This window comes from Heloderma suspectum, chromosome 1, assembly GCF_057233095.1.
Source record: "Heloderma suspectum isolate Gila_16-S chromosome 1, 16-S_ref, whole genome shotgun sequence".
Classification (NCBI taxonomy): Eukaryota; Metazoa; Chordata; class Lepidosauria; order Squamata; family Helodermatidae; genus Heloderma; species Heloderma suspectum.
The window spans coordinates 424,086,574-424,217,136 of record NC_139458.1 but is presented as its reverse complement, the minus strand read 5'-3'; the positions used below and the strand labels follow the sequence as shown (position 1 = coordinate 424,217,136).

Here is a 130,563-nt window from a genome sequence, read left to right as displayed (position 1 = left end):
GCCAAGAAAGGGAGGCATGCGCCGAGCTCTCCCTCCCGGTGCTGCGATTAAGAGCAGGCAACTGCCACCTCTCTGTCTCAGAGCCTGCCACATCCGAGTCACGGCACCATTTATGTTGCAGAACTCAGAATCAGAGAGACCATGGAGTGAAGGAAAAAGAGTTTCTTTATTTAACGCGCGGGCTTAAGGCTGGAATCATTTCCAAAGAGCCAAAAGCCCCGATTTACATCAGCACATTGTTTTTATAGATATTGTGACACATAGGAAACGGCTCCTCCTCTCCCTCCCGTGTGGGGTTGCAGTCCTTAACATTTCTTCTCCTAGCACCATTGTTTATAATACAAGAAATGGGTTATAGGGTAGCCATGAAAAGCAGAGAACAGAAGAGAACAAGATATACAATTCTATGACCTTAGCCTTTGTTGACAAGATAAGAAATTCCTGCGTCTCGTCAGCTTACAACAATATATTCAAGGGAGAAAGAGCTCAGCAAGAACATGAAGCATGAGGCTACTTAGTCTGACCCTCGATATGGCTGCTACATTCCCCCCTTCAATGCATAATTTCATTACAATTATAGCGTTTCATTACGCAAATAGACATTCTGGTTTGCGAAGCATAACACAGGACTCATAGCAACCAACTTACTTAATATCTTGTTGAGCTATTAGAGCGTAGAGGGCGGCAGTTTTACTAGCTGAGACATAAAACAGATTGGTTAAACAGCGCATAAGACAAGGAATGCAAAGGCATAACAGTATCTCTATGAACAACACTGGTAGAATTAGGATGAACAATGCTTTAAGCTAGCTAAAATTTGGGAGCCAAGGGGTTAACTAATTTAGCCAATTGTTTTCTGATTGTTATGTTAGCCACTATATTATGCATGCAGATTATTGATTTGAACATCTACAGCATTACTATTATTAGTCAAATTAAATGATGGAGGAGAAAAAGATAAAAAACCTGTTTGCAGGTATATCTCTTGGCAAACAAAAACGTTTTACTCCAGTGATGTTAGCCAGGTGAAGCCAGTAATTATCAGCGAAGCACTGGGACAGATTTCCCTCTCTAGGGGCAGACCCCCCTTTTTTGCACCTTAAACTGACCTTTTCCAGTCTTGTGGCCACTGTTGAGTGTTCCAGATTTGTTGGCATATTGAATGCAGCACTTTAACAGCATCATCTTTTAGGATTTTAAATAGCTCGGCTGGAATACTGTCATCTCCGCTAGCTTTGTTGTTACTAATGCTTCCTAAGGCCCACTTGACTTCACTCTCTAGGATGTCCGGCTCAAGTTCAGTGACCGCACTATCATGGCTATCAGGGACATTCAAATCTTTCCTGTATAGTTCTTCTGTGTATTCTTGCCACCTCTTCTTAATCTCATCTGCTTCTGTTAGGTCCCTGCCTTCTTTGTCCTTTATCATGCCCGTCTTTGCACAAAACGTTCCCTTGAGATCTCCAATTTTCTTGAAGAGATCTCTAGTCTTTCCCATTCTGTTGTTTTCCTCGATTTCTTTGCATTGTTCATTTAAGAAGGCCTTCTTGTCTCTCCTTGCTATTCTCTGGAACTCTGCATTCAGTTGGGTATATCTTCCCCTTTCTCCCTTGCTTTTCGCTTCCCTTCTTTCGTGAGCTACTTGTAAAGCCTCATCAGACAGCCACTTGGCTTTCTTGCATTTCTTTTTCTTTGGGACGGATTTCGTTGCTGCCTCCTGAACAATGTTACGGACCTCCGTCCATAGTTCCTCAGGCACTCTGTCTATCAGGTCTAATCCCTGAAATCTATTCCTCACCTCCACTGTATATTCATCAGGGATATGATTTAGGTCATACCTGAAAGGTTTAGTGGCTTTCCCTACGTTCTTCAATTTAAGCCAAAATTTTGCAACAAGAAGCTCATGATCTGAGCCACAGTCAGCTCCAGGTCTTGTTTTTACTGACTGTATGGAGCTTCTCCATCTTTGGCTGCAAAGGACATAATCAATCTGATTTCGATATTGACCATCTGGTGACGTCCATGTGTAGAGTCGCCTCTTGTGCTGTTGGAAAAGAGTGTTTGCTATGATCAGCATGTTCTCTTGGCAAAACTCTATTAGCTTTTGTCCTGCTTCATTTTGTACACCAAGGCCATGCCTGCCTGTTATCCCGGTGATTTCTTGACTTCCTACTTTAGCATTCCAATCCCCTATGATGAAGAGGACATCTTTTTTGGGTGTTAGTTCTAGAAGGTGTTGGAGGTCTTCATAGAACCGATCAACCTCAGCTTCTTCGGCCTCAGTGGTTGGGGCATAGACTTGAATTACTGTGATGTTGAATGGTTTGCCTTGGATTCGTACTGAGATCATTCTATCATTTTTAAGATTGTACCCCAGTACTGCTTTTCCCACCCTTTTGTTGACTATGAGTGCTACTCCATTTCTTCTAAGGGATTCTTGCCCACAATAGTAGATATGATGGTCACCTGAATTAAATTCGCCCATGCCTGTCCATTTGAGTTCGCTGATTCCCAAGATGTCGATGTTCAATCTTGCCATCTCATGTTTGACCACCTCCAGCTTACCTTGATTCATTGATCTGACATTCCAGGTTCCTAAACAATATTGTTCTTTACAGCATCGGATTTTCTTTTCACCGCCAGACACATCCACAGCTGAGTGTCCTTTCAGGTTTGGCCCAGCCGCTTCACTCTTTCTGGCGCTACTTGGAAATACCCTCTGCTCTTCCCCAGTAGCATATTGGACACCTTCCGACCTGAGGGGCTCATCTTCCGGCGTCATCTCTTTTAGCCTTGTGATACGTTCCATGGGGTTTTCTTGGCAAGAATACTGGAGTGGGTTGCCATTTCCTTCTCCAGTGGACCACATTTTGTCAGAACTCTCTGCCATGACCTGTCTGTCTTGGGTGGCCCTGCACGGCATAGCTTATGGCTTCACTGAGTTACGCAAGCCCCTTCGCCACAACAAGGCAGTGATCCATGAAGGGGACAGCATTACTATTATTAGTCAAATTAAATGATGGAGGAGAAAAAGATAAAAAACCTGTTTGCAGGTATATCTCTTGGCAAACAAAAACGTTTTACTCCAGTGATGTTAGCCAGGTGAAGCCAGTAATTATCAGCGAAGCACTGGGACAGATTTCCCTCTCTAGGGGCAGACCCCCCTTTTTTGCACCTCATTAAGAAAACACAATGCAACACTACTAACACTACAATACGCATGTTTGATCTTCTTTGGGATCTGACTGTACGCTGGGCAGCTATTCACTTGGCAAGCTGCAGTAGGGTCTAGTCCCCTTCTTCAATTCTCCAGTTGCAAGTCTGACCGTACGCAGGGTGGACAGTCTCCCAGTGTGCCCACAGTAAGGTCTAGCCTGAGTCTTCTTACTGCTTTTTCAGAATGATTTTTAAAGGATTTTTGAAAAGGAAAGAAATCCTTTCAAAGGATTTTTGTTTACAGTCTGCTCCCCCTCTCTCGCTCTCTTGACTCGTGTCCAATGTATCCAGGGTTTAACTCCAGCTACTTTCATAGCTGTGGGGGTGGAAAGCACAACAGTTTTCAGTCTTCTCCACTGGGGAGCCAAAGGGCTATCCTTTCCCTCTCCAACCCACACTCCACCTCCTGGCCGGAAAGGACAAACCCCTGTAATGGGAATTGGGGGCTTATTTTCTAAGACAAAGCGACACTGGGCTTGAAGAACTTTGCCCAGTGTTTGGACTTCTTGTTTAAGGCTAACGTTTGCTTGCTCTTGATGCCATTCTAGTGTCAATCATGAAATCAATGTCACGGCCCCTCACAGTCAATGTCACGGCCCCTCTCAAGCTGTCTTCTCTCTCGCCCGTTCTGGCTCCTTTGGTTTTCCCCTTTGTGTATTTGATTTATTTCATTTGGGCATTCATGCCACTAATGTCCATCTTGTCTGCACTGGGCACACTGGTTCTTTCTTAAGAATCCTCTGCTTCTGCTGGGTCTTCTTTCATTTTTCTCGCCTACGTTTTTTTGGGCCTCTGGGTCGAGGGGGGTATACTGGCGATAGGCATTTAAAAGACGCTCCAAGTATGCTCTGGGGCTTCGGTGGCACCTTGCAGCACTTCAGACACTTTAGTCATATTAATTGACTTTTTTATACTTGCTTTCATGGCTTCTAACAGCAGGGTTTGATACTGGGTGAGGCGCTTTAGCCCCGCTTGTGTTTTGGGAGAGAGAAATCTCTCTCCCTCTCTTGCTTTTTCTCTCTTTTGCTGATCTGCCTGTATTGCAGATCATGTTTCAAACTTTCTATATAAAACTCTCTACTCCATGCACCAGCCTTGTCTCTGTACTTGTCTTTTTTAAGTTAAACTCACTTACTTAAACCTTTCTCCCCTACACTAGTCCCAATGACGCACATTTGGGATAGGCTCTTCTTCTTCTTCTAGTTACATTTTCTCATCTTAAAGGACTATTGCATTATTGTGGCTACTTTACCCCAGGTAATAAGCTCCAGGCATAACTAGCTGCTTTTAATTCACCCTGGGGGCAACTATGGCCACGCTTCTTCTCTACAAATGTTCTTTCTCTTTGCCTCTTGCCTTCTCTTTCTTCTTTTTTTTGCTCCCTTCTCAAAAATCTGTCTGCTACTTTCTCTATTTCTGTCTTTTTCTACTTGCCTCTGTCTTTCTCTACTTGTCTTTGTCTTTTCTCCTTGTCATTCATCGGGAACCACACTCAGTATCATTTGGAGTTGCAACTAACACTAATCTGCAAATATCACATATATTTTATGATATTTAAGAAATCATAAAATATACACAACAAACTTCTTCTGCAATTTAACACAATGAATGGAAAACACTTCTTGCATGGTAAGGCATGATGGAGCAGATCCAGCAATTGGGGGGGGGGGGAGCTCTCGGGGCTATCTATCACTAGACAAGCTAGCCAGGGATTTACAATATCACACACACACACACACACACACACACACACACACCTCTTTTCTTCTCTTCCCCTTCAACTTGGTACACGAAAGCAAAGTGCCGAAACTCAGGACGCTGGGGGGTGATGGGCATCGCCTTATACTTGCATTTTTCAGGCAGCCATTAATCTTCGGGGAGGCGGTGGGGTGATTTGCAGGACTTCAAAGGCAAGCTTCTCAGTTTGTTTGTATTTGTAAATCCCAAGCTCAAAACAGGACACCATGAGGTACAGGGCAGCTAAATTTTTGCTTTGGCATGGGCAACAAATAACTCGGGTCAGCTTTCTTTGCTGGGGTCTCAAACAGGAAAACAGTCTTAATTTAAAGTTGTAACATCACTGACAGCGTCAGCTAGCTAGCTACACAGATCTCACTGTTTTTTTAGACAGTTACTCCAATATCTTCTTTTCTTCTCAATCAGGTTGGGTCTCCTAGCTTACACAGTTTATTGCAGCTTCCAGGAGCATGGTAGTAGCGTGATTTTGGCTTGGCCAGGAACATGCTGTCTGGTTTCTTGGTCTCTTCAGCACACACACTCAGGCAGGCTAACACTAGACACTCAAATTAGTGAGATGTCTTCATTGCAGGGAATCCCACGGCAAAAGCTTAACAGTTACGCTCTTCAGAAATCATATAGCTGATGGTCTACAGGCTCTATGAAATTCTAGGACAGTTCGAAGCTAAACACGGCTACCTTGACAGAGATCTTCATCATGGTCTCTCCGCTTCATTCTGCCTTGGGACCGTCCTATGGCACACTTTCCACTCGAAGAGGGGTCTAGCCTGTGCCCTGGGGGCTGATTCTTCACTTTTATTCTCCATTTTGCGCCTTCATCTTCTGGGTCTTCATTTTCAGTTTCTATTTCTTAGGGATTTTATTTCAACCAGGCGAGGTGATGATGTTGCACAACTCAGAACGTTGTGGGCGATTTTCCTGCCCCCCCCCCCTCGGCGCTCTAGGCTAACAGCTACTTCTTCGGCCTCACACTCCCACGCTTCGTTAAAAGCCAGGCTGTCCTGCAACATTTCTCTAATTAACAGCCTTAGATCTTGTTCTTTTTTTTCCTCTCAGCTCGGCCTTGAGCTTTTTGCTGTTTCCTCTCTCTATTCTGAATCCTTTTTAAAAAAATCTTTTTTCTTCTTTTTTTAACATACATCTCAAGGGGGTGCAAGTCTTGCTTTCCCCCACCTCCCATAGCCTCCCTCGTAAGATGAAGACGGACACAAAGAGGGAAGGGGATTGGTCAGCAAGTAAGGGGTCTCACTGGCCGACACAAAAGGAATTTCACACCACGCACTTTGCTACTGGCCTGGGCACCCGGACGGTCAACGGTATGCAACAGAAACCGCAGTAGCCACTCACACAATCATCAATTTCATCACTTCATTCATATGTCCTTGCCACCCACTTTCCCACTTTTCCACTGGAGCGAAGCAGCTTCCTCAGCGCCTTGCTGAGTATTAGTGCCTGCTCGGGGGAGTGATCAAGTCCCCCCTTCCACCCCCAATCGGGTGGGTCACCTTTTGTATATGTATACTAACACTGACCTTACTCCCGAAGGCGGGGCCCTCTTTTTTTCTGCCCAGTGGCCTTACTCCCGAAGGCGGGGCCCTCTTTTTACTCCATATACTTGCCTTTCTCCCGAAGGCTTTCAATGTGGGTTTCAACTCAATTGCAGCTGCAGTATAGGCAGGGCTCAAGTTCTTTCCTCCGCTTCCCAAGGTTCTCTTGCTGCTCGCTGCTGTTTGGGCGATCCCGGCGCAGGCTTTCTCCCGTTCACCCGACAAAAAGGTCGGTGGTGCCAAGAAAGGGAGGCATGCGCCGAGCTCTCCCTCCCGGTGCTGCGATTAAGAGCAGGCAACTGCCACCTCTCTGTCTCTGAGCCTGCCACATCCGAGTCACGGCACCATTTATGTTGCAGAACTCAGAATCAGAGAGACCATGGAGTGAAGGAAAAAGAGTTTCTTTATTTAACGCGCGGGCTTAAGGCTGGAATCATTTCCAAAGAGCCAAAAGCCCCGATTTACATCAGCACATTGTTTTTATAGATATTGTGACACATAGGAAACGGCTCCTCCTCTCCCTCCCGTGTGGGGTTGCAGTCCTTAACATTTCTTCTCCTAGCACCATTGTTTATAATACAAGAAATGGGTTACAGGGTAGCCATGATAAGCAGAGAACAGAAGAGAACAAGATATACAATTCTATGACCTTAGCCTCTGTTGACAAGATAAGAAATTCCTGCGTCTCGTCAGCTTACAACAATATATTCAAGGGAGAAAGAGCTCAGCAAGAACATGAAGCATGAGGCTACTTAGTCTGATCCTCGATATGGCTGCTACATTACTAAGGACCAAGTCCTATGAACACAGTGGGACCCAGTTATGCATAGAATTGCACTTCATTACCATAATAATGCAGAATGTGGACTGGTGTGAAACCTTCATAGATACGCAAGAAACTAAAAAAGCCATTCCAAAATTACATGCTCCTCCACATGGCTCCACCTGGGCAGTATAGTAAGTGGGTAACCAGCAACTGCAGACATGCTGAATACTTTTCTCAACCAGATGGATTTTTTGTCAAAACTGTAAAAAGCTACTTTAAGTGCCTCTTATGTAAACTTGTTTATTGCCATTATATACATAAATGCAAGCTCATTGACTTGTCTTACGGTCACACTGTGCTTCTTCTGCAGTGCATTTTTCTCTTGTAGGGAATGGGAACAGAGTCCAGCATGAAAAGGATCTTGCCACTGAGCAGGGAGGGAATGGATCTGTATGTCCAGAGCACATAAAGACCTGTGTTGCTTTGCTGCGCCCCTCCTTCACTCTTCTCCACAGACATCCATGGAATATTTTTATTGGGCTGCAGATGATACCACCCTAATGGCAGAAAGTGAAGAGGATCTAAAGAGCCTCTTGTTGAGGGTGACAGTGGAGAGTGCAAAAGATGGTTTGAAACTCAACATTAAAACAACGAAGATCATGGCATCTGGCCCCATCACTTCCTGGCATATAGAAGGGGAAGAAATGGAAGCAGTGACAGATTTTATTATCTTGGGCTCCAAGATCACTGCAGATGGTGATTGTAGCCATGAAATTAAAAGATGCTTGCTCTTTGAGAGGAAACCTATGGCAAACCTAGACAGCATAGTAAGAAGCAGAGACATCACCTTGCCGACAAAGGTCCGCATAATCAAAGCTATGGTTTTCCCAGTAGTAACGTATGACTGTGTTAGCTGGACTATAAGGAAGGCTGAGCGCCGAAGAATTGATGCTTTCAAACTGTGGTGCTGGAGAAGACTCTTACGAGTCCCCTGGACTGCAAGGAGGTCAAATCAGTCCATCCTAAAGGAAATCAACCCTGACTGCTCATTGGAAGGACAGATACTGAAGCTGAAGCTCAAATATTTTGGCCACCTAATGCAAAGAGAAAACTCACTGGAAAAGACCCTGATGCTGGGAAAAATTGAAGGCAAAAGGAGAAGGGGATGGCAGAGGATGAGATGGTTAGATAGCATCACCGATGCAATGAATATGGACTTGAGCACACTCCGGGAGAGAGCACAGGACAGGAAGGCCTGGTGTGCTATGGTCCATAGGGCCACGAAGAGTCGGACACAACTGAACAACAACAGGAAAACAATTGCCATGAGGGCAAATTGAATCCTTCCTATGACATGTGATCACTAACATCTGGAGTGAGAGGGAGAGATTGATTAGGCTGAAGCAAGGGGCTTCTGGTCTAGGAAGTTCCATTCCTAAGACTTAACAAAAAAATTTAAATCTGCTGGAGAGGGGAAGCAAATGTCATTTGAAGACAAATTGATTTTGAAATGTAAGAAAACATTCCTGAAATGATGGGACATTGCTCTAAGGGAAGAAATGGTCTTGCTTTTTTTCTTTTTCTTTTGAAAAGGCTACATAATAAACAGTAGACACTGCATGTATCCTTGGACTACTAAAAACACTTGTAAAGAAAATGTTTTAAAATCTCTGCGCACTGGAGGTCGGTGGTGGAAGTGTGTTATTAGTCATCAGTGATTATGGGGGCATTTCTTCCTTTTAGAAGGTCTGCATAACCATGGATATGAGCACCATAGATTGAGGGGGTGGGGAGGCTAAGAAAACTCTTTTCTTTTCCAAGGCTGAAGTATAGAGTGGTTTTACGCATGGAACAGGAATTGTGTTACCCATTTCCTTCAATATCATTGGTACTATTCAACAGGTTCCTGCAGCAGCCCTATACACACATTCATTGCAAGGGTGCTGCTTGAATTGCTTGAAATTCCTTGGAGCTTTTCATAGGTATTGATTGAAGTATTATAGAATTTGGCAATAATAGTTTGAGTAGAGACAACAACAAGACATTAAAACTGAACACGTATTTTACAGTATTGCCTTCAAATGTCCTCTGTGCAATGCTATTTATTTTATTTTAATTTTACTTAAGATTGAAAGGCATTTTTCATTCTGACTGGTAGCAGTTTCTGTAGAAAAAGCATTCTTTTGTGACCCAAACTAAATCAGGAATTTGAATTTGCTTTTTGCTGGCTGCTTTAAAACAAAACTAGCCTGCAGCTGTTGCGCTCTGCAACACTAGGTGCTTTTGAAGAGAATTTCAGTTAACAATGATATTTGGGAGACAGCTGGAGATAACAGCTATCATTATTGTTATCATATATGCAGCACTGAAATTATGCTCAAGAAGTCGGCATTTCAAACAGATGTCTTCCAAAAGAGGCAGATTCAGCCAATTTAGTTATAGTGGGTTGGATCCAGACTTAGTCATGCTTGGAGACCCTTTTAAATCAGTGGGACAGTTAGTCACAACTAACTTAAGTCTGATGGATTTAAATGGCTCTACCCTAAGCACAACTAAGTCTGGATTCAACTCAGTATGTTTGGGGCTGTTCAGCCCAAGCTTGCTTTCTGCTCCTTCCCATCTCCTTTCATTGGGCATAGATGTGAATGCCAGAACTAAGGGATACTGTGCTCATTTGAATAGGTGATAACCTTTGACATTGACCCTGGTAAGCTAAGGGAGCACTCCTATCTGGATTGACTATCCAGTGCAGGGCGGGAGGAGTGGTGAGGAGTGGATCTCCTCCTCGCTCCCCGCACCTTGCTTTCGCAGCTAGACAGCTGATTTTGGCTGTCTAGCTGCAGGACCTTGGGGCACAGGAAGCGGCGGCCGGGTGACACATAGGATGTGTCGTACCGGCATTTCCGACCTCCCTGTCCTGAGCTGCCCCCGCGATCGGCCCATTTTTGCTGCTCCATGCTGTTCTTCCAAGTGCAGAGTGCGGGGCTGATCCACGCTGCCTACAAGGTGGCACGGGGGGGGTCGGGTCAGTTCTCTGGGAACCGACCTCGTAGCGCAGGCTCAGAGGTTGGTTCCCAAGAACCGACCTATCCTATGGCTGTCTAGTCACTGACTAGCGGCCATAGGATTACGCTCTAAGTGGGTTTAGTATCTCACATCAAAGGAAATTCTAGATTAAAAAGTCATGGGGCCTCTTGGTAGTCCTACCGAGGGTGTGAGGAGCAAGGAAGAAGTGCATAGACCTGAGGGCATAGATATGAAATTGGAAATTACACCACCACTTGCAATCCAAATGTACCTTTTCTTTTCTGAGGCTAAGGTATGGGGGAAATCCATCAATTCTGCGGATTTATAAAGATGACTGTGGGTAGCACTGGTTGGCTGATATTTCACCGACAGACATACATAATATACCCAGAATGGTTTTGTAACTGTTTTTAAAAAATTAAAAAATAAGCATGCATGTGACATTTTAAAAAGGGCTGGGAAATTTGCCTGAAGACAGGAGGTAGGAGTAAGACTGATGGCTGACCCAGAGTTCAGTTTGCAATTGCAATGTGGGGAGGTGAAGGGCTGTAGCTCAGTGGCAGAACACATGCTGTGCATGCAACAGGTCCCAGGCTGAATCCTCAGCATGAGGAATGGAGAGAGTGCAATCTTACTCTACTTTCTCGATCGCTGTCTGTGTGGCTTTTGATAACTTCGACCATGGTATCCTCTTTAGATTGGTTTCGTGGGATGAGTATTGGGGGCACTGTACTTCAGTGGATCCATTCCTTCCTACAGGGTCAGTCTCAGAGAGTAGTGTCAGGGGAATGCACCTCTGCCCCCTGTGCTATGGGGTGCCACAGGGCAGTATTCTATTTGCAATGCTGTTTAACATCTATATGAAGCTGTTGGAAGAGATCAGATGGGGATTTGGAATGAAGTGTCTTCAGTATGCAGATGACACCTGACTCTATTTCTCTATAACATCTGAATCACGTGTGACTGTGCAGGCTCCAAATTGGTGCTTGGATGCAGTGGTGGGCTGGATGAGGGCCAGTAAATTGAGTGTGAATCGTGGCAAGATGAAACAATGTGGGTAGGTTGGGTCACAGCTCTGAGAAATAGGTCAGTTGCCTGTTCTGCATGGGGTTGGCTGTACTCCCCCGAAGGAACAGGTGGATAGTTTGGGGGTATTCCTAGATTCATCCTTGTCACTGGAGGCTCAAGTGGCCTTGGTGGCTACAAGTGCCTTTACCAGCTTTAGGTGTACACAAACTACAGCCGTCCCTCAACTGCGGTATCTTGGCCATGGTGGTTCAGGCATTGGTAACCTGAAGACTGGATGACTGTAATGCACTCTATGTGGGGCTACCCTTGGACTTGGTCTGGAAGCTGCAACTGGTACAGAATGTAGCAGTGAAGCTGCTAACTGGGACATCTTTCTGACAGCAAGTTACATCCTTGCTAAAAGAACTGTAGTGGCTGCCAACAGATTACCAGACAGTTTAGGGCACTGTTGTTAACATATAAATAACTTGGGACCAGGTTACCGTAGGGGTTGCTTCACCTGTTATGTCCTCCTTAATCTCTGCGATCATCAGAGGGAGCACTTCTGAGGGTGCCACATTCTCCTGAGATTTGCCTCAGGAGCACTTGCGGTGGAGCATTTATGTTGCAGCACCCACCCTCTGGAATGCTTTACTGCCTGTCATTTGACAGGCTTCCACAGTTCTGACATTTAGATCTTAAGACCCATCTCTTCACACAGCTTTTCCCTGAAGTGTGACTCAGCCAGCTTTGGTCTGTAGTACACAGCAATGTGCAGTTTTAGTGCTGATTATCTCTGGGAAGTGGTATACAAATATGAGTAATAATCTCCAGGTTGGGCTGGGAAAAATTCCTGTCTGAATCCAAAGAGAGCCACTGTCACTCAGTGTAGTGTAGATAATACACCAATGATCTGGCTTGGTATAAGGAAGGTTCCCATGGGGAAAGGGGGAGGGATGTTGTCACACAGTTGCTGAAAAACCTGTTGTGATGCCCTAAAATGTTTAGCATCTCTTCACCTCAAATGTTATTGTTTTAAAAGTTTGCCATATCAAGTAGTACATCAATAGTGTTTTATGTCCCTTTGATCTGTTGTAACTCCCAGGCTTCCTTCTCTCACCCCCATTATGTATTCTTTGAAAACACCATGATAAATAAAGGAATTTGACAAGGAAATAGATTGGCAGAGGTTTTCAATGTAATTACAGAGCGTTTAATTTGAAGAAATTAATGCTTTCAGGCTCTGACCACATGCCACAATTGTTCTAAAATGGGAGGGTATATATTATCTATGTGCCTTTGGCATTCTGGCCAGCAAAACCTTGCTAAACTGGTCCCTCATAAATCACAGCAAAACAGATTTTTTTCTTTAAATAAAATCCTCAGTGAGAGATGTGAGCATTCAATGTCTCTAGAAGTCATCCCACTTGTTAAGCATGTGGACTGTTTTATTTTGGACAACACCAAAGACAACTGGAAATGATGAAGGAGGTAAGCAGCAGACAGTAAAGCCTAATAACTAATAAGTAGACAGTATGTAATCACACACAACTGTGAATGATTACACAACTCATAGGAGCTATTAAAGGGACATTAACGAGACTGAAGTGATTGCAAGTACATTCAGACCTGAAGCTAATGACTAAGACACCTTCCTTTATCTTAATTAGATTGTTTTCCTGTCCTATCCTCAAGGCACAGGACAGGTTACAATAGATCCTAATCTTGTTTGATTCTCATTTTAGGTTAAGCTGAAAATAACTTGCCTAAGACCACCTGCTGAGCAGCAGTTTGAACCCTAGGGCTTCCCACATGCAAAATTAACTCTCTGTAAAACATAAATAAAACATTGTAATTACAGAGGGCATCTTAAGCCTCCAAAGACTTCATATACATTATATCAGGGCTGACTCAAATGCAATCTTTGTGGTGCTGGAGCCCCTATGACATCATGAAGTCCTATGCCATTCTGGTCAGATAGCTGACGAAATGTACATGGAACCTCTGGACCTGTCCAAATTACTACCACTTCCACTACTACTAGTTGTCATAATACGATTAACATAGAAAGTTGCTTTATACTGAGTCAGACCATTGGTCCATATAGCCTAGTATTATTGACACTGACTCGTAGCGGCTCTCCAGGGTGTCAGGCAGGATTCCTTCCCAGCCCTACTTGGAGATGCTGAAGATTGAAACTGGGACCTCTGGCATGCAAAGCACCCGCTCTGCCACTAAGCTACAGTACCTCCCCAATACTATTACTACTACAATATATAGAATTTTATACAACTCTTATTTATTTATTTATTTATTGCATTTATACCCCGCCTTTCTTCCTCTTGCAAGGAACCCAAGGCGGCTTACATTATCCTCTTCTTCTCCATTTTATCCTCACAACAACAACCCTGTGAGGTGGCTTTGGCTGTTGGGCAGTATAGAAATATAATGAATTGAAATGGGACATCCACCACAAAGATTCACTGAAGATCTGAACAAAATGTAGCTCTGGATTTTGATTTTCTTTTACAGCTGAGATGCAACACCTTTCTTTTGCAAGTTCAATAAATGTGGCTCTTTTCAGACAGTTGAAGCCTGAAAGAGGGATCAGTGCTCACAGCGAGTACGTCCATCCCACTTTTGCCTTTGCTAAAACAGCTTTTGTCCATAAACTTGTTATACCGTTTAATAACCTTGCCAAATCCTTTTGAGCAGAGGCAGCAATAGAACAAAAGAGCAGTGCCTCTTAAGCCTCCTTCAACTCTCTTCAAAACAATCGACTGTCTCCAAACCCAATTCACATCAGCATAACCAGGGAGTAAACCTTTTCCTGGCTGCACGTGGGAAAGTCATATATTTGAATGCTTCCCTTCGTATAAAAACCTTCCGGGTTGTAGAAAATGAGCACATTGGACAGAAGGAGAACCCTTCTCCTTGTCATGCTCTTTCTCTACCTACAGGAACGTTGCCAACTCTTCTTCTATGCACTTAGAATGGCTTACATACATTACCTCAGTAATCCTTAAAATAACACCATCAGAAATACTAATATTTTTTCCATACTGCAGATGGGATGCTGAGGATGAGAGTGGCTTGCCTAATAAACAGGTATTTGAAATAGATTTGAAATAGGCACCTTATCTCACACAGCCACTACATTTCACAATTTATCACTACTGCTCCCACTAAAAGCCATCTTCACTGTCACCACATATGAGATGATAGTGATGTTTGAGGTTTGCCACCATCATAAATCTCATAGTGATTGCTGGCTTCCCGTAATCAGTGGTTTGGATCCAGACAGTCATACTTGGAGCAGAGCCACTGAAATCAATAAACTTAAATTGGTTGTGACTAACTTGTTTCATTGATTTCAATGGGTCTTCTCCAAGTATGAATAAGTATGGATCCAATCTATTGTGATTTTACAGGTAGACTTCACACAATGGCGTGGATGAGCCTTTAACTATAGAAAACACTAAATGTTTTAAATGGTCAACTGTTAAATGGTGCTTTAGGATGCCTGTATCCTGCTTAAAAGGACTGAAAAGCACTGTATTTATATATTTATTCACAGAACATGAAGAAAGGATGCAATCCTAGGTACACTTACTTAAGAGTAAGTCCTGTTGAATGCAATGGGACTTACTTCTGAGTAAACAGGCATAGATAGGATCAAGTTACACATTTAACAGCATCTAATAGTTTTTTCCTCCAACAGCAGGATTGCTCACAAACTCACATTTTCATTTTTTGATAACTGTACATTGGTTAAGAACATAAGAAGAGCCATGCTGGATCAAACCAAGGGTCCATCTAGTCCAGCATTCTGTTCTGTCCAGCTGTTGACCAAGAAACCACAAGCAGAACAGGAGTGCAATAGCACCTCCTGTCCATGTTCCTCAGCAACTGGTGTACATAGGCATACCACCTCTGGTACTGGAGGTAGCACATAACCATCAGGGCTAGTAGCCATTGATAGCCTTCTCCAGGAATTTTAAAGGCATCCAAGTTGGTGGCCATCACTACATCTTATGGTAGTGAACTCCATAGTTTAATTATGCGCTGTGTTGTAATTCAGATCCCTCAAAATGGCAATTTATGGGATGATTCAAAGAAATTTCACCCTTTTGTGCCTTTCAGTTCAGGCAAGTAATTCTGTCAGCAAAGTTTGCAATTATAAACATTATCTTTTTGCTTTATTTTCCACACAGCATTATGCTGCCACTAATACCATATTTGTATGGAAGCTGCAGAGATGATTAATTTTTCTCTCCCACGTATTCTTGTCATACTGGGACAATCTGGATGAAGCACTATTTAAAAAAAGAGAGAGAAAAAAGATTTTTCAATGTTTTAATGGAAATATTCAGTAAAAACCTTACTTGCAAAGATGAAAGAGACATGACATATCCAAGTAAAAAACGTTTAGGAATTCTGGGATGGGTCCCTAATGTTAGGTATCCAGGCACATTCCCATGGAATAATTACTACCAAGAAACAGATTTACACATTGTTTATCTTTCTGGATCATTTTTTCTCAATGGGTAGAAACAAATGGCATGTGTTCACCCACACTTCTAATGAATTACTAACTTGGTGGTGATCTATCTTTTGGGCAAATTTATTTTTATTGACTCTTTTCTTATCCAAAAGGTTCTGAATACCTTACCCTATATTTAAAAAATGACATTAAAAAACAAAGGGACAAAACCCCAAAGCAATCTTTATGTAAAATTGATCCAATTCCAGGTATAGTTCCCAACATCTCCCACAATGAAGGAATTTAGTAATCTGAGAAAGACTTCTGCTGTATAGTCTACTGCTGCAGGTAGTCAAAGCTGACAGTATGGCTAGGCACACATCAGGCTAACCCATGGTGAATGGAAAGCTATGTTGGGTAGGTGGTTATGCAAACAACCTACTGTGCTCCAATCAGACAATCAGGCAAACAAGCTACACAGAGTAGTTCATTTCACCTCACTCCCACTCCTCTTTCTCCTGTAGTCCTGCCACCCAGCCAGGCAGGTATCCCAGCTTCCTTTGCCGTGGGAATAGAGATTGCTTGAGAGGAGCAGAGCGGTGGCAGCGTTTTTGGCCGCTCTTGCTGAGCAGCTCTGTAGGCAATCTCTGTAACCACACTGCTGCAACAGACAACACACTAACCCACCATAGGTGGGTTACTGCAGACCATGGGTTCTCAGGGTGGCTTATTTGGGGGAAATAACCCACTGTGGTGGGGGAAAACATGGCATAGACAATCATCATGGGTTGTTCCGGAAAATAAACCGTCATGGATTAGCATGTTGTGTGAATCCAGCCTATGAGTTTAGACGGACCAATGATCTGACTCAGTGTAAGGCAACTACATATGTTCTGTGGAAGTTTTTCTCAATATTCCACAAACACCTTCAAAAGAGACATCGCCTGTGATTCTGAGAGTACATTAAAGTCGCTATGTATGTGCATGCTTGGATGTAACTGACTGGAGACTGTGGCCAGTTTGTCCTTTTAATGTAACCATAGGGCAAGTGATGGTTGCAACAGAGTTCTTTTTGGAGGAGAAGGGAAAAGCAAGCCATCAGCACTTGTTGGTCCACCATTCAATGGCTGGAGCCAGGTAGACCTTCCCCTTGCTGGTGTTCTTGTTGGGAAGGAAGAATTGTGACCTCCCAGCAGCACTTCTTCATTTGACCAGTGATTAAAGCCAAATTGTCCTTCCCCTCACCTCTGCAGCTACAGGGTAATTATTAGATACTGCCACTTTAGTGTGTATACATATAGTAATGCTTTAGTGTGGCTCTGCCTGTAGTCTACTGCATTGGAGAGAAGGCATATAATATGAAGGCATATTTTCCCAGTAGTAATGTATGGCTGTGAGAGCTGGACTATAAGGAAGGCTGAGCGCCGAAGAATTGATGCTTTCGAACTGAGGTGCTGGAGAAGACTCTTATGAGTCCCCTGGACTGCAAGGAGGTCAAATCAGTCAATCCTAAAGGAAATCAACCCTGACTGCTCATTGGAAGGACAGATACTGAAACTGAAGCTCAAATATTTTGGCCACCTAATGCGAAGAGAAAACTCCCTGGAAAAGACCCTGATGTTGGAAAAGATTGAAGGCAAAAGGAGAAGGGGACAGCAGAGGATGAGATGGCTAGATAGCATCACCGATGCAATGAATATGAACTTGAGCACGCTCTGGGACACAGCGGAGGACAGGAAGGCCTGGCATGCTATGGTCCATGGGGTCACAAAGAGTCGGACACAACTTAATGACTGAACAACAACAACAATGAAGGCATATTCAGGCAGCACTGCAGAGGTGATGCAGGGAGAACTGTAGGTCTGACCTGATGGCATAGCCAAGCCAGAGATTTCGCCATCTTTTGTCAAGGGATGTGATACCTTAGCAACTATTTTGCCAGCACGTTAGCCACCTGTGAATTCACTGGTGCTGAATCTGGTTCCACACTAAGGTTGCATTTTCACTTCCCTGGTGGTAAAATGTCACTGAACATAATGGGCCTTACTTCCTAAGGTAGGTTTAGTGTGAATGTACCCTTGTTGTCTATGTACCTTCAACAGTTTGCACAAATGATAGCAGAACAAGTAGTTATACTTTCCCTATATCAATTTTCTGCTAACTGACTTGGTAGGTGGTAGTAACCAGTTTCGTAAACACAGCTAGTAAAGGTTACCTTTTATGGGCCAATTGGATGTGTAGAACAAAAATGAAAAATGATAGCTATTTCATACCATCTTTACCTGGCTAGCCCCCTTTAGAAGAAAGGTGCAGGAAGGCTGAAGCAGAGGCTATGCTAATTAGATTGCAAATGCCCTGGCTTTGTCCAAGGGACCCAGGCTATGGTTTACTCTTAAGAACATAAGAAGAGCCATGCTGAATCAGACCAAGGTCCATCTAGTCCACCATTCTGTTCACAGTGGCTAACCAGCTGCTCGCGGGAAACCCACAAGCAGGACATGGGTGCAATAGCACCTGCCTGCCCATGAATACTCTAGTTTAGTGGAAGTTATGTTTGATTTAAGGCAAACACTTTACTTGCTTGAGGATACCAAGGAAAGAGGTGTGAAATAATGAGTCACATAATTGGTACTATTAAATGATTTCTCTGTCTTCCATAACAATGTACTAGTAACAAATTACAGAGGAGTAGCCTTGTTAGTCTGCAGGAACAAAAACAATAAAAAGTCTTGTGGCATCTCAGAGAGAACAGTACTAGTTGCTCCAGAATTACCCCCATTGTCCCTTTAATGCTGGTTCCACTAGGTTGGGAAGAATGGCTATTGGACCTTACAGTGACAATTCAAAGTAAATAATCAATTATTATAGAAGTGTGAGCATGATAGATGGAGTGGCAACTGCAGCAATTAATCAGTGGCTGACCGCTAGGCTGAATTAACTTTGCATGAACGGCAATCCAAAGAGGAAGCCTCCTCCAATATACATTTGTGTGATACCTACAGTTATGTAGCTACTTTGTGTAAATGACCTGAGTCACCAGGCTCTAGAGAGCCAATAGGACAGGATGCTTTCTCACTCTGTTGCATGGCAATTCCCTCTATGCTGTAAAGAACAATATTGTTTAGGAACCTGGAATGTCAGATCAATGAATCAAGGTAAGCTGGAGGTGGTCAAACATGAGATGGCAAGACTGAACATCGACATCTTGGGAATCAGCGAACAAAAATGGACAGGCATGTCCATTTAATTCAGGTGACTTTAATTTAATTTAATTTAATTTTAATTAAATTTAATTAATTTAATTCAGGTGACCATCATATCTACTATCGTGGGCAAGAATCCCTTAGAAGAAATGGAGTAGCACTCATAGTCAACAAAAGGGTGGGAAAAGCAGTACTGGGGTACAATCTTAAAAATGATAGAATGATCTCAGTACGAATCCAAGGCAAACCATTCAAATCACAGTAATTCAAGTCTATGCCCCAACCACTGAGGCCGAAGAAGCTGAGGTTGATCGGTTCTATGAAGACCTACAACACCTTCTAGAACTAACACCAAAAAAAGATGTCCTCTTCATCATAGGGGATTGGAATGCTAAAGTAGGAAGTCAAGAAATCACTGGGATAACAGGCAGGCATGGCCTTGGTGTACAAAATGAAGCAGGACAAAAGCTAATAGAGTTTTGCCAAGAGAACATGCTGATCATAGCAAACACTCTTTTCCAACAGCACAAGAGGCGACTCTACACATGGACGTCACCAGATGGTCAATATCGAAATCAGATTGATTATGTCCTTTGCAGCCAAAGATGGAGAAGCTCCATACAGTCAGTAAAAACAAGACCTGGAGCTGACTGAGGCTCAGATCATGAGCTGCTTCTTGCAAAATTTCGGCTGAAATTGAAGAACGTAGCGAAAACCACTAAACCGTTCAGGTATGACCTAAATCATATCCCTGATGAATATACAGTGGAGGTGAGGAATAGATTTCAGGGATTAGACCTGATAGACAGAGTGCCTGAGGAACTATGGACGGAGGTCCGTAACATTGTTCAGGAGGCAGCAACGAAATCCATCCCAAAGAAAAAGAAATGCAAGAAAGTAAAGTGGCTGTCTGATGAGGCTTTACAAGTAGCTCACGAAAGAAGGGAAGCGAAAAGCAAGGGAGAAAGGGGAAGATATACCCAACTGAATGCAGAGTTCCAGAGAATAGCAAGGAGAGACAAGAAGGCCTTCTTAAATGAACAATGCAAAGAAATCGAGGAAAACAACAGAATGGGAAAGACTAGAGATCTCTTCAAGAAAATTGGAGATCTCAAGGGAACGTTTTGTGTAAAGTCGGGCATGATAAAGGACAAAGAAGGCAGGGACCTAACAGAAGCAGATGAGATTAAGAAGAGGTGGCAAGAATACACAGAAGAACTATACAGGAAAGATCTGAATGTCCCTGATAGCCATGATAGTGCGGTCACTGAACTTGAGCCGGACATCCTAGAGAGTGAAGTCAAGTGGGCCTTAGGAAGCATTACTAACAACAAAGCTAGCGGAGATGACAGTATTCCAGCCGAGCTATTTAAAATCCTAAAAGATGATGCTGTTAAAGTGCTGCATTCAATATGCCAACAAATCTGGAACACTCAACAGTGGCCACAAGACTGGAAAAGGTCAGTTTACATTCCAATTCCAAAGAAGGGCAACGCCAAAGAGTGTTCAAACTACCGCACAATTGCGCTCATTTCACATGCCAGCAAGGTGATGCTGAAAATCCTACAAGCTAGGCTTCAGCAGTATGCGAACCGAGAACTACCGGAAGTACAAGCTGGGTTTAGAAGAGGCAGAGGAACTAGAGATCAAATCGCCAACATTCGCTGCATCATGGAGAAAGCAAGAGAATTCCAGAAAAACGTCTATTTCTGCTTCATTGACTACGCTAAAGCCTTTGATTGTGTGGATCACAACAAACTGTGGCAAAGTCTTAAAGTGATGGGAGTACCAGACCACCTTACCTGTCTCCTGAGAAACCTGTACGAGGGTCAAGAAGCAACAGTAAGAACCAGACATGGAACAACCGATTGGTTCAAAATTGGGAAAGGAGTACGACAAGGCTGCATATTGTCACCCTGCTTATTTAACTTATATGCAGAGTACATCATGAGAAATGCCGGGTTGGATGAATCAGAGGTCGGAATTAAGATTGCTGGGAGAATTATCAACAACCTCCGATATGCAGACGATACCACCCTAATGGCAGAAAGCGAAGAGGATCTCAAGAGCCTCTTGTTGAGGGTGGAAGAGGAGAGTGCAAAAGCTGGTTTGAAACTCAACATTAAAAAAACTAAGATCATGGCATCTGGCCCCATCACTTCCTGGCATATAGAAGGGGAAGAAATGGAAGCAGTCACAGATTTTACTTTCTTGGGCTCCAAGATCACCGCAGACGGTGACTGTAGCCATGAAATTAAAAGACGCTTGCTCCTTGGGAGGAAAGCTATGGCCAACCTAGACAGCATAGTAAGAAGCAGAGACATCACCTTGCCGACAAAGGTCCGTCTAATCAAAGCTATGGTTTTCCCAGTAGTAATGTATGGCTGTGAGAGCTGGACTATAAGGAAGGCTGAGCGCCGAAGAATTGATGCTTTCGAACTGTGGTGCTGGAGAAGACTCTTACGAGTCCCCTGGACTGCAAGGAGGTCAAATCAGTCCATCCTAAAGGAAATCAACCCTGAGTGCTCATTGGAAGGACAGATAATGAAGCTGAAGCTCCAATATTTTGGCCACCTAATGCGAAGAGAAAACTCCCTGGAAAAAACCCTGATGCTGGGAAAGACTGAAGGCAAAAGGAGAAGGGGACGGCAGAGGATGAGATGGCTAGATAGCATCACGGATGCAATGAATATGAACTTGAGCACGCTCCGGGAGAGAGCGCAGGACAGGAAGGCCTGGCGTGCTATGGTCCATGGGGTCACGAAGAGTCGGACACGACTGAACAACAACAAATTCCCTCTAGTTCACTTCTTTTAACATCTGGGCCAGTGTTCTGATGGAACCACTTCCTTGTGAGTGGGTGGATTCAAAAGCCTATATTTCTGAAAAAAGAGGGAGAGGGCAGAAAGAGGGGCACAGCAGGGAGCTAACTCCAAATGTGCACAGATGGGCTGTGGTTACCAAATGGTGAGGGGGAAACACTCTACACATGCTCTGACATGCTTTCCTCTCGATTATTCACATAATCCATGGATAAACCCTGATACTGAAAACAGGTTTGGTGGCTGAGTCCTGGCTCAGACTACATCCTGCCACATCTACAGGTCCTCTCAGGTTCCATATATCTTCTCATTCCATACCCCTCCCTCCTCTGTCTCCAGTAAGTCTACATCCTCTTATCTGTCTATCACCCCCCCATATCACACCATCCTCTTTGGTTTCTCTCTACCCCTTCCCCCAAATTCTCATGTGCTCATTTAGGCTTCTCACCCTGCAAAATACCCTTCATTTTCTTCACCTTCCCCCCATTATCGTCCCTCCAGGCTCTCATTTTTGCCTATCCCACCCAACTCTAGGTTCCATCAAGTCCCACGGCTCTCTTTAAGCCACTACCAAGTACCCACATCCTTCTCTCCAAGTTCCCCAACTCTACCCTTTTGGTCATCTCCCCCGGCCCCAATTTCCCTCATACTCTATAGATTTCCTTCCCTCAACAAAGGTTCCCCTCTGGCTCCTTATTTTTCACCATAAAACACTCCACCACCTCCAAATCTCCCCCCCCCCCAAGCTTCCCAGTTCCCCTCAGGCTCCACCTGCTCCCACCCCAGACCTTTCTAATTCCCCTTCCCTCCATCTCATATATATCTCCCCCCCCATTTATATCTTATTTTTTAGTCTCCCCTCCCCTCCCCTCCCCACCCCACCCCACCCCACCCCACCCCACCCCACCTCTCCTCTCCTCTCCCCCTTCATATCCCGAAGCTCCCAGGCCCTTCGTTTCAACTCTTTTGGCGCGCCCATTTCCAAAATCCGAGGCGGGCTAGAAGAAGAACCCTTTCCGACCGGCGCCTGGCCGGTCGAGATCTACTGACGACTGAGCTACCCCGGGGTAGTAGCTGGCGCGTCTGGATGGGCAGCCCCGCGTCGGATGACCGCACGCGCCCCTCCCCGGGGTCGGCTCGGCCGTGTGCGTCATCCAGCCCAGTGGAGAGAAAGGGGGTCTTGGCAGGTATAAGCGGAGCGGGGGAACGTGAGGCGACAAGCGGCCGCCCGCCCCTGAGCTGCCGCTCCCCTCAGGCACCGCGCGGGCCCCCGCCAGCCCCCTCGCTGCCCCGCCCCTTCCCTTCTCCCCGCCCCCCACAGCTCCCCCCTCATGTCCTCCCCCCCACAGCGGAAGTGACCTCCGCGCTGCCCGCCTGCTCCGCCAGCAGCGCCTGGCGGCGGCGGCGGCGGCAACCAGGCCGGCCCCCGTCGGCCCGTTCGCTCAGTTGCTTCGTCACCAGGCGCCGCTGTGTGACAGACGCCCGAGGGAGCCGAGTTCCACAGCCGAGGCGGCAGCAGCCGGGCCGAGGGAAAGAAGCCGCCGCCGCCCGAGCGGCGGCCTCGGGGAAAGAGCGTTTGGAGGGGCTGGTGGGCGGTCGCCGAACAGGACACGAAGGAGGCGGCCATAGCCGCCGCCATGGCCGGGGCCGGGCCGCCGCCGCCGGCCGCGCAGAAGGAGCTGGTGTACAATAAGCTGCTGCCCTACGGCGACAAGCTCGAGGCCGAGGCGGGCCGCCTCCTCGTTCAGATCAAGCTCAACCTCAGCCGGGCCGTTCAGCTTCAGGAGCTCTGGCCCGGAGGCCTCTTCTGGACCAGGAAGCTCTCCACGTGAGTGTGGCCCAGGCGGTGTGGGGCGAAGCGGTTGGCTGGTTTGGGGGCAGGGGGTGGCCCTCTGGGCAGGGCCCCTTCTTAAGGCTCCCTGAGCGGCCCCCCGCTTAGGGGGCTCGATGATGGTGATCATAGGAGCCTCCCCGCCGCGTTCCTTCTCAGTTCGAGAGTACCGTTTGTCAGTATTGATGCAGTTTCCCCCAAGAGTGAGGCTCAGGGCAATTCCTCCCCCCCCGCCCCTCTTGTTTTTGGGGGAGTCTTCCCCCTCCCCCACTGGGGATTGGCTCAGGAGTGGGGCTTTCTTCCCCTTCTCTCCCGCACCCACCCGCACAATATGGTGTGGGGTTTTTTCTCCCACAATAGGGAAAATGCGCGCGGGGGGGGGGGGGAGAGAATCCCTCGTAACTCAATTATATATCTATACCCTTAGTAATTATTTCTCTAATTACTAAAGTTAATAAAAATTAAACATAGAAAGCAGACAAAAGATCTTGAGCACATTTTCTAGAGAGTAAGTCCCATTGATTGTATTGGGAGTTGCGTTTCCGGGGAAGTGTATTTAAGATTGCTATTAAGAGTCTTGCTGATGCTAGGCAGTTCTGGGTCGCTCTGGGAAAGGTGTCTTTTTTGAGGGCGTGGGGTGTTTGTGTGTGTGTGTGTGTCTGCTTGGAAGTAAGTTGTACTTCGATTAATGTAGTATGGAAGTCTTCTCCCCTCCCCGCTGCTCCATTAATGTAGTATGGAAGTCTTCTCCCCGCTGCAAAGAACAAAGGCCTTGGGTGATGAGGGTGGCAGAGTTTAGTAGGATACACATTGTTCCAACATGGGTGTACAGATATTCTTCTCCATCCCCATTACATTCTGTTAGGCGATAACATTCTGCGTGTGTGTGTGTGCGCGCGTGTGTCTACATGTGTGTGTCTATGTGCGCGTGTTTGGATTTTAACCTACCTTGTTCCTGGAGGCTCAGGGCAGGTAAGAACAGCTAAAACAATGTAGTGGTCAAAAATGCATACCCACAAAAAGCAAAACAAAACTGTAAGTGTCTTCAATAGACTTCTTGGGAGCCACCAGGTAAAAGCTTTCAATGGAAGATGCTCATTTGAACAAGTGAAGAGGAAGGGAGTTGTGTGGATGGCCCAGCCTGGAAAATTGCCAATGATGGGCAAAAGGATGTTTGATCCTCCCTCCTCTGGAAGTTCCCCTTAGCTGGGTGCCCTTTGGTTGCTCAAGGCAATTTGTGGCCTAAAGCAAGCCCCATTTGACCTTTCTTCCACATAGAAGATCAAGCAAGATTAGTAAAAAACTACAACTCCTTTCTTCATCCATAGTTTCTGGTAGCAACGATATAGCTGCATAAAATTAAATTTAGTTAATGTAAGGATATTGTAAAGAAACCTGTTTGAAATCTGGCACCTAAGACATATGGCAACAGGACAATGTTTGGTGGTACCCAGATTCCAGACTTCCCTGGACCAGGGATAGCTTATGCTGCTCCTTTTACATGGAACAACTTAGTTCCATGCCATGTGTCTGCCATTGTCTGTTGGTGTCTGCTTTACCCCAGCTTCTCCAAGGCTTTGTCTGGCACTATTTATGTAAGTGACATGAATGACAGGGGGCTAGGTTGGGTTTTGGGTGGTTGTAAGGTTGCAGCTTTGCTTTTCAAGGAGATCTTCTGACTAGAGCATGTGCCTCTGTGAACCATTTATTGGGAATAAGCTGCCACCTCTTCAGTTTGTGCAACCTGTTGTGTGGGCTTGCATTTGGGAAGTGTCATCTTTCAAGACTTCAGAGTCTCATTTGGACTTTGGGAATAGGAGGGTTTTGTTAGCTTTAGTGATGGTAGTCATCCCCCGAACTCTCTAGTTATGCAGCTAGTAAATAATACTTAGCTCATTACTCCTAAAAATAGTTTATCAGTCTTTGTTGCCAAGACTAGTGTACAGGTTTTGTTCAGTGACTTCAGAGGCATTGTGCATCTGTCCATGCCTTTTGAAACTGGATTATGAAATGGCAGTACTTCTGGCTCCAAAACAAGTGCTGTATTTCATTAACATAATGTGTATTTCATTAACACATGGCAAAGCCTAACCAGTAACATGTGGAGCTGAATCTGTTACTACTTATTCCTACAAAAAGTTAGTACTTGTTGCTGTGTCAGCAAGTGTTTTACAAAAAAAGAAAAAGAAAAGTGTGTTCTGAAACTGCTGCAGAAGCACATGCTTCCAGTTCAAGGACTTTGTCTTTTAGAGCACTGATAAAATGTTTTTGACGTATCACTGTACCATCCCTATGGAGAAATACTAAAAGAGGAGCTATGCTAGTTTGTAGCAATTTCTTCTTTTCTTGCTGCTTTGTCATCTTGGAGATTAACTAGTTTATTATGGCATGAGTTCCTTGAGGTGATTGCCTTCTTTACTAGACGAATGAAACAGACTTGTGTACAAAAGCTCATGCTGCAGCAAGATAATATTTATTAAGCTGCAGCAAGATAATAATTATTAAGCACCAGAACAACAGCATGGAACTATACAATCAGTAAAATGCAATAAAACAATGCCCCTTCCCAAATAATTACAGTTTAATAAAGGTACCACACCACTTCCAGTCATCTCGGTAGTATAACTAATCTCTTGCTATTAGTGATTTAAAAGAAACTGACCTATAGGACCAATTTCATTAACATTTCATACAACTAGCCACCTTGAGAACCATTTTCTTGGTGGAAAGGCGGGGTACAAATCAAATAAACAAAAGTGAGGAAACTAAGGTAAAAATTAATTGGACAGACCAGGTATAATGGATTACCTGTTATGATTTTTTTAAATATAGTCCTATGATGGCATTTTTCAGAGAGAAGGGAAAGGACAGGCATTGATGGAAGGCTGAATTTATGTTTTATGCCTACACCATTAAAAAAAAATCAATCTGGTGCCTTTCATTGAATCTTAAAATCACTTGCTAATGCTTAGACTTATTGAGTTCATTGGCTATGTATGAGTAAGTGGTTTCTGGTTTGTGTTCTTTCCATGTTTCAATGTTTTTTTGCTCTCTATTGTAGAGCTGGAAAAAGCTCAGAAAGGGGCAACTAAAATGATCAAGGGGGCTGGAGCATCTCCCCTGTGAGGGAGGGTTACAACAGCTGGGGTTGTTTAGCTTGGAAAAAAGGAGGGTAAGGGGAGACATGATAGAGGTGTACAAAATTATGTATGGTGTGGAGAATGTGGATAGGGAGACATTTTTCTCCCTCTCTGATAATAGTAGAACCTGGGGTCATCCCATGAAGCTGATTGATGGGAGATTCAGGACAGATAAAAGGAAGGACTTCTTCACACAGCACATAGTTAAACTGTGGAATTCGCTATTGCAAGATGGAGTGATGGCCACCAATTTGGATGGCTTTAAAAGGGGTTTAGACAAATTCCTGGAGGAGAAGGCTAGCAATGGCTATATGCTCCTGATGGCTATATGCTACCTACAGTAACAGTGGCAGTATGCCTGTGTACACCAGTTGCTGGGGATCATGGGCAGGAGGGTGCTGTTGCACTTGTGTCCTGCTTGTGGGTTCCCAGTTGACAGCTCGTTGGCCACTGTGTGAACAGAATGCTGGTCTAGATGGACCCCTGGTCTGATCCAGCAGGGCTCTTCTTATGTTCTTTGAAAGTTCAGACCACCTTACATACAGTTTTCAGTGTTCTCCCATCCAGGCATTGACTGAGTCCATGCCCACTTAGCTTTAACAGTGCTATGGCATTATTTGCTCCCAGACCACTTACTGTCTAACAGACATGATACTGATTTTAATATTCTTTTAACAGAACTGCAGATTTAACACTGAGAAATAAACAATGCTATCGTCCCCTGCTTGCCCCTCGGCAGCTTCTTGCTGAGGAAGGGTGAGTTCTGTCAGATAGCTGCTGGCATTTTTTTTTCACTGTGCATATAATTACAACTTTACACCCTAATGCTAGGAAAAATGACAGGCTCTGCTAGAATTATTCCTGTGCTGTTGTGCTAAAGCTTAGCAGCAGCAGCAGCAGCACAAATCAGAGTGATCCCCACCACCCCTCCCACCTCACTAGTGTGAACAGATACTTGATTCATTAGAAAAACTAAAAGAAATACAATACAGGTGATTATTCTCTAATGATAATACATTGTCCTTCCCAGTTCTACAATACTGAATTGCAGTTGTTTAAAAGTACACACCACAGATAAGAAAATGTTCTTCCTAAGTACTCAGCATCCTTAAAGAGATTTAAGGGGTGCACAGGGACAGGAGTGGAGATAATGTTTTGCCATCACTACAACTGTTACGAAGATCAGCACTCTAGTTTTTCTTACAGGAGTGAGTGGAAGCCATTTGTTTATAGGGGGAGAAACAAAAAAGATGTTTCTTCTTTTGGGACACCATTACCATGGGCTGAATCTGTTCTCTCCCTGGTGACTTCACTGAGAAACTTGCTGCCACCTGCATAGTCCTCTCCTGGTTTTTATTTAGTAAGATTTATACTCCAGTTTTCTCATATAGACTCAAAGTGGCTTACAATGATGCAGATAAGAATTTGTGATGTTAATTCATACTTTGAAGTGCTTCACATCTATTTCTGTTGGTGCTCAAGTTAGTATTTCATCTTTCTTTGACTCTGCTAACAGCTTCATTTTTTTAGTTTGAGTTCCACCAGAAAAACAGTGTCACACTTTGTTGTTGTTCAGTCGTTAAGTCGTGTCCGACTCTTCGTGACCCCATGGACCATAGCACGCCAGTTCTTCCTGTCCTCCGCTCTCTCCTGGAGTGTGCTCAAGTTCATATTCATTGCATCAGTGACACTATCTAGCCATCTCATCCTCTGCTGTCCCCTTCTTCTTTTGCCTTCAATCTTTCCCAGCATCAGGGTCTTTTCCAGAGAGTTTTCTCTTCGCATTAGGTGGCCAAAATATTGGAGCTTCAGCTTCAGTATCTGTCCTTCCAATGGGCAGTCAGGGTTGATTTCCTTTAGGATTGACTGATTTGACCTCCTTGCAGTCCAGGGGACTCGTAAGAGTCTTCTCCAGCACCACAGTTCGAAAGCATCAATTCTTCGGCGCTCAGCCTTCCTTATAGTCCAGCTCTCACAGCCATACGTTACTACTTTCATGTGCATGTCATGCAATTTCTTAGTACAGGAGTGGGCAGAAGGAAGATCTGAGTCTACTGGTAGATCTTTGGGTGATTTGCAGTAGCTCAGCAAGGATTTCTGACTTTCAGTTGTTTAACAACAATAGCAAGAAAATGACACCCTCCCCTGCCTTAAATTATACTTCTGAACTGAAGAAAGTGTGGGGTAACCATAGAATTATAGAATAGTAGGGTTGGAAGGGGCCTACAAGACCATCGAGTCCAACCCCCTTCTCAGTGCAGGAATCTAAGTCAAAGCAGCCCTGACAAGTGGCTGTCCAGCTTCATCTTGAATGCTTCCAGTGTGGGAGAGCCCACTAGAAGTGGATTTTTCTGTAGGAGGACTTTGAATTCTGTTCAGTTCTCAAAATAAGTTCCTGGGCTCAGAATTCTTAGTTGTACATGTATGGCTTTTGAACTAGACTCTGGTTAGATCTTGAGGTTCTTGTAAAATTGGAAGTAGATCCTGCAAGTCTGAAGTCTGCCCACCCCTGTATTAGGAATTACAAAGATCCTTAGAAACTCCATCACTGTTACAGATGATTGCAGCAGAGCTGCATCAGATGGGTAAAATGTATCTTACCTGAAATGCTCCCCAAATGCCTGGAGAAAGTCCACAATGCATTGCTATTTTAAGATGGAGTTCTAGTGGCTGGTTAGGGAGCTGAGAAAGTCAGGCAGTTACTGACGCCTCTGACCAGTATGGCTCTGTCTGCCTATCTCCTTGTATCTTAGGGCTGAGATGGAATCAGCTTCTAGCTATGTTCTTCTCAGCAATGGCAAAAGAGGTTGGACTGGGAGAACAATGATGTTCCAAACCGTCACACCAGACTTCCTGATGTTCCCCCTCTGCTTCTTGGTCCCACAGGAATATGATAGAATTTTGGAAGCTGTCATATTATAATATAATATTAATATGTGTGGGTGTGTGAAATGACCATTCACCTGTATAAATCAAAATATGAAAATCAGCCAGCTTGGGAAGGGGAATGTAATATTCTATAAATCTTGTAAGCATCATCACAAGTGACTTTGTTTACCAAGAAAGATTCTTAGAGTTACACTGGTCGCTATAAAGTGACTCACATGGTTGCCTTACAAGACATTTTGAACTTGAGTAGATGTAGTGTGACACTGTTTTTCCTCTAACCATCTGCTGCTACCTTACTCTGTTTACTGTGAGGCCTGTTTTCATTCTGGTAGGAGTTATGTGGTAATGCTGTCAAAACATGCTGAAGCAGTGTCCCCAAAATGGTCTGGCTTCTGAAAAGTGTTGTGATTTAAGAAGACAGTATTAACTCTTCGCAGTGTGAGTTGTCATTCTCCTTACAGAATTATTATGTTAGTATGAAATAATGAGATGATCAAACAGTGTGGCTTGGTATGTTATGATTGCAAAGTCAGAGCAGTAACCTTGTACCCATCTCAGTTTCCTTGTCAAGTAATGGCTAGTTCTAGATGTTTGAGATTCCTGTTTTCCATTGTCCACTGCAAAATTCTTGCAATTCAAGTTTTATGAAACTCAGTGTCATGATGATGGGAATAATGACTCATACACTATCTAATTATTTAATACCTGTTTAAAATGCCTTGGGCCTTGCAGTGACCCTCGGGCCTTGCAGTGAAGAATGCTGCTCTAGAGGGTGTATATAAAGAAGAAATTCAGTTCTAGCTATTGCAATATTTCTTGTATAGGTGGCTTCTAACAAGCTAAGAATAGGAGGGTGTACTTTTTTCCTCTTAAAAAGAGGAAATCATAGCTAGGAAATAGGAACTGACATGCACACCACACTTCATGAACACTGAAATTGTATTTGAAAGCTACTCAAACTTGCTCCTCCAGTTCACTCTTTGGTATGACATGATAAAGAGCAAGAAATAACTTTGCCTTGGGGGAACAGCAATTTGACAGCATACCTGAACACTGACACTCCTGTTCCACACCCTAGCTAGCGCAAGGGTGCATGGCATTTTCACCATGGAGGTCGTCAAGGAAAATATTAGCTGGAGGGCTGCTGCTGATCTGCAGCTTGTATCAACATGGTGGATACTGAGCAACCATAAGTTGAACCAAAATCTTACTAAGAGGGCATTACCTTAAATATAAAACAAAACTGTGTTGGCACTTGAAGAACTGGAAATAATGGGGCTGTTTGCACATAATGATGACTTTCGGCGGCAAATTGTGGGTTAATTAATTATTGGGGCTTTTGTAGGTGTTGCTGCAAACTGGAAGTGGCTCGCGCATGGCATGCATCCCCACAAATCATGGGTGGATTAATTAATTAATTAACCCATCCATGATTTGTGGGGATGCATGCCATGCGCGAGCCACTACCAGTTTGCAGCAACACCTACAAATGCCCCATTTGTAGGTTGTTAGTATGACGTCTGACACTTTAACCTGGTTCGCACATAACAATCTGTGGGTTTAAAAACCCATGATTGGCTCCTTCGTAGGTTATGCAGCGTGACGTGTGAACCCGGACTGCTGGGTTATTGAGAGGCTAAACAACCAAGCGGTTAACCCATGATTTGTTGTTGGGTTAACTGCTGGGTTGTTTGGCAGTGTGGGTTTGGACATCATGCTCCACAACCTACAAAAGAGCCGATCGTGGATTGCTGAGTAAAAGTGGAAGAGGCGGGGATTCTGCAGGCAGCATGCCTATTCGTGTACAACAATCCATCGGTTTTTAAACCAGTGGGTTGTCGTGATGTGTGAACAGGGCCTTTGGGTTATTCATGGGTTAAACAACCAAAGTTAACCTAAGAAGAAACCATGGGTTAACTTTGGGTTGTTTAACCTATGAATAACCCGAAGTGTCCGGGTTCAGACATAATGCTAACGACCTACGAATGGGACATTCATATGTTGCTGCTGCAAACTGGAAGTGGCTCATGTGCAGCAAATTGTGAGCTCATTAACCCATGATATACCGCTGTTCCGTGCAAACCAGTTCACTGAGGGTTGAAAAACAAGGAAGGGTTTGTTTAATACGTTAGCCACCACTTTGCTCCTTTAGCAGTTTTGGAAATCATGCTTCTAATCCTCCTACACATTTGAGGATTAGAGCTGATGTCAAAGGGGTTCAAAATTGTGTAAACTTTGCTAAGAGATGCCACTTTAAATGGCATCTGTTTTCCTATAGTAAAGGGACCAGTTATATTTTAACCTCTTCCTCTTATTGTGCGTTTAATTTCAAATGAATTAAAAAAAAATCGGACAAAGAAAAATCCCCATCAGAACCTTATAAAGTATGTTCAGCACTAGTGTTCGCTGTGACCAGGCAATGTGTACCTCTTCAATCTCCCCATATTAAAATTGCTGATGTTTAAAATCATGGCTGAAGAATGCTGGCTGTTTGGGAAAATAGCAGAGTCAGCTTCTGTTGTCTCACGCATCGCAGTTGTAATTTGCAAACCTAAGAGGTTTAAAGCATTCACAAGTTTGCTGAAAATAAAAAGATTTTTTAAATTCTCTATTAGAGATTTTTTTTTTTTAAAGGGTTCTCGTATGTAGGATAAACTGTCATCATCTTACAATATCCTCAACTAAGCATCTTAGTGTGATACAATATTACTATTATTTCTTCAGCACCTAGGTGCTGTACAAATATAAAGCAAAAAGCCCTGCCTGAAAGCTTATGATCTAATTATAGATTAAACAACACAATGCAAAAAAGGCAAGGAAAAATGTACCTAAACATGCTGGTTAGTTAATGCTGGCTGGGGAACGCTGAGAGCTGTAGGAATTTTTTTGTCTAAACGTGCATAGGATTGTGCCCTAAAAGGTCTTCAGTTGGTTGACGCTGCCAGGGATGTTCATATGATGTGCTTAATCTCTGGAATAGTCTAATTGCAGGAATTCAGTATTGTGATAAATAGAATTTTGAATTTTAATGTTAAGTTCTACATGTTCAAAAGCCGCCTTAATGCTCATCTTGTGTTACAGCTCACTGCTGAGATCACAAAAGTAGAGTGGCAAACTATTAATGTATTTTCATTTGAGATCTTTCATTTGAAATCCTACGGGAAGGGTTGTAGCTCCGTGGTAGAGCACGCATGCTTTGCATGCAATAGGGTCCAGGTTTGGTCCCTGGCATCTCCAGGTAGGGGTGGGAAAACTGCCTGAAACCCTGGAGAGCTGGTGCCGGCGAGTGTCAACAATACTGGGATAGATGGACCAATGGTCCGACTCGGTATAAGGCAGCTTCCTATGTTCCTATCTGGAGTGTAGCATGAAAGAGGGGTGGGTACTTTTATTTGTTTCTTTATTTGTTACATTTCTGTACCACCTAAAAGCTGACCTTCTCTGGGCATTTCACAAAACAATACCAAAAACCATACAATATTTCCTTAGTTTTGCATCTCTCCTATGCGGTGGTGGCACAATTGATTAGTGTATAGTTGCTGCTCATGCAGAAGTTAACTTTTCTTGTTGCATTTTTAAAGCTTTTACTGAGCAATGAAAGACTGTAGGGGTGCTTATGTAATATCTTGTGTGTAATCATGAAATACAGTAATGCTATTACAACTTTCTGGCGGATCACCATGGTGTGTGTGTTTTAACCATTTAAAAATGTGTCTTGAACTTTTAATAGCTTTTAAACTGCTTTTCAAAGCAGGTCCTCAAAGTTTAGGAGTGTGCATGGGCTACCTTTAAACTGGATTGCTGATGATCAGCAGTAACACCAAACCCAGGTGGTGGGAAAAGCCATCTAATTCCTAAAACCCAGTTAATTGTATGTCTGAGCCAGGCTTTCTGGGAAGGAGATTGAAAACAGACACTGTGCTGTGGAAAAACAGAGTGATGCTAATGGAAACTGCTCCCCCACCCCCTCCTTGTCTTCTGGGAATCTGGAGATGGAAGAGCACTGTGAGTGAGAAAGAGACAGACAGCCCTGCTATGTTTGCCAGCTGAGAATGGTTTCAATAGGGCTTGAAAAAGTTATGCCATTTGTCAGGCTGAGATCTGCCCAAGACAGTAGCTACGTGGGATTAATGGATACTTTCAGTGGCATATATTTGCCCATAAATACATTTTAATCTTCAAAGGAATTGCACCAGCTATTATATCTGTAGTTCCTTTCAGTGAGCATAAACAGGTCTCTGGCTTTTCATGAATACTGGGCATTTATTAAAGTTGTTTCAAATATTTTCGTCCTATCAAAACGAACACAGTTCCCCCACTTCTTGTATTATAACTTGTTTTCTGTTCCCATTGCCATCTTCGTTGCTGTCTGTGGGTGTGTTCATTCTCTCTCTCTCTCAATCTCTCTCTCTCTCTCTCTCTCTCTCTCTCTCTCGTATTTCATTATTGCTACTTACGCTGGACACACCATTTCAGCTACCTGTGTAGGATCAGTAGTATTATTACCTGTGTCTTGGTTGCTATGTTTCATTTAATGCATCTGTGTATAGTATTTAGACTTTTGCTGCAGCATCTCATGGTTATTCTGTAGGATACTGTTCACTGTAACCTACCATAATGCATCTTTTTTGTAGCCATGACTGTAAATACAGCTGCTGTTTCAGTTGTTGCATTTTGTATACTGTTGTCATGCTGCTATTCTGATGCAGTTATTATAATTTAACTGAATATTTGTGGTGAAGGGGTGGGAACTATTTCCTTTCCTGTGGAGTGTAATCCCAGCCCTCCTTCTCCTGCTCTCGTCATGAACACGTTTCTGCCAGGGGCCAGGGCGAATGTTTTCTGGCAGTAGAAATTACCATGAAGACTGCTTTTGGAACAAGTATGATAATGCCATGTACTTCCTAAAAACGTTCCCTCTGGGGAATACTGCTCTGAATGCCTGAGAGAGAGGTACCCGCAAAGAAGGCTGAGAAAATGCCGCGGCATATCTCTGTATGCATTTTCTCTGTTCTTGGCAAACTCTGTTAGCAGACTTAGCATAAAACTAGATACTAACCTACAACAGGGAATGTAGGCTAACATAGTTTCTGGGGATAAATATCAGTCTGGTAAGAGTCTTGAGCCTGTGAAGACCCACTCTTGCTTTTTTTCCTGTCATTTAGCACACAATATGAACGTAACAAAGGAATTGAACTGTAGTGTGTTTATTTGAACATGGGAATTCCCTTTATCTGTGTCCCTCTTGCAGTCTGAGGGTCAATCCTGGAGAATCAGAGGAATCTTGCCTTCAAATAACCATGGAACATCCCAGTTTCCACCAGTAGCCATTGAAAGCCGTATCTTCCATGAATTTATCTAATCTCCTTTTAAAGCCAACCAAGCTGTGACCATCACTACATCTTGTACTGAATTTCATAGTTTAACTGTGCATGGTGTAAAGTAGTACTTCTTTTATCTGTCCTGAATCTTCCGCTTTTCGGCTTCCTTGGATGACCTGGGGTTCTAGTTTTATGAGAGAAGAAAAGCTTCTCCCTATCCACTTTCTCTACGCCATGCATAATTTTATACAATTCTATCACATCCCCATTTAATCACTTATTACTGTGATTAAACTGTGGGGGTTAAAGAGCCCCCAAAGTTGTAATGCTTAATACAATGCTGTAAGCATGCTTAATAGAATCATAGAACAGTAGGGTTGGAAGGGGCCTACAAGACCATCGAGTCCAATCCCCTGCTCAGTGCAGGAATGCAAGTCAAAGCATCCCTGACAGATGGCTGTCCAGCCTCGTCTTGAATGTCTCCAATATGGGAGAGCCTACCACTTCCCTAGGTAATTGGTTCCATTGTTGTATTGCTCTAACAGTCAGGAAATTTTTCCTGATGTTCAGCCGGAATCTGGCTTCCTGTCACTTGAGCCCATTCTTCCGTGTCCTGCACTCTGGGATGATGGAGAAGAGATCCTGGCCTTCCTCTCTGTGACAACCTTTCAAGTACTTGAAGAGCGCTATCCTATCTCCCCCTAGTCTTCTCTTCTCAAGGCTAAACATGCCCAGTTTTTTCAGTCTCTTCTCATAGAGCTTTGTTTCCAGTCCCCTGATCATCTTTGTTGCCCTCCTCTGAACCTGCTCCATTTTGTCTGCATCCTTCTTAAAGTGTGGCGCCCAGAACTGGACACAGTACTCCAGATGAGGCCTAACCAGTGCTGAGTAGAGGGGAACTAGGACTTGACGTGATTTGGAAGCTGTGCTTCTATGAATGCAGCCCCAAATAGCATTTGCCTTTTTTGCAGCCACATCACATTGTTGGCTCATATTCAGCTTGTGATCTACAACAATTCCGAGATCCTTCTCGCTTGTAGTATTGTTGAGCCACGTATCCCCCATCTTGTAACTGTGCATTTGGTTTCTTTTTCCTAGGTGTAGAACTTGGCATTTATCCCTATTAAATTTCATTCTGTTGTTTTTTGCCCAGCCCTCCAGCCTATCAAGATCACTTTGAATTTTGTTTCTGTCTTCCAATGTATTAGCTGTCCTGTCCAATTTTGTGTCATCTGCAAGTTTGATCAGCATTCCCTGAACCTCCTCATCCAAGTCATTAAGGAAAATGTTGAAGAGCACTGGGCCCAGGACTGAGCCCTGTGGTACCCCGCTCGTTACCTCTCCCCAGTTTGAGAAGATCACATTGATCAGCACTCTTTGAGTCTGATTCTGTAGCCAACTGTGGATCCATCAGATCGTTGTTTCATCTAGCCCACTTCGAGCTAGTTTGCTCATCAGGATATCATGGGGCACTTGGTTGAAAGCTTTGCTGAAGTCGAGGTGTATTATGTCCACAGCATTCACACAGTCCACAAAGGAGATTACCTGATCCAAAAATGAAATCAGATTCGTCTGGCAGGATTTGTTCTTGACAAATCCATGTTGGCTTTGAGTAATCACTGCATTGTTTTCAAGGTGCTTACAGACTGAATGCTTTCTAATCTGCTCCAGAATTTTCCTAGTGTTTGATGTCAGACTGACTGGTCTGTAGTTCCCAAGTTCCTCCTTTTTGCCTTTTTTGAAGATAGGGACAACGTTAGCCCTCCTCCAGTCATCTGGCACTTCCCCCGTCCTCCATGATTTCTCAAAGATACTAGGCAGTGGTTCTGAGAGTTCTTCTGCCAGTTCCTTTATTACTCTAGGATGCAGTTCATCTGGCCCTGGAGATTTGAACTCCTTCAAAGTAATTAGGTGTTCCTTGACCATATGCCTATCAATCTCAAGCTGCAATCCTGCCCCTTCAGCCTGTACTTCGCCTTTGCTGGGGGGGGGGGCATAGACCCTCTTTTGGGGGAAGACTGAGCCGAAGCAGGAATTGAGCACCTCTGCCTTTTCTTTGTCATCTGTTATCATTTTGTCATCCTTATTTAATAGTTGAATCACCATTTCTTTCCTCTGTCTTTTACTCTGCACATATCTGAAGAACATGTTTTTGTTGCTTTTAGATCCCTCGCTAACCTCAGCTCGTTCTCAGCTTTAGCCTTCCTGACGCCATCCCTGCAATTCTGTGCTATCTACCTGTACTCTTCCTTTGTTGCTTGGCCTTCTTTCCACTTCCTATATGTGTCCTTTTTTGGTTTTCAGCTCATCTCTAAGCTTTTTGTGAAGCCACATTGGTTCTTCTGTTGCCTTCCACCTTTTTTTCTTGCAAGGACCTCCCGTATGAGCCCGCCTGATTGCTTCATTTATCATCTGACACTTTCCTCTTGGTCCCCCATTGCCTTAGTCAGATAAGTAGTGACTGGACAAAGGGCCTTTTCAGTGGTGGCACCGAGGGAGATTCACCTGGTACGAACTCTGATGCCTTTCTGGCATTTGAGCTTTCCAGAAGGGTTTGCCTGGTGCCTACATGGTACTATTTTTGGCACCAGGTGAAGACCTTTATGTTTTCCCAGGCATTTTCGTTTTTCAATTTTTGTTTTAAATTTGGTATTGTATTTTAAATCTTTGCATTGCTGCTGGGTTCTATTTGGTTATTACTATTTTATTTGTTGTTCAGTCATTCAGTCGTGTCCGACTCTTCATGACCCCATGGACCATAGCACGCCAGGCCTTCCTGTCCTCCGCTCTCTCCCGGAGCGTGCTCAAGTCCATATTCATTGCATCAGTGATGCTATCTAGCCATCTCATCCTCTGCTGTCCCCTTCTCCTTTTGCCTTCAGTCTTTCCCAGCATCAGGGTCTTTTCCAGAGAGTTTTCTCTTCGCATTAGGTGGCCGAAATATTTGAGCTTCAGCTTCAGTATCTGTCCTTCCAATGAGCACTCAGGGTTGATTTCTTTTAGGATTGACTGATTTGACTTCCTTGCAGTCCAGGGGACTCGTAAGAGTCTTCTCCAGCACCACAGTTCGAAAGCATCGATTCTTCGGCGCTCAGCCTTCCTTATAGTCCAGCTAACACAGCCATACGTTACTACTGGGAAAACCATAGCTTTGATTAGACGGACCTTTGTCAGCAAGGTGATGTCTCTGCTTCTTACTATGCTGTCTAGGTTGGCCATAGCTTTCCTCCCAAGGAGCAAGCGTCTTTTAATTTCATGGCTACAGTCACCGTCTGCGGTGATCTTGGAGCCCAAGAAAATAAAATCTGTCACTGCTTCCATTTCTTCCCCTTCCATATGCCAGGAAGTGATGGGGCCAGATGCCATGATCTGAGTTTTTTTAATGTTGAGTTTCAAACCAGCTTTTGCACTCTCCTCTTTCACCCTCAACAAGAGGCTCTTTAGATCCTCTTTGCTTTCTGCCATTAGGGAGGTATCATCTGCGTATCTGAGGTTGTTGATAATTCTCCCAGCAGTCTTAATTCCGACCTGTGATTCATCCAACCTGGCGTTTCTCATGATGTACTCTGCATAGATGTTAAATAAGCAGGGTGACAATATGCAGCCTTGTCGCACTGCTTTCCCAATTTTGAACCAATTGGTTGTTCCATGTCTGGTTCTTACTGTTGCTTCTTGACCCTCGTACAGGTTTCTCAGGAGAAAGGTAAGGTGGTCTGGTACTCCCATCTCTTTCAGAATTTCCCACAGTTTGTTGTGATCCACACAATCAAAGGGTTTAGCATAGTCAATGAAGCAGAAATAGACGTTTTTCTGGAATTCTCTTGCTTTCTCCATGATCCAGCGAAAGTTGGCGATTTGATCTTTAGTTCCTCTGCCTCTTCGGAACCCAGCTTGTACTTCCGGTAGTTCTCGGTTCGCATACTGCTGAAGCCTAGCTTGTAGGATTTTGAGCATCACCTTGCTGGCAGGTGAAATGAGCGCAATTGTACGGTAGTTTGAACACTCTTTGGCATTGCCCTTCTTTGGGATTGGAATGTAAGCTGACCTTTTCCAGTCTTGTGGCCACTGCTGAGTGTTCCAAATTTGTTGGCATATTGAGTGAGCACTTTAACAGCATCATCTTTTAGGATTTTAATAGCTCAGCTGGAATACTGTCATCTCCGCTAGCTTTGTGGTTAGTAATGCTTTCTAAGGCCCACTTGACTTCACTCTCGAGGATGTCCGGCTCAAGTTCAGTGACCGCACTATCATGGCTATCAGGGACATTCAGATCTTTCCTGTATAGTTCTTCTGTGTATTCTTTCCACCTCTTCTTAATCTCATCTGCTTCTGTTAGGTCCCTGCCTTCTTTGTCCTTTATCATGCATTTCTTTGCACAAAACGTTCCCCTCTTTCCCGTTCTGTTGTTTTCCTCGATTTCTTTGCATTGTTCATTTAAGAAGGCCTTCTTGTTTCTCCTTGCTATTCTCTGGAACTCTGCATTCAGTTGGCTTTATCTTCCCCTTTCTCCCTTGTTTTTCGCTTCCCTTCTTTCCTCAGCTACTTGTAAAGCCTCCTCAGACAGCCACTTTGTTTTCTTGCAGTTCTTTTTCTTTGGGATGTATTGAGTTGCTGCCTCCTGAACAGTGTTACGGACCTCCGTCCATAGTTCCTCAGGCACTCTTTCTATCAGGTCTAATCCTTTAAATCTTTTTGTCACCTCCACTGTATATTCATCAGGGATATGATTTAGGTCATACCTGAATGGTTTAGTGGTTTTCCCTACATTCTTCAATTTAAGCCGAAATTTTGCAAGAAGCAGCTCATGATCTGAGCCACAGTCAGCTCCAGGTCTTGTTTTGACTGACTGTATAGAGCTTCTCCATCTTTGGCTGCAAAGGACATCATCAATCTGATTTCGATATTGACCATCTGGTGATGTCCATGTGTAGAGTCGCCTCTTGTGCTGTTGGAAAAGAGTGTTTGCTATGATCAGCGTGTTCTCTTGGCAAAACTCTATTAGCCTTTGTCCTGCTTCATTTTGTACACCAAGGCCATGCTTGCCTGTTATCCCGGTGATTTCTTGACTTCCTACTTTAGCATTCCAATCCCCTATGATGAAGAGGACATCTTTTTTTGGTGTTAGTTCTAGAAGGTGTTGTAGGTCTTCATAGAACCGATCAACCTCAGCTTCTTCAGCCTCAGTGGTTGGGGCATAGACTTGAATTACTGTGATGTTGAATGGTTTGCCTTGGATTCGTACTGAGATCATTCTATCATTTTTGAGATTGTACCCCAGTACTGCTTTTCCCACCCTTTTGTTGACTATGAGTGCTACTCTATTTCTTCTAAGGGATTCTTGCCCACAGTAGTAGATATAATGGTCACCTGAATTAAATTCGCCCATGCTTGTCCATTTTAGTTCGCTGATTCCCAAGATGTCGATGTTCAATCTTGCTATCTCATGTTTGACCACCTGCAGCTTACCTGGATTCATTGATCTGACATTCCAGGTTCCTAACCAATATTGTTTTTTACAGCATTGGACTTTCTTTTCACCACCAGACACATCCACAGCTGAGTGTCCTTTCAGCTTTGGCCCAGCCACTTCACTCTTTCTGGCGCTACTTGGAAATACCCTCTGCTCTTCCCCAGTAGTATATTGGACACCTTCCGACCTGAGGGGCTCATCCTCCAGCGTCATATCATTTAGCCTTGTGATACGTTCCATGGGGTTTTCTTGGCAGGAATACTGGAGTGGGTTGCCATTTCTTCCTCCAGTGGACCACATTTTGTCAGAACTCTCTGCCATGACCTGTCCGTCTTGGGTGGCCCTGCACGGTATAGCTTATGGCCTTACTGAGTTACGCAAGCCCCTTTGCCACAACAAGGCAGTGATCCATGAAGGGGATACTATTTTATACTGTAGTTTCAAACTTTTATATTGTATTTTATCGTGTTGTGTATTATGGTTTTAATTGTTGTGAACCACCCAGAGAGCTTCAGCTATTGGGCAGTATAGTAATGTAATAAATAAATAAATTCGAAGAAGACCATTTTATTTGCCCAAACCTTTTGGTTTATTTTGAATGCAGTGATTTCTGTTGCTCTCTGCTCTTTTTATTGTTCATTTTTCTGCTGTCCTGTGTGTTAGCTTAATTGTTGTTTATATTTTTTATCCTCTTTTGGATTGTGTAAACTCCCCTGAGAGCTTGTTACTGAAGGGGGTAATCTAAAATAATATTTTACATGAGTTTTTTTTCTTTCTTAAAGGTATCTTCGGCTCTATGGAAGAAAGTTTAGCAAAGAAGATCATGTCCTTTTTATCAAGCTCTTGTATGAGCTGGTAACTATTCCAAAGTTGGAGATCAGCATGATGCAAGGTTTTGCACGTCTGTTGATAAACCTGTTGAAGTAAGTTACTCTTTGCATCACTGTTATGTAATGGAAGTAATGTATGTTCTATGGAAGAATAACTTGGAAAAAAAGATTTCACTTTGAGGCTGGAGATATGCCTTATTAATGTTAACAAATTAAACAGGTCCACAGATTTGTATTGGCCTTGGTAGAAGTCTCATTTCCGAAACCCTGCTGGGCTTTGAAGGTGCTCAGAATCAGCAAAAACTTAGCATGCTTGAAGGGAGATGTCTCCCTGCTTTCAAGCTTGGTAGAAGTGTTGAGGCTCATTCCTGCAGTTGCATAGTCTTGCTGCTTCAAAATGCTTTTAAAGCCTATGTGAGGGCCAAGACTAACCTCAACCCATCTCTCACTTATGCACTCATCACAGATGCCCTTGCCAGGTTAAAATAAATGCTCACTCATTTGTGTACACCCCTGAAAATAAACTATCTTGAGAACTAAATTTAAGAGAGTGGTTTCCTGAGTAAGGGTCCATGCCAAAGAGTTTGTAAGTTTTGATGTAATGCTGGCCATCTCTCAGCTAAGGTTAAGGGAATAGGATTGTGCAGTTCTTCTAACATGTGAATTTCTCTCCTTTATCCTATGAGTTGTACCCATAATTAAGCATTCTATCAGCATGGACATAAATAAAGGTTAAGGATAATCATGTTCCCTTTTAACCAGGATTTGTGAACTTGCTTCAGACCTGGTTTTGAATCTTTACTAAGAGGGAATCTTGGCTAGTACTAACTGTGGCTGCCGCCATGATGTAGAGTTATATCTCCATCTACCCAAAGTTTTAGCATTTCCTTCAACTTTGTATAGAATTTTTTTCCGTTGGCATGTTAATAGGTCACCCTTCTCCAATCTCATGCCATCCAAATGTTTGGTATTACAATTCCTGTTCACTCTGACTATTGGCTATGCTGGTGGAGGCTGATGGGAGTTGTAATCCAAAACATCTGGAGGGCACCAGGTTGGGGAAGACTTTTAGGCTATCAGTAAGCTGTGTGAAAATGATGACTAAGCAGAAGACACAGTAATGATTAAACTGTCCTTATTTTTAAAACTTAGAAAAAAAGAACTGCTTTCAAGGGATGACTTGGAATTACCGTGGAGGCCACTTTATGAAATGCTGGAGCGGATATTGTACTCCAAGACAGAACACCTTGGATTAAATTGGTTTCCAAAGTAAGTTTTTTTAAAGCATTTTAAACACTGTGAAATATGTTTACCTTTTTTATTTTGATCTATGAGATACTAACAGAGGTGATGCTTTGTTGGGCCCCAAAGATATGTAAGGAAAAATTTAAATCAAAATCTGTTCATGGGGCCAAGCTGCGCAGTGACAGCTTACAGGAGCTTGACATGTAAAGGAAATTTAAATTGGAAATTTCATTTAGTTAGTCCAACAAATATTACCTTACATTTAAATTGCTAATCGTGCTGCCTATCAACTAACATGTTTTTGTCAGTCATCTGAATTGAACATGTCAAACATAACAAGACTTAGACTATTTCATTTTTCTTTTACAGTGGGTGTTCATCTTCTATTAATCATCTGCCTTTTCTGGTTCACAAATAAGTGACATGATTACATTTCATCAGATGAATAATCTAGCTTGTCTAGGCTTTTGGAAAGTATTGTTCGATACTTGCAAGCTGTGAATGAAAACTGGGCATTTGCAAATGGAAAACAACACAAGCCTTGTGCAGGCATTCAGCCCGCTTGTACAAGTAGAGCTCCCTTCAGATATCCCTTTGTAATGCGGGAAGGTCAGGGACATTGAGGGCAGAGCCTGCATATATGTCCAATGCCTGCAAAGGGCTACAGTCCCACCCACCTCTGGTGATTAGCACTATGTTAGAGAGGAGCCATAGCTTAGTTGTGCTTTGCATATATAATGACCAAGTTTCAATCCATTGTATCTCTAGTTAAATGCATCATGGGTTGCAAGTCTGAGAAAGGCCTCAGCCTCAAGAGAGCTGCTGCTAGGCAGAATAAAAAGTACTGGGACAGGTGAACTATTGATCTGACTGAGTGGGCTGTTAATATGTAAAAACAACCCATCGGTTTAAAAACTGATGGGTTGTTGGGAACATGTGGGTGTGCTGCCTGCAGCGCCCCACCTCTTTCCACTTTACTCTGGAACCCACAATCGACTCCTGCTGAGAGTGACATCTGAACCCAGACTGCTGGGTTGTTTAGGGGCTAAACAACCCATTGATTAATGCAACAACAAACCATGGATTAACTGCTGTGTTGTTTAGCCCTTTAACAACCCAGTGGTCTGGGTTCGGATGCCTTGCTTAGCAGGAGCTGATTATGGGTTGCTAAGTAAAAGCGGAAGAGGCTGTCACCCACTCATGCACGACAACCCATAGGTTTTTAAACTGATAGGTTGTCATGTGTGAATCAGGTCAGTGTAAAATGTCAGTAGTATGTATCTATCTCCATAAAAAAAATCCCTTTCTCAGCTTCAAATTATATGGATGGAACCATAGCCCAGTGGTATAGCATGAGCTTTGTTCACAGAAGGTTCCCAAGTTCAGTACCCCAACCACCCACCCTTGCCAGGTTTGGACGTCCCAACAAGCCACACTGGCAAATAGTAATTATGCAAATCTGTCTGGCATGCAACCTCCCCACACAGGGTGGTTAACAAGCCACCGTGGCTTATTAACCACCCTGCGATAGTGCGATCCTGGTCATTGTGTTTCATGTAAATGCACAAGTCAGAACATTTTCAAAGTGCTTTGAGCAAAAATAGTGTGCAAATTGGAAAGAAGCCTGAGGAAGAGGAGTCCCCCAGAAAAATGTACATTTCTAAGGCTGTCTAGTTTACATTTTAAAATGGTGCAGTGCGACCTTTTCTCTCATAGTGTTCTGACAACATTGTTTACATAATATATTTCACTGTTGTCCCTTTTGCTGGATTGAGAAGGATGAATTCAAGAGAAAAGAAATATGAATGGGATCATTCTACTTAGTGACCTGGTTTGCATGCAAAAACAACCCACTGTGTGTTAGCTGTGAGTTGTTTAGCAGCACGCAGAAGCAAGTGAGCATGCTGGCTCTTGCCTTCTCGCCCGCTTTTGCTTTGCTTAACAACCCAGGGACACTCCGACCTTGAGTTTTTGTCTGTGACGTGCGAACTCAGGACTCTGAGTTATTGAGGGGGAAATAACCCAGAGTTTTAACCTATGGTTTGTTTATGGGTTAAAACTCTGGGTTGTTTCTCCTTTAACAGCTAGTTCTGAGTTCGCACATCTCAGACAAGAAAGGAAGCAGAAGCGGTTGAGTGGTCAAGAGCCAGCGCTCTCCCTTGCTCCCACACATTCCTGAACAACCCATGGTTTGTTAACCATAGGTTGTTAGTTGTGTGCAGACCAGGTCTTTGTGTTTTTAGGGTCATTTTGTTTAAAATTCTACTATTTCCTTTTTCATTGCTTTGTTTTTAAATCTTTCTTTTTTATGTTCAGTTCATGTCGACCAGGCTTGTCTTCACCTAAAACATTTGTGCTTAATGTTTTACATAGGTGGTAAGGACATTTTTTTTGGTCTTTGTTTAGCTCTGGCCAATGTGTTAACTTCTTGCATGGTCTGTTCAACTGTAACACTTGTCACATACATGTAACTTTTCTGCATATAAGACTGAAAAAATCCAGTGTTAACATTACACCACAGTATATGGGAATGTCGCACTGTATTTATATCTGTGAGAAAATATATTGTGTGTGAAGTGGCTGAATCATATGGCTCTCTGCTAATGTCTGTTAACCAATAAATGTATTATTTAAAGGTAGTAGTTAAGGTGAATGTAAAGCTTTAATTATTAGGCATAATTTGCACAAAACTTTAGAAATGCATGAATTTAACTTATCACAGAGGTTGGCAGAGTGGCTAAGGAGCAAGAGTAAGGAATAGTTGCATTTTTAAAATAAACTCAAGTTTGAGACGTACAGTACAGTTCTGTGCACTGAAGTAAGTCCCATTTTGTTTAGTGGGGCTTACTTCCTAGTAAATGTGTTTAGGATTCCAGGGTTAAAATATAAACGTTTGCTATTGCTAGAGAAGGGTCTGTGGTTTGTAAAAAAACAGCAATGTAACAATCTGCCTATATTAGCAACCATTTTTGCAAAGCAAGGTTTTATTTAATTAGATTATTGAACAATAGGCAAAATCTCTGGCAGAACTCATTAACTGAACAGAAAACCTTTATATACTTGTTTGACATGTATGGGAATAGTTACTTCCAAAAATGGCTGACCAACTTTGGGAAATATTTCTAAATAAACCGTATCTTTAAAACCTCATAAGAATAAAAGGTCCACTGGAGCCCCCCTCCAAGCTACTATCTAGTGAAGGATCCTGTTTTCCAGAGTGGCTTCCAGGCTCTTCTAGGAAGCCCACAAGCAGGGCATGAAGGCAGTAGCCCTCTCTCACACTTTGCCATGTAGCAACTAGCATTCTGAGGCATTGTTCCTGCCTCTGAACATGGAGGTTCAGTTTTGCTCCTGGGCTAATAGCTATTCTTTCCTCCATGAATTTGTCCCTTCTAAAGCCATCTAAGCTAGTGGCCATTGCTACATCTTGGGGCAGCAAATTCCCTGAATGAATTATGCATTATGAGAAGTACTACTTCCATTTGTCTGTCCTGAATCTGCAGCCATTCAGTTTCATTGGGTGGTTCACAAGTTAGTTTATTGCATTTATACCCTACCTTTCTGTCAAGAAGTTCAAGGTGGTGTACAGGAGTTGTGTCCCCCCCCCCTGCCCAAATCTGGCTAATCCTTCCATTGACCCTGTGTGGTAGGTTAGGCTAAGAGAGAGTGAGTAGCTTGACATCACCTGCTCAGCTTCATTGCTTAGTAGGGGTTTGGACCTGGATCTTTCTGGCCTATCCAACGTTCTGGGAGAAAAAGTTCTCTCCACATTCTCCATACCATGCATATTTTTATAAATCTCTGTGATATCCGCCAAAATGCATAGATCTTTCCTTGTAGAGAAAATAGTCTAACCCCATGATCACTTTGATTGGCCTGTGCTGCACCTTTTCCAGCTCTACACTAACCTTCTAGTTGTTCAGTCGTTCAGTCGTGTCCGACTCTTCGTGACCCCATGGACCATAGCACGCCAGGCCTTCTGTCCTGCGCTCTCTCCCGGAGCATGCTCAAGTTCATATTCATTGCATCCGTGATGCTATCTGGCCATCTCATCCTCTGCCGTCCCCTTCTCCTTTTGCCTTCAGTCTTTCCCAGCATCAGGGTCTTTTCCAGGGAGTTTTCTCTTCGCATTAGGTGGCCAAAATATTGGAGCTTCAGCTTCATTATCTGTCCTTCCAATGAGCACTCAGGGTTGATTTCCTTTAGGATGGACTGATTTGACCTCCTTGCAGTCCAGGGGACTCGTAAGAGTCTTCTCCAGCACCACAGTTCGAAAGCATCAATTCTTCGGCGCTCAGCCTTCCTTATAGTCCAGCTCTCACAGCCATACATTACTACTGGGAAAACCATAGCTTTGATTAGACGGACCTTTGTCGGCAAGGTGATGTCTCTGCTTCTTACTATGCTGTCTAGGTTGGCCATAGCTTTCCTCCCAAGGAGCAAGCGTCTTTTAATTTCACGGCTACAGTCACCGTCTGCGGTGATCTTGGAGCCCAAGAAAGTAAAATCTGTCACTGCTTCCATTTCTTCCCCTTCTATATGCCAGGAAGTGATGGGGCCAGATGCCATGATCTTCGTTTTTTTAATGTTGAGTTTCAAACCAGCTTTTGCACTCTCCTCTTTCACCCTCAACAAGAGGCTCTTGAGATCCTCTTCGCTTTCTGCCATTAGGGTGGTATCGTCTGCATATCGGAGGTTGTTGATAATTCTCCCAGCAATCTTAATGAAGCTGTACCATAGATTATATACTGGACATTTTATTTTCAGTATCTTTCCTAATAACCTGTAGCATGGATTTTGCTTGTTTTACAGCTGCTGCATGGCAAGTTGACTTTCAGTGAGCTAAGTCCCACAATCTTTCTTGCCTGCGGTTCAGATCCCATCAAATAAGATATATGATGCTAGAATTTACACTTATTTATGCTGTACCTCACTTGCTATTGTGTGGCCCATTTTCACCCATTTTCAAAACATCCTTGGTGCCCTTCATTGCCTGCTTGAATTTCATCATTTTGAATAATTTAGCATCACTTAAAAACTTGGTTATACCATTTCTCACCCCTGACTCCAAATCAGTTCTGAATGTTCAATAGCACTGGCCCCAATACAGATTCCCACTGCTTCCTTCCTTCCGTTGCGAGAACTGTCTGTTTCCTCCCATCTTCTGCTCATAAATCTATTAGAGGACCTGATCTATAATAGGATCCCATGACTGTTAAGTTTGCTCAGGAGCCTTCATTAAAAACTTTTGGAAGTCCAATTATATAATAGCTGTTGGACCACTCTTTTCCATATACTTCTTGATACTCTTAAGAATCTCCCAAAGGACCACACTTCGCAAAGGTTTTTCTGATTTGTCCTCAGTAAGATTTGTTCTGCTATGTGTTTAATAATTCCAGCTTTAATAATACTTCCCAGCAGTTTACTCTGCATAGTCATTAGGCTAACAAAGCTGTGATTTCCAGCCCTCAATCTCTTCTTAAAAATTAGTGCTACATTGGCTAACTTTTAGTCCTTAGGGAAGGATGGTGATTTTGGTGATGTTGCACATTTTTGTTAGAAAACCAATAGTTTCACATTTGAGTTCTTTAATAACTCTTGGACTCTCTGGACTCTGAGCTGTTGATTTTAATTTGTTAGCTTGCCCTAGAATTTCATTTCTTGTCATCTGTATTTGATTTGTTCAGCCTCTCTTGTTGGAGAAAAATTGGTTCAGGCATGGGTATTTGTCAACTTCTCCCACAGTGAAGACTGAGGCAAAGAATTCATTCAGTTTCCTTATTCAGTAATTCTTTTCATATCCTTTGTTATCTAATCTAATGCTCTAAATATCTGCCTGGGTAGTTTCTTGTTTCTGATATTTTTTTTTATAAACTTGTATTGTTTTTCCTAATGATTTTAGCAATGTGCTCCTCAAGTCTGTTCAGTTTGTTTTCCTTATGTCAACAAGTTGATTTGCCAGGAGTCATTGGTTCTCTTTATTTTTCTTATAACTGTAAGGTAAGGTAAAGTGTATTTATATGTTGCTTTTTGGCCATAGGCCCTCAAAGCAGCATACATATAATTAAAAATACAACTAAAACATCTCTCTGCATAATAGAACTGGCATCTATTGAGATGCCAGATTTGTATACCAAGGAAAGAGGAGGGAGGATGACTAGCTGAATGTGAGTTAAAATTAGATCACATTAAAAATATAAGGGGCATAGATGTTTAGTGCTTTACAACAAAAGGCAACTATGAAGCAGAAAATATTGTGTTTCTCCCCCACAACACCTTAAACAATAATTAATATTTCAGGCAGATTCTAATGGGACTGCTCTGCCTCCATTTGTTCTGTTTTGCTCGCAGGAACCAGTACTTTTGCAATGAGGCTTTGGTGCTTCTAAAAATAAACCCAGAAACAAGCAGAAATGCTCATTTCTAGATTGGGAAGGTCAGCCCTTCTGCAAGCTCCACTGATCTGCCCTTTTCCAAAATGAATCTAACCTCTGTATTTATACAGCACATTTTGAGTATTTAGAGAACTTCACATATATTATTTCAGTAATCTGTACAACAACCCTAGAAGGTAGGTTAGTAGTAACCCCCCCACCCCACCCTGGATGAGTTTGTGGCAGAAACCTGACTTGAAACAGGGACTTCCTGGTTCATAGTGCAGTCTTTTAGCTGCTTAGGCTGCAAATATGTTGTAGCTTCTTAAATTTAAGGTATAAATTTGTATAGGACTTATCCTTACAGTTAAATTGTTGTTTGTTGCTTGTAAACTGAAGGAGGCAAGGCTACCCAATGAGTCTGTGGCTGGATTAAAATGTCAGCATGTTCTTTCCAGGCCCACGGTCAAAAAGTTGGTATAATATTTTGTTCTGAATGGTAGAGTAGCCAGAGTATTGGACTGGAAGAATCTCTTATCTAAGTTAGTTCCTTTACATTTTGGCTAATGAGCATAATAGATTAGCTGTTTTTAAAAATTGTATTAAAGATATTCCCTTCATGCAGCAGAGAGTTTCGAACATTTATGGCTCACGATCTTGATCAAGGGTGCACAACCTGTGGCCTGAGGGCCACACACAGCCCACACAGCCTTAATTACAGCCCCCAAGGGTTGTAATTGTTGCTGAATTACCTCCCTCGGAGATCCTCAAACTGATTGCTCTTTCATCACAGGAAAGAGCGATCTGTATGAGAATTACTGGGGTGGCAGAGAGAGGGCTCTCTGCTCCTTCCCCCAGCAATCCTCATACACAGTGCTCTTTCTCTGCTGCTCCTAGCAGTGAGGAAAGAGTGATCTGTTTCGAGGATCACTGGTGCATGTGTGTGTGTGCATGCATGTGGCTCCTGACAGCTGAAAGGTTGTGCACCCCTAATCTAGATGGTTAGTAAAGCTCTATATTTGTTTCAGGGCAATAATGAAGGTATTAATCAGTTACAACTCGACAGCCAGTCATTCCCTCCTCTTTCTATCTTTGGTGCCTTCTCCTTTTTCTGAAATGAGAAAGATCAACTTGGATTCCTCAGAATACTGTGTCTTAAAGCTGACCTATAATACTTCAGGATTTTCTTGATAAAAATCTTTGTTGCTCTTTCTCTTGACATATTGCATCTCCATTGGCAGTACTACCAGTACTTGGATTTTAGTTTGTATTTGCCTGACATGGTTTCCATTTGAGCACAAGCATCAGAGAGCACACAGATTAGAGAGCACACAATAATTCTTGGTTACTTGTTTGGAAGTCTGTAAAGTCAGATGGGATGTTTTGTGTGGAAATAATGCTGAATCGCATGCATCGTTTGGTTCATTCAGATGTGATTTATGCACTACACTTGAACTCTCACAGATAATAATCCAACTAGGCCTTTGCTTACAAAAGCTGATCCCATAACAAAGTTCTTGGTCTTTAAAGTTTTCAAAGGTCTTCATTGGCTGTGCTTCAACAGACTAATATGGCAACACTTCTAGGATTTGGTGTTTATAAGCCGCACTAGAAGAGTGAGAGGAGGCAGGATTCCTACTCTTCAGTCCTATGGTGACAGATGAGGCGCAGTCAGCTGCTGCAGGAGATCCAAGCTCTTCTCATGTCCCTCCTAGATCGTGTTTATAGGCACGTGGGTACTATGGCATGAGATACACAGGAGTAAGGTGACATAAGATCAGTTGTGCCAACGAGCTGTTTAAAATGCTGCTAGCTCCTGCACGTTCTTGATCCGTTGTTATTCAGAGCAACAACAACGTGGGTGTAACAAGATGCACTTCTATTCTTTGCTTTGAAAGTCAATGTGGATTTCTAAAGTTTTTGCTTGGTAGACCTCTCCCTAAAGAGTAATTTGTGAGTTTGAACGTATGCATAATTTCAAACAGCCTACTGGTCTTGGCTGCATGGATGTTGCTGCATCTGCTGTGCCCCTCCTTTCATCCGAGGCACAATGTTCTTGCTGCAGTCTTATTGGTACCCACCCTCTCTTCTCTCGCTGCCCCCCCCCCGAAAATCACTCTAATCCCTCAGTTTCTTCTGTATTCGCAATAAGACTAGGGTATGGTGCACTATTGCCAAGTTGCTACTGTGTCATAAACATCAATATGCCTGCTTACCTATCCTCCCCTCATAGCATACATCTCCTCCTGACCTTAACACTGGGCATTTCTTCATTGCCTTGCCTCAGACCTTTCTTTCCTCTGCCCTTTTTTTCAGGCCTTGTTCTCCACCTACCTTTCCTTCGTGCTTTTTTCTCTCAACTCATTGCTTATTCTCAGAGTTCAATAATCTCACTTGTACCCCTTACCATAGTGAGGGGGTAGCTGGGCTTTGCTAAGTCCTGGGCTTCATCTGCTTGTCAGAGCAAGCCGATGTACCTCTGCTTCCCGTCTCCAGCTTGGAACTGTACTGGGGATGCAGAGGTGTGTGTGCTGATCAGGTGCTCTGAGTTTGGAGTGCCAACTTGGCACAGAGGCAGAGCAAGCATCTGCCCTCCCTCCAGCTCTGAGCTGTTGAGGGTGGTGGCTTGTTTTCTCCCCCCAGCTCCAAGCTTAGAGCTGGAGAGGGAAGCAGGAAATTTCCTCCTGACCTTGTGCTGTGCTTTAGAGATGTAGCACAACGTCAGAGACAAGACCCCTTGTCTTACTTCAGGTTTTCTTTCTCAATTCATTGCTTATTCTCAGGGTGTCTTTGTGACAATTTTTGGGTTGGCCAGTAAAGCCAGCCATAAATTGTTGACCTATTGTTAAAGGGCTTTCCACCTGAACCCTTCTTTCAGCCTGGTTGCCTCTGGGCACTTTGTCCCTTATCTTCTTTAACTCCCAGAATCTCTGTGTGGACTTTTAATCCCAGCCAAAATGACAGTTTTCCCTTTGCTCAGACAAGCTGTATCAAAAATGGCCCCGTGTGCTAAGCAGCAGAATATTGCAACTCAGTCACAAGTGCAATACAATATAGATCTGTATCATTACATTAATGGTAATGATAATCATGATTATGTCCTGAGGAAGTTGCTTATTTTTCTCTATTGTTTCTATGAGAAAGAAGCCATTTTAGGGCTAAAATCTGTACTTTTAAAGGGAAATTGCATGTTTTTAATACTTATTGAACAGAAACAACAGATGCCTATAGTGTACGAATACTCCTAGTTAGAAACCCCCGAAAATGAGCTAATTAAAAATCCTAGAAAAACTGGCAAGCAGTTTTGTTTTTATTAATGTATTAAGCATTTGTATACTGCCTTTCCATAGTTTGATGTCCAAGGCAGCTTACTTAAAATAAGTAAATGATCAATTCAATATTAATTTTTATGTATTCATATAAAAATATAAAACCAGAAATCCAACAATTGCTAAACATAGCAGAATTAAACCGATGAAGGAGCAGTAACTAATAGCAACAATAAGTTAGACACCTGAGAGAAAACAAGATTTTTATTTGCTTTCTAAATGAAGCAATGATGGTGACATTTGAATTTCTGGGGAGGGCAATCCAGAAGTATGGCAGAGGTGTGGCAACAAAATGGAGAAGGCCTCCTAGTCACTACGATCCTCACTTCTGAAGGCAGGGACACACAGGGCAGGGCCTCCATTGATTACTTCAGTGGATGAGCAGGTTCATATGGGAGGAGACACTCCTTAAGATACATTGGTCCCAAACCATTTACGTTTTAAAAGTCAAATCGACACTTAGAATTGGGCAGAAACATGCAGGTTACTAAGGTATATTTTTTTCAATCCATAATAATAAAAGAGGATGTGTCTCTGTCCATCTGTCAGTGCCATAGTGCAAACACTGTGAAATCTAGATGCTTAAAGCCTGGTATGCATACTAAGGGGACCCTAGGGGTGTGCCCTTCGGGATTATTTTGTTCTTAAAATGTGTTAATTTAAATGTGTCCGTGTGGTTGGAGCCTGCAGTAACGTACTCAGCCACTAGGTGCAGACTTTCCTAAACAGCACATAGCTTTGTCGTCCATAGAAGTTGAAACTAGGGGAGATTAGTAGGCTGAAGGACAGAGTTATAGGCCTGTCCCCGTCCCGCTGGGTTCCCCCCTCAGGGGAATAGAGTGGACACACCCCTTCCTCAGGAGTCTGTAGGGGTGCACCATGGCAGGGGCTGTGCCTAAGAGTGCCAGTAGGTGTGGCTTCACTCAAATGGGGTGGGTGCACAGTGTCCAGCTTGACAGTTGCATAGATGTACTTGAAGACTTCGCTGTATCAAGGTAAAGACAATTCTAATCCATGCAAAACCGGGTCTGTTGGCTAGTATTAGGATAATGTGATCAGGGTGACAGGTCCTGTCAATGACATTGCCACCATATTTTGAACCAGTTGAAGTTTCCAAATATTTCAGAGGTAGACCAGTGCTTAATGCATTACAGCAGTGGCCATGCTGACTGGTGATAATGGGTGTTATAGTCCAATACATCTGGAGGGCACTAGGTTGGAGAAGCCTCAGTGACTCTGATGTTTCAAGAGTGGCAAGGTCACTGTGGCAAGATCCACAGTGAGTCGTGTAGTTGACAACAAAACAACAAGCTACAAACCTGCTCCTTAAGGAGGAGTGTAACCCCATCTGCTACAAGGTGAGCTTTAACATCCTGGTCCTCACTTGCAGTATCTCTAGTCCTATACGGCTGTTCAGAATCTGTGTAGAACAAATACACAAGGAGAAGGAGCATACTAGGCCTGCCCCCCTCTTCATGCATTTCCATCACCCTGTACTCATGAAGAGAAGCGCCTCCTGGAAAATCAGGGTTCTGAATCGCGTGGAGTGCCTCCACAGATGCAGAAGGTGCCCCTCTCCAGACCATCAACCTACAGGGTGATGGAAATGCACAGGGAGGGGGGCTGGGGGGTTAGAGCCCTCCTTCTCAGGTGTTTATTCTACACAGATTCTGAATGCCCAAATAAGGCTTCTGTCTTATCCAGATTAAGCTTTGGTTTATTAACTGTCAGTCATCCCACTGCTGATAGCAGGAATACATGCAAGTCATCCACTGCCCTATCTGAACCAGATGAAAAGGTGAAAAAAATTTGGGTGTTACTAGCATATTGATGACACTATGCCCCAAATTTCTGGACTATTTCTCCCATTGGTTTTGTGTAGGACAGGAGTGGGCCACCTCCAGAGGTCCGGGAGCCCATTTCCTGCCTTCAGAACTCACTGGGGGTTACCCCCCCCTCCGGCTGCTGAATTTGCTGCCAAATTTGGTAGCACAGCAGCAAAAAGGGGCAATTTTCCCTTTAAACAAGGACAAACCAGCCCTTTCTTGTTGCTGCGCCACTGAATTTCAGCAGCAAACTGCTACATGTGTTCCCCAAGACAAGGAAAAATCAAACCTTTTTTGCTGCCTTGCTGTTGAATTTCAGTGGCAAATGAGGTGGTGGAGGAGCATTGGGGGCCGCAAAAAAGGCTGGGGACCTCAGCCTGTCGGCCATGTGTTGCCCACTCCTAGTGTAGGATGTAAGAAGCATAAGGAAGAAAATAGAGCCCTGTGGAACTCCATACAAAATTGCCATGAGAAAGGGCAGAATTTCTCCCGGCAGCACCGTTTCAAACCTGCCCATTAGGTAGAAGCAATATTACTGAAGCACAGTGCCTCCAGTCCATATAGCTGGTCCAGAAGGATAGTGTTTGTCAAGATGCTGAGAGTTTTCTGTATCAAATCTGGACTGGAAAACAGAATGAAATGAGTCCAGATAATCTGCATTCTCCAAGAGGGTCTGGAGTTGAGCTGCTGCCACTGTTTGAGCACATTGCCCAGAACGGGGTATTTGTGACCAGTCAATAGTTACTACAATCATCAGTTCCTAGGGATGGCTTCTTTACACATAATATTCATAACATGCAATAACTCTCTGCTGTGGCACCCTGGTTGTGGAATACCCTCCCCTTGGAGGCCCAATTGGTGGAGACATTGGTTTTGTTTTGATGCCAAGTAAAAACATGGCTTTTTACCAGAGCATTTGAGGGCTAAAGGCATTCCCTAGCACATTGTTTTAACTGTTTTAGATGTTAACTGGTTTTAGCTTGTTTAATAGTTTAATATGTTTTTAGGTGTTTATTATTGTTTTATACTGTTTACATTGACTTTATCTGTATGCTGCCCTGAGATCTTAATGATATAGGGCAGGACAGAAATGTTTAAAATTAAATAAATAAATAAATAAATAAATAACTCAAGGCATGTATATTAACAGGGACAAAATATGAAAAGTTTGCAGGTAGGATGCATTTTAGTCTATATACTGTATCTTGGAGCTTTATTGACTATTGTGAGATTTTTTTTAGTCTTGCTTACTTTCAAACTCTGATACAGTGATAGTGGCTCAGCTACTTAGTGCAGAACATACTGGTGGTTATTTCCATATGTGGTTCAGCAGATAATCAAGGAGAAGTAAAGAACAAAGTCAGGAATCAGGCAAATCAGTTTTAATCCTTGTAATTAGGTCTGCATCGTAAAGGAAGATTAACTGCTGCATGTACACAGATGGTGTCTAATTGCATCAATATCATCTTAGACTTTGTACAATCATGTAGTTGTCTTAATCTGCTTCACTTGAAATAGGATGATGTAATTTATCTAACCTTTCTCCTTTTTTCTCATTTTAGCTCTGTAGAAAGCGTTTTGAAAACCCTTGTGAAAAACTGTCGACCGTAAGTATTTTGACACTTTTGAAAGCCTTTATGTACTGCTTAAATATTTTTTTCTCTGTGAAGTCATAGATGGCAAGACAGCCCTGCATGCATGCGGGACTTCCCTACTGGCCTTTTATGGAAGGGGGAAAATCCTGTGTGTTCATGGGCCTTTGCCATCTGTAGCCAGCAACAGGAATCTTGTGTGCTTAAATGGCTATGGATGGTATATTTTAAATTCTTGCAACTTTTGGATGGGAATAGATTCCTGAGAGTTTAAATTGTGCAAGTTTTTTGTCCCCCTCTCCCCCCACCCCAGTCCCCGGTCTTAGTTGCTCAATTGTGAAGGCTATATAGTTATTTGTGGTTAACAAATATGTTGGCTATGGTGTAAACATACTTGATATAAAATTGTTTAGAAACCTCCCCTGGTTGAGAACTGCCCACATCACATTCCTAAATGGAAGTGCTGGGACAGGTGGTTGGACTTGGTGACCTTTGAGCTTGTTTGTTCTATGAATCTATCGTTCTGTAATCATGGCCCCAAGATGTCTCCTGCATCGTTTTAATAGACTCTTTAAAATAGAATAACACACACAGTGGGGAAGCAGTTGGAATTGCAGAACTTGCCATTTGCATGCATCTGAAATCAAATAATCTGCATTATACTAACCTTATAGATAGCATTTCTTCCAGTTGACTTTGATTTCAGCACTGTTAGGTGATCTGGACAAGTTTTGAGCAGTACTTCCCCAGAGACACTATAAGCTTTGTGGATGGGCTGCGAGGTGAGTTCAGTGAGAACTCAACTTCAGTGAGTTCTGGGGACAGTAACGCAAAAGGAGATAAGCTTGTTTCTGTTTCTATTGATGGATTGTAGTTGATGGACTGTCCCCAAAGAGAGCATTCTATTGTTCTGTCCCCTATAATTTAGGAGTTGGTGCATAAAGAATATTGTGAGTGTCATGTAAACTGGCCTATTATCAATGGAATAAATTATAACTGTGTTGAAATTGTCACTAGCACTTGCCATTTTATTAATCATTTATAGCTTTAATTTAAAAAGTTGAACAAAGATCAAGTTAGGAAAGTGAATTCTTTCCCTCCCTTATTGTCTGCCCCATTAGGTTTATGGTAACGAGTCGGACACGACTGAACGACTGAACAACAACAACAACAACGAACACTGCTCACATTTTGAGGGGAGGAGAGGGGCTGTACCTAGTTGCCACATTTCCTATCTATTTGGCGGTATAGAAATGTGACAACTAAAATAAATAAATATTTGATCAGCATGAGAAGGGGCTCTATGCATGTGAAGATACATGAGTATAAGCCTCCACAAGAGGGGGAACTCTGGGCTAATCAGAATACCCCCCCTCATGTGGAGGAGCTCCATGCCCTTTCTCACACTTGCCAGACGTTCGACTGGTGGGGTCTTAGCTGCTGGGCACAGCGGGGCGGGGGGACATGACTAGTCTACGTGGCCCCACAACTCCCTTTTGCATTCCTTTAATGTATGAAGGTTGTTCTTTTTTTTTTGGTCCAAATCCCCCTGTACTGATGAGACCATCAGAATTGTTTTACTGCATCAGTACATCTAGAATAGTGTTTGATTTCCAACAACAGGCAGCAAAATACTGTAAGGAAGGCCACAATCAGGACCTGTGATGTCCTTCTCTTGTTTGTCTCCTGGTTTCCAGTAGTCAGAGCATCCTGCCTCTGTACACAGAAGGGTCATTTAGCTTTCATGGCAAATAGCTTCTACGTATCTATCTTCCATGATTCTGTCTGAAGACATCTGGACTAGTGGCCATTCCTGCATCTTCTGGCTGTGAATTCCATGCATTTAACTATATGTTGCTGAAGTACTGTTTGTGCACATTGGATAATGTATCCCTCTCCTCTTTAGGTATTTTCCAGAAAATGCCACAGCAGAGATGTTAGATGAATGGCGTCCGTTAATGTGTCCCTTTGATGTTACCATGCAGAAGGCCATCACTTACTTTGAACTGTTTCTGCCTACTACTCTTCCTCCAGAACTCCACCACAAAGGTTTCAAGTAAGTTGGTCTTAGCACTTCAGTATTTTCACAGAATGATCTATCTCATGGAAAGCTTGTTGCTTGTTAATTGGTGGCTAGTATTACACATGTAATAAACTGCAGTATTATTCTACTGTCTTAATAATTGTATTTTGAATGTCAGATTGTAAGGGGCATGATCTTACCAGTTTGCCTGAGAGTTGCTTTTCCAGAATTAGCTCTCATATAATTGTTACTGTAATTTTATCATTTAAAGCTCTAATTATTTGAGTGGAAAACTGATGAAGTGTCTATAGTGAACAGTACTGCCTGACTCAATTCTTCCTAAAGTGCTGGTACCAAGAATTCTGATACTGGAACGTCATTATTTTGATGTATTAACTCTGATAAATAGTTTATTCTGGTGCCCAATCATATTGGAGCCTTGAGGCTTAAGCAGATCAAGCCTATTGTTTTCTAGTCTTTTGGTTCAGGCTCCAGATCCTGTCTCTAGTGGGAGTTGAGGCTGGGCATTTACCAACTGCACCACCTTCTCTATTTTGCAGGTTGCACCATGGAAGGTCAGAGGCAGCATGAGAGAACTCTGTATGCCTTACCTCTTCCAGGCTAAAGGGGCCCATTGAGGAGCTTTGCTCAAAGGCTCCCAGAATCCTGGAGCTGGCACTGCTTTGATTAGTTAGGTTTTTGTCATTGACATGTGTGTATATATAGGTTTGGCACATTATGATTTGGCTTTCCACACTGGAACACTTAGCGTAATGTGTCTTTTGTCAGCACTGTAATATTTTCAGGAATGATAAAATATATAATGAATGATTTGTGGGTCTTTTAAATCTTGTCGGTCAAGCAAATTTAAAGAACTGGATCCAAATATCTGCATGACTAGTTGTGTCCAAGGGAGCTGTGGGTTTCACAAATAGCAGTCCTCCATGCCACAGGACAACCTTCTTTTGAAGGTGTGTGTGTGTTCAAAAACAGTTTATGATATGTTGACTTCCGGTTGGAACTGATATTGCTCTGGCAGCTTCCGTGGGAGCTTTCTCAAACAGCTTTTTAAAAGGTTGAAAAACCTTTTCATCTCTCCCCTGGAATTAAAGGGGGGGCAAGGTGGAATCTGGACAACATCTTGGAGAAAATTACCCCCCTCGAGATAGTAGGGGGGCTGGATTCCAGGATTATCTCCCCAGAGTTTTACCAACGCAAAAAGCTGTGATGAGACTCCTATTTCATAGGAGAAAACGGGGCTGACGAGTTCCATAATAATATATGCTTCAAGAAATATCAACAACTCCTGTGGGATGATTTAAGAAATATTAACAACATCTGAGAACATCTGAGGACCTGTAAGATCTGTCTGAGAGAAACATGAATGCACCGAGGAGAAGAAAGGGGATGGCTTCACCGCCAACTCCCCCTGTACCTCTTGTGTCAAAAGTTTTGAAAACAGAAGATATAGGGGAATTAGTTACTCTGATAAAGACTTTATCTTCGCAATTTACGGAGCAAGCCAGAAGTTTGGATTTAATCCAAAATTCCATCACTGCTTTGCAAGGAGCCGTCGATTTAATTAATGCATCATGGCAAAAAATGGAGACGAGAATTAGTGAGCTAGAAGACTGAGTAGCGGTGAATGAAACTTCGACACAAATTTGTTTTAAACATACCTCTGACAGAATTTCTCAACTGGAGGTCTTCACGAGAAGATCTAACGTATGTATTATTGGGATTAAAAATCTGTGTAATGATGTAAAATTGCCTATTTTTGTGGATAAACTTGCATGAGATACTCCCTATCCCATCTGATTTACTTGATATTGAGCAGGCATTTCATGTGCCAAATGCGAAAGGGACTGACTATACCATCATAGTCCAGTTTGCAAAAGTCTCCACAAAGAATTATATCCTGCATTTGGCAAGAGAGGGTGGAAGCCTTTCCTGGAAACAAGATAAAGTTATGTTATTTCCAGATTACATCAAAGAGGTGGCGAGTAAAAGACGGCAATTTATCAAAGCAAAAAATATGGCAAAAGAAATGAACTTACAATATTACTTAAAATATCCTGCTACACTTTGTATCGTGTCTGAAGGTCAGATGAAGAAGTTTATAAATCATGAAATGGCGGAGGCATGGTTGAATGTAAAAATGCGTGAGATTCCTGTTACAACCCCATTAACTGGAATCTCTAAACAAGCTTTGTTAACTGTTTGTGTTTAGTCTACATGATCCAGGCTAGGTCAGAAGATTTTTTATATATATATATATATATATATATATATATATATATTCGCTTATTCTTTTTCATCTTTTGTTTTTTCTTGCTTTTCTTTATATATTTTATTTCAAAATAGATATGGTATGCTGTATTTAAATTAATTGTCTGAGGGTACAATGTGTACTTATATATCTAGTATAAAATATAAAATATATTTTTGACTGTTGAAGGTTTATTTTAAGTTTTATTATTATATAACACTATATTCCTTTTTTTAAATTATAATAATAATAATTAATAATCTAGGCTATTGGGAATGAACTATAGACCTGTTTCTTGGATAAAAGATTGATGATATGATATTAAAATGTAAAGTTGTTTATTAAACTGTAAGATTGTTAAGGTTATAGATACAGTTTGTAAAATAGAATAGCATCGGAGGCTGGGGGGTAGTAGAGTTTAAATTTAATTCTTTAAGGGAGAGGGAGAGCAGGGGGAAATAATCTTCTTCCTTTTTCTTCACCTCCTTTCCTCCTCCCTTTGCCTTTTTTCCTTTTTTCTTCTCTTTCTTTTCCTCCTCTTTTTGTTATTATGGTGTCCTCATCAGAATATTGTATTGTTGGGAGATTCTAGTATTGATCAGGTTGTTGGTATGTTTGGTATTGTATATTTCATTTATAAAGATAAAATAAATAAAAATATATTCCCCCCCCCAAAAGCAGTTTATGATATGTCATAGGGCCTGCCATTCAAAGGGGATGCAAGTCAAAAACTTCAGTAGGTATGCTCAAACGCTGGCCATGCTTAAAGAAACTCTTTGTATTTTGCCCATGGATTCTAGAATTGTATGGTAGCCATCACACTGTATTCTCAGTCTACCTAAACTGTGAACTTAAAAATAAGCATAGTTTATTCTTGCTACGTTTTGAAGAATCTTCAACTACTTTGACAGATGGGAACAAAGAACTGAATTGCTGACAGGTGGGGAGTGTGTGTGTCTGCGTATGTGCGTGTGCTCAGAGTAATAAAGCTGAATGAGTAGGAGACCCCCCCATCCCCCACCCCCAATAGACCTCTTAACAGATTGCTTTTCCCAAGAAGGTTGAAATCTTGTGCAGAGCCTGAAAAATGATTTTGTCTTTGGGCAGTAACAATAATCTTTATTAACAAAGTCTCTCTTCAAAATCGCTTGATAGGGAGTGGAGAGAAGGAAATCAAGCTGGGTAGATTAAGATAATTTCTTGATGGCAGCTACTGAATACAGTCAGAGTTGACTGAGTTAGCTGTACAGCTATGCATAATAAACATTTAAAAAGCAAACTTTTTCATATTTGCTGTCCTCATGAATTGAGACAGCTGCATATTTATCTACAAGCTGTTTCAGTCTGTCCTTGTGTCGTCATTAAGTGGCTTTATACCTCAGTTTGGTTTTTCTTTGGGCTTATAACTTCAAGGTCATATTAAGCCACACTTACTCAAGTGCCTGTTTACAGAACACCTCCCCTCTGGACTGTGTCCCATCCTTGAGTTCCTTGCATAACTTTATAAATGATTGCTTTCATCATTATGGGTGGCAAATGCTGATAAAACACATCCCATCATAGCAATCACCATACATTTGGGTTTCCTAAATTCCAGGGGCCTGCCTTTCCTATGTGGATTAGATTTGTTTTATTGAGATAATCAATCTGTGTCTCACATTATTTATTTACTGTGCCCTGTTTGTATATCTTAGGGGCTTTGCTCTGTTTTTATGACCTGTAATGAGCTTGCATTACTGGTCTTTTAGCTTCTGAGACACGCAGGATGACAACATTTCCTTCAAAGTAAGCTCCCTTGCAGTCAGCAGGATTTAGTTGTCCTGGGTTCTGGTTCTAAGTTTTGGGTGCAAGAACAAATATATGGAAAAGTGTCTTTGTACTACTAGCATCTTGCATCTGCTTTTTAAAAAATACTTAATCAGCTTTGTAAATATCTGCTTTTCAGACTGTATCTGGCCCAACACATGCGGCAGGGCACACTTTGGTTCTGGGCTTCTGTATTGGATTAATGGGAAATAGTCTGTGGATGGGGAGCCAATAATGACCCAGTTGTCACAGACAGATCATTACTCGATCACGTTTGACCTTTAGGCTACCTGTAACCTCTACATCAGTTGAGGGGTGAGTTTGATGGTCCGGCCATAGAGACAGATGAATCTGGATGGTTTTCTTGGGTGTCTTGGGAATTTTCCTGCAAGTTTAATGGTGGTCCTGCCGAGGCCTTCATCTCCGCTTGGAATGAGGGTTGCCTTGGGATATCAATATGATCGCTCCCAAATTCCCTCAATCCAGTCATAGAACCATGTCACCTCCTTGGTGTTCTGAAGACCTGAGGGTGGTGAAATGACTGGGTCGATGACTAGAATTCAAATGGTGGAAGACTCATAACAAATATGATTGGATACAGGTGAGAATCCATTTTTAGTCTTATACTGTGGCGGTGATGGTGATGAAGAAACCTTACTTCACCACCACCACCACCACCACCACCACTGAGTCTGCTCAGTGTCATCCAGTGAAGCTTTTTCCAGTAGTGAAGGGTCTCCTTGGTGCTGGCTTCAGGATGGAAGAGTGAGAAACTTTGAGGGTCCACTGTGACGAATTTACTGTTTGAGGAAAAAGCCGTATCTGTGCTTACTTGGATGCCATAGTTTTGATAAAGCCTGAGATGGATGTAGCTACAGCACTGTCTAGCCATATTGTTATGGAGACTTTTCAGCTTGTGCAACCTGAGAAGGTGGACAAACTGCTCTGAGGATTGAGACGTAACATGTATTTTCTTGGCTCTTGCCCTTTCTGGTTATTGAAATTTGCCAAGACTGGAGATAAAGATTTTGGAGTGGTTAATGCCTCCCTGAGGTGTTGTATGGTCTCTGTTGCTCTAATTAAAGTAAGTTTGGATCCAGCGGTTTGGGATAATTACTGCCCATTTTCTAACCTCCATTCTTGAGCAAGATTCTGAAGTATGTGTTGGCTCCTCAACTCCAACTGCTGTTGGATGATGCTGATTATTTACAACCATTCCAATCCAGTTTTGGGCCTGGATTTGAGACAGATCCACTTTGGTCACCCTGGTAAATTACTTATCCTGGGAAATGGATGTGGGGGACGTACAACTATCTTGGTTTTTCTTGATGTCTCAGTGGCTTTTGATACTGTCAGCCGTGGTATCCTTCTGGATTGTTTATCTGGGTTGGGCTTAGGAAGCATGATGTCCTGGTCTTTCCTGGAAGATTGGTCTTAGAAGGTGGTTTTGGGGCGATATCTGTTACATTCCTTGGCCTTTGGCTTATGGGGTACCTCGAGGTTCCCTGTTGTTCCCAGTGCTTTTCAACAACTGCATGAAGCTGCTGGGGAAAGTCATTTGGAGGTTTGGGCAGAAGTGTCATCTACACATCCCAGGGAAGCCGTGGAACTTCTGAAAAGGGGTCTCAAGCCGGTTTTGTGGTGGAGGAGGGTGAACCAGGTGAGGTTTAATCCAGACAGGTTTGAGGTACTGTGAGTAGGAAAGCAGATCTGGATGGAGGTTTGTAACCAGTCTTGGATGGGGGTTACACTTTCTTTGAAAGACAAAGTATGTAGTTTGCCTAGGAGTGTTTTTTTAAAAAAAACTAATTTAGGCTGGTGTGCTCATTGCAACTCTTATCTGGAGAAGACAGACTTTGCTTCAATTACTCATGCATTAGCGACATCCAGGTTGAGCTTTTTTAATGTACTCTGCAGGGGCTGCCTTTAAAGACAGTTCGGGAATGTCAGCTGGTGCAAAAATAGCTGCCCAAATATTGTTGGGGACTAGGTAGTCAGAATATGGGACACCTATATTATACCAGTTGCCCTGGTTGCTGGTGCATTTTCAAGCCCAATTCAAAGTGCTAGTTTTAAAACCTTTTAAAGCCTTATACAGTTTGGAACCAGGTTACCTGAAGGACTGTCTTAACCCATCTCACATTGCCTGCACTTTGAGATCAGCTTCAGAGATCAAGCTTGTGCAAGCAATCAGACTGGTAGGCATAAGGGACTTTTAGATTGTAGCCCCAAACCTGTGGAATTCTGGTCATTTGAATGAATTGAAATAATGTAATGCCCCACCACTGCAGGTGTTCAAGTAGGCTCTAAAGACCTGTTTGTTTATAGCTGCCTTTTCTTCACGGAGACTCTTTTTGGGCTGCTGTGTATATGGTGCTACTGTGGTCTGTAACTATTTATCTGATTGTACTCTTATTAGACTATATGCCTTTTGTGATTAGTATTAGTGTTGGTTCTTGTTTTTATCAGTTGTATTTCTATAATTTTCTATGGTTTTAAATTTGTATTGATTTTATATTGTGAATGTATGTCAGAAGGCATCTTGGAAGTGTTTGACCTGAACAGGTGGCCCACAAGTATGTTAAATAAACCCAAAATAGTTAGTAGCCCACGTGTACCCACACTTACTTACATTAGCCATTTGTGGCCTAAAAGGAAAAACAACAACAGCCAGCTTTTGTAATGGTTCCCTGCCTGGTTACATGCTTACTCATCATGAACAACCTAGATAGTGGCTATTGAGAAGCTTGTCCTCAGTTGACATACATGGCATCCAGCCATGGATTCAAATCTGTGAGCTTCCTGGGTATGTCAGCATCTCTATAAAAGGGAATGAATGCATGGCCTCCTACTGGTTGGGATCAAAACAAGTAATTCTCAAGCAATTGAATGTGTTAAGTAAATTATGATACCCTTATATATATTTAAGCTAACAGCTAAAATTTGCCCAAGATATGAGGCCTCCTGTAACTCGTTTGGTTCCTGATCATTCCCTTTTCTAGGTCTCTGAAGGCAAATTTGGCCTCCCCGTGGTGATTTCTCCACTTAGCTTGCAGGTGACTTGCCTTTTGAACTTTCCTCAAGTTTAGCTTTTCCTTCAGATGGGACAGACTGTACCGTGACTGATTCACCAATCGGCCCTATGCAGTTGCTTCCAACCTTCTGTGGCCAGTAGCTGCAGATATAACTGTACATAACAAAACTGCGGCAAAATACCTTTATGTGCTCTGTCAGATACGGTGACATGCCAGCCACTGTTGTTGTTTATTCGTTCAGTCGTTTCCAACTCTTCATGACTTCATGGACCAGCCCACGCCAGAGCTTCCTGTCGGCCAACCTCCCATTATTTGGGATCCAGTAATTGGGATCCATGCCAGCCATACTGGATCCCTAATAATGGGAGGCTGGTGCATCTAGAAAATATCACCTTCTGATTAGCCAACAATGTGTGGATTTAGAAATTATATGAGTAGGAAGAGAAATAAAAATGCCAGGGAGTGAAATAGTCTCCGGTGTAGGAGGTCACAGTGATTCTCTGGGCCATTTTTTGAAGGACATTCAATACGAGACTAGGGAAAATGTCTAACCTTCCACAGAAGCCTTTGGTCTGGTGTTGTGGCTAAGAGTATGCACTGTGATCCTGGAAGCGCCTGGCTTAAATCTTAATTCAGCTACAGATTCTCTGGATCGATTTAAGCAAGCTGCTCTGTCAGCCACCCCTCTGCAAGAGAACTAGTAATACTGAGATGATGTATGTGAGTCCCTTTGTGTTCAAAGTGCTATATAAATACTAAGTATTAATTATGACGATTAGGTTGGGAACAATGTTTTTCTATTAACTGGTTATGGATTTGGCATAATGATAAACCTGTGGGCCTGATTTCATTATGTTGCAGGCTCTGGATTGGGGAGTTTCTAGGCCTCTGGGTTTCAGTTCAGAATCTTCCACAATGGGAGGGGGTAAGTATTCCTGTTTCTTTTTTCTAGTTACCATAGAGTTGATATTTCGGTAACTGGACTAGTGGTGCCAGGAAAGATTGGGGGTAATTTGAGGCCTCTCACCAAATGAATAAACAAGCCCACATTTTATTTGCTGGACATTGTTTAATTGCTGTCTTCTGTGCAATTTTCCTTTTGTAGCCATTTTGGAATGCAGGTGTTTTTCCAGGCTGAAAGTCTAAACCTGGGCTGTTATAATTGCTCTAACTTCTAATTCTCTCAGATCACACCAGTGCACCGGGATCCACTTAGCACCTTTTAATATGCAGGGCAATCATGCAATATGGGAAAAGGTTTCTCTTCTTGTGTTTACCATAACATTATTGAATTGTATTTAATCAGAGGCCTCTAAAGCAAAGCATCAGAATGGGTCCTTTGGGAGTTTGAGAGTTCTTACATCTGTATTGTGTTAACTCTCTGGGCTGGTGCAGACAAAACATTGCTCAATTAGCCATGGTTAAGATTTCAGGAACTCCCTACTCTTTCCTTTCCCTTTTCAGCTGCAGCCATGGTGTTAGTGCTAATGTCTGCACTGAAGTTAATGCTAAAGAATTGTTAACTTTAGCTAGAGTTAATCTTGCACTGAAAATGTGTGCTTTGTCATGAAGATGTAGTCTGTGGTTTCTTTTTTTCCAGCATCTAGTCAACCTTTTTGCACGCCTGGCCACTGATAACATAGGCTACATCAACTGGGATCCCTATATTCCAAAGGTAATGTCTAATTAGTAGAACCGCCCAGAGAGCTTTGGCTATTGGGCAGTACAGAAATGAAATAAGTAAATAAATAAAATAGAAGGAATAAGAGTATTAAGAAACAGCAACTTGATTGTTCTGTACTATAGAAGCTATAGTTTAGTATTTTCTTTGGTGATAGCACCTGTAGCTTTTATACCTTGCGGAGGTTCACAAGCAGTATACCATGGAGAGAGATATATATTTTGGTGATTGGCCCTGAATTTCTTTTATTGTAAGGGGTGGAATAATGTTTTTTATTCTCCCTCCTTCTACTATTTTTCCCTCTTGTGTTTTTTTTAAAGTCCCAACTGGATTTAAATTTTTTCTCTATAATGGAGATTATATGTGTTTCTCCTCTCCCCGCCCCCCTTGCCACTTTTTTGGGCTTGTTCCCTACTCTACCAGTTCCTTTAAAGCATGATAACCAAAACTAGGACTCCTGTTTTCAACTATGGCAGATAGAGCTCCTGAAGACACATGTGATCTCCAGGGGCTGCAGAGAGTGACAGGGATGGGAAAGAAAGCGAGATGAAGGGGGTGGAAGAGATTAAGGAAGGAGCTTCCTCCCCCATACCCGCTGCTGGTGTTTGTGGCTCCCTACTTGTACTTACATAATTTTTAATGACCACCAGCATCTCTTGTTCTTTTGGTCTGTCCTATATCATTTCTGTAAAACCTGAACCTTGAAGCATTTCAAGTCTTAATTAATTATAACATTTTGTTCCATAGCTTTAAAACTCTTCTGAAATACATTAGCTGTTGCCAAGCTTCTCTGTGTACCCAGTAATGCTGGGAGCTGGAACATGAGTTTTAGTGGCCACTGCTGAGAGAGCGGGTTTTCTTTAGCAGTACTTGACTGATTTGAAAGGATAATTTCTGGTGGCATGGCATGACTTTATTTCTTCAACAATTTTATGTGGATGTTTTCCAGATGCTGGGGGCAGGGGGCGGGCAATAGGGATGTACATCTAGCAGTGAGAAGTTCTTAACCATTTTGTAGCGATGTGGAGCTGCTGTGCAATGGTTAACATACATAAATTGAGGGAAATTTCACGATGACCCAAACAGGACAGTGCATAGTTTTCTGAAATGAAGTTGCAGTGTGTTTTCCCCATCTGAAAATATTCCAGAAGTTCTATGCTGAAAGCACCACAATAGCTCTGTGGCAGCAACAATACCCATCCGCTTCAATAAAGCTCTTGCTGGCAGAGTGCTTTGTGGGTCAGGGTGTTAAGATGGCATATCTCAGTATTCAGATAGCAGTTTGTAACAAAAATCAAATTCCATGTCATTTATAACACACTTTGATTAATTACATAATTCCCTTTTCTGCAGATATTTACCAGAATACTGCGAAGTTTGAATCTTCCAGTGGGGAGCAACCAGGTGTTGGTTCCAAGATTTCTAACTAATGCTTACGACATCGGGCATGCAGTCATGTGGATCACAGCCATGATGGTAGTGTACACTCTTCTTCCCCTTCCCCAAATATCCAAATGTTGACATTCAGACCTCCCAATTATCCATGTTTACTGTATGTTTCCACTGGATCCCTATGTGACTATATGTAAACATGTATTTAACTAAACCATGCTTCCATTTTTCTAGCTGATCAATACTTTGGCTGGCCCCAGACCACAAGAATAAATAAAGGTGTGCTGTTTAACAAGAGCTGGGATGGCCGCCCTGAGTGTCATTTTCTTTTTGGAAAGGTGGGGTAGAAGTCAAGTAAATAAGTAATGGCTAGCTTCTCAGGAGAGCCCATTGTATTCTCCAGACAGTGGCCCAGGCACTGGAAATGTCTTGCCACACAAAGCAATGCCATTATAGGTGATCATCCTCTATAACTAATTCAGCATCATGTTAGCTGTAAGAGCTTCACACCCTCTGGCATGCCCAGGGTATCACATTACAAAACCAAAGAAAGATGTTGGAATATTTCTGGTTTTGCCATACTTGAAAATAACCTTTTCCTTTATGAGTGAAACTGTTAGAAAACTTTTTACCATAACTTGAGCATAATGTGGTAGGGCTGCTGGGGTCAGATAAAATTACTTCGCTTGACGAAGAAAGGTGTTGCAAAGTGTCAGATAGCTGAGAAGCCCAAATTAAGCTATGTGGCTATTGATCTCTACTGTAGATGATTGTGAGAGCATATCCTTGTCTTCTGTGTCCATGTGTGTTTAAAAAGTAGTCTCTTCCAGCTGTTTCAGAGAACCTGTGAATGATCAGTTAGCATGAGAATGGGTATTTTTGTCTATGTTTTAAGTAATACTAAACAAATGTAATATTTGTGGAACACTGTTTATAGGGGTAAATCAACAGGGGATGGGCTGTGGTAGAGCACCTGCTTTGCATGCAGAAGATCCCAGGTCCGATCCCTAGCATCTCCTGTTAGTTCTGGAAAACCTCCTTGCTGAAATCCTGGAGAGCTGTTGCCAGTCACTGTCAACAATACTGAGCTAGATGGACCAAAGTTCTGGCTCAGTATAAGGTAGCTTCCTATGTTCCTGTGCAACAGGTAAAACTGTTAAACGGGAATTTTAGATAGGAAAAATTACATGCACTGCAACTAGTTTGTAAGGGCTTTGGTGCCTTGTGAAACAGCTGCCCTGCAATGAACCTATACATTGGAAACTTGCATTTCTGAAAGTGGAGCTTCTGTAGTTCAGATATTTGCAGTCCTTTTGGGGCTGCAGTTTTGATAACTTAGAAGGGTGGGTCCATTAGAACTGAGCATGTTAAAATTGCATTGTGGCCTTGTTAGTATTCCTTGAGGTTGTATCAAATAACTTTGTTATCTCTGTTTTTTTGGCAGGGTGGACCAAGCAAGCTTGTACAGAAACACTTATCTGGGTTATTCAAAGGCATTGCATCTTTTTACCACCCCTCAAATAATGGCCGCTGGTTGGTAAGGATATATATATGTACACATTTTTCGCCTTTTCTGATCGTGATATCAAGAACCTAAACGTTTGTGTTGGGGTGGAATCTTGATGCTCTTTTTTTCCCTTTAACTGCTTTTCTGTAAAACAGTGTTCATGCTAAATCTGGTTTTAAGTGGTGGTGGTGGTGGTGGTGGTGGTGGTGATGATGATGATTCCATCCATGTACATGATGCTGTATAGAGAACAGGATTGAGCGGTCCATATCCCAAAGGACTTACAATCTAAACATACAGAGGACAAAGATAGATTTTGCTGCTTTCCTTACTTCTATTAACTGAACTTGAATCTGTTGCCTTTCTTTGTATGCTGGCAGAACAAGCTAATGAAGCTACTTCAGCGGCTACCCAGTAGCATTGTGAGAAGATTGCATCGTGAGCGTTATAAGAAGATTACTTGGCTTACTCCTGTGCCTGATAGCCATAAACTTACTGACCAAGACATAACAGACTTTGTAGAATGTATTATTCAACCTGTGTTGCTGGCAATGTTCAGCAAAACTGGAAGCCTAGAGGCAGCCCAGGCTCTGCAGAACCTTGCACTAATGCGTCCTGAGCTGGTAATCCCACCAGTACTTGAAAAGTAAGTTCTAGTAGACCTTGGAAAAGTGATTAAGTGTCTAGTTTTTAGATGGCCAAGAAAAGGTCTCCTAAAGTGTTGCCCTTTCTACAGCTGAATAGCTCAGGTTTGGCTCAGGAACAATGAACTTCCTTTTTATGCTTGTTTGTTCAGGTGTATGCTGTTCTACAAACAATCATCTTGCTTGTTTTACTTTACATGGCAGTCACCTATTTTAGCTGTATATGTTTTAAATACATAATACATTCTGGTTCAAATATTCTCTTGTGGCAGCTTACAATATCTATAAGACATAGTTAAAAATATCAGTACAAACAGCTGTCCAAAACCCCCACAAGTCCTAGGATTAGCTGCAAATCTCCTGAACCACAATGAGCCTTCCTCCCCATAGGTTTTTAGGATGGTCCCAAAGAGGATCAAATGCAACATACCTTCATTTTGCTGATATTGAATGTTGCATTGCATAGCTAGTAGAATGTTTGGTTGAAATTCAGTCTTCATTCTCTTTCTTTATATTTCATAGAATGAAACGATACAAATATGCATTTAGTTACAACTCCTGCAAATGAATTACTATAATGTTAATGCCTTGCTTTCCAACATGGAGTGCCAAGACATTGAACAAACACAGCGGGCTGGTTCATCCGTAACAGCAACATTTAAAAAATGTGGGTTGTTGAGAACAAGGCAGTGTTCTGTTGCACGTTGCCTAATGGCTTCTCCTGCAAGTGGGAGTGGCTAAATACGCATAGGCTTTGCAAGTACTGGACCAGTGCCTGAACTCAGTAATGGGCTGGAGTAGGGCCAATAAACTGAAACTGAATCCTGGCAAGATGGAAGCCCCGAGTCCAGGAGATAGGATCATTGCCTGTTCTGGATGGGGTTGCACTCCCTCTGAAAGATCAGGTCTGTAGTTTGGGGGTACTCTTAGATCAATCATTGTCACTGGAAGCCCAAGCGGCCATGGCAGCTTGGGATGCTTTTTACCAGCTTCGTCTGGTTTGCCAACTATGGTCTCTCCTGGACAGGGATAGCTTGGCCACAGTGGTACAGGCGCTGGTAACCTCAAGACTGAATTACTGCAATGCTCTCTGTGCAGGGCTGCCCTTAAGGCTACTTTGGAAGCTGGAGCTAGTGCAGAACGCAGCAGCTCAGCCGTTGTTGGGAGCTGCCCCTTTCCATAATGTAACCCCTTTGCTGAGGGAACTGCACTGGCTGCCTATTTGCTACCGGGCCAGATTTAAGGTTTTAGTACTAGTGTACAAAGCCCTAAACAACTTGGGACCAGGATACCTGAGAGAGCACCTTCTTCCTTGCCAACCTGCCGGTCACTGAGGTCATCAGAGGGCTTGCTCCTGATGATTCCACATGGACCTATGGCCCAATTGGAGTCCACCAGGAGAAGAGCCTTCAGCATGGTAGCCCCTTTTCTTTGGAATTTCCTGCCCCTGGAGGTTAGGCAAGTACCAACACTGCTTTGTTTCTGGCACCTCCTGAAAACAACACTTTCCAGGAGGCATTCCTTAATTGACCAGTTATGGTCCTTATTGTTATTGTGTTTTTAAACAAGTATAATTTTAATGTGGTGTTTTAATCTTTTTATTATTTTACTGTTTTATTTTTTGTGTTCATTGCTCTGAAATCTGTTCCAGATATGGAGCAGTATATAAATATTGTAAATAAATAAATAAAATAGAATTTTGCCTTCAAAAGCTTTTAAAAAATTGTCCTAGTAAATGCAAAATCATATAATATAAAAGATCACAATCATACTGAGTGGGGAGGGCTGTAGAGAGGGCAGTGGAGGAGCAATGGAAAGCAAGGGGGCTGTGATTTCTAGACCTAGCTCCATTTTGCTCCTGGGTGACTGCTTCACTTCCTTCTAACATTTTCTTCTTGTGGGAAGGTAACTTTTTCCTTGGCATAGGCCAGTTAATCCTTGTAGCAGGGAGGCAGATCTGTGCCAGGGAGAAGAGGCATTCTCCTTCTCATGCACAGTTTGGTGCTTCCTGTACACCCCTGCCCCCCACTCAGAAGCATGTACAATGGGCAGAGCAAAATAGAGGGGGTCCTTGCAGAGCATAGATCCCCACCATTCTTCACCTCTGCTTGACTTGAGCAATGCTGCTGTGATTTCCTAGTTATATCAGCCAATCGCCAGAGCAGCAGGCCAACCAGGGAAAGAACTGATTGATTTTATTCAGTAGGAATGAACATAAGAATCCTGCTGGATCAGACCACAGGCCTATCTAGTCCAGCATCCTGTTTACTTCCGTGACCAACCAGATCCGTTAGGGAGCCCACAAGCAGACATGAGAGCAATAGCCCTCTCCTGCTGTTGTTCCTCACTGAACCTCATTCAGAGGCATGGTACCTCTTGTCTTGGTGTCATGACTAACACCCATTGATAGCCTTACCCTCCATGAATTTGTCCCCTTTTAAAGCCTTCCAAATTGATGGCTACATCGTGTGGGAGTGATTTTCATAGTGTAACTGTACATTCGTGTAACTATGTACATACAGCATGCGAAGAAGTACTTCCTCTAGTTTGCCCTGAAGTTCCCACCATTCAGCTTCATTGGATGACCCTGGGTTCTAATATCATATAGAAAGCGGCCTTTATGCATTATCCATCCTAGAAAACACTGCTTCAAACCTGCATGATGAAGAATATACCTTGATCATTCTGTGTATATACCAATATGGGGTGTGGCTGATACATAAGAAGTGTGTATGCAAACAATTACTTCAGCAAAGCACTGAAACCTAATTCTGGGCTTGAAGGGCTTCCAAGGGTGGTATTTTACATATCCTTGTAGGAGAGCTTACCTGATTGTCTGTAGCAAGAAATACATCATCAAGTTTTTAAAAAATCCTTTCTTAATTTTTCTCCCCCACAAAACTTACATAGAACATACCCTGCACTGGAGACATTAACAGAACCTCATCAACTCACAGCCACTTTAAGCTGTGTAATTGGAGTAGCTCGTAGCCTGGTATCTGAGGGCAAGTCATTTCCTGAAGGTCGAACGCACATGTTGCCTCTGTTGATGAGAGCATTGCCTGGTGTGGATCCAAATGACTTTAGCAAATGCATGGTGAGTACATTAACCTCCATGTGCTATGGCACAGTCAGATCTATCTTTGGTCACTTCAGAATATGGCTCCAGATTTCCACAGCTTCATCGTTTCATCCCGATATGCCCTTCCATATTTCAACCCCTTCCTCAATCTAGGGCATGGGTGGGCAACTTCAGGGGGTTCTGGGGTGAGAATTCCTCCCCCCGACCCGCCATACTCCGCTCCATCGCCACCCCTGTGCATCAAAAGAAAGGGGAAAGCCACACTTAAATCATAGTCAACGGTATGGAAGCTTAAAATGGACAAATTTAGCTTGTTTTCAAGCTAAATTTGTCCATTTTGTGGCTTTTCCTCTTTTTTCCCCAAGTAAAAAGAAAAAAATTGGGTGGTGATGGGGTCACACTGGAGGACAGTGGAGGCCGCATATGGTCCACAGGTCATGTATTGCCCATCCCCAGTCTAGGTTGTTGCATGCTACCTCCCCATCTCCTGGCTTACACTGCCTCCCCCTCCAAGGACCCCAGATTTAGCAGCATTGTAAGGGTGAAGGGAATCACACACATATTAGTGTTAAAATGTGTACGTTTTGATGACTTATATTGTAACATAACTGTGAGTAAACTGAAAGTGAAAGCTTCCAAAATCCTCCTTTCAGCTGCACTGGTGGAAGATCGAGGATGGGGTGCACGCAAGCCCAAGGCTTGCTGCAGCTCATTCCTGGTTATGCACATTGAGTTAACCATGGTTAGAGTGATGTGCAAACATGATTGGTGGAAATTGCGTGCAAGCATGTATATGAGGTGTGTGATACAGCATACATAGGTATGGGATGAGTGGGCAGACCTCTTGACCCACCACACATACAGGTTTGCAAGATTTCAAACATCTGAACTGACCCTGTGATTTATCTCACATTTTACAGCTCAAACCTTATGACATTTTTTTTAATGCTAGCTTTCGGTATAACTGACGTACACTGAAATTTTCTTTGCATCTTCCATTAGATCACATTCCAGTTTATTGCAACATTTTCTACTCTCGTGCCTTTAGTAGATTGTTCATCTGTACCACAAGAGAGAAATAATCTCACAGAGGTAAGATGTTAAATGGCTAATTATGCTATAGCCCAGGGGTGCAGAACTGTTGAGGGGTGGGGGGCTGGATTGCCCCTCACCAGGCTCACCGTGGGCAAGATGATGTCAGGGGGTGTGGCCCTGCCTGTGTCATCGCCCCTTCTTCATTGTGCTGGAAGGAGGCACAGAACTGTGGCTCCTCCCAGCATGGAGAAAGGGACCCAGGCCATCCCACATCCCTGTTGTTATCTCCATTCTGAGATCAGAGATATCAGTGGGGATGAGAGGCTTTGGGACTTTGCCACATGCAGGGAAGAGCAGCCACTCTCCCCGGCATGGGTGAGTCCCAAGTCCAGGCTGCCTCGCATCTCTGCTGTTTCTGATCCGAGATTCCCTCTGAGGGGATTCCACATGGGGTTGGTGCTTGGAGCCTAAGCCTTGCCCTTTGGAGGAACTGAAGAGGCTGTGCAAGCCAGATTGGGGTGCACTGGTGGTTGGATTAGGCCCATGGGCCAAAGGTCCAGCAGTCTTGCTATAGCTTATATATGGAGAACCATCTTTTATTTGTTTTAAATGCTTTCTATTGTAAGAAGCTATTGCATGTTGAACTACTTAAAAAGATGCCCAAATGTAAATACGAGAGCAAGAGCCTTCTGTATAAGTTAAGTACAAGAAAAGTGAATCATTATATCCTTTTGTTTGTGCTTCGCAACCAAAAATACTAAACATCTGGAAAGACCCAATTGCATGGCTCAAGTTCTCAAATAAATGTTTTTGCGTATTTTTAAATACATTTTCTTGATTTTGGTCTCAATATTTTAAGTGTTTGCAGGATTTGGAATTGTATCTTATTTTGCAAGGATAAGGAATGTGGCAAGAAGAGGAATATGGATAACTGAGGGCAGAACTCCTAAAGATGGCATAATGGTTCTCATAGCATATATAGAATTGATCCAGAATTTCTAGCTGTAACTTGGGAAGGATATCATAATTTGGAAGTAGCAGAACAAAAGCTTTATTTTTCTCCTGTGCTTTGAAATTGTAGGTGGAAAGAGAACTGTGCTCTGCTACTGCTGAATTTGAAGATTTTGTACTGCAGTTTATGGACAGGCAAGTTGTGAGAGAAAACTGAGCGTGCTGGTGAAGTGATAACTCTAATCCGATGGCCTTCCCATGTATCCTAATTTAGTCCCTTAATCTGCAGGTCTGTCTAAAGCTTTCTCCCCAAAGCATCTTCACTCCCAATTCTATTAGTCACAGCCCAAATGAGTACATATATGCTTTAAAAGTTCCACCCTAGCCACAAGCTGTATGTGCGCGTTTTGCTTTTTAATAATGGGAAGAATGGTCGTAACACTTTATTGTGAGGTTAAGCCAAAGGCTTTGCAGAATAGACAGGCTTTGAAAAGACAGTGAGTTGGTGGCATTGCATGAATGTTCCGAGAGGGGATTGTAGATGTAAGAGTCAGCAAATGACAGAGAGCAGTCGCACAGATTGGAGGTGCAAAGTTAATGGCCAGCGGTATAAGTTAAATATAAGATCCCAGTGGCTGTCCCCAGCCTATATTGTTTTCAAAAAGAATGGCTGAACAAGATCTGTCTTTCATGCTCCTCTCTTTTACCATTTTGGAAGACTGCATACTTCAGAATCTGCTGTCAGAAAACATGATGCTTTTGTGCATATAAAGCATGGAGAAACTCCTTTTCTCTCCTCTGACTAGGAGTGCACGAAAGCCACTTACCTGGTCTCGCAGCTTTTCGTGGTGGGGAGGAGGCGCTTTGCTGCTCTCCCCCTGAAGTTCCGGCCGGGGGGGGAGGCTTCCCGCCTTGCCTGGCCGAAATTCAGGTCGGGGGGGAGGCTTCCCGCCTCGCCCAGCCGAAATTCAGGCCGGGGAGGAGGCGCCTCGCCTCACCCGGCCGCGAAATAAAAAGTAAAAACAAAAACAAAAAACGCCCCCGTTACCCTTATTTTCGCCGTAGTCTATGTAATCTTTACATAGACGACAGCGACCAAATAAGGAACGTGAATGGCGGCTCCCTATGGGGGCCGCCATTAGCCGTACGCGCTTTTTTTTTTTAAAGTCACCCGTGATAGGCTACGTGACGATTTACGTATCCTATCATGGCTGACTTTGCAAATCTAGCCGTGATAGGCTACGTTAATCGTCACGTAGCCTATCACGGGGGCGTTTTTTTTTTTTTTACTTTTATTGGAATGGCGGCGGCGGCAGCCGGTCGAAAGATCGGCTGCCACCCCCGCCCCTGACGAAGACCCGACGAACCGCCGTCGGGACCCGCCGCTGGGAGGGACATTCGGGAAAGGTAAGTCCCGTCCCGGCGGGGGTGCGGGGGGGGGTGCGGAGAATTTCTCCCTGAAACTTCTTTGGGGGGCCAAACACGTTGGCGCTTGGCCCCCCCGAAGTTTCGGGGAGAAATTCTCCGCCAACCCTACCTCTGACCGATTCCAAGAAGTGCATGCAGTCTCTGTAGTGTGGTTCATCTCTTCTACTTCTTTGATTTTTAGATTCTTTTTTAAAATAAATCAAACATGAGATATCAGCCTCCCAAATAAATTTGTAGTCCACAAACGTCTTTCCTAGCCTGCTTGCCTACACACTGTCTATGTTAGCAATTTGTGGTTTATTGGGGAAAAATAGTGTGTACAGATTTCTGCCTGGTCACCTGGAGGCAGTTCTCTACTTTCCAGAAGTGATCTGGTGATTAATCCTTTACAAGCCAGGAAAATATATTATGCAGAGATCATAGCATCTTGCCAGTGTATTCTCTGCAGTAAAGTTTGTAAAATGGTAGTGCTGTTTTTGCTAACCCTTTTTTCTTGATTTTTACTATGTAGATGTTTTGGGCTCATAGAAAGCAGCACACTGGAGCAAACGAGAGAAGAGACTGAAACAGAAAAAATGACTCATTTAGAGAGTTTAGTGGAACTAGGCCTGTCTTCTACTTTCAGCACAATCCTCACACAGTGCTCAAAAGAAATATTTAAGGTATGTGTTGCCAAGGGTGTGGGAATGGAAACACTGCTCAGCTTGTTTGCCTCTGTTAATTTTTATAAGACAAAAGCTTGTGGAACTGTTTTAATTCTTCCTTTTCCTGTTGTTCTGTGTTTGGACAAGGAAGTATACTAAAAGGCTGGTGTACATATTTATTTGTTTAACCTGTAGCTGTACAGTACTGTGAAATAGCGGGGCCCTTCCCATGCTGCAACCAGGCTTTTAAAAAGCCTCCATGGGCACCAATGGAAGCTTTCTAAAGTTTTTGAAATCCAGTCTTGATAATAGGGAGGCAGCCTTTTATGTGGCGGAATTGGGTTGATAGTGGAATTTATACTTTAGATCAGTTAATAGGATCGAAAGAATGGTTTTTAACATTTTCATTATTGCGGCTTAGATATCGTTTACCATTATTCCTGGTTGGCAATACATTCAACTGCAGCACCAATTAGTGTCTATGTATGGGCCACCAGTGATGAATGCTTCAGCAATTCCTATATTGCTGGGGGAATTAATTGGCTCTTTACAGAAAGCTAAGCCTACAATAGCCATTTATAAATGTCTTTTGGAATGTAACAAAGTGAATGTCCTGAATGTTAGAGAGGAATGGAATAGGGAATTAGTGTTCTATACAGCTTAATCAATGGAAGATTGCCCTAGCTTCTATATATACCATTTCTGTACATTTAAAATTGAGATTGATTCAACAGAAATTGATGTTTCATGTATGTTGGACACCGCAGAGGCTCATTAAGAAGAAGCTGGCTAGCTCTGCTAGATGCTGTTGATGTAATGTGAAGGAGCAGGTGTGTGGCTTGGGAGTAGTCCTAGATCCATTTCTGTCACCGGAGCCCCAGGTGCACTCCGTGGCCCAGAGTACTTGAGGCCAACGTCGGCTGATCCGCCAGCTACGGCCTTTCCTGGACAGGGATAACCTAGAAACAGTAGTGCATGTGCTGGTAACTTCCTGATTAGACTATTGCAATGCACTTTACGTGGGGTTGCCCTTGAAGACGACTCGGGAATTGTAGCTAGTGCAAAATGTAGCAGCTAGATGGTTGACCAGAACATCTTGCAAAGATCACAAAACAGCAGTCTTAAAAGAATTGCACTGGCTGCCGATATGCTTCTGGTTGGAATTCAAGGTGCTAGTGATTACATTTAAATCCCTAAGCGGCTTGGGACCTCGATATTTGAGGGAGCGCCTCCCCTCTCTGCATCCCACCAGTGTAAGGCATACATTATGGTGGGACATGGGAGAGGGCCTTCTCTGCTGTGGCACCCTGGTTGTGGAATGTCCTCCCCTTGGAGGCCCAATTGGCACAGACAATGGCTTCATTTCGGTGCCAATTTAAAACATGGCTTTTTATCAAAGCCTTTGAGGGCTAAATGCATTCCCCAAAGTAGCACACTATTTTAACTGTGTTATTATTTTGGATTTTAAATTGGTATTAGCTTGCTTAATGGTTTAATATGTTTTTAGCTGTTTAAATTATTTATTGTTTTAATATTGCCTAAATTGATTTTATATGTACGCCGCCCTGAGATCCTAATGATATGGGGTGGGATATAAATGTTTCAAACAAACAAACAAATAAATAATGGCTTGTTGAGCCATATGATGTGGGCATGCCCTGTGGTGGCTTCTTTCTGGTTGGAAGTCATTACTTGCATACATTTTTTATTGAAAATCTGTGATAATTATAGATGTTCATATGCTTTTAAATTATATTCCTGTGATGTGGGGATGAACAGATGGACAGCAGAATTGGACTTTGAGAGCCCCTACAGTTGCAAAAAGACTCATACTTCAAGCTTGGAAAGATAAACACTCACCACCTATCATTCAAATGCAGCTCTTGCTGCATTTGAACGTATATCATACAGTTGTCAATTTTGATTGGATGCTTATTTAGATATATAGGCTGCTTATATTAATGTATATATTTGAAATAGGAGAATTGAATCCCTTTTTCTTTTTTCTTAATGCAGTTGTGAACTGTTACCGTGAATGAATATGCTTTGATGTCATGTCCTTAGTTTTCTTTTTTCCTTTGCTTTCATTGTTGCACCCCTCTTACCTTTTTGTTTCTGTTGATATTTGCAAATAAAAAATGATGATTAAAAATCTCTGATTGCAGCATGGGGAAGGTATTTTAGGAAATGGGGTATGTTTTCTGTGTGAGAGTGTGTGTGTTTTGTTTGTAAGTGTGTGAATGGGGTCTGGGCAATTGCATCGGGGCCCACATGCCAGTGGCGTGGCCCCACCCACTTTGAGATGCAGCCCTCAACATGCTTGCCTGGAGTCAATTTGGCCCTTGGGCCAGTAAAAAGTTTCCCCACCCCTGTGATAAAACGATGTTTCCTTCTTGTTGTATTACAATTTTTCTCTCTTGCTTTTCCCTTAGGTTGCCTTGGAAAAGGTTTTCAATTTTGCTATTTCAAATATATTTGAGACAAGAGTGGCAGGTCGGATGGTAGCTGACATGTGCCGAGCTGCTGTAAAAGTAAGATCCTTTCTTTCTCTTCCCTCTCCACTTCTCAGTTGAGATGCACACCAAGGAGTAACCACAGTTGCTCTGTTTTGCTAGCCCTGGGAATCCTTGTCAAGGCCTCTGTCCCCACTTCTAGATCTTGGATAGGAGATTCCTTATCTAGCCCTTAATACTTCATCCCGTCTAGAATCAAGGCCACTCAGCAGAAAGACCCATTCCTAATTATTGCTGTAGGGTGCTCATTATCTTTAAAATGAACATCCATGTTTGCAAAAAGAGATTAATGTAGGACTTGATTCTTTGTGACATTTCAGTGCTGTCCTGAGGAGTCTTTGAAGCTCTTTGTACCCCATTGCTGCAGTGTTATAACGCATCTTACGCTCAGTAAGTTTCAGTGATCTTGTTTTGTGTTGCAACTGGCTTGTATTTGTCTCTGTGTGTTGCCTATTTAAAATTTGAAATACATTCCACCCCTTTTCTACAACCTTTTTCAGGGCAGCATGCACCAACCCTGTTTGGAAGGTTAGGAGGCAAGTTTGGTAACTGGCCTAGTGACACACAGTCATCTTCATGACTCAGCGGGAATGTCATCCTGGGGATCCCCGATTCCAGTCCAACACTTGCCACTACTGGCGTGATATACTTCATGTTGTACATAATTAGTTTACAGCTAAACTAATTCCATGAGGGTAGCTTTGTTAGTCTCTAGCTGAAGTCAAAAGTGCTTGCATACCTTTTGAAGTTAGCAGATAGAGATTACTTATTGGTCCTGCCCTGCTGACTTGGAAACCAAACATAATTGGGACCTTTTTTCTGGCAGGCATCATTCATTCTAGTCTCAAAGGAGCATGTGCACAGGAAGAAGCTCTGATAGGCTGTTCTTGCCTTGAGCACCTTATCTTTTTTTCACACTAAGAACTTCAAGTGCTGCATGTGTTTATCACTCTGTGATAAACCCAGCTTCTTGATCCATGTTCCTCACAAGTGCTTTAAGACAATTTTGAGCAATATGCAGAGGCAAATCTCACTTTTCAACAGTTGTAGCTAATCACCGACCCTGATGAGTGCACCTCCATGCTAAATTGTTTGCAGAGACATGTTTGTTACATTCACATATAACATTTTTAGGTGTACACCTAAATATGTAAAGTGGTATTTACTTTCTCCTTAAAAACCCCCAAAACAAACTTCTCTCTCTTTCTTTCTTCCTCTTCCTTTGCATAGGGAGATATTTTTCTCCCTCTCATAATGCTAGAACCCAATGGGCTCATCCCATGAAGCTGATTGATGGGAGATCCAGGACAAATAAAAGGAAGTACTTTTTCACACAGCACGTAGTTAAACTATAGAATACACTACCATAAGATGAAGTGATGGCCATCAATTTTGATGGCTTTAAAAAAGGGTTAGACAAATTTATGGAGGATAAGGCTATCAATGGCCACTAGTCCTGATGGCTATATGCTACGTCCAGTATCAGAGGCCATATGCTTATGTACAACTGCTGCTGGGAAACATGAGTGGGAGGGTGCTATTGCACTCATGTCCTACTTGTGGGTTTCCCACAAGCAACTGGTTGGCCACTGTGATAACAGAATGCTAGACCTTTGGTCTGATCCAGTGTGGCTCTTCTTATGTTCTTATGGGCTGAAAAAGAGGGGGGGGTGAACCTATGAGCCAAATTGGGAGGAAGGAGAATTGCATCTGTTATGGGTATTGTATGAAAAAGAATCTTCAACATAAAATTGAGAAATGAAGCTATTCACACAGATCCATTATGTGAAGCAAGCGAATGAGGGCCACTTTGTACATTATACCTAAAGTTTTAGATGTACACCTAAAAATGTTGTGTGTGAATGCGATAAATACCTATCTTCATATTAACAGCCTACAACATCTAAGTTCCTGAAGTGTCACAGCCCTCTTTGTCTTTTGTTTAATTAATACAATTCTTCCAGCAAATGTCAAGGTATGAGGCAGCTGAGGGTTAAAAAAAGTTGCTTAACTATTCAGGAGGATTTCACTGGGTTTATCGAGAGTAGCTTTCTAAGATCTCTCAGACTTTTGCAAATACGTCTTCAGCTATGCATGCTGCAGTGTAGTAACATAAGGGCTTAATATTTTTATCTAGATGATGATGTCTTGCGTGATGAAGAGTTAGATAAGGAGCTCCTCTGGAACCTTCAACTTTTGTCAGAGGTATTTATGAGGAATGCTACTTTTTAATACTGGATGTACCTCCTGTGTATTTGATTCATACTTCGTTTCAGCAAAAGTTGACAAAGTGCAACAAAACAGTACTGACATTTTTATACAGAAGCCTCCATGTGATGTATGCAACTAAAGCACATGAGCCTTGTGACTGAAAATAAATTGTCTAGGCAGAGTTCAGGGCACTGTATCAGATTGCTCCAGCACAGTGGCTACACTTCTGCTATGGGTAGTGGCAGCTAGAGTCTCAATTTATCTTGAATGGGGCGGGGACAGGCTCAGCTTTTTCTAGCTGTAAAGCTTTACATGGGATAACAGCAGCTGTAATTTTGCTCTCAGGTGTGCTTGCTTCTGTGTGGCTTGCCCTACCTAGGATGCAGAAGTTATTTCCCTGAGGAGGTCTCACCATTACAAGGAGCTCCAGTCTGCTCCTTCTTTCCCCTCTCAGGAAATGTCCATTATAATATAGGCATTTTGGCTTCTCACCCTATTTCTTCAGCTAATTACAGCACGCATCATTTGGAAATGTGTGTCACTCACCCAGCTGTATAAACAGCACCAGTTTCACCCTCTGGTCCCACAATTTGTACCTTGGTGGTTGGTGCTCAGTTGTTCTGGAGCTAAGTGGGGAGACAAGTGAGGAGCCTCTCTAGGCCATTATTCAAGGCAGAGGTCTTGGCTGCAGCACCAGTATGTGACTATCTAAGGCAGTGTTCCTCAACCTGGTGCCGTCCAGATCTTTAGGTCTACAATTCCCATCAGCCCCAACCTGCATGACCATCAGTCAGGAATCCTGGGAGTTGTAGTCTAAAACATCTGGAAGGCACTAGGTTGGGGAAGTCTGCCTTAAGGAAAATAAGGCATTGTGTTTGACTTGTCAGGGTGGCACCTGGGCCTGGAGATGTCCTAGTACAGGGGGGAGCAGAAGGTAAATCACCAGATGTTTTGGATTTCAACTCCCAGAAGCCCCTGTCAGCATGGCCAACCGTCAGGAATGCTGGGAATTGAAGTCCAAAACATCTGGTGATCTACCTTCTGCCCACCCCTGTCCTAGCAGAGTGATTGCAGTATTCAAAGTAGAAGATGCATTGATTTTTTCTTCCTGTGTGTAGCATTCATAGTGTATTAATAACATATTTAATTTCTGATTTTTCCACTTTTGATTAGATCACTCGTGTGGATGGGAAGAAGTTGCTGCCATACAGGGAGCAGCTTTTGAAGATCCTGCAGCGAACCGTCCATTTAACCTGTAAGCAGGGTTACATTCTGTCTTGTAACCTACTGCACCATCTTCTTCGTTCTACTACACTTATCTACCCCACAGAATACTGCAGTGTGCCAGGTGGCTTTGACAAGCCTCTTTCTGAATACTTTCCTATCAAGGCAAGGATTTTAACTTACTTAGGATTAGATAATTTGACTGCCTTTAAAAAAAAAATAAAACTAAACTATTATTCTATTTGCTTTTATTTGAAGATTTATCCAACCAAGTGGCTATGGAAAGTGTAATTGAAAGATGCTCTAAGAGTAGAAATCTGCAATGCCAATTTTTACCATCAACACTTTATTTTATGTTTTTAGTTGGTCTCTAGCACACTTCATTTTGAGGGGATAGGCAATTTAACATATGAAAAATCAGCAATAGAAATGAAAGCTAATGTTTAATACAATGTTGAGTAGCTCAGTAACCAGGGGCTACTTCAAATGATAGGAAATTATCAGGTATGCTTCATGTGTCTGCAGTATTCCCCATAATGTGTAAAAGGGATGCATCTTGTTTTGATTGCATGTATACACATGAGAGGTTTGCTGTTGCATCTATGTGATGTGACACTTGATCAAAAAAGACATGCATTCTTCTTGTATATTATAGGATATTATGCGATATAGACACAGTGTACCTATTAATCTTGTAAGATGTGACACTTAGTGGCTCTGCCTAACTTTATACCCAACTACATTTAAGGAATACAAAGCAGAGGCTGCCCTCTATTCATATGTGTTGGTTCCGACAATACCTTGTATCCATGTTAGCAGACCAGAGCATTCCCAGGCATGTATTCAGCTCAGAAATTCAACCAATATAGACAGCAGCAGTTTCCACTATTGTGGTGACATATTTTCCCAGCTGTGATTGTCTGACTCACATGCTGTCCCTCTGAGTGCATGCTCAAAGTCAGTCAGGGCTGCTTATGTGTACAGAAAATACTGAGTGAACCTGCTCTTTGTGTTAGGCCTAGATCAGCCTTCCCCAAACTGGTGCCCTCCAGATGTGTTAGAGCACAACTCCCAGCATCCCCAGACTAGCCCTACTGGTGATAGATCATGGGAGTTGTAGTCCAACTTGTCTTGAGGATGTCAGGTTGTAGAAGGCTGGCTTTAGGTGGTTTCACATCAGTTCACTGTGAAATGAAATTCCACATCCTTGTGGTGGCAATATGTGTGATATTTTAACTATCCATCAAGTACTATAAACTTTCACTGTTTGTTAACAGCTATTTTGTATAGTCCTAATTTACCTGTGCTCTATATTATATTCAGTTCTTTTATTATGTAAAATATGTGAGGCTGGAGGGGGCTGGGGAAAATTAAGCATAATATTAAAACACAGATAACTTCAAATGAAATGGCATTATCCTTGGTTCTTGTTGCAAATAAAAATAGAGGTGGCAAGCAAACGGATTGTTGCTTAGAGTGCAAGCAGTGGCAATCATGTCAACTAGGCAGCAGGACATAAGAAAAAACGTTAAGCTACCTCAGACTGCTTAAAAATAGAGCTTGACAATTGGGAGATCTGCTTTGCCTCTTGGAAAGAAGTTGCAGCAGGGTTCTGTTTGCTGGCTCTGTTTCTCTCTGTATCTCCTTGAAAGGAGCAGTGCAGGGAGTGGCCTCTGCTTATTGGCAAGGCTGCATATGTCCCCTTGATTCACTGTTTAAATAGTCCAAATACTGCGTTATGATAACCCATGTTCTGCACCATGAAAAGGTGGAATTTGTGTTGTTTAAATGGCACAACTATATGCTGATTTTGCACTATTTACTCTGGTTTTGCTAGCCATGGCGGTGGGGTTGGAGGGAATGGGAAGAGTGATATGTGGAATTCTGACAATTGAAAATGTTGACCCCCCTCTTTACAGAGGGTTTAATCACCCAATGCCAGGGATATTCTGTATTCAAATAACTGAAGCATCTCCCAGTTTAGCAGTTGGCTTTGTCCCATGGTGAGAGGAGCAGGGAAGGGAGCATACAAGCCTGAGGCCCAGTCTGGATTTCTCTTCAGGCAGAATCCTTATGGGTGGGTGAGGAAGTAACATCTATCAGGTACTTATATAGTGACTCATTCTGTGGCATGCAGAAGACCTGTGTTATTTACTGGCTGCAGTTACTTTCCAGGCACAATTCAAGGTGCTGGTATTGACCTCAAACACCATTAATGGCCTGGGGCCAGCATATTTCAGGGACCGACCTTTGCCACATAAGCCTACACCCATTTTTTTGATGAAGAAACCCTGATCCAAGGCCATCTCTTTGCTCTCTGAGTTCGAGAACAGCCTTTCGTTGGTGGCCCTTGTACTGTGAAATTCTCTTTCCAAAGGAAGCCTGACAGAGCTTTATATTATATACCTTAGGAAGATAGTGCTTCAGTGTCTCCGTAATCTCTCTGTTTTTATTGGATATTTTGGCTTTTATTTCAAAATCATCTTTTGCACTTTATAATCTTTATGTTAGCCTCCTTGGATGGATTTGGAGAAAAGCAACAAATTTTTTAAAAGAAAAATAATATTGGAGCTCTGTCCAAAAAAAATTTGGAGATGACTCGTGATCTGAATCAGATGTAATTGGGTTTTTTTGGTAACAGCTAAGTGTAAATATGTCCAGTGAGCCTTATTTTCCAGAGTTGCTTGCAGGACCATTTTCCCAATTGTCCTATTATCTTCTGAATAATTTTATTACGATGCACCCCTGTTGCCCAGGATGAGTGGTGCAACCCCCTTTTTTTCTATAATAAGCACTAGTCTCATTTTTAAATGTGTAACACATGATTGTTTGCCATTCTTGCTAAATGCGAAATGCACATTCTTGTTTCGTGTTTACAGGACTGGGGTAAACCTGGTGACCTACGAAACCTTGACATCCAGTGGCATGTTCCTTCAGCTGAAGAGACAACTTTTTCTTTCGACTTGCTGGATTCTTTTCTTCAGCCAGAGCTTGACAAACTAGCACGCTATGCAGATGGAACTCTTGAAATGTCCAGGTTAGTAGAAGTACAGTTGATGGTTGGGTTTTTCCTCAAGAGTTCAACTGACTGGCACATTTTGGGTTGGCAAGATTTATGCAGGTAAGATTTGGCTAGCAGCTCCAAGAGGAGGACATGGATTTGTCAAGAACAAATCGTGCCAGACGGATCTGATCCCATTTTTTGATTAAGTAACCTCCCTTGTGGACTGTGGGAATGCTGTGGATATAATATACCTCGACTTCAGAAAGGCTTTTGACAAAGTGCCCTGTGATCTCCTGATGAGCAAACTAGCTCAAAGTGGGCTAAATGAAACAACGATCAGGTGGATCAACAGTTGGCTACAGAATTGGACTCAAAGAGTGCTTATCAATGGGATGTTCTCCAACCATGGAGAGGTAACAAGCGGGGTACCGCAGGGCTCAGTCCTGAGCCCAGTGCTCTTCAACATTTTAATTAATGACTTGGAGGAGGAGGTACAGGGAATGCAATTTGTAGATGACACAAAATTGGGTGGGATAGCTAATACTTTGGAAGACAGAAACAAAATTCAAAGTGATTTTGATAGACTGGAGTGCTGGGCAGAAAACAACAGAATGAAATTTAATAGGGATAAATGCCAAGTTCTGCACGTAGGAAAAAGAAACCAAATCACAGTTACAAGATGGGGGATACGTGGCTCAACAACAGTACAAGCCAGAAGGATCTTGGAATTGTTGTAGATCACAAGCTGAATATGAGCCAACAATGTGATGTGGCTGCAAAAAAGACAAATGCCATTTTGGGCTGCATTAATAGAAGCATAACTTCCAAATCTGGGGAAGTACTAATTCCCCTCTACTCAGCACTAGTTAGTCCTCATCTGGAGTACTGTGTCCAGTTCTGGGCACCACACTTTAAGAAGGATGCAGACAAACTGGAGAGGGTTCAGAGGAGGGCAACAAAGATGATCAGGGGACTGGAAACAAAGCCCTATGAGGAGAGACTGAAAGAAGTGGGCATGTTTAGCCTTGAGATGAGAAGACTGAGGGGAGATATGATAGCGCTCTTCAAGTACTTGAAAGGTTGCCACAGAGAGGAAGGCCAGGATTTCTTCTTGATCACCCCAGAATGCAGGACACGGAAGAATGGGCTCAGGTTACAGGAAGCCAGATTCTGGCTGAATATCAGCAAAAACTTCCTGACTGTTAGAGCAATACGACAATGGAACCAATGACCTAGGGAGGTAGTGGGCTCTCCCACACTGGAGGCATTCAGGATGAGGCTGGACAGCCATCTGTCAGGGATGCTCTGACTTGCATTCCTGCACTGAGCAGGGGATTGGACTTGATTGTCTTATAGGCCTCTTCCAACCCTACTATGCTATGATTCTATGAGGATGATCTCACTAGGTGAGCAAATTGCTTCACATATCCTTGAATAGCCCCATACAGTAGGCTAATATTATTATCCCCCATATTACAGATTTACTGTGTGTGTGTGTTCTTCACATCTCATTCTTCACATATCATGTGATGGCAAGCACATGCTTACTGTGCACTTCAGCCAGTCCAGCTTCTTGATGTGCCTACTTTAATTCATTTTATGCTTTGGCCCTTGGAAATAGGGGCTTGCCTTAGTCCTCCCAGAGTCTTCATGGCTGGGCTGAGATTTGAGCTGGAGACTTCCCAGCTCAACTACATGTGCATCTACACATTGAAAATGTAGTGTGTAAAATGGCTCTTGTAGATCATGGCTTGCTTGAGTCTTCGCAGTGAGTATGTGGCTTTGCAGAGGTTCGAATTGGGGACTTCCAACTTTGGAGCTCATGTCTTTAATTGCTACATTGTATTATGAGCCAGCGTGGTATAGTGGATTGAGTGTCGGAATAGAATTGAGATCTGGGCTCTAACCTCTGGACAGCCATGGAGCTCTCAACCTCTCAGGATTGTTGGGAGGATAAATCCTGGTTGGAGGAAAAGCAGGATAAAAACATTGAGCTGGATCCAGACTTCCCTTGAGATCCAGACTTCCCTTGAGTGGAACTCACAGAATACTCTTGGAAGGGGTCAGGGATGGGGATGCGATTTTTGCTAATTTCCTCATTTGTGCCCCCTGAAAAGCTGCTCCCACAGGTTGGGCAACCATCTGAAACAGTGTAGGTAGTGGTGGTGGAAGCTACCGGGGGAAAGGGGAATTGGCAAAACTTGTTTCTCCTTCCTCTAGTGGGGAGTTTCCACTGGATCTTGGTGCCTTCCGTGAATGAAAGGAGCCTTTTTCCATTCATGGGAGGGCAAGTCTGGACTATTAAAAAAAAATAACATCAATCAAGTCAGGGGTAACTGCACTTTTAATATATGCATAACGCTTAAAAGAAACATTTTTGGTTGCAGGAGCCTGTAGATATTTTTTCCTCTGTAGTTTAGAATGTGGTTGGTGTTTAGCCTGTGCTAATAGAGTCCTGCAGCACTGTTGTAGAAAACATTTATATGCTGTTATAGATCTAGAGCAAAGAAATATTTAGAGTTCTGTTATAAAGGAATATGTTAACTGCGATGGTCTTACTTTTTAAACTCTGGTATTCAGAAATTATATGACTACCCAAGAGCAGCCTCTAGTGGTGAAAGGCTTGTGGAGATCAGAGTACAATAATGGCCAAAAAGAAGCATTGCCCCTTCTGAACCCAGACTTGCATATCTTAAACACTGAAATATATTTAACATTTATTTTCAGAGATGATGTGCAGCAGAGTCTTACTATAGTACACAATTGCCTGATTGGATCGGGGAACATTCTGCCACCTCTGAAAGGAGAAAGAGTAGCTCACCTGTAAGTAAGCTTTGTTCTATGTCGATGATAAATAGAATGATATAAGGAAACAAAAAAATATTCTAAGAGCCTGAACGACTGTACCAGAAGAATGTATGTGACTCCCCCCTTTGTTGGAGATGTCCAAAAGGGAAAGGGACTCTAATGCACATGCTCTGGAGTTGTCCAGTTCTGGAACTGTTTTGGGGGAATGTGATTGAAAGGATCAAATTCACTCTTCAATTAGATTTTGACATATTAGGCCATACAGTGGTGTTAGGACTCAGGCCATCAATATGGAAGAGTGACACGACACTAATGGACTGGTTGTTAAGGGCTGCTCTAGTGGCTAAAAGACTGATGCTCCAGGCATGGAAGTCGAAACACCCACCCAGGATTGAAGCATGATGTGAGGCTATGTCATCTTTGGCCTCCCATGAATTAATGTTGTTTAAACACCTGATGAAAGGGGACAGAGGCCTCCTGATTTGGCAGCCATATGTGGAACTGTTTGATTAACCACTCTTACTAAGATATTTTCCCTTTTTGCTTTCCTTTTAATATTTTTTTTGTCTTTTTCTTTCTTTCCTGAGTTGGTCCTGAGATGGGATCACTCAAGTGGTGGGGGTTACTGGAGGGTGGGGGGAGGGAGGGTTGGTAGGGGAAAAGACTATAAAGTAAAAGAAACTGAAATTCATGCAACAGTGTCCAGGATTTGAGAATGTTTGTTCATGTTTAACCAGTACAAAGACACAGACTAGCAGCCACTGTTGATTTCTTGATAAGTTGTTCTTTTGTGATATGAAACTAAAAACTAATAATGAATTATTAAGAAAAACATAATGATCTAGGGAAAATCTTCACAGGCTAACACAGATATCCAGATCATGTGGAGCCCCAACACACCAGCAGCTCCTCACAAGTAGAACTTCCTAGGCAGATCTCTACACTCAACATGGGAAGTTGGGGATGGAGCTAGCCCAGGAGCAGGATGTTGGGGGTAGAGCCAGGAGCATGGCCCTGCTCCTGTAGCTACACTTGACTGCCCTACACATAAGTAACACATGCATCAAGCTAGTGTATGGGACTGATCTGTGATAAGTGAGTGAGTATTGGTGAATTGGGCTGGACTCTGTGATATTCCATTTCCAACATGCATAGAGAACATGTCAACCCTAGAAAGAGATCATTTACGCTAGATCCCACGATGTCTACCCTACTTAGAGAGAAAAAACCTTGTGACAGGGGAAAAAAGGCGACGTCTATCAGAATGTATGTTGGGTTTTTTCCCCATCACAAGTGATTGTGTAAACTCACCTGAATTTACCTTTGAAGGTACTCTGTTATGGAGAGTGAGGATGATGTTGAGAATCTGTGCCTAGTTTGTGGCTTGTATGTACCAGCCTTCCCAACTTGGTGCTCTCCGGATGTGTTGCACTGACGGTGATGGATGTTGTATGTTACCATGCCTTGATGCCCTAAAAAAGGTGGAAAGGCAGAATGCTGCTGTACCTAGACAGGTACTGAATAACATGAAAACTAAAATATTATAATTTCGAATAAATTCGAAACCACATTTTAATTCTATTTTAATGGTTTTACTTTTTTCTATTTGAGAAAGGATGTAAGCTGCCTTGAGTATCTCATTTGTGAAAAAATGCAGGATATAAAATCTGAGGAAAGTTCTTACCAAGTTAGTATTACTTGGATGTTCACAGTGTCTGCTTATGTTGGGAGTAGATTGTTTCTTTTATCTAAATCAGTATTATCTTTTGTGAAAACAACAGGAGGTTTCAGATAATAAAGTTTGGAACATTTTAGTGCAAACTAATCACAACTGATCTGGCAAGGCTTCCAGTTTAACAGGCATTTATCTTTTCCTTAATGATTCCATCAATAATGATTTTTTTACAGATGTCTCCATTATACAACCTTCCATCTTGTTTTAACTCTGGCCATCTTAAGCTGTATTATCTACAAACCAAAGCCATAAGTTTACAGAGTTCAGTGCAGGCAAAGAAAACTAAAAGAGCTGTTGTCCATTGCCCTGGTGACTAATATTCAAGGAATTGTGTAAGAGCATGTTTGTAGGGGTGTAGTAACTGGTGTCTTGAACATGATTCTCAGTAGAAAATACCCAGCAACTATACATCTCACATGACTTCTGTTTTTGTCCACCTACTTTAAAGACATCTTAAATGATGGGAAAGCATAGCAGCAACTGTTCTTGGTCTGCAGACATTTTTAACAGTGACTATTGAATATGGGAAATTGAACAAGTTATATTCACAGCATTAGGGGCTTTATTTAAGCAGCATGTATCTGTTGTGTGTTCTACAGGGTTCCAAGTCTAGTGTCTTTAGAAGAGATCAAACTTTATACTGGTGTGGACTATGGTGAGTTAGCCCCATCTCTTACAGTAAAGAATGATCTAAATCTTGCTCCCGCTTAGTGCAGAAGGTTACTACCTTCCAATGACAGAGTAGAGACAAAGTCTGTGTTGGTGTCTTTTCTCTATGTCTTAACGTAGAAACGTGCTTCTTTAAAAATGAATGCTGGATTTATCAGGATGCTGAATATTTGCATGATGCAGTTTCTACCCTTGTACTGTGCAGCTGTGGAATATGCACAGCTCTGGTGATGATCAAGTCTGCATTTCTTCACGTGGTCTCAGTTATAACAGTGTGCTAGGTACAACAAACTTAAATCAGTATTAAACCATGGTTTGGTGTTACAAGAAAGAGCAGCACAAGCATTGGACTTGGATGCTCCTTTCTTCCCTTGGGTGTATTGATCAGTAGCTTCTGAGTGCAATAAGTGGGAAACCATGATTTTGCTGTTTTGTCCAAATTTGGCAAACAGTGGTTTTCCCTTTAAAACAGGATTCCAAATCAGGCTGAAACCATGATTTGTAATCCTTGGTTTGTGCAAACTATGGTTCCCCAGGTTTGGACAAAACAACAAACTATGGTTTTGCTGCTAACTGCAGTTGGAAGCTTTCAGTTGCTGTGTGCAAGGGGAGGAGGGAACACTAGAGCCTAAATCTCATGCCTGCACATGCCTGCCCTTCCTTGTAATGCTGCACCATGTGTGTGTCGTGCCCTCCCCACCCCCCCCAGTGTAGGTCAGTTTTAAGTCTTCACCACAGAATAAAATATGCAAACATGATATCATATGAAAGTGAGCTCATGGTTGCTGCTCACTACTTATGCCTGGGTACAAAATGCCCCCATACCCTGTCAAGCGTGACCAGCAGACGTATGTAGAATTAATTAGGTATTTGTCTTTTTTTAAAACATCCCTCCCAACAAACCTTGATCCTTTTCATGCCATTGCCTTGCAGTATTTGAAAGCACATGCCCAATTCTGCATGTGTACACCCATTACAGTTGACAGGCCACATGTGGAATGTATGCTCTTTTGTGCATACCTTGAGTTCAAAAAGGATTCAGCTTTTATTTATATTCAGATGCTTGTGTGAACTTTGGGAACAGCTGGATATGTTCAGAGGAGGTTATATATGTAGAGCTGTACCTAACACTGAAATGAATGAAGGAGTCCCTGTTTGCCTGCAAGCTTTGCCCAAGTATGCTTGTGTGTGTGCAGAATCTTCATGTCTCCCATGTAGAAGCGTCAGAGGCAAACTCTATTACTTTGTATTTATTTTGGTATATCCCCACTGATATGTGTCTTGCAATGTTGTGTAATATAGAGCATAACCTTTATAGATAATGAATGGTCTTACCTTGTCTAGATTTGTCGAGAGAGAATTACAGGGAAGCAATCGGCAGGGTCGCAAGGAAGCTCCTGCGTAAGTGTGCTTCTGTTCTCCTTTCCACTGCATTTGTATAGCTGCTTAAAAGATCTGTCATACACTGCACTTGTAAAATCTAATTTCATTGATGGTAGATCAGAACTGAAGGAAGTAAAAAAAAAAAACCCATTGTAATTTATACTTGCTTCCCTTCCAGTCAAGAATTTCAGTTTAAATAAAGTGTCCTGCAGTCTATGAACTAGCATTTTAAGTTGTTTTACTGAGCTGGATTTTTCTTTTACTGTGACAGATTATGTACTTGAGAACTCAGAGGATGATACCAAGTCTTTGTTCCTCATCATAAAGGTACAGTAATCTCTGATGTATTTTCTAATATTTTATGCTGCGCAAGTAGGCTTGCTCTATATAACCCAAATTCTTGCTTTACAGATCATTGGAGATCTTTTACATTTCCAAGGGTCACACAAGCATGAGTTTGATTCACGCTGGAAAAGCTTCAACTTGGTGAAGAAATCAATGGAGAACAGGGTTGGTATTCTATATAAGTAGCTTGTCTAAACATAAATAATATTTCAGAAATTCCCCGGAAGAGTTCTTGCTGTATAGAACATTCATATTAATGAAGAGAAATTAGAGAAGGCTCTTTCAGCACTAAAAATCAAAACACAAGTGGTATTTAATTAGAAAAATATCCTAGCACTTCACAACGTTATGGAAAGAAACATCTTAATTTTAATACCAGGGTGTTATCATATACCTTTAGAATAGGGGTGGGCAACATGTGGCATATGGGCCGCATGCAACCCTTGCTGCCCGCTGCGATTTGGTTAAAAAAAAGTGTCTGTAGTGGCTATGGAGGGCCAAAATTTGCTTGTTTTCAAGCTAATTTTGACCCTTTTAGTGCTCTGTAGTGGCTACGGAGCATGATTAAATGTAATTTCTATTTTTTGGGGGGGCATTTGTCAGGATTCCTTTTGCCCCCACTGAACTTCAAATGCCAAATCAAACAGACGAGAGGCTTCAATCTACGGCTTTAATCTATTTCTTCAAAGGGTCATACAGATGCAAGTTCTCAGTGACTCTCAGTCTACAAGGAAATGCCTTCAGGGGGTTCAGAAGATAGCTGTGAAAGCTGCCCACCATTTGAAAGGAAAGCAATCTCACTAGCCTAAATTAAGGGTTTAGACCCTAGAGACCACGCGTGCGAGGTCTCTAGGTGCAGCTGTTCACACAAGGCCAGTCGGGTAGACCGTCTAAGTTCCACCCCAGCCTTCTCCCTCTTAGCTCTGCGTCTGTGTCTGGCATCTATTAATTCAGATTCCCCAACACCCGTCTCTCCCTGTTCTCTATCTCTCACGGGGGTTGGGGTGAAGAGGAAACCTTCTCCTGCAGCTGGACTTTTGAAACCTGAGGAGGCGGCCTAGCCATGTCTGGACTAGCCTGCGAAAATACCTCCCCCATGTCTGGTGGTTCTTCAGAATCTGAACTACTCTCCCACTCCCTGTGCTCAGAAACACTCCTGACAGCATTGGGCCATGATCCGTGTGAAGTCAACTTGTGCTGACTGTAGTCTATGAACAGTGGCTGCATATATCAAACTTCTGAGTCAGGAACCCCACCTAAAATAGGAGGATGAAGCAAAATTGAACAGCTATTGATTGCATTGAATAGACGTACTTTGCTTTTTGCTGAAAGGTTGTATAAAAACCATAAATATGTAAAACACTATTTCTTGTGAAACTGTACTGCTTTCTGAGCAAATTTGCCCAATGGGTATTCATTTGAAGGACAAGGTTATGAAGATAAACAGAAAGGCCACTCATCACTCTGAGACCAAGTATTAGACAATAAGGCCAGTATTAGGCTTATTTCAGGTGTATAACAATTTCCATGAAGGAATATGTTTTGAATCCGTTGTTAAAATGGAAGCACCGTAAAGCAGAGGCATATAGTCTCATCTGCATGTTGTTGTTGTCTTTTATGAATGAAGATGACATTGGTCACTGGGGTTTCCTTATTACTAATTGGTGACCCCGTTCCACGTCATGAGGTTATGGATTATTTAACTGGGGATTTGTGGGGATGCATGCTGCATGTAAGCAGCTTCCATTTTACTGTAAACAGCCTCCAATAAGCCTGATTGGAGGTTGTCAGTGTGATGTGTGAATCTGGACTAATGGGTTATTTAGGGGCTAAACAACCCAGGGGTTAGTTGCTAAACAACTCAGTGGTTAACCCATGGTTTGTTGTTGGGTTAACTGCTGGGTTTAGCCCCTAAAACAACCCATCAGTTGAGGTTCACACATCATGCTGACAACCTCCTATCTTGCTGATCAGAGGTTTACAGTAAACGGAAGTGGCTTATGTGGAGTGAGCCCACAATTTGCTGCCATGGCATGTGAACCAGCCTAGTAAGAGGTACCCAGAAGGAAAACCTGAGAAATCTGAGGTAAGGGCAGAGAGAAAATTCCCAGTATGTACAATGGTATTTTCATGTATACATAATGAGTTTGCTTGTTTTGTTTGTCTGCAGCTTCAAGGCAAGAAACAGCATATCAGAGCACTGCTAATTGACAGGGTCATGTTGCAGCATGAGGTAATGTGCATTACTGTACAGCCAATGTTTGGTTGTTGGCCACCCTTGAATTAGTAATACTTGTACTTATAAACATGTATTTATAAAGTGAATGCACAGACACACAAAAGTCTTAATTTGGCATTTTCTGTTTAGCTAAGAACGCTCACTGTTGAAGGCTGTGAGTATAAAAAAGTACACCAGGACTTGATTAGGGACCTTCTGCGTTTGTCCACAAGTTCGTATGGCCAGGTGAGTGTATGTAGTCTTTGGCAATTTTGAGCGGATGGGACGTTAGTGGTTCTGGTTATTTATTTAGTATACTGCTTTTCCACTAAAAATAGTTCTCATGGTGGCTAAAAATAATAAAATAGAGGTAATGAAAACATAAAAAAACAAAGATAGCCATGCTAGTCCATGAGTAAAAAGAATCCAAAATCCATGTCGCCATGGCCAGATCTGACATCTCTGGGAACGGGCATGGTTGGCGCCCTAGGCTTAGCTGTGCAAATGCAATCCTGGTCACCGCCGAAACATGGGCATCATGTTGTAGGGATGAATCCAGGTGTACACCCAAACTATGAACCTGAGTCTTCAAAGGGAGTTTTCAAACTGGTGTTTGCTGGGAATGCAGTGCTGTTCTGCTTTTAGGTTGAAACTTCTGGGAGATATATTTTTGTGCTAGCTTTATGCTTTTTAATGTTCTGTGCATTTCATTCTTCAAAGGACTCTACCACTTCCTGTCATGACTTAAACAGGATTAAAATTTACTTTGGGTAGAATTAGTGTTAGATCCAGAGATCCCACTTTATGGGAGCAAGGCGCTTCTGCACACATGGCATGGGGATTGCTAATCTTCCCATCTGCACACACTTGGCTAGTAATCCATGCTGAAGGTGACATAATCCAAAGGGGGCACTCTTATGAATGCCAGAAATCAGCTTGAAAAACAAGCAAGGGCAGGGGAAGCTGCTGCTCTGGGTTACAGGGCTATGGTCACAACAAATCACTTCATAAATTGAAGCTTTTTGTTCCTGTATTCAGCTTCTATAGGAATGTCTGTGATGTTTCTTTCTTTAGGTCAGAAACAAAGCTCAGCAGGCATTCTTCACTGCCCTAGGGACTTACAACTTTTGCTGCAGGGATATAATTCCTTTGGTTCTGGAGTTTTTGCGGCCGGATGGGCGCGATGTCACCCAGCAGCAGTTTAAAGTAAGGCTTCTGTTCATTCTCTCTATAGGTTGTTGTTTCTGGGCTACTAGTATTTGAGGTGTTTCTGAAGTTGCACCTATATGACTTTGAAATGGCTATGTTTCTCCTAAGTAGCTGTGCATAGTGAATTATGGTAACTATGAAAAACAAATAACATTAATGTCAGTATGCCTAAGACTTGCCTCCTCCCATACATTGTGAGCTTGGTTCCCTTTTGGGGATGGGGTGGTGGGAGCGATAGCCAATAGGATGGGGACAAGGGAATTAGTATTTCCGGCTTGTTTAAACTGCTTAGTTATTGAAAGGTTTCGATTCGTCTTTAGTCTTTTTGTTACCACACCCAGAGTTTTAGTATGGAGTGGGTTATTCATTCAGTTGAATAATGTGTTCCTGCTTTATGTACTAGTTTGAGGCTTATAAGGTTAGGAAATGTGCAATTGCATATACCCTCTGTCTTTCCATTTTGTTACTTATGAGGAAAGATATAACCATAATATAAAGCAATAAAGCTTAAAGGAATTATCTGCAACAGTATTTGTGCAGTATCAACAGAGTGAGGCAAGTGATGAAAGAGTGATTTTAAAACGTAATTTAAGAAGCACCGAGTTTGTGTGCACCACTGTTCAAAACTCAGTGTGCTGAATATTCACTGTTAGGTAAAACAGTGTGGGGAGTTTGCCTTGCCACTCCCTCTGAGTAGAAGTAATTTAAATCAGCATTTCTCAGATTACACTTGTATAGAGTACTACTATGTAGGCAGCTAATAGTAGACAGACTTTACTGAAGTTCTTTGAAACTATAACTTCAGTTCTAGGTTGTTAATTCATTCTAAAACTTATCTTCCATAGGGTGCCTTGTATTGTCTTCTTGGAAACCATAGTGGAGTGTGTCTGGCGAATCTTCATGACTGGGACTGCATTGTCCAAACTTGGCCTGCAATAGTCACTTCTGGACTTAGCAAAGCAATGTCTCTTGAAAAACCATCCATTGTTAGACTGTTTGATGACCTTGCAGAGAAGATCCATCGGCAGTATGAAACAATAGGACTGGACTTTACAGTAAGCATGAAATAATTATTTCACTAAGCAACTCTTTAGGAATGGCTGCATGAAGATATTGTTAAAAGTTGATGATGACCCTGAAACTCAGCAGTGGGGTGTACAAGTCTTCTGGGTGGGCCACCAGGGCAAGTAGAATTGTATCGAAGGCAGTGCTGAATTAACCCTTGTTTCAAATGTTATGCTGGCAGTGTGGTGGCTGTCAAGAATGTAAATAATTCAGGCATGACTCAGCATAGTAAGTAACTTGTATACAGTAGCTCCCACATAATTTGGAAATAGCTTAGGTTCAGAACAATATGCCAGGGAAGCAGGTAGCATTTAGAACAGTCCCTAAAGAGTTTCTGTTCTTGCTGGATGATTACGCCGCCAATGTAACATATGAAGTGGGCCAAATAGGCGAACATCTGCTTTGGGGATTAATGAGGCCAATTACGGAATGGATATGGAAGCTAAATGACCGTCCAGCAGTTGCTGCGGCGGAGCTGCTGCATCAAAGCAGTAGTCATATAGAAAATATGATTGCTGTGTTTATTGGTGATACACTGGTATCTCCTACGGTGTTCATGTGAAGTAATGCATGTTTAGTTAAACACCTGTCTACACTCATCTGAAGCTCAGAAGCAGTGGAAACCACGGGTGGAATACCCATGCACATGCAGCAGTTGTTTGCTGCATAAAGTGTGGAGCTGCTATAAACAGGAAGAAGCATGTACAACACCATGTATACAGTCATATATGGAAGACAGACATGTATATTTTTCTCTTTGTACCAGTGCTGGGAAGCCACCATGAATGACAAGGTGCCTTTGAGCCATCTATCTAGTTACTACAGAGAACACTAATTTTAGGTGATAGGTATATAAGGTGTAAAATTAGTATTCAGTCAGAGGTTTTGTTTGTGTCTCTCTCCTGCTCTAGGTTCCAGATAAATGTGTTGAGGTTGCTGTCCTCATGCAGAAATCAGGGGATCCACACAATGGCTGGACAAGCCTCAGTTCGGAGGAGATTCAGTTGGGAATTCAGCGACAGAAAGAAAGGAATGTTGAGTCCTCTCAGTAAGTGCAAAGGGTCCATAGTTAAAGATTTCATTGCGAAGTCAGAATACATTATATCTATAAGCTGCCTTGAATGCCATTTTTTTGGTAGAAAGGCAGGGCATGTATCAAATAAATAAATGAATGAAACCTAAACACATTATTTGTAATTCAACAATTTTTTGCTTTTCTTTGTAAACAATGAGGAAATTTAATAGCTACCTTGTCTGCCTCATAAGTGCTCTTTAGATCGATAACAGGCATACTGGAGCATGTAGTGTTCAATTTAAATTTTGCTTGTATGGCAACTTGTGACAAGCCTTTCATGTGCCTTTCTTGCCATAGAGAATCAAATTCTGTTTGCACTGTCACAAACCCAGGTGACATCCTGTATATTATTGAAATTTTGTAATATCTGAATGTTCCTTTTTGTTTTCAGAAACTATGAAAACTTGGTTAACAAGTTGTTAGATTGTGTGGATCAAAGAAATCTGTAAGTATGTCAGTAGTGAGTCTCTTTTTTGAAATGTAAATTGTGCTTTAGGCACTGAGAAGTTTTTAAGTAGGGCTGTGGGATTATATTATGTACTGTTCTTTCCTCCACCATAATTTAAATTCTGTGCCAGGTTTCAGTTCATATATAAACGAATCAAAAGATCACCCAGTCCTGACCTTTGGGTCTAAGCAGAACTAATCCCCCACTGGCTGTACTAGATGGGAGTTGAATAGTGTGATTACTTTAGCTAATTATACATTGATGATTCTTTGCCCAGCAGCTACTTCCGAGTAGCCTGCGTTTAAGTCAGCTGGTACTGGTTGGAAGTTGTCTGAAGATTGATCATGTACCACATTTTGGTTCTTAATATTTTTTTTTCCTAAATTGTGTTTACCTTGAATTAAAGCACAAGTTATCTTCTGACTCAAAGTAGCAGGTTGTGATAATCCCAACCTGTGGTTATTTATTCTGATGCCATTATCCTACTTTGAGGAAATCATGGTTTAGCAGTGTCCCTCTTGCTATACTCCACTCCTTCAGTTCCTTCACGGTCAATCAGGAGGAGTCAAAGGAAATACAGAGAATGTTCTGCTGGTACCACTTTTGGATTAAGGTTCGATCTGCATTGCACTACAGAAATTGCTACTGTAGAGCTGTGTGTGACATGCTTCTTCCAATAATAGGCTCTTGAAATATGGGAGTGCTCCTGCAGGTTACTCCTGTGACTAAAGCTGAGGTCAGGGAAGATTCATGCATGCAGCTTCCAGGAAAGATGACTCTAAATGCTCCAGGAATTAGGGCTGTGCACAGACCCCCCCCCCCCCGATCCGCTTCGGATGCTATTTGGACTGCCTCCACTTTGACTCAGATCCGAATCCAAAGTGAGATTCAGATATCTGGATTGCCCATTTTTGGCGTTTTCCCATGGGAAAACCAAACGGTCATAACTTCGTTGTTTTTATGATACAGGCATGAAATTGGGGGACCTCCTCCCCGCCAGAGGAGGCCACATGCAAAATTTCAGGCAGTTTGGCCCAGTGGTTTTTGTGCTAGGCGGGGTTAAAATCTGATGTTTTCCACAGAAACTCTCAAAGCAAAGAGCTGTAACTTCTCCATGTTTCCACACATGCACATGACACCTTGACCTCTCCCAGCCCCCCTTGAGGGCATTGTAACCCCCAAAGCCCAGGCTGTTTGGCCCACTGGCTTGTGTGCTAGGTGCAGGTGAAAATTAACTTTTCCCACCAAAACTCCCAAAGCAAAGAGCTATCACTTCTCCCTGTGTGCACAGACGTGCATGAAACCTTGGCCGCTCCCAGCCCCCCTGGAGGGCATCCCACTTGCCACATTCCAAGCTGTTTGGACCACTGGCTTATGGGCTAGGTGCAGGTTGAATTTGTTATTCTCAGAAACTCAGACCAAACTCAGAAGGGGAAGTATGTTGAAGCGGAGGTCACTATCCCTGCTGCATGTTTCTTTGAAGTGCAAAACAACCCTTATTCAGAAGAATCACCGGCTCAGCCTCTCTATGGCTGAATACACACATTACCTGGCAGGCAGGCTGGAAGGGGTGTTTTTTTTTAATCTTTTGTTTATTTATAGCACACACTAAATGAGTATTTTGAATGTATCTTGAATGAACACGGTCAGTGCCTAGCCTAGAAGGGCCACATACTGTGGCTGTTTTCTACAGATGCTGTCAATTGCGGAAGTGGTGTTAACTTTCAGTTGTTGCTGACAATCCCCCCCCCTTTGGATTTTTTCAGATCCTGACTACTTCCTCCTACATTAATGCATGTCTAATTTATTTTAATCTCCACTGCTACATATTACCTTAAAATTAAAGCTGTCTAAAAATATTTTTGTTGTCCAAATGAGAGTTGAATTGATTGTGTGCCAATACTGGGGTGGAGTGCTGTTATGGTGGCCAGAGGAGTTGGTTTAGCAGTAAACTGTGTTTGGTACAATTCACTCTTCCCATAGTGTAGTTTGATTATTCATCCCTCTCTTTTTCCCCCTCAGCCCTTGGAAGTTTGAGCACATTGGCATTGGCTTTCTGTCCCTGCTATTAAGAGATGACAGAGTGCTACCTGCAAGAGCTGTAAAATTCTTTGTGGGATGTCTCAACCATGATGCTCTAGTGGTTCGTAAGGTAAACATGACAAGTGGATTTAAATACTTGCTGCAACTTGGTTGCTGATGTTGATCCCATTACACTTAACCAAGGGGTAGATTCATATGAAGAAGTGATATTTACTGTTGATGTTGTGAATGAGCCCCAGCACACTACCACATTATGGGCAAATATTAAAAAAATCAGACTTTCCAGCTATGTGCTGGCTGGCAGAATTTCCCAGTCCACACAGGGGAATCACTTCACACGGGTAATGCCCTGATGTTCCATACTTGAGTTGCAACTGTAGTGCAAAGTGAATGCATGGATTAGGCCTTAGTAAATCATTAGATAGGGATCATAGGATTCCTACGTAGTCTTGTATCAAGTCAGACTATTTGTCCATCTAGCCCAGTCTTCCCCAACCTGGTGCCTTCCAAAAGTTTTGGACTACAACTCCCAGCACTCCTGTCTATTCTGACTGGCAGCAGCTCTCTAGGTTCTTGGGCTGAGGTCTTTCCCATCACCTGTTAACCTGATCATTTTGAGTAGAGATGCTGGGGATTGAACTTGGAGCCTTCTGCATGCAAAGCATGTGCTGTATTACTGAGCAGTGGTCCCTTCTGCAGTGAACTATTGGAAGTTTTTTCTGAATCTGTAGGAAAAATTAAATGGGAAGAATAGTGAGTCAGGCCTAATGCTCTATAGAGAGTCTGGTTTGCATGCTTGCTTTTCAGGTCCTTGAAGCTGCTTTATGGACTAGAAAGTTCTTCTACATAGGATGGGATAAAAATGTGATACAGGCTGCATTCAGATGTCACATTAACCCCATTGTGGCTTAATAAGCTACTTGCAGAAGTTTATTTTTTAAATAGTTCACAATGCCCCGCCACACGACTGGGCTAATAAGCTACTGTGAGTATCTTCTTAAGCTGCTGTGTGTAATTTGACCTACCCCGCCCCCTCTCCTGCTGCAGTCCTCCCGTCCAAGCAGTGGTGCTGTTTCACCTCTAAAGTGCTGGAAATTTGCAGGATCTGGACAAAACTTAATGCACAGCCTTTCCCAGTTAGGAGGCACCCGATCCATCATCAAACCACTGTGCGATCAGTCACCAAGCAGTGAAAATCCCAATTGCAGCAAAAAAAGTGGTGGTGGCTTTAAACCCTTGGTGGTTTGCAGGATCAAGCCCAACTTCACACACAGCCTCTCCTAGTCGGGAGGTGCCCAATCCACCACAGGAGCAGAAATCCCAAGTTCAGCAAAAAGGGGGTGGTGGCGGTAAACCTTTGGGGGTTTGCAGGATCAGTACCAAACTTCACATGCAGCATGTCCTAGTTGGGAGGTACCCGATCCACCATCCAAACCCTGTGCAAGTACCCCAGAGGAGCAGAAATCCCGGAGCAGACATATGATCAACCGTATTTTCGCTTGATCGCTAAAGCACTGAAGTGCTTTAGTGATCTCAAGTCCTCAGCCCAGCCTCCATTGCCAAAATGAAAATAGGCTGAGGATTCTCCCTCAAATGAAAATGCCCCTGCAGCTGGAATACAGGCTTGTCCTAATGTCAAGCCTGTATTCCATCCCGGGTGTGTGTGTGCATTTTCATTTAATCTGAAGCCCTCAGTCTATTTTCATTTTGGCAATAGAGGGTTGAGGGCTTTAGTGATCAAGTGAAAACACATCCCCCACCCCAGGCTCGAATGCGGGCTTGTCATTAGGACAACCCTGTATTTGAGCTGTTCGGGGGAGACGACACATTTTCACTTGGTCGCTAAAGCGCTTTCAGTGATCCATAGCCAGAGCAGAGCTGCAGTGGTTTTGACTGCTCTTGCTGCACAGCTCTCTAACCAGCCAAAATAACCCACAGTGATGGACAGATGGCATGATAATCCACGGTGGGTTAAATAAATCGCACTGCAGACCGTGGGTTGTTGGCGTGGGTTATTTTGGTTGATTAAGCCATTGTGGGTAAAAAAAATTCCCAACAGATGACACAATAACCCATGGTGAGTTAAGTAAACCATCATGGGTTAACTAACTCATTGTCAGTTATGTCATCCAAACCCAGTCACAGACTAAGTGGGAAGGGCATATCTACTTGTCACCTAGCAGTGGTCCACTTGTGGGTAGTCTTGTAGTATGAGATGGAGAGAGGAGGTCAGTGTTAGATTCCTTTTTTAAAAAGAAGGCTGGTAATTAAGCAGTTGCCTATACTGAATTCGTAAAATACATGAGTTAATCCTCACGCTTCTTTTTAGATGGCAATCTCTGCTGTAGCTGGCATCCTCAAGCAATTGAAGAGGCCTCACAAAAAGGTGTCCATATGCCCTTTCCAAATCAGTAAGTGTGTCAAACAAAAACAATTTTAGGTCTGAAGCCACCATAAACTGCTAATAAGACCTTTTCATTAGTTTGTAAAAGTGCAAACTGAAATATGTACTCGAATAAAATGCAAAATTGTGCATCCTTAAGTTGCTTTTGCCATGAGGTATGAGGTTTGCTTGCTGCTTTGATGGTTCTCCATGTGAATAATTTTTTGTGTGGACTAGCTACCATGCCCAGTGCAGTTTCAAAATAAACATAAAATAGCAGCAAATAGGGGAATAAAATATTATGCGTGCCACTTACATCATGCATTTTGGTTAATTAAAAAAAAGGAATTAAATAAAGGTGGTCATATGGCTAATTAATAAAATCTTGATAACTTTCCCTTACCCTTGCAGCATCAAGAGGAAATTTAGCAACATCCCTTGTAATATATTTTGTTAATCTTTCAATAAAAAACTAATCAACATTCAATAGGTTTGTGCATAGTCAGCTGAAGTTTCCTGAGCAAAACTGCCCTCTGAACTTTGTACAATTCACACAACACTAAATAATGGTCTCTCCCACTTCTAAGGTGCTAATTCTTGTTTCTCTTGTATGACAGAGGCCAGTTAAACCAATTTGCAGTAATTGTAGCCTATAGTAGTATTCATAGAATAGAATAGTAGGGTTGGAAGGGGCCTATAAGACCATCGAGTCCAACCCCTAAGATATTGTGTATCTTAGTAGGCATATTATAGTTGTGCTTGGTTTGTTTCAGTAGTATTGATTAAATAATAATAAGGAAATCAAGAGGGTTTAGTTCATAATGCACTTCGAGTAGTTTTACTCCCATTTGAAAGCAAATGCTGTATGACTTCCATTTATAGAAAATATAGATTACTCAGAATAATCAGATTCCCTCTGGAGAGACATGCAAATAAACATGTGAGTCAAAGATACAAAAAACATTATCCATAAACTCTTAAACTACCTGTCTCAGGAAAATGCTGACAGCTGCAGTCACAAGATGAAAACAGGAAATACCAAGTGCATGCTGGTGAGTAAATTTAGTAGACAGTGATTTTCTCTCTCTCCTTTTTTTAACTCATAGGTGGTGCCCCTCGGCCTCCTGATATTCAGGGTGGTGACAGACCCGACAACCAGTGGCTGCATTATGAAAGTGCCAGCGTACCAAAGACTAAACAGGCTTGGGCGGCCTGCTGTTTTGTGGAGAAAACACACTGGGGATACTACACCTGGCCTCAGTAAGTGCTGGCTTGTCTTTCCCCTCCAGCTAACATTGAAGGGAGTTGAGGCACTTCAGAGCCTACATCAAACCATGAGTGCTTTCCAGACATCTCACTGATTAACATCATGCCCTGCTTGTACTTGATTTAATAGGGTAGTCAAAATTATTTCTTCAATGTATCTTTTATATTAATTTAACTCTTTGGGGAATGTAAATATAACTAATAGGTGAGGTGGGATCTAAATTTAGACTTGGCCGTGTTCCTTCTTAAAAAGACTGACTGCTTTACTTGTTCTAGAATTTTGCTTTCTTTTGTCACTGCTGTTGTGAGTTGTGACACAGTGCAGTGGTGAACCAGGAATTGGTGTTACTATGGCTTGTTTTTGGGGTCAAAAATATTGTTAGCTATCTGATAATTTTTTTCTTTTTGCAATTTTTAGAAATATGGAAATCTATGCTTCTGCAGAAGAACAGCCAAAGCTTGGGAGAAATAGAAAGGAACTATCAGAGGTGAATGTGATACTTTTAAACCCTTGGTGTGATTCATGTTTGAGAGTATATGTTTTTTCCTTTGTGTTTGTGGTTGAGTTTGAACAGTCACAGCCCACATGGGGTATCTGGATTCCACATAGATGCAAATTAAAATAGGAATGCAAATAATGACTTAACTAATTATTCACAGAATAACATGTTGCTAATAAGTTGCATGGCTGCTCCAATCATGTTTGACATGGGTTTTTTCTGTCTTGGGGATTCAATCTATGAATGAAATGTAGCATCTTGGTGATTTTCCTTCATGGGAATATCAGTTGAAGGCAACTACACACAGCTTCTCTGCATTGGTTCACACATGCATACTTTTCTAACTGCAGCATGAAAAAATTCTCGTTTGGACCATCATAAATCTGTATGTCTAAGCATCACCTCAAATGCAGCGGTTTTTTCATAGAGTAAGTTCAGGTATTCAGCTGCCAGTTAACAAGACTTCAAGAATGATGTATAGAGAAATCATGCGATGCACAGGTATGTGTGTCAGGCCTTTGTATCAGGGAAACATGAATGAAGTAGCTTTTGGTCTCTTAAGAGAACAGAATTTAACATATGAAGCAGTATTACACTGTCAGGCCATTGGTCATTTAACCAAGCAGTGAATTTCTAGGGTCTTAAGCAGGTATTTCCCAGTACCTGCCACTGAAGGTCTCATGTTAGGGAGTGCACAGTGGTCCCCCTCAAAGTTGATTTTCTCTGGCTGTTTGTAGGTGATCTGGCTATTATTTTAGCATATCGGTTAGTTTATTGTCACACTGGTTCATGCAGTATGTGGGTAAGTTCCTTGCTGACTCAGACACTCACTGAACTAAGGATGGAAAGGTAAGGAAGAAAAAATAACAAATTGTGGTAGAAAACAATCACGTGAGGAGTTCGAAGGCTGAAGATTTTTGAACACTTTGTCCTTGCCAAGAATGTGAAAATTCCAAACTCTTCCAGTTCTTCTGATGGACATGGAAAAATAAGACTGATTTGAAGGTTAAGGGGCCTCAAAGTTGAGACCATACACTATGCAGAATTTTTCCCAACACAATCCTGACTGTTATACTAATAAAGTAGTGCTTTTTAAAGTTTCATTACACTGTTGTTACTTTCTTTTTTTTTCCTCTTTTTTTTTTTTTACAGGTGGAACAAGTCATTTATGATCACTTTTCTGATCCCAAATTTGTTGAGCAGTTAATCAAATTTCTCTCTTTAGAAGACAGAAAAGGAAAAGACAAGTTTAATCCTCGCAGATTTTGCCTCTTCAAGGTAACTAGTTATCTATTATTTTGATTACTTGCCTCTTCTAGAAAATGATCAGATCCATACGGGAAAATCACTACTCTAAATGGCCCATGTAGTTAAGCCTTTGGAACTGTTATACCACATATTATTGGTGCCATTCTGACAATCATTCAAGGTTTTATAAACCATGGTTTATGAAGTTGGGAACAAGTGCTGTGGCCATTTTTTCCTCCATAGCTCCTCCACATCATCCTTCACACACTGCTTCAGAACTTAGTTTCTGACTTGTATTAATTCAGAATTCCCTCTTACTTTCAAACTGAGGAACTCTGGGTCAATGTTGGGTAACAAAACAGGATCTGTTTGGCTTCACAAATATGAACAATGATTTATGAAGTCTTGAATGACAGTCAAAACTGAGCCAATGTTTTCACTGCATTGCCTTCTGTAAGACTTCCATTATTAAAGATGTCTCCATAACTGTGGATTAACTGTTTTGTTTTGCCCCTTGCCTCAGTTCCCACACAGCATAGTAAACTGTTTTTCAAACTTAGGCAGATTTTAAGAAGCCACTTTAGGGGTTATAATTCAGGAATGGTAGCAAAATACACCACTACATATTCAGATTTCTAGTGCTCTTCCATTGATCTTGGCTTGTGCATCTTTTAAAGCTAAATCTAATATCCCACATTATGTCTATAACATGTTGTATTAAAAAATACAACTTCACAAGTGTGCATAGTATTAGTGGGTGGAAAAGCTCCTTCCCTTTCAAATATTGTTGATGTGCTCTAAAGAGTTAACACTGAAGAACAGTTAAATTACACATCTTTTTGTAAAAGTTATAAGAGATATTCAAGCTTTACACTAAACCTTGCATCTTGTTTTAACAGGGCCTATTCAGAAACTTTGATGATGCCTTCTTGCCCATATTGAAACCCCACTTAGAACGTCTAGCTATAGATTCCCATGAAAGTCCCCAGCGGTGTGTAGCTGAAATTATAGCTGGTTTGATAAGAGGGTCTAAACACTGGACATTTGAAAAGGTAGTATATGTTTTGTTTACTTTTTAAAAAATACGTATGAAATTCCAGTTGCCTTAGAGTTAAAAAAGCTACTATTAATTCCTGAAGAAGAGCAGTATATAATTAAAAAAATAATACAATTTCAGATTAAAAAAAACACCCATAGCTACTTGAAAGTTGTCCGCCCCCCCACCCCCAACTTAAAGATTGTAAATTTGTGTTAATCAGTTTTTGGCATTTCCTAAACAAGTACATCAAATTTTGAATTATATTTTCCTAATATCAGAATCATGAGTTGAGATTAAGGAGGTTTAAATGCTGAACAAATAATAAGGATTATTTGAATCTTGCTCTCGGAGCCTTTAAGATAGGCTGCGGCCCCCAAATCTTTAACGACTCTGTGTTCTTAGGCTGTGGTTCCTCCAAAACAAAATCTGCAGGAGCTGTGATAGCAGCTTGGATTTGCATATTGATATGTTGCTACACCCTTGTAAGAATTTAAATCCTGTGCTGAGAGAGATTACAGGTGTCACATATGTCTCATAATATCATCTTTGCCTGCCTTCATTTACAGGTAGAGAACCTCTGGAAAGTTCTTTGTCCACTTCTTAGAACAGCTTTATCCAACATTACAGTGGAGACTTACAATGACTGGGGTACATGTATAGCAACCTCATGTGTAAGTCCTGTACATTCCTTTTTAATTTTCCACATTTAGAAATCACACAGGGGGTTCCATTCTCCACTCTGTTTATTACTCACTCTTTAGACTTGGGTTGGTTCCAAGCACATTCCAGTTACCTTGTGGAGAGGAAGAAATGTCCAGTGTAGTTAGGCAGTCCTATCACAACTCTTCTCCTAGCTCAGGGTGTGTTCTCTTGCTGTATGGGGGGCAAGATGTCTCCTTACTCCCACTTCTTCATTGCTTCTTCCTCTCTACATTTCTTGGCTTTGCTATTATCTTCACTTGCCTGGCTGTAAAGCGTCCTTGTGGTCTGTCTGGTGCATGCAAGGCAAGGCTTGAGCTTTGCTGGGATCACTTCTCTTGTGGGCCAGATTACTTCACCTGTCATGTGATCCAAGAAAAACGCTGCTTTCTAATTATTGGGACTCTGACTCGTCCTGTGATTACAGGGAAGAATAGCACCTTATTTAGAGAGGAAATTATAGCTATGGCTGCTGATTCTAATTTTCACATATATGCAGAAAATAGAGTGAAACTTTTTAATGAGTATTTGCAGTGCAGTCCTATGCTAAAGGTTGCAGTCCTGTGCATGCTTACTTGAGAGTAAGTCCTGTTGAATTTGGCGAGACTTCTGAGTAAGTCATGCATAGGATTGGCAAGACTTACTTCTGAGTAAATGTGCATAGGATTGGGTTTATAAGGCTTACATCCAAACCTTGGGCATGCTCAGAGGGATTTAACTAAATTTGGATAAGATGGAACCCAGTGTAACTTTTTACAAGAACATTTTATATAAGCTAGCATTTTAGTACTGGAAATGTTTTACAATAACTTTTATATTCTGAAAATAGCTTCAGTTTCGATTTTGGGGTGGGGGATGGAGTTGTTGGGGTTTGGGGGCGGGGTGGAGGAAGGCACTGTTATGCTATAAAATCCCCTTTCTTACCCAGCACAAATTTTTGACACTGACTTGTCTTTCAGAGAGCTTTACTAAGATTTCTTTTGCCAGAAATAATTTTGCCCTTCTTGCTTTTTAAATCTTGTTAATACAGGAGAGCAGGGACCCCCGGAAATTGCACTGGTTGTTTGAATTGTTGTTGGAGTCTCCACTGAGTGGTGAAGGAGGGTCGTTTGTCGACGCATGGTAAAAACTTTAATTTTAGCCGTTTGTGGGGCAAGGCATGAATGACAGCGGTGCTCATGTTTACACAGGCCACATTGTTCCTGTTCCTGCTGGGACTCTGGAAATTTACTGCTAGTCAGAGTAGGCAGTGCTAGGTTAGATGTCCCAGTGGTCCGAGGTGGCTTAGGACAGCTTGTAATTGCTTATGCTATTCATAGAATCTCTATCAGGGATAGACAACTTGGTGCCCTCCAGATGTTTTGGACCACAACCCCCACTTTGTGAACCGCCCAGAGAGCTTTGGCTATTGGGCGGTATAGAAACAAACAAACAAACAAAAACAAATAAATAAATAAATATAAGGCATTGCCAGCATGGCTAAGGTTAGGGATTCTGGGAGTTGTAGTCCAAAACATCTGGAGGGCACCAGGTTGCCCATCCCTGATTTATATGAACCAGCACTATTGAGGATGATTCTTTTTGTGAAGAAGGCAGGATGGCCACTTAAATATTCAGGTTGCTGAATACGTGAAGGTTTAGGAATCTTTTCCCTTAAGGGCACAATTGGAGGAGGAGGAAAAGTCATCCTGCATGTGTGCGTGTGCGCGCACACGCACACACAGATTAATACAACACTTAAACTTTCTTCTTTGTGGTCTCTGTACATCACATGTACAGGCTCTGCGCCTGCGCGGATCCTCAGTTCGGGAAACTTCTACAGCAGTTAGAGGTTAGAGCAACTGAAGGTTTCAGTTCGGGAAACCTTCCCCCACCATCCCACTGCACATGCTCCAATAGGTTCCCACCCAACCCCTCAGTTCTTTGTTGACCACCATTGTGACAGCACTCGATAGAAGGGACTTCTTGGTCATTTTGAATGTGCTGAGGGAATTCTCTGGCTTTTTCTACTTCTTTCTTCCTATAGTCCTTCTTTCTTTCAAGTTGTTCATTTTGTATTATTTTTTATTTTAGGCCTTTGGTGGTCATTTGATCACATTGCACCTTAGGGCATATGGTCATTAAGGCCCCTTTCAGAAAGTGCATCTGCTGTGGGAGTAAGCTTCCCCTAACTGATGAACACTCTTTGTGTCTTCTTTGTTTAGTCGAGGGGACATATCATGGAGTCTTGCCATCACCATGTGTTATTTAGTAAGCAGGCGTGAAAAAAATGTGCTGATAGACTCAAGGTGATTCTCCAAGAGAAAGCTTTAAAGGCGGCAGACACCCAAAAAATGTTAGCGGCCTCTTCATCAGACCAACCAAAGGGATACAGCCAAGGTGGGAGATAAGCCTCTTCAGGCAGAAAGGATCGAGAAATCAGTGGGCTCATCTTCTCAGTCAGCTCTGGCTCTAACCATGGGCTGCCCTGACTCTCCTACCCCAGGATGCTTTTTGGTAGCTTCTTTGGCTAAAAAGCTATTTAAAAAGGCACAGACTTCTAAGTCTTCTGAAGTCCAGAAGAAGAAGAGGAAGGAGTTGAAAAAGTTTCCTTCTCTGGTTAAGATCACTGCCCGTCTACTGATGGTCCCGCTGATGTTAGAATCACCGATCCCGATGGGACTTGAACCCTCGGTAGCAACATCGGTACTGATGCCAATAGCATCTATTTCGGAAGGGGAGATGCAAGACTTTATGCTGACTTGAGATTGCAGATTGGAGGAGCTGGTTGGTGAGCAGGCATACCTACCGTGAGTATTCCCTACAATTGGTTTTCTCTGCCTACTCTTGCAGAGGTGAACCAGCACCTGAGTTTTGGACAAGACAGTATCAAGACAGGACTAGGTCCCCCCACTCAGATGGGGAGCAAGGATTAGAGTGTTCTCTGCCCTCGAGACATTGCTATGATTGGGACGATTGGAATTACTATCAACATTATTAATACTCTTATGGCCAATATACCTGTCCAGGATTCCTGTGACATCACCAGGAATTCTCTCCATCAGCTTCACTGTCTTGGCACTGATTGAAGGGAGTTTTTTGCTGCCACCACCACCAACTGTGAGTGTGCCAACCTCCTCCACTGCTGTCACCGACATCAGTGCTGTCTCCTCCTTCTCTTAGACTGTTGGTACCGAGGGCTCCCAACACTCAGAAAGTGATTGAGCATAGAGCTCCCTCTCTGCCACCTCAAACTAAGCCTCTGCGTTGCGACAGCCAGGAATGTTCTTCCTGCTCCCCAGCAGAGGATTACCGGTTGGATTCTAACTCTGTTTCCTCTGTTGCTCCTTCAGTCTCTTCGCCAGACAGAGCTGTGGGTTTGCAGGACCCATCACCACCTTCAGAGGATATGGGGCATTTTTCTGAACAAGTTTCTAGGATGGCCCAGTCTCTTAGTCTTGGAACTCAGCAGCCTGTTGAGAGAGTTAAAGGTCCAGTGTTTGATGTGATCCATACGGAGTTGAGTGCGCCGCTGGCCATCCCATTTCTGCCAACCCTACTACAGGTGGTGCAACTATCTTGGAAGGTACCCTCCTCCATGACTTTGACCTCTAAAAGACTGGAGAGCATGTATCATGTGCAGGAGAAAGATGCGGGGTGTTTGTTTACTCATCCCCCACCATCATTATTGAGTTGTTGTAGGGTTGGTCTCATCAGGTCCATTCATCTCTGGTGGACAAGGAAGGCAGAAGATTAGATTTAATGGGCAGACAGATCTATTCCTCTGCTTCTCTTGGTCTACGAGTCACAAATTACCAAGCTACCACGGCTCGCTATCACCTCTTCCTGTGGAAGGATTGGCTGTCTATGTGATTACCTCCCAGACGATCAGCACGAGCTGGTGTGTATGTTTCAGTCAAAGCTACTAAATTAGTGAGGCAGCAGATCAACACTGCTCGACACCAGGTGGATTGTGATGCCAAAGCTATGGTGGGAGCTATAGCACTGCAAAGGCATGTCTGATTAAGGTAAGCTGGACTTACGCAAGAGGCCCATTCCTGAATAGAATATTTTCTGTTTGATGGTGAGGGGTTATTCAGTTCCAAAACTGACAAGGCTATGGATATTATACAGAAGGCGAGGACCACAACACGGAAGATGGGATTCTCACAGGCACAGCCGGTTTTCAGTCAGTTTTCCAGCAATCTCGGTCCCAAGCAGATCGCCAGGCCCATCAGCAACTAGCATCGCAGCAGAAGCACCATTTCACTTTGACATCAAAGTTCCAGTCACATCGCAAGGGGAATCACTTCCTGAAGAAGCAGCGTCTTTGACTGTCACCCTTTGCCACTCCGTCCCTCGGACCAGTTCTGCATCTTCAGCTCACGTCTCTCTGCTTTCCTTCCAGCATGGGAGTATATAACAATGGATTGTTGGGTTCTCACTATGTTCATCAAGGATACAAAATCAAGTTCGATGCTCTCCCTCCCTTTTTGGGCATCAGAACCATGGCTCCATCTCAAGTGCTTCTCAAAGAGATAGACAAGTTATTTTAAAAGGGCGCGATCCAACCGGTCTCTCCTCAAGAGATGCACGGAGGTTTCTATTCCTGGCATTTTACAGTGCTGAAAAGGGATGGTGGGCTTTGCCTGATTCTGGATCTCAGAGGAGTCAACGCTTTCATTTCACCCAAGACGTTCAGAGTGACTACGTTGACTTCGATCCTACGCTTGCTACAGACACATCAATTCCTTGAAGCTTCTCAGCATTGACAAGGCTTTATGGGCCTTCACTGTAGTCCTTAGGGGTCAACAAATACAAGGTGCATCTGACAACACTGTTGTATTCTACCTGAACAAGCAAGGGGGAACTCACGCCATACCACTGATTTGTCTAACGACGCAAATCTTGGATTGGTGCATTGCTCGAAGGATTGACCTCACTACAATACACATTGCAGGCAAGGACAACTGCCTAGTGGACCACCTCAGCTGCTCCTATCAAATGTCTCACGAATGGGAGCTCAATACAAGCGTACACAGCAGAGTGTTCCATCAATGAGGTCACCCCTCTCTGGACTTGTTTGTGATGGAGGAGAACACAGTATGCTGGAATGTCTGCAGCTGGGAAGGTGTCAGGTCCCTTGGAGATGTGCTAGCCCACATCTGGAAAGGATACCTCCTATATCTGTTTCCCCTATTTCCCCTTCTAACTTCGGTGATGGTGAAGATGGAGAAGGACTGCATGGACGGTATCCTGATTGCACCTTGGTGGCCATGGCAGCCATGGTTTGTCAGACTCCTATGCCAGTCCGGAGCAGAGTACTTTCAACTACTGTTAGTACCAACCCTGCTCTTCAGGGATGGAGGCAAAGTTCGGCACTGGAACCCACTTACCTTGCGTCTCACGGCATGGAGCATAAGGCATTAGAATGGTCAGGCTTATCTTTCTGAACCAGTTGATCCTTGAGGCAGCCAGGAAACCTGCCACTAGGAGGTCCTATGCAAGTAAGTGGGCATGTTTTTCCACGTTTGCTAAGGAGAATGACTTTGATCCTGTCCACTGTGTTATTCCAGACATTCTTAGATTTTTATTGTTGCCCCCATGAGAAAGGGCTTAAATGCTCCTCTCTTCAGATTTACCTAGCTGTCATTTTGGCTTCACGTTCCCACACTGACAGGTATTCTGTTTTCTTGCACCCCTTGGTTCGACGTTTTCTGTGGGGTATTAAGAATCTTTCCCCTCCAGTGAAATACTTGGTGCCAGCATGGAGCTTGTCTGTAGCTTACATGCACTTAGCCCAAAAAGTTTGAACCACTTGCTACAGCAAACCTTCATCTTCTCTCCCTAAAGGTGTTTTTTCTAGTAGCTGTCACCTCTGCTTGGCATTCTGGAGAACTATACGCTCTTCAAGTGGATCCCCCATACTTACTCTTTCATAGAGATAAAGTGGTGCTTCGCCCCAATATGGCCTTCTCGCTTAAGGTCATATCGGATTTTCACCTGGGTCAAGATGCAGTTCTTCCTGCTTTTTTCACCTCATCTTCATCGCCAATAGAATATTGCACACGTTGTATGGTTGTAGAGCCCTGGCGTTTTATCAAGCCAGGATGGAGTCATTTCAATGATCCCAGTGCTTGTTTGTCTGCTGTGGGGCCTCCCAAAAGGGGTTACCTGTTTCATCCCAGCATCTGGCATCATGAATGGTACAGTCTTATTAAACTAACCTATGAGCTCAGAGGCTTAGACTTGACAAGTGAGAGCACACTCAACCAGAGCAGTCACAACTTCAGTGGTGTTCAACAGAAGGGTGCCATTGCTGGATGTATGTAGGGCTGTGATGTGGTCAACCTCCTCCACATTCATTAAGCATTACTATCTGGATGTTCAAGCCAGGAAAGATTGCTCCTTTGGGCGAGCAGTTCTGTCAGAGGTTCTGCGATAGGACACCGACCCACCACCTGGTGAGTAAACTTGTTAATCACCCATATGTGATATGCACAGATACCAGGAAGAAGAAAGTCAGGTTGCTTACCCATAACTGGAGTTCGAGTAGTCATCTGTGCATTTACACAACCCACACACCATCCCCACTTCGGGGTCAATGTCATTCTTTATGTTGGTACTGAAGTTCCCTGGGTTTCAAGGGAACCACAACTGGCAGTCTCCTTGGAACTGAGGGATTAGGTGGGAACCTGTTAGAGCATTTGCAGTGGGATGGAGGGGGAGGGTTCCCACCAAAATACCTCAGTTGTAGAAGTTTCCTGATTGAGGCTTCACACAGGCACAGAGCCCGTATGTGTGAATGCATAGATGACCACTCGAAGAACTCGTTACAGGCAAGCAACCTGACTGTTCTTAATATCCATGCAGGTTGTACCTCTGTAAGTTTGATTTTCATTTCTACGAATGAAAATGTTTTATATGATGACTGTTTTTTAATTACATGAGCAATTGCTAATTCATCTGACCCACCGTAAGCCGAAAATGCAAGGAATGTCTTCACTAGCAAGTGCAGTGTAAGGGTTTTGTTTTTGCCGTGCCTAAGGTTCTTTGGGGAAGATAAAGGTGCACTTCCCTAAATTATAACCTTAATTGCTACACACACTGGTCTGTCTTCTTTTTCTTCAGTCGTCTGTATGTACTGCAAGGAGGCCTTGCACAGCAAGAATGGCGAGTACCAGAGCTGCTGCACAGATTGCTAAAGTACCTGGAACCTAAACTCACCCAAGTTTACAAAAATGTCAGAGAGAGGATAGGAAGGTTAGTATTACCTTCTTGAATCCTTTCATATTATCTTTAGGTCTGCAACTTAAAAAGAAAACTTGATTAAAAAGATGCCTCTGGATAATTGAGCAGTAGACTGTGGGTGGCAAGCACCATCTTAAAAGATGCATTCCTCTTCCCACATGCAAGAGGGAATGCCTTTTCTAAGATGGTGCTTGCTGTGATGCATGCATGCATCATAAAAACAAGGAAAGTATGCCTTGTTTCTTCAGAAATATTTTATATGCGAACTCATATTGATTTAATTGATCTTTTTGTTGGACAGAGCAGATGAAGCATATCACTCTAGTCCTATTGGATCTGCATTGGTTATCTGTTTGTTTCCAGGCTCAACTCAAGATGCTCATCCTTAACTTTAAAGCCCTAGATGGCTTGGGGCCAAATTCTCAGTATTGCCTTGTCTCATATGTGTCTACATACACTTCATTTGACATCTGAGGTCCTTCTCCATGACCCCAGTTGGCTGAATTTTGATGGGTAGGCCCCAAGGAACAGAGCCTTTTCAGTTGTGACACCATTACTCTGGACTGCCCTCCCTTGAGAAGCCCATATGACCTCATCACTATATGCCTTCCAGCTCCAGGCAAAGACTCTTTAAAGAAGCGTCTTTAAAGGCTCTTTAAAGAAGCCTTTGAAGAGGCTGAATCACTGGAAATTTTGTTCTGCTGATAAACTGTATTCTAATATTATGTTGTTTTGACATTGTTGTGATTATTTTTGTATTCCAAAAATGGATAAATAACTAAGATTTTTTTAATCAAGTGACAGATCTAAATAAGATTATGATTTTTAAAATTCATATATGTATCCCACCCTTTCCACAAAACACTCAGAGCAGAATACACAGGTTTATCCCATTTTTTCCTTGCAACAGGCTAGGTTAGGTACTGAGATAAGTATGCTGTGTGGCTGAGTGATGATCTGAACCTAGGTATCCCAGCTTTAAAACTAACAGTTGATCCACAGTAGCACAGGTTTATATAAGCATGGATCAGCAATATTGCATTTTTATGGGATATGAGTTCTAAGCTTTACTTAGACAGAATTAAAAAATTATAATGAGTTACAACTTACAAAAGTAATGGAAATAACACAATGGTTCAGGTATCTGAAACCACAAAATTTTACCATTTTATCTTGCTGAAGAATATTCCTATGAAAAAAATTATATTGTTCCACATAATTAAATACCAGCTGTGAGATCCCCTGGTTACAAATTTGCTATATAATAAAAGTTTTAACTTACCTTCAGACAAGCCATTATATAGGCTAGTAGCTTTAGTACTGTTGTAATTTTGCAGACTTTTTGGTACACAGTCATTGATGTAGCTAAGCACAAAGACCGCCCCTGCCTCGAACTCGAGGGACTGGGGTGAGGTGAGGTTTTTGTGACAAGTTGAGACTCCTTTCTTTTAAACTGTGTCTCAATATTAAATGTGTGTACTTGTGTTTTCTGTAGCGTGTTGACATACATCTTCATGATAGATGTTTCCTTACCAAATACTGCTCCAACAAAGTCTCCCCATGTCCATGAGTTCACTTCCCGAATACTTGAAAAGCTGAAACCCCTTATGGAAGTGGATGAAGAAATTCAGAATCATGTTATGGAAGAGAATGGAATTGGAGAGGAGGATGAGCGAACTCAGGGCATTAAACTCTTGAAAACCAGTAAGTGTCTGTGTGAAACATGGAAGCACCAAATTAAATATCCAGTTGCACGTAGTTGAGAAGTTGTGATGTCTTTTAAGGTAATTGCTAGTTGGCAATGATGAATTTGAATCATGCATTTTTCCTGTTGTACTTGATTTGATAGTGTTGAGCTATTATGTTTGCCTTTCTTTTTACTCACAACAGTTCTGAAGTGGTTGATGGCAAGTGCAGGGAGAGCCTTTTCTACAGCTGTTACAGAACAGCTTCAGCTGTTGCCATTGTTTTTCAAGGTAAGTGTTTAGTTACTCAGATTGTTGTGTTTAGGCTGAAGAGTTGGTTTTGAAAACACTAACAACGCTTGACAAATTTGCCCACTCCCACATGTACCATTTACGCCATTTACCAAGCCCTCCTCCCCACCACAGATAGTCCCTGTTTGAAGGACACATGGCCACACTGACTGCAGCTCTGCTCATACTGCTCCATCAGGTTGTTGGGTTTACATAACATGTGGCTGGCAGATGCAGGTGAGACTGCATTTAAAGACAGACTGTGCCTTTGTGGTCCCATCCACTCTCAACTGCAAGTCCTGCTCACATTGTATGACACGATGCCCACCACAGTGTGGAATGGGCAGAGCTATAACTGACATGAAGGAGCCTGTGTACATAAACCCTACAGCCTTCCCTCCCAACAGGTCACTTCTTCCCATGCAGATTTAAGAAGGGCTGAACAAAAATGGGGGCAATGGGGGGAGGAATGTTTCACAAACACTTTAATCCCCTGAAAAATGCCCCTTCTACCTTTTTGGGGAAGGGGAAAGTTCTGAAGAGGAGCGGATGTGTTTGCAGCATAGCTTCCCCTCCAACACCCATTCGAACTAAAGCCAGTGCTTCCTGGTCTCACGCTGAATTGGCTTTGTGATATTGTCACACAGCCAAATCTGATTGGCTGATTACATATAAAAAGCTCCTGTTATAAATAGCCTCAAACTACAAGTAAACATTACTGTTTTTGCCTATAGATCCATGGGTTAGATAAAAACAAATATAATTGATCCCTTCTAATATTAGAGATTATTAGTAGTTAACCCAGTTATTATTTTGCTCACCAGAGTTCTGATTTACCACTAATCACTGCTAGAGGTGGGTGAGAGGCTCCTCAGTTATTAAACATGGCAACTCTTAGGACAGGAAAGTCATCTTATGTTTAGTACCCCTGAGGACTCAATACTGTATATTCAGTTAAATATCAAGCTGCATAGACTTCAGAGGAATCTGTTAAGGGTTGCCATTGGGTGCAGTTCACCAGACACTGGTCCCACTTAAGCCTTTTTTCAGTGTACACAGAAAAAAACATGTGGCAGGCAATTTCCCCTACCTTTTTTAGCCTTAGTCTTCACTTAACAGTACACTTCCTGAAGATTACTGTATATTTTCATATTATTAGATACAAGTATTGATCATCTACCCCAGAGCCTTTGGGATGGGCATAATAAATAGTGAAAGAAGTAACATGCTCCTGCTATAATTTATCAACAGAATGGTTTGAATTGCTTCCATAATGCATTCCAATATAGCCCTTAACAAATTTTGAACTTAAATTATGACTGCTGTTTAGAGAGGCTGATGTGGCCTGTGACACTCCCCACTGTGCCCTTCATTTTACAAAATGAAGACTTCTCTGCACTGTTACCTTCAACAACGCATGTTTGCTAACCTTTCCTGTTCCTTCCAGATTGCACCCGTAGAAAATGATAATAGTTATGATGAACTGAAGAGAGATGCTAAGATGTGCTTATCATTAATGTCTCAGGGACTGCTGTATCCCCAACAAGTGCCTTTGGTACTTCAGGTGCTAAAACAAGTATGTGATGCTTTTTAAACCATATAAATAAAAAAAGTCATAGTGGTGTTCTGAGTTTGTGTTGACATTCTCTTGAGGCCGATTGACAGCAAATCTATTCTGCTGGAATATTCAGGAGTATAAAACCTTTAATTATTTGCTGACTAGCAAAATGCCTGTCATTATGACAGGTCAGATTTGTGTGGAGGGGAGGAACTGTATGCTGCATCTACCTCTTTGGATGCAATGCATCTTAGCTGGCTCTGCTCACAGAGACCTGCTGCATCCCACCCCAGCCACCTTCACAGAGCCTCTGTGATAAGGAGCTGGACCACCCAGGCTCAGGAGTCACAGGCAGGTCTTATCCTTACCAGAACAGTAGCCCATTTACTTTTCCCCGAAACAATTCACTTATATGGATGAAAGAAAAATGCTGCATAGGAAGCTGCCATCAGACCATTGGCCCATCTAGCCCAGTATTGTTGCCACTGACTGGCAGCAGCTCTCCAGGGTTTCAGACAGGATTCTTTTCTCAACTTACCTGGAGAAGCCGGGGATTGAACCTGGGACCTTCTGCATGCAAAGCAGGTGCTCTGACACACTGCGCTATGACCCCTCCCCTGCACTTGGGCACCACTAGAGCTGAAGTTATATCTGACCCCAGTCTTAGTGTCTTGGGTAAGGGGTAGCTCTCTGTGACTCAGATTGCATTTCTTGGTCACACTAGAGTGGCTCAATATTGAGAACTGGATTTTTATACATATGTTATTTAGTTTAATAGCTCTCCAAGTCAGTCAGGACTCCCAAAGGAGGTGTGAACGTTCCTTGAAGGTCATCCAGGCAAAATTCTGTGTGTTTTCATTTGACCAAGAGACAGTATGCCAACCTCTATTCTCCTCTGTAACAGCCTTAGGAGTGGTATACCATAGAGCAAGAGTGGGGAACCTTTTTCATCCGGAGTCAGACTATGATTTGTGCATGCCACAGTATGCCCGGTTCAGATTTAATGGTGAACTATGATTTGCCTGAACCAGGGAGGGAATTAAGAGTGTTCGAGGGGAGGGAAGGGGAGGAACCATGGGCACTTGAGGCACAGTCCCAGCAGCTAAAGTATTTGGCCATTATATCTGAACCAGCCACAGAGAGCCATTTTTATGGCTGTCCTTAAACCCTCACAATCCTTTCCTTGTAGGCTTCCTAGAACAACTTCTGAAAGCTTTGCAAGAATTCCTTATTGAGACTTTTTTCAGGAGTTAATCTTGTCACTGGAGAAGGGGATTAAGAGGAGGGGATGGGGAGTCACCAGGACCTGAGGATGAGCAATATGGTAACAGATCTTTGTTGGAAAATCAGATGATTTGTCCCCCTCAAAATAAATTACCCCCCATTACTATCTGTAGGTAAATTTCAGAATGTAGCTTTAGAATTTTGTTTTTTCCAAATATGGAAGACGGTTTTTAGGCTTATCCTCTCCTTGTCTTTAAGAATGGCCCATTCATCTATTTTTCTAATCGCTGCTATTTTGTTGTTTTGGGTTTTTTGCAGACAGCAAAGAGTAGTTCCTGGCATGCTAGGTACACAGTGCTAACCTACCTCCAGACCATGGTATTTTATAATCTTTTTATCTTCCTGAACAATGAAGAAGCGGTAAATGACATCAGATGGTTGATTATAAAACTACTAGAAGATGAACAGCTTGAGGTGAATAAATACTTGTGCTGACATTTCTTGGCAACCTGTGCAAAAATCTATGTTTGCAGAATAAAAATGGAACCATAGCTTTGGACATGCTCCAGCAAAAATTTAAACACTTCTTAAAATCCATTGACCTTGCTGGGAGCATTAAGCATATGAAGCATCCAATTCAATCCTAGTGCTAATGTAAATTACGTTGTACTAGCATAAGTGATCTCTAGCGCAATGCCAGTAGCATTTGCTGGTGTGACAGGTTTCCCTGGAAAACCTGTTGTGCTAGCAACGCTATAGGCATTGTGCTAGAGGTCACTTGTGCTAGTGCAACATAACTTTTTAAAATATTCAGACACTACTAAGAACATACATTACCGACAGAAAACAAAACAAATAATGAAATGATTATTCCATGATATAAGGAAAGGTGCCTATTTCCACAACACTTAATTGCAATTCCCATTTTATTTTCACAACTATATTTAAGTTGTCCATTTCAACTACAGCAAAGGCTTTCCATTACTGTTCTTTACATTTACTCTGCAGTAGTCTATTATATTTCTAATTTGTAGCAACCACAACCTTTGCTGTTACCAAGAGTTTAGGAACATAGGAAGCTGCCTAAGTCTATTGGTCCATCTGACCCAGTACTGCTGACACTGGCAGCAGCTCTCCAGGATTTCAGGCAGGATTCTTTCCTGGCCCTCCCTGGAGATGCCAGGGATTGAACCTGGGACCTTCTGCATGCAAAACAGGTGCTCTACCACTGAGCTACAGCTAGGGATATACGAATTGTGTACCTTCCGTGCCGCTTGACTTCTGCAGTTTGTGGCTTCCGTTCACAAGCCCCCAGAATTCCCCTCTTTTTTTTTCTGCTCTGAAAATTACGAAGATAAATCTGTACAGACAACCATAATTCCGGTGCCCAGCTGTCTCCGTGAGTCTGCATAACTTCTGTAAGAATCGCTATTTTTCGTAAATATTTACGTTATTTTAAAAAATTGAAATCCTCCGTCTCTGCTTACTTTCAGTTAAAACACTTCCTCTTCCTAGGGGCTTCCCAAAAGAAGGCTGTCTTAGGTGTGCCTGAGCAGTAAACTATTTGTTTAAAGCAATGCTGTTTTAAAGAAAGAAAAAACCTTTTAAAATGACTATGCCTCTCCAGGACTGGCATGGTCATTTTAAAAGGTTTTTTCTTTCTTTAAAACAGTGTTGCTTTAAACAAATAGTTTATCACTCAGGCACACCTAAGACAGCCTTCTTTTGGGAAGCCACTAGGAAGAGGAAGTGTTTTGGCTGAAAGTAAACAGAGACAGGATTTAAATTTAAAAAGAACACCCACAAACAAGGCGGTGAGCACAATTCATTTTTTTAAAAAAGTACGTATTTATTATTGGAATATACTACACTGCATTTTTATTTACGAAAATTTCGCAACTCTTTGTGGACGACGAAAAAAAAGCCGCATGACTGCTGGCTCAGCAGGACCTCGTGGTGCCGTTCCGCAGAGGATTCCGTGGCACAGACTGAAGAGAATTTGATCCCATTTCAGTCCGTGCTGGAATTCTCTGACATCCCTAGCTACAGCCCACTTCCACATTAGTTAAACATATAGTTGAAATCAATGGGACTTGAAATTACTTAATCTTGGCTTGATCGTGCTTTTTATTGCTGTATGTCTTCTTTTCTGTAGTTCTCTGAGTACACGTTGTTTTTATTTTGCACTGGTACTAAATGCATTTCTTAATTACCTTATATTTAAAAATTCAACATAACCTTGTTTATCATAGCCATCTGCTGATATTTTGGTTGTGTGAAAAGGATATTGCAGACACAGTATTGTTTACATGTGAGTGAAATATCTGTAAGTGGAGGCAAATGAATCAAGCATTAAGTTACCAGGGCCACTTCACTGTTGTTTATATATAGAAGGATTTCTGAAATGTTTTATTGTCTGTTCAAGGCTGAATTTCAGAAAATGCTATTTTGTGCAGCAGTTAACACACAGGGGAAACCTTAAAACCATTTTCAGAACTAGGTTTAATAGTGCAGCTTTGCAATCATAAAACTTTTAGTCTTCTGTTCTTGCTCCAGTATTACATAGCCAAGAATGTGACAGAGTCCAGTATTCTTTTACTACTATTTGTTAGAACATTCATCTAGTCATATAAAACCAAGCAACCTTATTTGCTGTTCCCTCTATAAAAGCAATGAAAATCTACTGGACTAATTTGTAAAACAAATTTGCAAATGATCAGATGAATAGTATGTTCTTACAGAACAGCAGTACAAATCGACAAAATGCTTGCTTGTTTGTAATCTCTTGTGATCATGTTGCCATAGAAACCTCACTTTTGCATTGGCTGTAATCTTGCTTTTCCTTGCTCTGAGCTGGCAAGCCCTCATGTGGTACTCACTTGTTACTTCAGTGCTATCTTTCGGTTATTCTGTATGTGTACTGTGTGTGCATATGAGCAACTTCTGCCATTAGGCAGGCACTTAGTGGTGACTGGCAAAGCGAAACGGGGGAGATAGAAGTAATAGATCCCAGCATATTGTTCCCCAGTTTTGTTTTTAATAAAAAGCGTTAGGAAGAATTGCTGCCTTTTTCTTTGGAGGCCTCTCCTTTTCCTCATCCTGGTGGTGGTGGTGTTGGCCTCCTTCTTTCCAAATTCTGCCCATTCCAGTGCCTGCTGTCCCACCCTCCTACTGCTTTTCTACCTTTTGGAGTTCATTCTGTGAGGCTCTACTCTGCTTTGCATCTCCATATTACAATTCTGTATCACCCTCATGGCCCCTTCTCAATCGTCACCTCAGCACCTTGATGCCTGACTAGCAGCACAATCAGAAATCAGTTGGCAGCATGGCCTCCATGCTCAGGAAGGTTCCTTCGTCCAATTACCTTACATGAAAATGCACCAAGACCACAATCAGTTACATCGGAGATGGCCAACTAGCAGCTCATCAAATGTAATCAGTCAAATGTGTGATAAAACATTTGTTCACACTTTCCTCCACCATGACAAGGAGAAAAACGTTATGAAGTTGTAAGAAGTAGAGATTTTCCACATTTCAGTGTTATGCTCCTCTTCTGGATTTTCTGTGCAATCTTCATGACTACTACATAATGACAACTTAATTATGGACCCCTTTTGTGCAAGTACTCGTATATACATCCTGGTCGTTGGTCCATTGTCTAGAGCAGGAGAGAAGAACCTCAGGCCTGATGTCCCAGTCTGGTCCTCCTGGGTTCCTCAGATGGCCATGCCTCCTTTCCCTCAACTCCTGATTTGTGGTTTCCACACTTCTGTGCAGTTTTTTTCCCCATCCTGAAAGGTTGAGATGCGTCCCTGAAGGCTTATTTATCGGCAGTAGGAACTTTTAACAAAAATATACTGGAATTTTCAGTATTTTGGCCCCATCACTTTTGCCTTCAGCCTTGCCCACCACTGGAATGTGGCCTCAAGAGCTTTTCTGAAACAGAATTCCACCCTTGGGCTGAAGAAGGTTCAACCCCCCGGTACAGAGAATAGAGCAGCCCCCATGATTACAGAAATTGCCCATCCCTGAGTTAGAAGGTATAGCGTGATGTGCCAAGACTCACTGAGCCCAATTCATATCCCTCAGTTTTCATACTGGGCTCACTTATGTTGCCTTTTCGATGTTTCAGTGTCCCAGTGTTAGTGAGATCCAGGGCAGCTTTTGTGAGGGGTATTTTCAAGTATTCTTTTGTTGGTAAACATGTTGTAGCCTGTCCTGAGGCATGGGAACTGAGAGAGCAAATGTGCAGAATAAATCTTCTGAAAGCACAGACATTCTTAACTGGTGAAAGACATCTGTAGCACTGCTTTTGTCACTTCAGAGCTGACGCAGACCATGGACAGCCGCTATGATTAAATGGCAAAGGGAAACCAGTCAGAGAACTTCCTAATAATTAAGAATCTAAAACATGTAGCCCTATTCAAAGTTGATTGCTGTTGACGTATTTGTTAGTGCCTCACTCTGGGGGACAAATACCTGCCAATGCTCTGCCCAGCAAATTAAGAGTAAATTAAATCCTTGAACACAATGTTCTTAAGTTCCACAAAGCCAAAAGTATAGCCACAAGCCCTGTAATAAATTAGCATACAAAGTTAACTGGCTCTTGACATCGACTTCCTCTGCTTTTTATAGCATTTTATTCAAATTTGTGATGAGCTGTTATTACGTAGTTGTAAGGCACCCGAAATGAAGGAGTTTGTCAAGCACTCACTTTTGAGCTAAGCTACTGAGCTGATAGGTGAAGTGCTAATGGACTCCAGGATTGGAAGGAGACTTGACAGTGCAGTGAGAAACCTTGCCAGGGAATGGCTTTAATTTACATCCTGGTGAAGTGTGTTAAATTCATCTTAGTAATGCCATATTAAAAGTCATATTCAGTGGGAGCAAACCCACCAAGCCACCAAATTCTGGAGATCATAAGTTGCTATAGGGTCATTTGACAAGGGATCATAGTGTTGTAAATGCTGACCTGAAAGTTAAACCTATTCACTGGAGTAACTGATTATCTTGATCGATCCTAGGTGAGAGAGATGGCTGCCACCACATTGAGTGGCCTGCTCCAGTGCCACTTCCTGGTGATCGATGACCCCATGCAGACTCGCTTTGAGCAGCTCTGCAAGAGGAGACTCCCGAAGAAGAGAAAGCGAGACCTCAGCACAGTAGTGGATACCATTCCCCCTGCAGGTAAGGTGGGGCTTGCTCAAGGAAGCATAAATCATGGAAGAAAAGACTTGTAGGGATCATCCTCATCCCAACAACAGGTGTTTTCACGTGGGTGATGCCAGTTCACACTTTTTGACAAGCAGTCCAGTCTGGAGCAATGGAGAGGTGTTGCATTTGAGAAGGTCTGTCGAATGCCCCTTCAAGAGTCTGTCGAAGAGAGGGTGGGGCCAGGTGGAGATGTTCCGTTTGCAGAGCATTAGCTGGGTTCCAAGCCATAATCACAACAGTTTTTTTCAACAAGGTCCTTTGGTTATTCATGTAAATGGAGCTGGAGGCAAATATCAGTGATTAGAAAGCAACATTCTGCTACACAGAAATAATTGCCGACACATTTCATTGCAGACTTGGTTAAGCGCCATGCTGGTGTGCTGGGACTCAGCGCATGCATTTTGTCCAGTCCTTACGATGTACCCACCTGGATGCCTCAGCTTTTAATGGATCTTAGTGCCCATCTGAATGATCCTCAGCCTATTGAGGTAAGAATGATCTTTTATTGCATGTATGAGGAGCAAGGCTTCCTCAGTAGTTATCCTAGTTATGTGGGATGCCTTACCCCAGGGAACATGCTTGGCCCCATCAGTGGCTTTCTTTTGGAAGCAGACAAAGACCTCTTTGTTCTGTGAAGACTTTGAGGCTGCTGTTTGATAAACTGTTTTAGACTGAATATAGTCCTGCTGTTGATTGGTTAATTTGGTTATTTTGTTCTATTGAATCAATTTAACTGAGTATTATTTTGTTTTAGTTTATGTTTTTATTTTGCAACCCGCTTTGCAATTTAATATTGAAAAGCGGGTTACAAATGTTATAAACTAATCACCCTAACAGCTTCTATTCAATTCTTGATTCTCTTTAAAGAACCCTTGGTAGTAAGGATCAGAAAGGCAGGCTGTTTGTCTTTTTGCCTGACTCATCATCATTGGCCCTTTTATGAGTGATAGCCTTTCTGGATTGTTTTGACTAGTTAACAGTCCAGTGATTTATAGATTTGTGCTGGGTTATTTTTAGGGACCATTTTTGTCTGACTCTGAAATGCAGTAATACTCCTTATTAAGTTTAGCATAGTATCAGTGGAAGAAGTATTTCAAAACAAGATATTCTGAAAGTCACTTGTCAGGAGCCACAGTTCTCTTAAGATAATTTTTTAAGGGCCATTCTGACTTAATGGCCTTGTATTTTCAGCACCTGGGCTACAAGTAAGAAGCCTTTACGTGTGTGTGTGTGTGGGGGGGTGGGGGGTAAAATGTGCAGGAGGGGTGTGTCGCTCTCCTGAAGTGGAGCTGGTTGTGCGGACCATGAAGTCTCCCTCTGCCACCGCCTCTTTTCTGCTTCCCTCCCTTTCATATTTTATATTGTTTTATGCTGCACTCTGTGGTTTTAATTTTTGTGAACCGCCCAGAGAGCTTCAGCTATTGGGAGGCATAGAAATGAAATCAGTTCAATACATACAATCACAAGGGCTAAAACATGTAGGACAGTCAAAGGTTTTATTGTGGTGCTGATTTTTAAAATTATATTAGTCCATAGCTGAGTCCTTATTAGGATGTACAGAAGGGGGTGGGCCTCCTGCAGCCCTCTGGCAGCATGTGACCCTTTGCATGCAATCAGTTCAGACCTCTGGTAAGAGCCCTCTGTTCCCTGACAGCCTGCTAGGCAGGAAGGAAGAGTGAGAGAGAGGAAAGGAAGTGGCAGAAAGAGGAAATGGATGACCCACTCACTTTTGGCTCTGGCCTTGCCCATCACTGTGACATGCGGCCTGTAATAGATTTCCTGTGAAGAAATGCAGCCCTCGACAGAACAAAGTTTGCCCATGCTTGACATGTAGCAGTATCATGAAAGTTTTGTCTCCTCCAGCACAGGATGATAATTGTTTGAAATATGCTGTCTAAGTCTGTATCTTTGTTTCTTGCCATACAGATGACAGTAAAGAAAACCTTGTCCAACTTCCGGCGGACTCACCATGATAACTGGCAGGAGCACAAGCAACAGTTCACTGATGACCAGCTGCTCGTCCTTACTGACCTCTTGGTATCGCCATGCTATTATGCATAATGAGGTGAGATTGTGTTGAGAAATGTATAGCCTTGGGTTAATAAAAGTTTCTTGGAAAGCTCTTCTGGATATCCAGTTGGGCATAGCAGAAACCCAGCTTTCAAACAGTACCTAATGATTTTTAGACACATTAAAGTTAAATAATAAGAGAGAGGTCTTTTCCTTCCCCGCTACAGGAAAGCTCAGTTATAACTTTAGGAAATATAGCTGGCAAGTTTAGTGATATAGTACCAAAGGCCAAGGCATCTTTAATGCTAGTTTTCCAGTCCCTTATCCTAAATTAATTTGCTTCCATCATGGATTTGTTTGCATAAGAGAGGGTGAAACCAAGCTCAATTAAAGCTGCTAAGGTGGGGTGTTTGTCATGTTTGCATTTCATGTTAAAACAACGCTCGTCAGTATCTCTGACAGAGCTTCCTGGAGGTTGCAATTGAAAGTAAACAGGCAGGAGCCTGAGAGTGATGTGCAACAGCAGCAGCAGCTTTTGATTAACGGTCTAGTTCGTGCATTACAACATTAAGGAATGACCATATGTAAGACACACCCTGCTGCTACCTGGAATCCTGGAGGAGGAGAGAGTAAATGGCTTCCTGTTGGTGGTTCCTACTGGCAGGAAAGACTGGAGAGTGCTTGAATCCTTGGCTTTCTCTTTGTCTTTCCCCATGCTCTCAGTGAGTGCTTGCCATCACATGTTCTCACGCAGCAGGCGCAACTCCTTGGCAGAAGGGTGAAGGAATCGCTGGCTGTTACCTGTAGTACAGCTGATCATCCTTGGCAGTTGGGAAGAACAGGGACAATCTTGGTGACAGAAATTTCTTGCTCCAAATCCCATCCTTAGGATAGACAAAATGTGTCCTTGTTGTTGCTAAACATAGATCTGAAGTCTGCTTCTGTCACTTCCATTTTTTCCCTCTCTTGCAGATTCTAGGGAAAACGAGGGCCTGCTACCCTTTCAGCAAAAATAAAGGAAACTCAAAACTAATTTATTGTGTATAGAACCCTTTTGGATTTGGTAACTCTGAGGCTATTAAGGCTGGAAACCTTTTTCGAAGTGCATACGTTGTGTCTATGGGAAGGGGTATGAGGAATTCTACTCTACTGGTGCAAGGGGCTGTAGCAGCGTGACAACTCTGTGTTTGGATGGCCAGATCATGATTTTTTCCCCTTCCTTCATGCAAATACCTCGCATTAACACAAAGCCCTACCCCTTTCCTTCTCTTGTGCAGTTGCTAATGCCACAACTTCTCTCTTCCCAACCTTATGTACTTCAGTCCTTGGTCATCCGTTACATAAATGGACTTTCAGACATATGATCTACAATGTTGGGTACCCAAACTCATTATCTGATCTACTTGCAAGTGTGTGTGTCCATGAACTGCAGACCATGTACTTGTAAGAGTAGGCCAGAAAGGTCGTCTGTATTTTTGTTTTAGATTTCTGCCTCAGTTTCAGCTCCCATGCAATACGAGGCTATGCAGAACTTTGAGATGGGTTCCTTTTTAACTCTTACCTTCTGAGCAAATATCTTTACTCTCTATTGTTGTCTAGATGCATACAATAGAGAGATGTACTTTCTATGGCCAGGTTGTTCAGTAAGATCCTTCACCCAGGTACTGAACCTTAACTTTGGCCTGTCTTTGTAAGTGGCAACCTGATTTTTTTCAGTTCAGTAGAGCCCATGAATGATGATGGCTCTTAACTGTTGTTTTATTTCAGAGAACGAACAGCATGTACATATGTTAATAAAGGGTGGCTGAAGACTTTTTAAATAAAATGTTCCTTGTTTGCTAGTCCCACATCTTTCCATTCACTCCACCTCTTCATGCTGGAACAAATATTTAACTTGCATAAAAGAACAGAAGTACTGTATCTCTCCCGCACCCTCCCCTCCTTTTTGGTCTGTATCTCTGGTGGCTAACGGCTGGCTATTTCACCACATGTTTAATATGTGATACATAGATGTAAAAGACTGTATAAATTGTAGAGGCACGGCACTGGCAAAGCACTGTACAGTTTGCAAAAAAAAAAATTCTACATAATCCATTTGTGAGATTAACTTGTAAAGAATCACACTTTTAGGTGCTAATATAGTGCTTTCAGCTTTTGTATCTGATTCAAATGCCAATTTCTTCTGGTTTTTAATATTCTCATTCCCATTAATGAGGTAACTTTGGTTTTGGGCTTGATTTCCATTGATCTTATTAGTGAGTCTGTTGATTTTTACTATGTAATTTCTGCTTCCCACCCCGTGGGAATGTAAGCAATGACATATTCTGATGTGTGGTAAATTATAAAGTGCAAGAATACCTCCCATGTTGGAAAGAAAATCTGAGAATTGTGTGTTTTTCATCTTTCTGCACATCCTGTACTTCTTTCTTTGTAAAAACAGGAATATAATAAATTTTTCAATCATCTGCCTGCTGGGAAACCATACCAAGTTTTTAAAGCACAGCAGTATAACCAGATACAATATCTCCTGAGAGTCAACACACAGAAATAACTAATGTATAGCGTAGTGCCAAAATGCCTCCTCCTCCTCCTTTCAGTTGTGTACTTAGTTTCAAGCTGAATAAATGAATTGTTTGTAAGATCTGTGTGTGCGTGAGGCCTTATTTTTCAGAGTAGGGTTTTTCCCCATGATAAACACTTTCACTTGAGGATACGAGAAGAAAAGCTCTTACTAGTCTATAGGGGATTAAATTGCTTCTGGCACCTGTCTGCTTCTGGTTCTGTAGGTGGACATGCCAGGGGGTTTGCCTTTTCCCTGGACATAAAGAAGCATCTCCCATCCTGTCAAAGTAATATTTGAGTTGTGCCTGAAAGAGACACAACCTGGACTTCTTTTTAAAACTTTGCACCTTATTCCAGCCACAGCTTACGCATTCAAAAAATTATTCACTTTACAACAATTCATGCATTTCAGTAAGTATGTAAGCTTTTAATAAAAATTAGCACAACAGGGATAGCCAAATTTTGTTAAAAAATATTAATATACTTAAGGGAACCATTGCACAAACTGCTGCTGCTCTTTCCTCCCCCTG

The 130,563-nt window shown here is 42.4% G+C and overlaps 1 protein-coding gene across 1 annotated transcript; it reads left to right on the top strand.

The window, feature by feature from the left end:
* Positions 1–23,175: 23,175 nt before the first annotated feature.
* Positions 23,176–130,114, top strand: PSME4 (proteasome activator subunit 4). The gene is made up of 47 exons (XM_084829244.1): positions 23,176–23,658; positions 41,264–41,404; positions 42,464–42,580; positions 55,648–55,692; positions 57,584–57,733; positions 65,672–65,735; positions 66,411–66,485; positions 67,845–67,967; positions 69,328–69,420; positions 69,771–70,036; positions 72,945–73,131; positions 74,119–74,208; positions 75,233–75,297; positions 77,042–77,192; positions 79,607–79,705; positions 80,008–80,077; positions 81,825–81,892; positions 83,072–83,287; positions 86,002–86,159; positions 88,854–88,949; positions 91,269–91,324; positions 92,683–92,739; positions 92,993–93,048; positions 93,133–93,231; positions 95,237–95,299; positions 95,435–95,530; positions 96,359–96,490; positions 97,339–97,548; positions 98,470–98,606; positions 99,025–99,078; positions 101,104–101,233; positions 103,454–103,535; positions 104,614–104,767; positions 105,192–105,261; positions 106,426–106,551; positions 107,421–107,573; positions 108,127–108,231; positions 109,290–109,381; positions 115,370–115,501; positions 116,985–117,193; positions 117,380–117,465; positions 118,913–119,041; positions 120,566–120,721; positions 125,272–125,434; positions 125,816–125,949; positions 127,388–127,526; positions 128,444–130,114. Exons 1-46 carry the CDS (start codon positions 23,468–23,470, stop codon positions 127,520–127,522), a joined length of 5,481 nt encoding a protein of 1,826 aa, XP_084685370.1. The 5' UTR covers positions 23,176–23,467; the 3' UTR covers positions 127,523–127,526; positions 128,444–130,114.
* Positions 130,115–130,563: the final 449 nt, after the last annotated feature.

Bases quoted from the DNA above. Each gene is read 5' to 3' on its own strand.
- PSME4 (XM_084829244.1), top strand. From the start codon at position 23,468: ATGGCCGGGGCCGGGCCGCCGCCGCCGGCCGCGCAGAAGGAGCTGGTG. The intron at 23,659-41,263 runs GTGAGTGTGGCC...TCTTTCTTAAAG, and splicing joins TGGACCAGGAAGCTCTCCAC to GTATCTTCGGCTCTATGGAA. The intron at 81,893-83,071 runs GTATTTATGAGG...ACTTTTGATTAG, and splicing joins ACCTTCAACTTTTGTCAGAG to ATCACTCGTGTGGATGGGAA.